Source organism: Mytilus trossulus, chromosome 11 (genome assembly GCF_036588685.1).
Source record: "Mytilus trossulus isolate FHL-02 chromosome 11, PNRI_Mtr1.1.1.hap1, whole genome shotgun sequence".
Taxonomy (NCBI): Eukaryota; Metazoa; Mollusca; class Bivalvia; order Mytilida; family Mytilidae; genus Mytilus; species Mytilus trossulus.
The window spans coordinates 60674245-60818423 of NC_086383.1; the positions used below are offsets into that span (position 1 = coordinate 60674245).

At 32.4% G+C, this 144179-nt stretch overlaps 5 protein-coding genes across 6 annotated transcripts; 2 read left to right on the plus strand and 3 right to left on the minus strand.

The window, feature by feature from the left end:
* Positions 1 to 735: 735 nt before the first annotated feature.
* On the plus strand, positions 736 to 22482 carry LOC134691368 (uncharacterized). Its single transcript, XM_063551874.1, has 19 exons — positions 736 to 862; positions 1969 to 2065; positions 2880 to 2992; positions 4198 to 5156; positions 5544 to 5664; positions 6234 to 6311; positions 6874 to 6957; positions 8056 to 8109; positions 10864 to 10917; positions 11321 to 11380; positions 11929 to 12020; positions 13062 to 13092; positions 13721 to 14029; positions 15232 to 15366; positions 15729 to 17896; positions 18218 to 18442; positions 19260 to 19456; positions 20776 to 20997; positions 21539 to 22482. The coding sequence occupies exons 4-19, from the start codon at positions 4218 to 4220 to the stop codon at positions 22146 to 22148; spliced, it is 5379 nt and encodes a 1792-aa protein (XP_063407944.1). The 5' UTR covers positions 736 to 862; positions 1969 to 2065; positions 2880 to 2992; positions 4198 to 4217; the 3' UTR covers positions 22149 to 22482.
* Positions 22483 to 23517: 1035 nt separating this feature from the next.
* Positions 23518 to 34417, minus strand: LOC134691369 (ankyrin repeat and protein kinase domain-containing protein 1-like). 2 transcript variants are annotated; one of them, XM_063551875.1, is made up of 4 exons: positions 34352 to 34417; positions 32149 to 32289; positions 25601 to 25699; positions 23518 to 24958 (listed from the first exon to the last, which is right to left on the minus strand). In XM_063551875.1, the coding sequence occupies exons 2-4, from the start codon at positions 32279 to 32281 to the stop codon at positions 23835 to 23837; spliced, it is 1356 nt and encodes a 451-aa protein (XP_063407945.1). In that variant the 5' UTR covers positions 32282 to 32289; positions 34352 to 34417; the 3' UTR covers positions 23518 to 23834. The 2 variants fall into 2 exon arrangements, with proteins under 2 accessions (XP_063407945.1, XP_063407946.1); XM_063551876.1 differs by lacking the exons at positions 23518 to 24958; positions 25601 to 25699 and adding an exon at positions 30280 to 31517.
* Positions 34418 to 34493: 76 nt separating this feature from the next.
* Positions 34494 to 63583, plus strand: LOC134691371 (tubulin epsilon chain-like). The gene is made up of 12 exons (XM_063551877.1): positions 34494 to 34608; positions 36993 to 37066; positions 37880 to 37999; positions 39049 to 39164; positions 40379 to 40500; positions 51803 to 51869; positions 52628 to 52748; positions 55096 to 55292; positions 58073 to 58213; positions 61423 to 61563; positions 62382 to 62556; positions 63401 to 63583. Exons 1-12 carry the CDS (start codon positions 34584 to 34586, stop codon positions 63557 to 63559), a joined length of 1458 nt encoding a protein of 485 aa, XP_063407947.1. The 5' UTR covers positions 34494 to 34583; the 3' UTR covers positions 63560 to 63583.
* Positions 46429 to 50373, minus strand: LOC134691372 (tripartite motif-containing protein 2-like). The gene has a single exon (XM_063551878.1). The coding sequence runs from the start codon at positions 50159 to 50161 to the stop codon at positions 48872 to 48874; it is 1290 nt and encodes a 429-aa protein (XP_063407948.1). The 5' UTR covers positions 50162 to 50373; the 3' UTR covers positions 46429 to 48871.
* Positions 63584 to 65857: 2274 nt separating the features above from the next.
* On the minus strand, positions 65858 to 67993 carry LOC134690215 (toll-like receptor 4). Its single transcript, XM_063550191.1, has 3 exons — positions 67747 to 67993; positions 66651 to 66828; positions 65858 to 66507 (listed from the first exon to the last, which is right to left on the minus strand). The coding sequence occupies exons 1-3, from the start codon at positions 67984 to 67986 to the stop codon at positions 65858 to 65860; spliced, it is 1068 nt and encodes a 355-aa protein (XP_063406261.1). The 5' UTR covers positions 67987 to 67993.
* Positions 67994 to 144179: the final 76186 nt, after the last annotated feature.

A 144179-nucleotide genomic window follows, 5' to 3' on the forward strand; every position in this document is an offset into this window, starting at 1 on the left:
GTAAATAGTCTAATTCGATAGGTCACATTCATGAAAGGGAAGGGGAGTGTAGTTACGACGTAAGGAACATATCCGATATAATTTGTGAAACGGTTATTCCATAACGGTCAACCAACACAACTTAAATTGTGTCACTATTGTATGCATGATATATATGTTTGTAAACAAAAAAACTTAACCTTCTTACACATGACACTTGTTTGTTTTGAAGAAGACGACCTTCAAGCTACGGGAAAGTCCCGTCAGCTGTCCTTCAACTTAGTCAACTTTCTATCGATACGATACTATGAGAGAGGTTTTCAAGAAATCTACTTTCACTTTAGCAGAGAGAAATATTATAGATGATTACGGCACATTGTATATAAATATAAATGTATTTTTTATAATGTTTGCTTATATATATAATTGTTACATAAAATGCATCTGAACTTTATACCTGACTTATTATTTCAACCATAGACCAACTCAAAGGATTCATGCAAATTATGTTCGATTGAGCCTCCTTATTAAATGGTACTTACCACACGGTGTAATGGGCGAAATCGTTACAATAAAAACAGTGCACATATTTTTTCTATTAACTTTTTTAAATTTTGAGGCCTCGTAAAATTACCTTTTTCAAAAACTTATTAGATATCAGGCCTTGTTTCCGCACTAATACACATGATCTATATATATATGTATTCAGACATTCTGTGGAGCTTTAATATAGATATAGTTACACGTATAAGGAAGTTATAAATAGCCAGATAACAAGTGCATATGACATACACTCTATTGAAAAACATCAGTTGTGCATAAATCGATTGACTATCATAATAACCTAATACACCTATTAAATGGATATTGTATTTAAATCAAGGTAAGTTGACTGGCTCTTGGATTTTAGTTATTTTGTGAATCGTTCAAGAAGTACCCGTTACTAAATTGCGTAGTAATATATTCATTATATATAAAAGGTCAAAATGATAAGCTATATATGATTATTGACCAATGATAAATTGAACAAGCTTCAACATATATGATCAACATATTTATCTTGATTTGTGTTTTATGACTGAATGAATGCAATGCGAATATAGTCTACGTTTTGTTCCATGTCAGACATAAACAAGGGGCTATTTCAAAACTTTATTGTTGTAAATAAAATGTATTGCCAGTTATCGATTGAAGTAAACAAGGTAACACAGATAAGTGTTTAACATAATTCAAATGTACACACAATTGTAATATTTATTTAATATATAAATAGTTCACATTTGAGATAACACATTCAGGACTACACAAAATAATTGAATACATAATGAAAATTCCTCGTCTCGGTACCTTCACACATGGTTCTGGAATAAAGATTATTAAGACAGTTTATATTCATCTGACATTAGCAATCTAAATTGCTATATTGAGATTATTCCAACATCTGCGTTCTACTGAGAGAGATAGATTCAGGTAGATTCGTTTACCTTTTAAGGAAGGAGTTGATACTCATTATTCATGCATACACGAAAAAGGGGGAGAATTGAAGGCTCGCGTAGTATTAGGTTTAAGTTTCAATAGCTCTTTGTGTTTTGTTTTTTACTTTATGTTTATTTCTAGAAAAGAAGAAAACTATGCGAACTTTGAATAAACGTAGCTGTGAAATGTCTGTTTTCAGTTTCAATATTGTAGTGCCATTTATATTTTGCAGTACCTTTATAGATACGTGAGATATATAGCGACTTAAATACTGCATACACATAATATGTTTATCCTTCAAAACTTTATTTTTCAATCGGGATCGTGATGTATTTTGATATTGTGTGTCATTGGTTTTGCTGTCTCCTTGGCAATTTCCTATCTGCACGGAATGAGAATGCCCGAATTAAATGCATTTTTACTTTTTTTTATTAAATGCATATGTATTTATTCATTCAATGCTATATATATAACTGTGTTATGTATTTTATACTTTTTCTTTCCTTTTTGTAGGCCAAGTTTATGAAGGCATCATGAACGATTAACATGGCATTGTTAAATGTGTTGCCTTCGTTAAATAAAAAAAATATTATGATTATTATACATGTTGGTACGTACCTTACCTCTTCTTTATTAATATTAAAATATAATAATGGTTTGAAAACCGATGTATACATAATATTGCGGGGTTTACATGTTAACTGTCATGGATAGTTGTGTATTAGTACAACAAAAGAAAAAATGAAACCTAATAACTTCTGTTCAAAAAAGTTGAACTCATCAAACCGAAAAAAGGCACACACAAATAAAACTAAAAACAACACACATGAAGAAATTTGCAGATATGAGAGTATTCTTGAAGATAATGTAAAAAAAATCGATTTGTGAATATAATTACGTATTGCGGGTTATTGTTGGTAATTTATTGAGGTGAATTTTCCAAACGTGCAGTGTTGATTTGTATGCTCTTTTTTCTAGACTTTTCAGTTTTTACTAAGATGTATTATTCTTTTTTATAAACTTTTCCTTTTTACAATATAAAACAACTGGCTTCGTAACCAAATAAAGAATAAATAGTAGAAACAAAGTTGTTGTCTTCAAGCTGCAGTATTAAACATTTCTCCCTTTTACCCTTTTACAAGACTATTCACAGCTCTTGATTTAATTAACAAATAAATCATTGTTGATTTCAATAAAAAAATATATAATTTATTCACATATAAAAATCATTGTGATTCTTTTTACCACAATTTTTTAAAGGGCACCGACTGTCACATTCGTCTTCGCTGATTTGACTCAAATGCTTATATGTTATAAATAACAATGTAAAACGTTTATACACATACAAACTATCAAAAGTCTAAAATAAATAATTTACAGGCATAGTCTCGACAAGATGTAGCTTCGTTTCGTTTTTATTGTAGTTTAGACGCCTTCACGTTAACTATCGAGTTGACCCCTGATTACCATCTAAGCGATGTTAACATAAACATAGATATAAATAGAATAAGCAACTCGTGCAATTGGATTTTCATAGGTATGTTTACTTTCATATAATCGATTAAAAATATATGTTTGTCTTTGTTTTTACCTCAAAAGAATGATTAATTTGTGGATCGAAGCAGTCAATCAAATGATTTACTTTTGTTTCACTTTCAATGTTGACATTCTCTGCCTTTAAATAACAGTGCACGGACAAAGCATGCGTTATTCTATCTCTAGATAAGTTATTAAAATGATTTTCTCATGAATATAGATTTAATGGGGTCGAATCATTCATTTGTAAGTGAATAGTTCATTATCAATATATTTTAGCTTAATTTGACAAAATTTGACCATTCAAGCTGCAAAGAACGACAATCAAAACCAAGGAGTAAACAAAGACTCATGAAAGTAAAACACATTAACAGCAACAGTTTGAAAAATAAATAAGAAACAACACGAACTCCACTAAAAACCTGGAGTGAAATCAGGTGCTCAGGAAGGGTTAACATTTCAAACTCTGTATACGGCACCCGTCATGTTATTTCTTTGTTCATTTCGGTAAAGATGGAAGGTTATTATGACTGAGGAAGAATATCAGATATGATTTCTGACACACTTTGTCAAAATGACTAATCAGCTCCTAATGGCGACCGTAACATTTCTTGAGTGATGACCTTTATTTGATTGATATATAGCCCTCTCTTGGCAACTTTTGATAAAGCAGTATCCCTCGGTCAACAAAATCAACGTACTTAGGGCTAGATCTAGAGTAACGTTTTAATTGATATACATATGCTGGTGCCGCTGGAATGTTGCCTCACAGAAATGGAAATTTGACTATAGGAAAATGAGAATCATCGCGTTTGTCATAAATTTGGTATTTAACCTACCACCAGTAGTCATTTCAAGACAGGGAAAGCGAATTATTATTTCGCTATTTCATGTTCATTAATGATTGTACAACAAAATAAAAACACACTTTTTTAGTACTAGTTTATCACGTAGCGAGTTCCCCTTTAATTTTACATTACAAAAGAGCGTGTTTAGTTTTGTTTTGATTGTCAATTAGACAACTCTCTACAAGAATTTAACTGATAGTGTTAACCTTTGGATTTCAACAATAAGCCACACCCATGCACAATGGTTAGTTTTGAAGCGATAAACGGATATGGTATCATACCCATTAAACACCAATGTTTACTGTATTTTTATTATCAACTTGTCTAAAATTTCATGTTGTTAGGTTTTTTTATTCAGAAATCAACTAATGATGCACAATGACAACTAATAATAAGAAAGAGGAGATAAATATTATCCGAATTCTAGTCGTAATTCATAAACACGTTACTGCCGTTCAGAGGAAATTAATAGAGCACCATATTACAAATATTGGCTTATCGTTTACACAACTGCTTAATAAGTATGGACATGAACTTTACCATTTATGTTATATCAAGTATAAATGCTGTCAATGTGGTCCTATTGACATTTTACCAAATCAACGAGTTCTAGCTCCGAGGGATTATGACATTCTTTTTGAGAAAGATAGTTCCAGTCGCATGGATCGTCACGTGCCAATACCATCTCGTAAATGCTGCAATTTTGCAAAATCTAACATCAGTCTTAACGATTTAGATTTCAGTTTGCTGACAAAAATTCTTTTACATTGTTGTAAGGATCTATTCTGGCAGTGCTGCCTTGAAGATAAACTGATAACTTTAGAACAGTTCCTAAATGACAACATACACAAGATATATCACATGTGGAAAACGAATATATCATGTTCATTATGCGAAAATGGGAAAGTTCCACCACCAAAGTCATTGTGTTTAAACGAAAATAACTGGAATTTTCTGTTTGTGTCGAAAGAAACCCCATTTTATCCGTCTTCATTTAAAGCAAAGAGTGGAATAGTACTCAGTGATCTTAATCCTGACCTTGCGTTTACGCTTATGTCAACTTTCTGTGATGTCATTGAAGCAATAGAGACATTAAGGCGCTTTCGGAACATATTTGCTCATCCTAACAATTTCAGATTAAAAACGAGTGAATTTGAAAAGGTATGGTCAGCCATAGAAAATGCTGTTTTACTCATATCAGATGTGTATGGACAGAAAAAAGAGGCTCAAGCTGAATTGTCGAGTGTTTGCAGTGCGTACTCAGAATTATCTGATGAAGAACTAACATCAAAAATACAAGGACTGATAAACAATAATGTGAGTTATTTTAGTTCAGAACATGGTTTTTTATCTAGATTTGCTCAAAAGACTTTGATTCACGCAAATGACTCTGTAGTAATTGATATGTTGACATCACATTAACTTACATAAGTTTCCTTATTCAGGTTGAACGTGACTCATTGGAAAAAATTTAATGATTAATTTTGAAATGTTGGTAGACAAACTTGGAACATTTTTATCTCAAATAATTTCATGCCCTATAGGACCTATGATTTCAATAAATCTCAATTGAAAACAAAATTCAAACCAATGCTTGCGTTGGATTAAAATTCAATTTTTATACTATTGCATGAAACAAACAAAAGAATTTTGGTAAAGGGGTCGTAAATTAGGCTTTAAATTTCTATATACATTATCTTTTAGTCCATACAAGCACAACGTATAGGTCAACTTGACCAAGATGTGAGCAGCATGAAAACTGAAATCAGAGAAATGAATAAAACAATAAGACACTTAGAACAAAGATCATGGCCAGAGCTTAAAGGTGATGTACTTACTGTTTTAAACATGTACTAGGAAGTTTAAGAAATAAATAATATGTAACAGATCGATAATGTCGTAATACCATTTCCGGTGTTGATTGTTAGTTTTGTCATGATCAAAAGCAATCACCTTTTGATTTTTGTCTGATATAATTTACAAAAAGAGAGGCATGTACTTCCAATCCTTCTGTTGCACCTAACATGCCTAAGAAGTACGCATCTAGTGTGTTGTTCTCTTTCACTTATTCGTTAGAATTCCTTGTATATGTTGTAGTGTTAAATGTGCAGTTGTAAATGTTTGATAAGTTTGTTTTTTCTATTTTTATTTTGACCATCGTGTTAGTTGTTTTTTTCTTTTGTATTATCTACTTGATTTGTTCTCTCTTTTTTTCAATCTCAAAAGTTTTTGCCTGTACTGATTTCGCTGTTTTTTTGTCTCTTATTTTTTAGAACGCTTTGAATGGTGTCTTCCTATATTTTGCATTCTGCTTAGGTTTAATAAGAAAAATAATTGTCTTATATACTAACACCTGTATCATATATAAACTGTTTTATTTGTGAATATTTGTAGGTAATGAGTTCCAGGTAAAGGTTACTTTAAATGATTCTACAACAACTATTCGATCGGCAATTGTTTATTTTTCAAAAGGTATTTATATTATCATACATATGAAATATATAATTTGTAATAAATAAATAAGTATAGGACACCATATAGATTTCAACAATGAGCAAAGCTCGTGTTATGTAAATGTAAATGACCTTAAATATTATGTAAATCAATAGCAAATTTGATGTTATGATATGAAATGTTTAACTTGTATAAAGAGTAACATAATTATAACTGCGAATAAGCATTACACTTTTGCATACCACAACAATATACATGATATAGAAAAGAAAGGCCAAAAAAAATACCAAAAGGACATTCAAACTCTAAAGTCGATTAAAAGCTGTCAACGCCAGGGCTACAAATACAGAGACAAACAGGTTATGCTATCCTCAAAGTTTTGTTCGTATTAAGTTTAATGGCATCCTGCAATGAGATGCAGAATATAAATCTATACTAAATATGTACATGATGTATTTATTGTCCTATTATTAGTACATTATGTATATATTTAGAATATAATACAAAGCAAAGAATACGTAGTGCCATAGTTACTAAAAGGCAAACATATTATTAACTTGTAACTGTTTTGTCAATGCAGATTTACCACGAAGAAACAACCTATCATTTGTAAACTTGAAGAAGAGTTTTTCTTGTGGTGTAAAGAGGCTTGTTATAGGCTCAGGTTTGTTCAGAAACCCTACCTTTGCACATTCATGAAGGAATATTTTTTTCATTAAGTCGTATTATAATGTTATATAATACAATGTGTGTCATACACCATCAGTCGTATGTTATCATACATAAAACATAGACACATTTAAATAATATAATTGTAATCTCATTACAAAATGGCTTTAATGTCTCAATTCAAAGGAAAGTATCGGTTCATGTAAAAATATTGTTTAAAATGTAGAGCATTGAAAAAGACCAATACTATTATGACTAATGCGATAGGATGGCTAAAAAAGCAATATTGGCAACGAACAGAAAATAGTGTATCCAACATAAACTATCGTCCACCAAATATTCGTATGTGGCTGCTTTTCATACCAATTTGGATTTTTGGATTTTTGCAAAATAATCATTTAAGGTCAAAATTTGCTGCAGTTAAAATTAAAGGGAAAGTAAATAAAACATAAGAAAACATATGAAATAGTTCAAGTGGTGTTGTAACTACTACAACGCTGTTCCAGTTTATAGTTTGTATATACGTATAAACAGATCTTAATCCTCTCTTATAGTCATGTGGAGTCTTTTTTAAAAATACAAAACTTTCGTTTGGCGTACACAATCATAAGTCTACTATCTTTCATGTGGGTTTTTTTTTGTTATTTTGGCTGGTAGAGGTTTCCTGACTTGGAGTATCAGTCACCCAGTAGTCACTGCTTCTGTATTAATTTAAATTATCAGTAATACGGTAATACTAATCAATTAATTGTTTACAAAATATTGATTTTTCCGAGATGCTAAGAACAAATATACCCCAGGAATATATTATACTTTAGTTGTATTTGTAAAAACACTTCCGTATTTTAAAGGGCTTTTCGTAGTTATTTTTTGTTTCTTAATTGATTTTACAATGATCAGTCTTTTGTTGACGAAAGGAGTGTCTAGAGTGCATTAATATATTCCACGTATATTTAATATGAGTATTATTTTTATTATAATGATGTATTTCTAGTTAGAATAATGTGAATATTATCTCGTATCGTATGTCATTTGTATTACGTCTGTACTTTAAGAACATCAGCATGTACACTGAGTTTATTTCATTTTTCAGATTACTCCGACTTACCGGACAACTTAACTGATGTGGAGACGGGTATAGTTGAAGGTATCTGTCATGTTTTTGTAGAAAACGGGTTGAAACAGTTTTTAAAAAAAATATATAATCAATTCTCAAACTATATACATGTAAATCTAATTGTATATATAAAAATCATACTGCACTGCTTCTTAGTTCAAAGTCAAGCACTTGCAAATGACATATATAATGATGATGCTATGTAGAATTTTACGTGTGTAACATGTGAAGCTGATTCACACTGCCGATCACATCAACTCGATGATCCCGACTGTACAAATTTACACGACCGAGCTCAACCAAATTGTTGATCGGGGCTGTTTACAACGTCTATCCGACCGCAATCCGACTGTACACAACCTTAACTCGACGATTCACGACTCCTAAATGACTCCATCACGACTCCATCTCGACAACAAACTGAATACTTATTCAAAAATTCCGATCAATTCATGATCTTTACTCGACTAACTAGATCAAATCAACTATTCACGATCTCAGTCTGATCACGACAGTACTAGATCGACCTGATAGTATATGGGTCGTAGGGTTAATCGGGATTGGTCGGGTATGTACAAATTTAATATAAAAACGTCCGAAATGTTTATTCTCCGTCACTTCGGAGTGGACATTTACTGTTACCCTTGACCGTCCGTACGTACGTCCAAACAATATAAGTTTCCGTTCTCTAATTTTATTTTGCCTCACCGTATACACATCGCTTATTACCACAAACAACATTTCAAAGGCGAATTTGGATGGTCGTTCTTGAGTAATGACCTTTATAAAGTTATAATATTTTATATGCTAGCTGGGCCATTATCAGTGTCCCATGGAAACATTCTCCGTTTATTTAGTTTTATTCAGTAGAAGGTCCGAGTAATATGATACACTTGAAATATCTATATTGAAATAAAGTAATTGGATGTGTGGGCAAGATGGTAAGAGCTCAGAGAGACAGGTTAACAGCTGTAATAGAGCTTGCAGATTGTAAAGAAGACGAACAAAAAGGAGTAGACAGCAAGGGGCTCCGAAAAATCTAGGTGAGACAGTGGCTGACACGACGACCACGGTTTTGGCAGGATGAAACAATTGCACTAACTCAACAAAAAGGAACCCAATGCGTATAAAGGTTCCTCATAGTAGACACTGCTATGCAATGGTAGTTTTGTTGTCCTTTTTTGAAATAACACCACAAAATGAGATTTGTCACTGGATTAGTACTTATGTTAGATATACATAAACTTTACTATTCCCTTTTCCGTGCTTTCTTACAAACAACGCGTACTGTTTGTGTCGTATATGTGTATATGTGCATAGTATGTAATCAGTATTCTTTTTTTATAAATTTGATATCCAGAACTTGAATGGTTAAAGATATTCATTTTCTTTTTACTGAATGTCAACAACCTGCATGTATTTACTAAAAAAGAGGGCAAAGATGTCACATATTTCCCCAAAATTTGACCCAAAGTAGAATTTCAATCCCAAGGAGTGATACTTTTTTTCTGAAACTGCTTGCATGTTTATATATACATTTATCAAGTGATCAAGAGTGCATTTCTTTCTAACCAAAACTTGTTAACAGAGGGACGAAATATACCAGAGGGACAGTCAAACTCATAAATCTAAAACAAACTGACAACGCCATTGCTAAAAATTAAAGACAAACAAAAAAACAATAGTACACATGACACAACATAGAAAACTAAAGAATAAACAACACGAACCCCACCAAAAACTAGGGGTGATCTCAGGTGCTCCGGAAGGGTAAGCAGATCCTGCTCCACATGTGACCCCGTCGTGTTGCTTATGTTATTAAAAATCCGGTAAATAGTCTAATTCGGTAGGTCACATTCATGAAAGGGAAGGGGATTGTAGTTACGACGTAAGGAACATATCCGATATCATTTGTGAAACGGTTATTCCATAACGGTCAACCAACTCGTGATGGCGTCCGTAAAATTTACGAAGGGATGATTTCAACTTCACAATTTGGAACTCTTGGTTTAATAGCTTCCTAGTGAGCAGTAACCCTCTTTCAAGAAAATCATGATAGGAAATGCAAGCACGGGAATATCGTATCAATTGGGAGATATATACCCCGTATGCAGGTGCTGCTGGAATGTTGCTACTTAGAAATGGAAAGTTCACAATTGGAAAGCTGAAATCATCTCTTCAACCGACCCTCATTGTCAATTTCTAGATGTAAGTCAAGATATGAAGCCGACTTAACTGTATCTGTAGTATCCTTTATCTCCAATTCGATGGGATAGATGCGTTCCACATAGTCACCAAATTTTGAATTGTTTAGTGAAAGAACGTCATCTATATAGCGGAAAGTAGAGGATATTGCTAACTTCTTATCTTTCTTACTAAGAAGTTCCTGCATGAAGTCAGCCTCATAATATTAAAGAAACAAGTCAGCAAGTAGAGGGGCACAGTTTGTTTGCCGTTTGTTATAGTTTGTTAAACGTTACAGAAGTAGAAACAAATGCATCGTTTAATCAGAGTTTGCTGATCCTGTTTGAACTGTCAAAAACGCAAACATCTTTTTATACCTAATTACACGGGGGAAATAGCCCTCGTACAAGCTGTTATAAACTAAGAGAAAATCTTTCCTCTATGCATCTTTAATTTTATTGGCAGTTCTTTTCAGTTGTGTTTTGTTTACTGACTACTTTCTGTCTTTTTCATGAAGTTGTCAGTTTATTTTCTACTTATGTTGAATGTCCCTTCGGAATCCTTCCTCTCTCTTTCACATGTTTTTATTTTATATTTCAGACCAGATAACTTCATATAGCCACCTTTCTGGTGAAAGCGAAGAAACAAAATCAGGTAAAGCAATATTATAATGCAAAACAACCAAATCAATAAATATTCGCAGATTGTCAAGGAAGTATAACTTTTCGGGAGGCACAGATTCCAGTTATTAATTTTTTTTAACATGAAGGTTGATATCATAAAGTATAATATAAGAAACAGGTGTAGACATATAGCTACTTGTTCTATACCTCTACCATGACAAACTCATGTGTAGCCAAAAAACAATGGTGTTCATATTACGTGTAGTATCTAAGTAATAAAGGTAAGCGTAATATATATGATGAAAAATATCATTTCATATTGTCCAAACATTTTGTCTTTACTTATTTTCATTTGTCTTTTAAGAGTTTGAAGTGTACATCGTGTTAAATTATCTGCAGCCTTACTTTGCAACATATAGTGAATTTTGTTGTAGATAATGATACTTCCGAATTTGGTTATAGCAGTTTGGAAGAAGACTCGCAGGATGATTCTGGTATATCTTATCATCAGTTTAATGATAAATCAAAATCAACATCATAAAAAAAATCCGAAAGCAACCAATCCTAAAATATTCATTATATATTATTTTTTTCTGTATACTGCACATTTTGCCCATTATTGTTTATTCTGTAAATCCGATCCAGACCCTCGCCATGATTTGGAGAAGATATCACTACTGCTATAAACATCATAATGGTACCGCCCACCAAGTGGTCAGACAACAGTAGAATACATGAATTTGCATTAAATAATTAGTTGATAAATTGTTAATCTTTATATATATTTAAAAAAGAATGACATTAAGATTTTACACTGTACAATTACTAACCTTATGCGATATGGCAGGTGTTCCTGTTGGAAATGCTAACCATTCTTACGGAGATGCAATTCATTTCAACAAATCAGTACAAGAAAAAAAAACTTATCCTAACATACCTTAATGTTTAGTTTAGCTTACAAACACAATACAAAAAACCATACCTACATCAAGCAGGTCAACAATAATTGTACACCTTTTATGGTTTTTTTGTGTTAATGCAGACGATGGAGATAATGATCTTTTACGCTGTGGTACTTGTGGTGAAGAGTTCAAATCTCTAAAACGATTTAAGCATCATAAAAAGTTTCACGTGGTGAGTAAATGTTTAACTGCGATTAGCATTATGTTTTGATTATTAAATAACAAGTGTGTGATTGGTCTGATCAAAATTAGTGTATCGATTTTGTTCAAACTATAGACTTAGGATATGGTAAATTATATTTCGATTCAGAGAAAATTTTAATGAGTCCGCAAATTAAGTACACGAAAGTGACTAAAATTTTAAACCAATGCAAAGAATATTGAAAACTAAATCAAGTTTAGAAACTTTTAGCTGGAAAAAATGTTATTTAACTCAACTATTCTAATAGTTAATCAGTCCAATGTCAATTTTTCTTACCACGATGATCATGAAACTACCAGTGCCAACCTTTTTTTTAAATTTAAATATCCTATTTGACTAATAACACTTATGATATTTTTCTACAGAACTGCATGTTCACACAATTTTGCAAGGTGAAAACATGTCTACAGCTTGGCAAATAATTAAAGAAATTCTCAACAGCCTGTATCGGTCTGCATAATTAATAGAATGAAGGTGTAAACGTTCGAAAATACATTTGTGTCTTAGAATTTCTTACAAAAAGGTACAATCTTTTTGTGGAATATTGAAGGCCCTGAACAGGACCGTTGATAAGAGATATTTTCTGCCCTAAAGGCATTTCCAAAGCCTTGTTTCCTCGTCACTTGTCAGGATCCTTGTGACCCGAGGTTAACCGTTTCTAGTTTAGTTTACTTACGTCGTTGACGTCATTTTCATGGGAGACAATGTATGTACAAATCAAGAATTTGATAACGTGTTACCCAATAGAATTGTGTATGATACGTATATCTAAGGTATAGTAATTATAATCATCACCTGATCTCCCTGTACAATAAAGGAAACAACGTAATCATGCTAAACAAACTCTATAAATGTAAAGTGAGTAATTAGTACAAATAAACTATTTTGATTATATTATTTGGAAGCCCGATAATAGAATGGTGTCTGTATACAATAACTCTATCCATACCAGTAACAGTACGTTTTAATACAAATAGTAATTTTTCAACTATAATGTCTTTTTTTTTAAAGATAAAAGACCTGGATTTGAGACGTCAAAAAGGTATGTATATGTAGCTATAATTTTTCTTTTGTTTATTATTAACTATTAACAAACGTTGTTGAGCTTTTGTGATCAGTCATTGGTTTTGGCGAAGTTTGTATGAACCTGTATTTAGTTTTCTATGTTTAGTTAGGTAGATTGTTTATTTCGATATTTCCCTTTTCAAAACATGACGGTGTCCATAGGATTATTGGTTTAAGCATACCTTCGTTATCTTCCGCTTATCTTATAAAATTGATAATCAAAAATATGGATTGTCAATAAGGCAATGTCAGATTTTTCTATTATTGATGATTAATGATTAAGTGGTGGTAGATTAGCGTCCAGTGACACATATTGCATGTATGTTACACATCAACAATAAATACAATTACTTTAGAAATTATGACTTTAATTTGAGCTTTATTATGTTTATAACACTTTCAATCTTGATAAATATTAAATCAATTTTTAAAACATAAAATTGGCTTCCTCGCGAAAGTCATAGTGAACTGTATAATAAAATATGACGTAAATTCTCAGCTTATGTTTACGCTAATCAATTGAATTATTTTGGTTAAGCTATAACTTTTTACTGTAAGGAATAATTTGGATTTTTACTTAACTTATTTGTTATCCTCAATTTAAGATATAAATACCAGATTAACTATAAACGGATTGCCAAGAAACATAGAGGAGGAAATTGTTAAATACAGCGATAAAATTCGTTCATTCAGAACCAGAGATAGATCGACTGCCAAAATACAGATAATTGATGAAACTCTCGGAAGTTTGATTATTTGGACGAAGATTTCTGTTGCTGTTTTCAAATCAAAGGACTTATTTCTGAGAGCTCTAAAAGAATTTTTAGACAAAACATTTTCCTACTTTCCGTTAGAAGATGACAATGATATTGATATGACAGTTTCAATACAAATAGATGAGGAAGAAATAGATGGTAAGTGTATATTTATAAAAAAAAAAAAAGATGTGATATAAGTTCCAATGAGACAATACTCTATCCAAGACACAATGTTAAAAAGGTTAACATTCATAGATCAAAATACAGCCTTGGCTCATACCGAACAGCAAGCAATAGTGTATAAAAAGTTGACAGTATAGATCATATTACGGCCCTACAATGACTAGTGTAAACCAATAAAAGCAGGAAAATCAACGGTCTAAAATATATTGAAAAAGGTGAAACGAGAATAACTAATGAACAACATCAACAAACTTTAAAAGCCCTTACAACAAGCTCCTGACTACGTTATTTAAAAAAATCGTCCGTCAAAGGTTGAGATGACTTATATATATACAGAAAAGAAGATGTGGTATGATTACCAATAAGACATTCTCCGCAAGAGACCAAATGACATAGAAATTAACAACGTTAAGTCACCGTTCGGCCTTCGAAAATGAATAAAGCCCATACCACATATTCAGCTATAAAAGGCCCCAAAATGACAAATATAAAACAATTCAAACGAAAAAAAATAATAGCCTAATATATGTATAAAAAAATGAACAAAAAACGAAGATGTAACACATCAACAAACGACAACCACTGAATAAATGATCCTTCCTGACGTGGGAGTTACTTGGAGTGAATGTATGCATTTTAATATCTGTTGGTACTAAACATGATGCCGATACGTTAACAAAGAAATCAGAATTAACTTAATTCAAGAACTAATAAATAAAAAAAAAGAAAGAAATATATTGTTATTATAGATGAAACATTCATTATTGTCATATAAAAAGCAAACTAGAGTAAAATCTATTTATCAGAGAAACCTATCGACTAATAAACCTATAGTAGACACAATAGACAATATTTATTCCTTGATAGATACTTTCTTTTGTTTTGTTTCGATGGTTACAATTATACTCTTATAAGCTTAGTCCTGGTTGCGTTTACGAATATGATCCCTGTCAAATCAATTTCGTTTCTAGTAGTGACTTAACTGGAACCTCAAATTATTTTAAGATGTAGTATTCATGGCAACGCGTTAATCATCTATTTATTAATTAGTCCTTTAGCCCTAATACTTATTTAGTACATCAAGTCTAATACACTTTGATTCGAGCGCCACTGATGTGCTTCTAGCATACTAAATATTAAGCCTAGTATCGTTATTGTTTTTTTTTCCTTAACAGTAGACGACATGGGTGACTTCTTTCGTTGTGGAATTTGTTCAAAAGAATTCTATGCATTAGCTGCATTTGAGTACCATAAAAAGAACGTATGTGGTCGAGGGGCTTCCAAGAAACAATCGGAATCATTTGCTGAAGGTAATTTATGTCATAAATAGCTGTTTCAGATACATACATATTCAATTATTAGTGTGTCATTATGACTAATTGATCATAGCAACTGCATCCTAAGTCGATAAACAAATATTTTCTATAATTATGAACATATCACTCTTTTTTAAATCAAAAGGATAATCTTATAAAAAGAAGATGCAACTGAGACAACTCTCCATAAGACACCAGACATTAACAATTATAGGTCACCATACGGACTTCATTATATAAAGCAAAGCCCATACCGCATAGTCAGATATAAAACGCCCAGAATGACAATGTAAAACAATTCAAACGAGAAAATTAACGGCTCTTATTCATGTTTCATTGTTGTTGTATCATTTTAGGAGATTTCAATACTATTGATGAAAATGATGGAAAACGGACTTCAGGCCGGAAATCTAAATCTCGAAAAACCAAGGAAAGTAATAATGCTCAACGTAATACAATCAATATAACGAATAATAGAGAGATTAAAGCTGTAAACACTCGTTATGATTTGCCGAAAGATACGTCTAGTATACAGCCATTAAGAAATCCCCTTAATGAGCAACGTTTGCAAATGTATCAACATGCAGACACTAAGGTTGATATGAGCGCTTCTATGTTTAATGACCAGCTGCTGTCTATGCAACAGGTAGCTGGATTTGAAGATAATGTAACCTGTGATGAATCGAACACAAGCATGGGGTATCATGATATTAAAGAGTTACAAAGGGGAAAATGTGTACAACAAATAACAGATGAAAAAGTCAGTAGTGCTCAACACAAACAAGTCGAGGAAGATGATAGCAGTGACGACAAATGCGATGTCAACATACCAGGTGTTACTGTAAAAGATGTATTAAAATTCCTGATCAGAACTTTTGGGGGTGGATGTTCATTCGACGAATTTATGAGAAGGTGTAACCTCTTCCCTATGGATGCCAATATTTGTGGTTGGTTTAAAAAACATAAAAACAGCTTCAATATTTTCTGGGATGAAGAGGATATTTTATTCATTCAACCATACTACCCAAATATACAAACGTGTGCACGTTGGAATAGCACAAAATCACCTGGGAAGTGTGACAATTTGGACTGTCAAGGTTTCCATATCTGTATGCGCTTCGTCAAGGATATATGTCGGGATACAAATTGTCATTTGTCGCATACTTTCAGCAGTCAACACAATCTTCAACTGAAAGATAAACTAAGTATTTCTGATTTCAGCGAAAATGATATTAAGGTAATCCTAAACTGTGCTTTCCCTTCATTGTGTGTTGATTATATGTACAACAACGGTTGTAAAGTAGTAGACTCAGAGAAGAAATGTCCACAACTTCATCTTTGCGCACACAAATTACGTGGGGATTGCCCAAACCCGTGTAAATTCAATAAATCCCACTCTATTGAAGATTTACATAATAAATGGTTTTTGAAATCATGCCACATGGATGAGTGTCCAGAAGAACTAATATTTGAAACCATACACATCCCTTCCAGAGATCCCAAAGATGATGACGAACAATCTAATAGCTCTGATTGTAGCCAAGACGAATCTGATATTTACGATTTGGATGCTAATATATATGAAAGTAGAACAAATATTGGTTTCAAATATGAACTTCAGCATGACTCATTGAAAATCGAACCAGATCTTAACCAAGACGAAGGTGATATTGATGATGCAGATGATTATACCTTTGACAGTAGTTTTCATCGTAAAGAATATTCTGAAGAAACTGCACCAAGGAAACCAAAGGATTCCGACCTTCTTCAAGGTGAAGCTGATACTGAAAATGCACGTGTATGTAGTGTAGATCGTCTCTTAGGTTTTAAAGAACGTCAATCTCCTGTTTCGTTACGGGATGATAGGAAAATATCTCTATTCAGCCAAGACGAACTTGCTATTGAAGAGAGCTTTACAAGTAGTAACAATGACGAACTTAATGAACAACTTGCAATTGCTCTATCAATAGACGATAATTCATATGAAAGTATGTTCGGCCTTGATGCTGAAACCAGGACTATCGATGATAAAAAGGAGACAAAGAAAATGCATCATCGATTTAACATGACTGAAATTTCCAAAAACATCCTTCAATCTACCATTAGGGAATCCCTCGATCTTTCAGAAACCGAAACTAAATCTCTCCCAAGCAACTCTGTTCATGACAAAGAAAGTCCGTCGACGCCATTAAAACAGGAACCACACAATCTTAGTTTACCATTAAACGTTTTAGATTCATCGGTTAAACCGACCCCGAAGCCACCCTATGTAGATCCATCTAGACCCTATTATCAAGAGAGGCGTTTGTATTTAGTAAAAGAGCAATCCGACAAAACAAAGATATGTGAATTCGTCACAAAAGACAAGTGCACGAGACGATATTGCAGATATCATCATATTCCAAGTGAAATGCCTTATCTCTGGCAAATCAATATGTATGGAAGATGGTTGTCGTTTGCTGTGGTAGAGAATGAGACGATAGAAAAAGCATTCTGTGATTTGCAGGGCATTTTTGCAACCACGGTAAGCATGTTATTTTATCTAAGTTATGTACAAATATGTAACGGCAATGCTACGGTAATTATCAACACAATGAATCTATTCATTTATTTTTTTATTGTCAGGTATCAAAATATGCTAGAAAAATAACAAATAAAACCTCGGAGCGAATGAGATAAATACATTTTTGTCTAGCCTAAACATTTAATATTTTTTTCAAATATTCAATTATGGACATAAACCTGTAACACAACAGCACGAGCTCGAGAACATCATTTATCTAAATATTATTTAAACGTGCATTCCTCGATAATCATATTAAATAAAAGCGAACATCTTTTTCAGGTGAAATACTACCGTAACATATACAGTTGTCACATCTGGTTTAACAAAATGTATGCAATCATCTATGAAGTTGAGGGTCAGGCAGCAGATAACGAAGAACAGTGTAAGATACGACGTTTAACTACAGCATCCTTTATTGAAAGGGACCCGACTGTTAGCTCTTTTCTAACAAATTGGAGGTGGTACTGGAAAAATTATGAAAATCAATGGATTAATTACGAAAGGGTAAGAGTTTTTCAAATGTTTCGAAAACAGAATTTTAACTTTGATTTACATAATTGATTTTGCGTGATCGGTTATATATCACTTTGAATGATGAGAATGAAGGCAGTTTGGGCGGGTTGTTGTCTCTATAACACTTTCTAATTTCCATTGTCAATTTTACCAATAAATCAGATCAAACATAGACAGGAATAAAAAAGAGGAATAAACAAACAATATTCAAAACATTACTTAATAAAAAACAAACGAACTAGCAACACAAAACTAACCAAATATCGTGGATGACATTACAGTTACTCCAAGAGTGATGTCAGGCTTGTTTACCTCGTTATTTCCATCAAGCTCTCTATCATAACTGATACGATCATGGAATCATTGACACATATATCATCGGCATTGCATATGACATAAAATAAAAAAAATTAAAAAAATCCTAGTTCGTAATTAAACTCATCAAAAATACCATGAAGGAAATTCTATATTTGCGGTAGACGCGCGTTTCGTCTACAAAAGACTCATAAGTGGCGCTGAAATAAAAAAAAATAAAAAAAGGTGTATACCATTGTCTCAATAAGTTGAAAAACAAAATCCATTTTTTACCACATCGTTTGTTTGTTGTAAACTTCTTGGATAGAGGTACTATGAGTAGATAAGCACTCACATGTTTTCTTGTATAACCTTATCCAGACACGCTCGTTAATAAATAGTTTGAAAGTTAAGTCTTCTTCCAAACAATGTCCATAGACATGTACCGTCACGTGGAAAAGACACTATTGAACAATCATTTTGTTAATAAAGTTTGTTCTTTTTTTATTATTAGGATGCATTTTTGTTTACACTGGAAAAAAAGTATCTCACTGAACAGAAGACATATATATTCTTCAGGGAGAACTTTACTTCAAAGTTTAAAATAGACTTCCTGAAAATGACTCAGGTTAACCTTGATACAGGCAAAGTCAGAGACATCATTCGACGCCCTCTGTTCGTATCAAGATATGATGTGCAGCAGGATAAGTTGTAAGTAGCGCAATGTGTACCAAGTCAGGAATATAACAGTAACTGTTGTTCTCCATCGTTTGATGTATTGTATCATATGATTTTGCCATTAAATTATGGACCTTCCGTTTTGAGTTTTCCTCGGAGTCCAGTATTTTTGTGATTTTACTTTTTGTCTCTATTCCTCAATATTTATATTTAGTCTCGATTGGTCCTTAAATAATTTTTATGTAACTTCATAAAATCCCGGAAGCTCTTTTGTCAGTGCTGTAGAAAGTTTGTTCTTTGTTTTTACTAAACGAGAGACGACGGCGCCTCATTTGTTTTAAAATAAAATGGAAAACAATACGTCCATAAGACATCAATACATTTAGAATTTCTACCTAATTTAGAACTGATTCAAAATGAATTTCGTATATATTATTGATAGTTTGAATGACGGATAAGCTTCCATTTTTTTTCTAGACAGTAATAAGAAAAAACAATTTATGATGATATATATGCTATTTTTTTCATCCTCGCTACTGTCAGTAAAAGAGGGACGAAAGACACCAAAGGGACAGTCAAACTCGTAAATCCAAAACAAACTGACAACGCCATGGCTAAAAATGAAAAAGACAAACAGAAAAACAATAGTACACATTACACAACATAGAAAACTAAAGAATAAACAGCACGAACCCCACCAAAAACTAGGGGTGATCTCAGGTGCTCTGGAAGGGTAAGCAGATCCTGCTCCACATGCGGCACCCGTAAAACATACCCATGATACAAAGATATGTACGTCATAATTATGAAATTAAAACTTTCTATTACATATCCGACCTATCTCGCTAGCATTAAATCTCCCTTTTACACAAACAGTTTGACTGCGATTCAGAAATAACGTCACCTGAAATTCTTCCGCAAAAAAACACTTGCTTTATAGATATAGGAAGATGTGGTGTGAGTGCCAATGAGACAACTCTCCATTTAGTCTATATTGTCGTTTGAAAATTATAAATACACAGCTGTGTACCGTTTGAAAAGGGGCGGCTCTCGTAGGTAGTCATGATCGTAAATATTTCCTCTCGTCGATCAAAAGGGGACAGCATAGTCAACCCCAACATTCGAAAACAGTTTTTGTGTATGAACTATTGATTTTTTTCCTCGTCCCGAACCTACATAAAAATATTTGCTACTGAACGTTTAACAAATAACAATTAGTCAATAACTCTCCCTTCCAACACGTGTCGACTGTGCTTTGCAATAACTATAAAAATTACAATTTTATAAATTACCTTACTGTACTAGTTTTTGAAATAATCTATCTTAAAACAACTAAATTTATATTTTTTCAGTCCAGAAAATATTCCACTCCCTACAGTAATGCATGCACCAAAACCACCACATTTCTACAGTTGGGATTATTCTAATGACTTTGAGTTCGTAGAACTTGACACGAAGGAGGAAGAATACAGAGAGGTGTTTACCTCATTGCAGGAGTCTATGAGTTCTTCTCGGTTTGAGTTCAGCATAATATATAGAATTCAGAATCGTAAATTATGGAGTGAATTTGAGACGTAAGTTTAATTAACGAGCAACACGACCGCTTATGAAACATATCAGCAAAAGTATATTGTATTTGCAACATTTTATGTACGTTTCCTATTTACTAGTTTGTTAGGAACGAACCATCCGAGAAGCATCTTTAACATAATCATGATAATACAGCTTTGCATTTTCAATTACTATACTTCATACTTGAATTTGAAATTAAAGTGTGTTACACATCATGCAAATGACCATGCAGTCGTGCGGATTTGGCGGTGTTCTTTGTGATCTGTTTATATTTTAAGATAATATTAGGTATAACAAAAAAAAGGAAAATGATGATAAAAGCTTCATTATTGTCACAAATTATATTTAGAACAACAAAAACAATAAATATTAATGTTAATTAAATTAAATTAGTATCTTAGAAAATTAGTGAAAAATAGATGCGGACCTGTCTGTATATAATTTTTCATCTTTTGGGTTAGTGAAATCATAATGATTGTGGAAGGCATTCATGGAATATCATTATGTGCCGCTCTTCTAATATGAATTGTGTATATATTTTAGAAAGAAGAAGCTAATGTTAGCTGACGTTGAACAAGATGGTAGAAGTCGTGATATTGGAGAAAGACATTTATTCCATGGTACTGATTCATTGGAAACCTGTTATGGTATCTGCACAAATAATTTCGACTTCAGAACCAGTGGTCGCAATGCAACCATGTATGGCCAAGGCTCATATTTTGCCGTCGATGCAGAATATAGTCATAGTTACACAAAAGCAAATACATCTTCGGATAATCGTATTATGTTTAGATCCAAAGTCCTTGTCGGTCAATTCACAAAAGGTGACCCTTCTCTTCGACGGCCTCCGGAAATTCCTGGTCAGTTTCACAAGTTATACGATTCATGCGTTGATGATGTACAAAATCCACAGATTTTCGTAGTGTTCGACAGGAACCAATGTTATCCGGAGTACCTGATCATGTACAAAGACAGAGAAACAATAAGTCAAACAAGCAGCCATTCCGTGACTCATCCACTTTCTGAAGAAAAAGTGTCTTCATCACAGGAAGGGGATTCACGAGAGGGTCAATCTATTCCAGGAAGTAAAAGCTCTTCGGAAAAATCAAAAACTGCTATAAGGAAACCAAAATCGGTTTCTAAGCACCTTTAAATTAACATTGAAAGAGAACGTGAGAGATAATATACAACTTGTGATAAAATAGATTTTATCGAGCATACAAAACTTGCACTGTGTGAAATGTTACATTATATTGAACATTGTAAATTGAATTTATTTTCCAATAATTTCTGTACATAGCGTAAACGTATTTATACTTTCTTACATTCTCAACAAATATAACTACTCGTATATACCACTATCTTTGAATAATTCATAGTCCAGCACATCTTAACTTAGTTCTACAAGTTACTCTATAATATTTGGATTCCTTTAAAAGAGAACAGATTCTGAAATGTTTTATCAATATAAAATTACTGTATCAGCATTGTGTTAATTGTAATTTGATTTGATACACATGTAGATTTATTCATTTATTTTACGCGGTCAACCCAGTTAATGTAGTCTCTTGTACAGTATAAGTTTAACTATATAGATAGTAATGGAAAGGATGCAAGCGCTTCCAAGACTACACTTATTGTCACATTTTTTTTCAATCTAGATTTCAGATGTTTATAAGCTATGACTTTGATAAGTTAAAAATGAGTGCTGATCATTTTTTTTAGGAGTATGAAATATAAAAATTATGAAAAATTGCATTGCAAACTCTCTCATTCCTATAGTTCATGGATATGTTGTAAGATTTTTATTGCATCTTTATGAAAATAAGTAGATGTGGTATGATTGCGAATGAGCCAACTACACGTAAAAAGTAAAATCACAAAAATACTGAATTCAGAAGAAAACTCAAAACGGAAAGTCCCCAATCAAATGGCAAAATCAAATGACAAAACACATCAAAGGAATGGACAACAACTTTCATAATATTTAACTCGTACAGGCATTTTCAAATGTAGAAAATGGTGGATTGAACCTGGATTTATAGCGCTAAACCTCGCATGTACACCACGCACAGTAAAACTTAAATCCGATTTTAGAATAAGCAAAATGAAAATGATACATGCATAAAATCTTGTTGGTGAGCTATTGTTTGGAAGACATTCATGATGGACATACCAATTTGGTTTCGGGTACAGTTACGCTGTTCTATCTTTATCGGCTCGGTGTAACAAAGACTTGTATGTACTTAGTCGATTGCGTGTTGGTTGTTTAACTTCCAGTAGAAAGTACTTCATGATGTTCATGACAAAAAAGGGTGAAGAATAAGACCAAGAGTAACCATATTGATATCCCTGTCGCATGTGATTGTTCCTGATAACTCTTATGTATAATTCATAATATGAGCTAGACACGGTTAGGCTAGACTAGTTTGAAACTTTACATTATTCATTAAATTTTATCGAGGATAACTATACAGAGAAGTAATACCGGTAATAGTAACTGTGGAATAATGTTTAATGTTTCTGTCATACACAGTCCGACAAACTAAGACAAGAACTTAAAATTAATGGTCACTCTCAAGACTTATACATACAGAGCTATTGTGTATTGCTTCGAAGGAGTCAATTGCTTATCAAATAATTAGAACTCACAAAAAAAATCTATATAGATAGTATTGTAATGAGACCGCACACCATTGCAGCGCAGTTACAATAAAAGGCATCACAAACACAGGTTAACAAATGAATGTCCATATAAAATTTGGTCATCTCAATTAAATATCTTATTGATAATATAGCAAGCATTAAATTGTTGAGGGTGTCAATCACTGGAGTGTCTTCATCGAAGAAAGGATTTAATTCCAGGGGGTAAAGGGAGACTTTCTATTCCGATATCAATGTTGTTACATCGTTTTGCCAGTATTTTTCTAATCGTCCTTTTGCAATGCCCAAGTAAAGTAATTTGTAACAAATATTGAGCTTTTATCCAGTCTACCAGTTGTGTCATTTTATTACCTAATTGTACATCAGGAGAGAACATAAACCAGTCCTGAGGAATCCAGGCACCGGCATTGATTAACAGGTATACAGTATCGGAATTGTCACCATAGGCAGCAGCAGAGATAGGTCGAAATTCATGACCGTCAACATTAGCACCGGAGTTTATAAGTTTCACGACGGTTTGCAATAATTCTCTTTGTTCTCTTGGTCGTTGCAAAAGACTAAGATATCTCCCTTGAAGAAAATCTATTGTTCGACCGTCATAACTAAATTGTGTTGCTCTAACAATGTCGATATTACTTTTGCTCAGATAATCGCAAGCGATAGACAATGGAGTTTTATCATTGGTATCATAAAAATCTAAGGAGCAGTTATTGTCTATCAGAAGGTTGATGATATTTTGATAATCCAAAGCCACTGCCAAATGTAATGGCGTCCATCCTTTAATATCGCTTGCATCTATATCAGCTTTGTGTTTTAATAACAACGAAATCACTTCTATCGACCCAACCTCTACAGCACGGTGTAAAGGGGTCCTATAACAACTGTCCCTAAAGTTTATATTACAACCAGACAGAATAAGCAATTCAGCTACTTCTACATGTCCATAGTGACTTGCAATTGTCAACGGTGACATCTGATCGGCATCCCACACATTCGGATCAACCTCGTTTTCGATAAGCTTCTTGATAACGTTTGGCAAATTTTCCCTTGCAGCTAGATGAATTGGTTGAAGGTACGGAAATTCATCGACCGGTAAATATAGATCGCAACCATTGTCTATTAATTGGATGGCAATGTTTTCGTGTTTAAGTTCTATCGTATGTGTTAATGGTGTTCTGGTAAATATTATTTCAGCATCAATATTAACTCCATCCTGTATCAGTTGCTGAAGTTTTTCACTGTCTTGCTTCTCTATGGCACCAACCATGGCAAACTGCATGGCTTTCTGCTTCATTTTCTCTGTAAGAAAACAAATAGTTTTTTTTATTCTACATTCAGATTTATCAAAGTGACACATTAAATAAAGGTTTTTATAATTATAACATATGGCTTCAACAAACTGCTTGAAACTTTCAGGTTTATATTAAGAGCAATGTACACTTACAGTCAAAATAAACAACACAATCTTTTGAGGTATACGCACACACATGTTTCGAAACACAGTAACATATTATGCCAGCGTATGGTTGGGCCGTTTACAATGGTGGAGAGCTTTCAATGAATTTTTTTAAAATCAGGGTCGGATCAAGGATTTTTTTAAATGAAGATCTGTAAAATTTGACATATAGTTTAAATCAATGGACGAGACGGCTAGAAACAAATTTTGGAAGATGTTATATGCCAATTTATGTTTTCATTTTTCCTGCCATATCAATGTCTTTAGATGTGACATTTCAATCCTATAGTGCAACATAAAATATAAATATTCTTAGAATTGCACGAACTCAGTTCTGACAACTTTTCAGAAAACATGCAGTGCTCAAGCTATTAAATGTTTCCTCAATGCCCATATATTTGCACGAAATATTCGCATGCTATTTTCATTTGCACGAACTATATATCCGCATGTTTCGCTTTCAGTTATATTTAGAAATTGTTAACCTTCTTGTTTCCGATCTCTTTGAGCTCTCAGCACAGCGATGATGTCATCTTGGTCTGAGTATCGTGGTACTTCCGGTACAGCTGGAGCAGGCGGCAAGTCTTGAATGGTCACATACAAAATTAAAAGAAAAACAGTTTGGGTGTTTGAACAAACGAATGAAAATCAATTCAAAAAATATTGAATATTCTGGATAAAACAATGAGAACAAAAAAATCAAAAGAAAAAAAAATTAAATTAAAACACAAAGGGATGTGAGAAAGACATAGTATGTAGACCTCGATGCATTGTTAAATGATTGTGTGTTGTTCGTATTTCGTCCAGTGAAATAGATAACATCAATTTATGTTTCAGTTGAACAAACAGAAAAGTAAAAACACAAAAATACTGAACTCCGAGGCAAATTCAAAAAGGAAAATCAAAAATCAAAAGGCGCAAAAGTCCAAACACATCAAACGAATGGATAACAACTGTCATATTCCTGACTTGGTACAGGCATTTCCTTATGTAGAAAATGGTGGATTGAACCTGGTTCTGAAATATGCATGCATAAAGTTGTTAACATTGGCTTTGCACTAGCTGGCAGTAACTGCTAGTAATCTCAGGTCTGTACTTGTTGCTGTGATGTATAAGTACTCTGCTTCCGGGCTGTGTTTTGTTATATGTATTAGTTTTGCTTTGTAAATATCCGATCAGTTAATCCGTGTTCAAATGATTTTTATTTGTTCTTATGTTGAACTGGATCACCACTTTACCAGGTAAGGAGAAAGTTACCGCCTTCAAACTATCTGTTATACATATGCATGTCCAGAGTCGTAGGCCTGTAATTCATTGCTTGTCGTTTGTTTCTGTATATAATTTCATTTTTTTTTTTTTTTTTTTTTTCGTAAATAGATCCTTGAATTTTCTCGTTTGAATTGATTTTAAATATACATTGTCAATTTGGGACTTTGTATAGCTGACTATGCGGTATGGGGTTTGCTGATGTTCCTTGTTTTTATAGCCGAAAGGTGACCTATATTTGTTAATTTTTGTATCACTTGCCTCTTGTGGCGAGTTGTCTCATTTGAAAGCATACCACGTACAATTCTTATTTGTATAGAACAGAACAGAACAAAACATATTTTATTTCCAATTAAGGGCCCACAAGGGACATACAGAGCAGACATGAATAAGGAAAAAGAATTAATATTGATTTGCATAGATACATAGATACAAACAATTTTTTACATACAGTTACAATAAAATAACAAACTCATATTCACTTTAATAAATTTACCAACAGCATTAAGGACCTGATTGTCTTCACAGTTTAATAAATAAATAAATTTATGCTGATTATCAAGTATAGAAAAATTTGGAATTTTTTGGCAAACAAAGTCAAAGAGAGCATCTCTATCTGATTTAAAATTTTCACAGTTAGTTAAAAATGGATTTCATCTTCAACACAACCAGAGGAACATGTTTTGCAAATTCTTTCATGTCGTGGAATATTTGAAAAACGACCAACTTCAATTTGAAGTTTATGAGCAGAAATACGTAATTTGCATATATAGATCTTCTAAAATCAAAGTTCTTAATTAAAGAAAGATAATTTTCATAACCAAAATACGAAGATACATTTTTCCACAAATATGAAAGCTATCTCCAAAAAAGAATATCAACTTTTAATTATACAATTGAACACTTATGACAAGAAGGTACGGAAGCGTATTAGCGCCACACATTTTTTTCCCTATGTTTGCGTTACAACGCAAAGGTTTGTGTTATAACGCAAACATAGGGAAAAAAAAAAAATGTGTGGCGCTAATACGCTTCCGTAAGAAGGACCTGAACTGTATCTGTCAAACCCCATCCATATACAATCTTTGATAACAAATAAAAGCAATAACTCCATTTCGATTGTATTATTTCTGAAGTATTATTTGATTGTTGAGGCTCGAGGTACACATTTTTTTATAGTAAAATTGAGAATGGAAATGGGGAATGTGTCAAAGAGACAACAACCCGACCTAATAAAAAACAACAGCAGAAGGTCACCAACAGGTCTTCAATGTAGCGAGAAATTCCCGCACCCGGAGGCGTCCTTCAGCTGGCCCTTCAACAAATATATACTATTTCAGTGATAATGAACGCCATACTAATTTCCAAATTGTACACAAGAAACTAATATAAAAATAATACAAGACTAACAAAGGCCAGAGGCTCCTGACTTGGGACAGGCGCAAAAATGCGGCGGGGTTAAACATGGTTGTGAGATCTCAACCCTCCTCCTATATCTATACTATTAAACGAGAAGACCGCATTTTTGGTGTCGCTTCTCTTCCTTCCACAATAAATCAATCATCATGCCTCTGTGTCCTATAGGTAACATGCATAGTCGCATTTGTCATCCATTCTTATGATTATTCAAATTGAGTTATTTTGGGAGAAAAACGACAAAAAAGAAGTCCGCAAATGATTCCGTCATCAGAATGACTTTTAGTCATCGATAAGACTTCCTGTTTGAAACATGCGCAAATACAACCAATCGTATGATAGATAACAAAAAAGAAAATAGATAAGCCAATCAGAGCGTTCTCCATTTCATGGTGCTTACATTGCAAGAACCCGACAACTATTATACCTCCTTAAAGAGGACAATTATTGTTCGCGTTTATCTACATGTAAACTACGATTATACTTTTTTTAAATATAGAGAATCTCTGTATTCTGTCTACTGTTTTTTTTAATGTTTACTATTCAGGGGGTCATACCAGTTGCACTTATATTAAAATAAGTAAAACATGTGACACAAGAACAACCAATCGTAGAGCGTTCTCCTTATCACGGTGTTTAGATCGCAAAAATCACAACTATTATATCCCTTAGAGAGGACAAATATTTTTCGCGTTTACGATTATACTACTTTGATGTCAGGGATTTATTGTTAAAAGGGAAAATAGTGATTTGGCAAAAATGAAAGTAAGGTAGAGATTAGAGGGAGGCAGGACCTTTTTCGGGGCGCCAGGATCGGGTGTTTTTAAGCTCGGGATTTGGGGATTGATACTTACGGGATCCGGGAATATATTTTTCGATTTCGGGATATGAATTTCTTTAAATTCTGCATCTCGGGATTTCATGGTTTTAAGCCCGGGATTTCGGGATCAGGACCCCTCCGATCGACAACTCCTAAAATTAGCCTTAGTCGGTATTAGTCATTTATACATGATTCAAATCCTACCATTGGCATATTAATAAGGCTCTAAAAAAAGCACTGAAGGATTGTCATAGAAGCATATTTTTTAGACTAATAATGGTCTATATATAAACAGTTACATTTATTTCATGTTTGAAACGGTGCAAAATTTTAATTTGATTTAGACTTTATCAAAAGAAGCATTGTAGCAAAGGAGAAGAATAATTGTGGTCGTGAACCAGAAACACGAATATAATGGAATTTAACAGAAAGGAAACAAATATCGGACTTTGGAAAAGGGGAGATACCTTTTATGTAATTCTCAATACATGATATCTTTAACAAAAAATCATTCAACAACAGTTCACAAGCTGTATATGCCCGCGATTTCGCGGGTGTTTTCTAGTATTTATTACGTCTTGTACTTGTGCTGTTTAAAAATCTATCTGTAATTATTGTAGTTGTAAAGATTTACGGCAAATACACAAAACGTAATGACAATGATCATATAAGGGCAATGACTAAAATAAGGAGTCACTTGATGATATCGCTTTGTTTGGCTCATTGGAAGATATGGTATTTTAGAAAAGTGTCTATTAAAGTTTTCAAGATCATACTTGTAGGTAAAAATCTGTAGTAAAACTTGTCATATATGGACAATGATCACTCTAATATAAAATTGTCAGACAGTTTTGGCGTAAATACATAAATAGTTAGTATACTAGTCCCTCAGCATTCTGAACATCTGCTCCTGTCAGATTTTCTCTATTCATAGCGATTTTCAAATAAAAGACAAAACGCTTAACCCGTGTGCTCTATTTTTAGCCATGTTGGTTATCTTCGTTGACGGGCGTGGTCATCGGACACATGTTTTAAAAATATATACATGTACGTCTATCATAAAAATATTATGGCAATGGTACGTTAAATTTGGTGAAGGGCTTTCAGAGGAGTTGATTTTTGTAAAAGTTTTCGAAACAACAGACCAAGGACGCGAAGTGACATTTTTAGCTATGTGCGCTAAACGTAAGAATAAGTTAACATTTTATTGTGATAGAATTGATTCAAGTCACCAATACAACTGGAGTTAACCACTTGAATTACAATATGGGCAAATTGATCTGAAAACAGGCAGAGATACTATGAAAATTTTAATTTAGCTAATACATTATGTAATACGATCACTCAAGAACTATATTGTTTATACTGCTTCAAATGTGTACATACATTTTTTACTACATAGTAATAAACCGCAAGGCAAACTGCTAAACCATTGCATGCGAGAATACTAAAAAAATATCGGCACATGTCTTTAGCTTTATTGCCTGTCATGCAATTAAACTTTCTCTTCCAAAAGGATAATAGACATGGAAGTTAAAATCAAGGTCAATTATCAAACAAACAACACTTTGAAAAATTCGATCTATCCGAAAATAATGGCGAATGTATATTTAAATAATTCCTCAACTTTATCACAATTGGTTGACAATGTACATGATGTATGCTTTTACAGATATCGACCAATCACAATGTACGCATTTGACAATGTTAACAGTGTATCAGATCCGGAAATCTAAATAATAAGGACTCTCTTCATCGTAAAAACATCTTCAATGCAGGAGGAAGAGACAGTTTATTAATGGCAGCATCTATATCTTCACATGTTGTTGCTAACAACTTTCTTATTGTCCGTTTACATTGCCAACTTAACGTCAGCTGAACAGCACCTTGAAATTCTATCCATTCTGACAACTGGTGCATTTTAAATCCAAGATGGACTGACGAAACTGGTTGCCAGTCTTGTGGAATCCATGCTCCTGAATTTATTAGCATCTGTACAGTGCCTGTATGATCTGCCATTGCAGCTACGGTGATAGGGAGGCTCTGGTGTCCATCGTTTTTTGGAAGGCTTTGACTTCCATCAATGTTAGCACCTTTATTAATTAGTGCCATAACCATGGAAAGAGTTTCTCTATCTTCCTTTGGAAGTTGCAACAGGCTTAAATATCTACCTTGCATAAAGTCCCTTTTCCTTGCTTCATAGCTGAATTGTGTTGCTCTAATAATGTCATAGTTTTTCCTGCTTAAAAAGTCACATGCTATACAGAGTGGTGTTCTACCATTCACGTCAGAAATTTCAAGATTACAGCTGTTTTCCAATAAAATATTTACAATTTCTTGATAGTTCAAAGCAAGTGCTAAATGTAACGGTGTCCATCCTTTCTGGTCGGTTATATTCATGTCAGCCTTATTCCATATTAACATTTCTATTACCTCGATCGAGTCACTCTCGACTGCTCGATGGAGCGGTGTTCTGTCACAACTATCTTGAAAGTTAATATCTGCGCCGTTTTTTATCAATTGATTAACTACATTGGTTCGACCGTAATAACTCGCCAAAATCAAAGGTGTCATCTTGTCCGTGTCACAAGCATCCACATCAACATGCAACTCGATCAATTTATCCACAACCTCGGACAAATCTTCTCTAGCTGCGATATGGATTGGTTGAAAGTAAGGAAAGTGATTGACAGTAAGTTTCGGATCACATCCATTTTCAAGTATAAGTATTGCTATGTCCCCGTGTTTTAATTCGATTGAGTGTGTCAATGGGGTTTTCGTGTACATTATCTGAGCATCAATATTAACGCCGTCTTCGATCAATTGTTTCACCTTTTGACTGTCTCGTTTCTCGACTGCACCCACCAGAGCAAACTGCATCGCCTTTTGTCTCATCCTCTCTATAGAAGTAAAATAAGTCGAGTGTATTACATAAGGGTCTGGAATACCGATGAAATTCGCATTGCAATATATTACACTGCATGGCACATACAAGTTTTGAAATATTAGAACACTCTCAGAAATAAAATTTACTGTGATCAGTTTCACAAAAATATCTAAAGACGAAAGTTGATAGTAAGTCATTAACTATATATTTGGTATACTAATGACCAACAGACCTGCTTATTAATAAGTAATAAGACTTTTTTTGTGAAACGGACCACAGTGATGTGTCTATACGGAAAGTGCGTCACCATCTTTTACTGTAAAGTATGAATTACTGCAAATCGTAGCTACATGTCCTTCAGTATAAACACATTGTTCTTCTTTTCAGTCTAGAACTTCTTCTAGAATTGTTTTTTTTTAAATCAATAAAATATAGAACTACAAGCACAAAATTCCAAAAAAACAAAAATAAACAAAAAAGCAAATTTCTTTTGCAATATATCACGCAATTGCATGACATGCATTTAACGGGCTGATAATGTGTCCAATATTGATAAAGGAGATGTTGTGTGTATGTTATTGAAAAAGGAATCCAACATTACAAACAATGTTCGTTAGTTCAATTCGTTATTTGTAGAAGTTTACCTTCTTGTACAGGATCTACTCTGGCTTCTAACATAGCCATGATGTCTTCATCGTTTTCTCTTTGTCGTAATGCCGGGACAGCTGGTGCTGGTGGAAGATCGAGTTTGTTGTTATTGGTCTGATTGTCCATCATAGAGATAACTGGAATCATAAGAAAATGTTTAAAACAAAAACATACATTTTCGTTTTATTATTTGTAATGGTTATGCTTACTGGTAAAATAAAGGTCAAGAGGTGAAGCTATCATCGTTTTCGAAAGGACTAACATTTAAAAAAAACTCTTTAAAAAAATGGATTTCAACAAATATGCCGTTTTTAAAATATATATGGAGTTTAAAATTTGCCGCCGTGTAAAGATTGATATATATAACTGATGACAATTGCATGATGACCAATTATCAACTCAATAGAAATTACAAACCTTCAGTCATTACGATAGATACGGTTGTTCACGCTTTATTGCCAAATATCAACTCAATAAAAATTGTAAACCATCTGGCATAACGATAGATACGATAATTTACGATAGATTAACAAATATCAACTCAATCGCCTAAATTTAAAGAAGTACAAACCCGGTCTCGATCATTATAAGATTGATTCGACTATGCATGATTGCCAATTATTAACTCGATTAACCTTAATACAAAACCCAATAGATCGCGTTGAGACGAATAAGACCTACCGAATTAAGACTAATCTGGGGTTTTAAAAACACGAGCAACACGACGGGTGCCACATGTGGAGTAGGGTCCATTCGGAGCACCTGAGCTCACCTCCAGTTTTTTGTGGGGTTCGTGTAGCTTTTAAAAGTAAGTCTTAAGTTTTCTGTGTTGTGTCTTGTGTACTACTTTTTAGATATAGTAAGATGCGGTATGAGTGCCAATGAGACAACTCTCCATCCAAATAACAATTTATAAAAGTAAACCAATATAGGCCAATGAACGGCCTTCAACATGGAGCCTTGGCTCACACCGATCAACAAGCTTTAAAGGACCCCAAAAGTACTAGACGTGTAAAACAATTCAAACAGAAAACCAACGGTCTAATCTATAAAGAATCTGATATAATAAAAAAAAAAACGAGAAACGAGAAACACGTGCATGTTAATTACATAAACAAACGACAACTACTGTACATCAGATTACTATTTGTCTGTTTGTCTTTTTCTTTTTTAGCCATGGTGTTGTCTTTGTATTTTCAATCTAAGAGTTTGAATGTCCCTCTGGTATCTTCCACCCCTCTTTGACACGATCACAATAAATCAACTTGATTGATAAGATTTAGTGATTTCAGGCACGGATTCAGCCCCCATAAAACAGGAAAATGTAATTAGTAGCATAACCACATTTCTACCACCGAATTGTTGTCAACATATAGTCCTCCAACTCTCTTACTCTAATAGAAATAAAATTTGAAATGCATTTTGCACTTAACAAAAGATAGTACTTAAGATCATAACAGTGAAAATGAAAAGTTCATCAATTTTAAAAAAGGTCACAATATTTTACCTTAGTTCAGAAATTTGAAGGGGAAAAAGATACGTAAAGAAACCCCATGGCAACGGATATATTTCTTCAAAGAAGGAGTGACATGGATAGGGTTGCTATACGTGCCTTGCTTTTTCATTTCACAGATGATCACAGATCCTATATTATTTTAGCCCTATATCCCACCACCCATTTTTTTTATCCATATGATTACCAGCAACCCGTCTTCAGCATAACAATTAAGCAATCAACACAGGCATAATGTTCTAGGAGAAATATTATAAGACAAGTGCCTGTGGTCTCAGTCGATCGTATCATGAGCCCCCCCCCCCCCCTTATCATTTCCTCCCCTCATCTCAAATGTCATATTTACAATAAAAATTTTAATCCCTCAACAAAAATACTGAACATGCTGAAATCTCACTAAAATTATTATTACCATACAAAATTAATCATGAATGCTACTAAACGTGACTAAAGGATTAACGCAAAGTAGGATGTATACATGTGTATCCTCGGGGAAAAACATTCGCATGAAAGCAGAAAATCGATTAGCATAGTACTGCATCTATTTGATTGTTTGACATTTCCTTGTTTGGTTTTCTTGATAGATGATCCGTGTATGCCCGAATCAATAGATTTTTGAAAGAGTTTAAACCAGTCACTAATTAAACACAAATGTGTTTAATTATTCCAATAATTAGCTTACAAACCTGATATAAAACCCCGAAGCGGCTGCACCCACAGTTTATGTTCCGGAGAGAAATATCATAGCATTCTCCGTTTTTGTTTTTTATTTATTTTCTACTATTTGATCTTATAAACGTTTAATTACACGATAGTAATCCATTGTGAATTAAGCTGTAAATTAACCAGCATAGCTTCTTTGACGATGAAAAATATTTGAACACAATTTTGTTTGCAGTTATATAGACATGAATCACAATGACACAATCTATTGTTGTTCAAGGTAAAATAATTTAACATTTTGAAACTAATAATAAAAAAAGAACAAGGAAACAAAAGGCATACAAGTTACAACACCAACTTATCTTTCAAATAACAAGCCAAAATAGTCAATAAGTCACAGGCACCTGTTTCTATCCATACGTAGGTCGACTATCCATTTATGAAGGTCGACTATCCATATAAATGGATAGTCGACCTTCGTATGGATAGAAACAAGTGGCTGTGCAATAAGTCCATCTAAGCAATACACACACCAATTGAAGGGGGTCTCATTGGGGGGTTCCGATCCCGCTTACGGTTTTGTCCGATTCCCGTATCCCGCTTACACTATGTAAGTAACCAATTCTTATTTTTTGGTCATTTTCAGGGTCCTGCAAGGCCTTATTTCCCATTTTCACAACACAATAATATGCTTAGACCCCAATGAGACCCACATTGAAGATTAAGCACCACAAACCCTACCCAGCTTTTTTTGTGCATGCTGAAGCCATCTGTACAAATATACATTAATAGATAAATGGTTTTCATAAACACAATCTATTGTCAGGAAACTAGAAAGATGCTTGTTTTTGGCCCCTTATACCTTAAAGTTTAGGACGATTACCCCCAGACTCAATTCCAGCCTTCCTGTTGTGATGTGGAACTTTGTGGTACAAATTTAAAAAGATCCATACACTTTCAAGTTATTGTCCCAAAACAACAAAAATACTTTTTATTTGCCAATTTTTGGACTTTTATTGCTCATGTTGCTATACTGTTGGTACCACAACCCCCAAAATCAATCCCAACTTTTCTAAATGTGGTATTGAAGGTTCCGGAAAAAATTTCATAGAGATCCATTCACTTTAATAAACTAAGTTATTGTCTGAAAACCAAATGTGCCTTTGGACGAAGCTGACAATGACATAATCCTCATGATCATATACCAATATACAAATAATTGCAAAAAAAAATGTTAGCGCTCGTATAAAACCTCTGTTTGATTGAAATAAAATCAAAAACATAAAGATATTAAAAGTTAAATTTTGTGCCTGAAAGAGGGGTGATGTTGGTATGTTTTACATGTTTTATACTCCTTTTTTTTGTTGTTTATTAAACATTGCAGGCTTTAGACATTTTAGAGCATGTAGAGAGAAATAATAAAAAGTAAATACTTGAGTTGATGAAATTGTTTGTATCTACCATGTCTACTGACAATCAGGCCGAGAAAAGAAATCCGAATTTCCGGTAACCCAACCGACCCTGTTTTTTAGCCCTGACCCTAATTTTTTAATTGGATCATCCAAAACTTTTTTTAAAAATTGTATCAACCGACCCTGTTTTTGACACAGGCTTCTGTTAAAAGACATAATATTTTTTTCTATCTTGCTTCTACTTGCATAGAAAGCCATTAAAACATTTTATTAATAGTAGAAAGATGCTTGTTTTGGCCCCTTATACCTTAAAGTTTAGGAAGATTACCCCCAGACTCAATTCCAGCCTTCCTGTTGTGATGTGGAACTTTGTGGTACAAATTTAAAAAGATCCATACACTTTCAAGTTATTGTCCCAAAACAACAAAAATACTTTTTATTTGCCAATTTTTGGACTTTTATTGCTCATGTTGCTATACTGTTGGTACCACAACCCCCTAAAACATTAGATCTAAATATAAAATAAATGATATTATTTTAAATAATTTGGATAAAAATTTTACCAAAATGTTAAATCCTATGTCTGAAAAGGAATTAAAATCTATTTGTATGTATATTGAAGAAGCTCTTGATTTGAGAGACCACCATACTGTTTCATCAGATAATAATCTTTTACAGTAGTTTGTGCATATACATATATATATATATACATATCTTGTATTGTGTGTTTTAAGTAAATATACGAAAATCTATAATAATACTGAAATATAAGTCTACAGTATCAATATCAGTCTATAATGTATTTGTATACATAGAATTGGCTCATGACTTGTTACATGAATCTTTATTTCATTTATATGTTGTTTTAATATTATAATTGTCTGTATTTGGATCACGCCTCTATTGTGCTCTTTCCAATAAAATATTGAATTGAATTGAATTGAATGTCAACAGGTATTCCAAATAGGCATGATAGGTTAAAATCCAAGAAATTTGCACAGCAGGTGCTTCAAAAACATTGCAAATGGTGCACTTCCTGTTTTTCAAACTAATTATGGACCCAGACTTGGAAAAAAAAAAAAGAATTCCGACCTATACCATGTATACCGACCCTATTTTTCAAAATGATGTTACCAGAAACACATATCTTTTTTTTTTAGGCCTCAGATAATTAATTTTAACTGTATTTTGAATTTGACATACATGCATGACATCAACATGAATACATGATCAATGTTTTCTATTTTTACAGTTGGACAATGTGGAAATCAGATTGGTTGTAGATTCTGGGATCTTGCATTAAGAGAGCATGCAGCTGTCAACAAGGTCTCATATATTTGTTTTTAATTTAATGCATAGTACCTTAATTGAATGGCAGATCAAAGTTAATTCAGATATTTTAGCACAAACTTTTTTATTTTACTATACTAAGTTGCAAACAGGATGTTAATTTCATGGATACATATAATAAATGTATCTTATTTTAATTCATTTGATAGTTCTGTATATATGAAATTTGTATTTTTTGAACACTTAAACATAAATTGGAGGTTTAATGTTCGTCTACCATGTTTGCATTATGAAAATAAGAATATTTTGTATTATTTGCAATGAGACCAACTGACATAGAAGTTGTCATCTATAGTGTACCATACAGCATTCGACAATAATGAAAACCCATACCACATATATAATTAGGCCTAAATTAATATATTGTGTGTTTCCCCAATCCCGACCCTGCCAAGCAAGATGTGGGTAGGTAGGTAGGGAATTATTTTATTTTTTTCCAAAAAGCTTGAACAATATTGGACGATGTCGCAAGCATGAAAATCATGAATGAATAAAATAATTTTCCACTTAGTTTTGATATAAAATTTCATGAGTAGCACCGTTTTTGCAGGGTCGGTTAGGATTGGGGAAACAAACAATATTTTATTTTAGGCCTTATGCATATAGCAAGATAAAAAAAATCATAGACATGATCAATGTAAAAATAATTAAAAAAAAAAGAAAACAGAAAGCCTGATTTATTAACAAAACAAGACTTTAAAAAATGTGATATACAGCAACGAACAACAAACAAATGAAGTCCATGGAAAACAAAATGTCTACATTGAATTTATTTTTGTTTTATTGTAGAGTGGTAATTATGATGAATCATTAAGCAGCTTTTTCAGAAATGTTGATTCACGATATGATGATCCAGCCAACATACCAATGGGTAGTGGTAAAGGAAAGATTAAAGCACTCAAAGCTAGAGTTTGTATAAATTATTCATTTTCGGTTAACTTGAGTTGTCTCCCATTGTGTTAGAACTGCTGTTCTTGGACAGCTACCTTCATTCACCTTTAGACCCAAATTGTATGTCTGATATAAATGTTAAAATTAATGTAAAAGAAAATTTTTAAAATGCACCTCATTTATCATGATTTTACCTTTAGATTAAAATATTAAGTAAATATACAAGGTATATATATTCAATATTTCTATCTATGCTATTTTGGTATTTTTTATTAGAAGGAGATTTTATGTACCAAAACTATGTAGAATATGAACCAAAAAGTATGGGTTACTCAGTAGAACAGCAATCTCATTACTTTTCTGACATTAAAACAATATTTGATTGCTAATGAAACAGCTCTTCACTAGAGACATAAGTGAACAATTATAATCAAAACCCATACTGCATAGTAATCCTCTGAAAATACTCTGAAATGGCAAATGTTAATCTATATACAAACGAGACTAATAGCCTGATATCTATACAGAACAATAATCAACATAACAAATATGATATACAGAAGCAAACAACAACAACTGCATTACAGATTCCGGACTTTGGACAGGCACATACAGAATGTGGTCAGGTTTTGTCTTAAAATTATTACTTACATAGGAAATCTGAAAAGACCAATCAATATATTTTCAATAATGTATTTTTAAAATCACATTCTTATCTGTATACAAAACCATAAAAAATTGAGAATGGAAATGGGGAATGTATCAAAGAGACAATGATGACCCGACCAAGGATCAGACAACAACCAAAGGCCATCAATAAATCTTCAATGCAGCAAGAAACTCCTTCAACCTAATTATAAAAATTACAGAAAGAATTCACATCAATACAGACTGTTTTTGCCTGCTACATGTGATATGTCAAAACTGCAAAAATTATGATCATACATTATGACATTGGAATACGTTATTTTGACTTTTACAAATTGTTTTTGTTTGATCTGATAGATGGTGTTTTCAGTCATGTGATAAAAGATGTATAATATAACCAATCATTTTGTCTGTTGCAGGCTGTTTTGGTTGATATGGAAGAGGGGGTTGTCAGTGAAATGATGAAGGGACCATTAAGAGAAGTGTTCGACTTTCAGCAGTTGATAACTGATGTGTCTGGTTGTGGAAATAATTGGTAAAATAATTTATAGGTCTTTTATTAAATAAGTTTTAAAACCCTTTTCTATGTTGTATAATGAACTGTGCATTCCTTTTTTTGCCAGGGTACCAATTTTCTTTGGATTGAGGAAAACTTGTGGATATTTGATTTCGTGGTTTTGCTGAAGTCTGCATATAGACATTTATAGAAAATTTGTTTTTCATTATACAGTTAATTTCATGGTCCATCAAAACCCTGAGAAATCCAAGAAAATTGTCATCCAACAAATCCATGAAATTGTACATGAATTCACTGTATCAGGATAAATTATGGTCTTTAGCTAACAGCTAACTCTTGGCTAATCAGTGCAGTGTTGTAAATATTTTCAATAGAATCTGGTCTGAGCTAAACATATTTTTTTTTAATGAAGTCTGCATTATCATGATTTTGGAAAATGTCAAATTCATTTATACAACAATCTGTAAGAAATTAAGTTAAAAAAAACGGACAAGACTTATAAATCTTTTATGCATGCTTTTTTTGTTTAATTAAAATAATTCCCTGCAACATACATTATATACATTATATTGCAAGTTAAAACAATTCAAGTATTCATCCAGTCACATTTATGCAGGAATCCTTTTATTTCATCAGTTCAAATTTCCACCTCTCAAAACAGTTGAATTTAAATTAGAAATAATGCCAATTAAATATATGGGAGATAACCCATTTAAAAACAATATGGACATTGAGCGTTCATTGTTTAGAAATAAATAAGACCGCTTTTTTTTCTGGTTTGAATTGCTTTACATTGTTATTTCGTGGCCTTTTATAGCTGACTATATGGTATGGGCTTTGTTCATTGTTGAAGGCAGTACAGTGACCTATAGTCGTTAATTTCTTTGTCATTTTGGTCTCGTGTAGAGAGATGTCTCATTGGCAATTGTGCCGCATCTTCTTTTTTATATTGTAATTAAAAAGTAATATATAATGTATTTTTTAAAGTTTCCAAATGGTATTGCTGTACCATAATATTCATCACAAAGTTAGGGAAGTTGATAATTACAAATCACTTAAATTCTATGATATATTTAATTGATTTGGTTTAATCTGCTTCAAAAATATTGGAGATAACTTTTAATTTAGAGGTTTAAATTTGTTTTCACTAATTATATTTAGGGCTGTTGGACATAAGATATATGGTACACAATATAGAGAACAGTTATCTGATGTTATTTTGTTATATTTAGGGCTGTAGGACATAAGATGTATGGCGCACAGTATAGAGAACAGTTATCTGATGTTATTAGGAGAGCTGCTGAGTTCTGTGACTGTCTACAGTGTTTCTTTATTCTACATTCCATGGGCGGAGGTAACATATTTAACTTAATACTATAATTTACAACACACAAGGTGATTTGATTCTAATAATTACAGTAAATTTTCCTCCTTAAGGATATAGTGAAATGTGACGTTGAACACAAATCAATTAATTTGACAGTGATTATTTCTGAACTGTATTTTCCTTATGAGATAGAATGCCTTTTTGGTCTCCTGTTTACCTCAAGTGCTGGAGGTTGCTGGTTCCAACCCTGGTCAGGTCAAACCAAAAACTTTAAAATTGGTATTTGCTTCCTCTCCACTAAGCATGCATTATTAAGCAGTAAGAGCAAAGACTGGTTGGTTTGGGTTTAGTCAGAACAATGCGTAGAAAAATTGTAACACATCTTCCTACAGACTATTACCTTGTGAACTAGCAAGCGAAACAAGGGCTAGTGTGATGGTATCATACAAAGCAAGGTTAATATTCATATTGGATTCGGGTATCATGTTCTTGTCATGTTGATTTGATTTGGCAGTGGATGTTGAGGTGGTACCCAACACTTTCACTAAAATTAATTTGGCTGGTTTAAATTTCAACAAAGTTATAGAAATTTCAAAAGTTTTGAACCAACCATTTTATCAGAAAAAATACACTGGTTATATAGCAGTTTGCCAAACACCAATTTTAATCATTGAAAGGCTTAATATTCCCTTTACAGCACAACATAATTAAAATGATTATCTGATTTTACAGAGTTATCTCCCTGTAGTGTTAGGTACCACCTTAAACAGCTATCCATTATCTTCAACCACTCTATGTGTAAATGAACAGAGTCTTAAATCAGAGTTTTATCATGTTTAGTCTCCAGCAATCACCCTCTTTCACAGTGAATCACATAACACCAGCAAAAGTAATGCTTGGCTGAATTTACTGCAAATCTGTTTAGAAATTCCTTTTTCGATTGTCTCCCTTTTTTCACAAAAAAATTGACTTATACTTTCAGTGTCTTTTTTACCTTGCTGTACAGTTTATTTTATATTTGGTCATATTTTAAGACATTTATTTTTTCATAGCAGTAAACATAAGAATTATGTAATGTTTAATACCATATCATTGGTGCTGGACGCTGAAGGGGACTGACCACATGTTTACACATTGTGTATCTGTATCCATTCAATGAAACTTCTCATTTAAAAAAACAAAAAAATAATGGAGATTTAGTCTAGGAAATTGTTTACTGGGTAATTTTAAAAAGGGCTAGACAATATTTCCAAATATGTTATAATCTATGACATTTTATTCAAATGTTTTTGGCAGAAATCTCAATTAATACATTTTAAAGATTTCTTGATTGCAATGAGAATGTTCGATATAGTTTGCTTAATAAAACTGACATTTTCTGATAACAGTGTTCCAGCTAGGCTGTTTTCAGAGGGCGCGGCGCCCACCCTTTCCCGAGTGGCGCCCTGTGCCCTTTTTACAGTTCCCAGGGCGCCCTGCCTTTTTTAAGATCGATTGTATATTAATTTGTTCTTATTGATATGATACGCTAATTACTAAATTTTACCTGGGGAAAAGTTTATGATTTGTTTACGACCCAAAGCTAATCAACGGTTACAACTGGTGTCATAATCTGTTGTTATAGGTAATCCGTTTATCGGATGGGTCATTAATGATCATCAACATTAGTTCATTAAAATAGAATCGGTCGGTCGGCAATCATCTTTGAAGAAATGTGTGTACAACAACTTGGGCACAATTTGCGATGTTTACCGTAGTTCCATGGAGGAAACGTAATGACAGAAAGTTCAAAACCATAATAAACTCGTTGAAGACATTGTTTTACTTGTTTTCCGTGAAATAAATAGAAAATTTAGACGTATTTGTCATTTACTGCCTTGATTTTTTATACGAAAATAACGAAATCAGCCGCCATATTGTGATCCTATTTACATCATATTTACGTACTGTTTATAATCCTCCAAAGAAGGAGCACACCCGAATAAAGAAAGATTACTCAATCTGATTTTTTTCCTAGCATTGAGTAACCCATTTACATATTCTAAAATATGTCTACATACATCTTGCTTAAGAATATATATGTTTAGGTATTTATTTTGAGTTATGGGAAAAGTTAAAGAGGGTCTTAGTAGCAATGTTGGTAGGGTGCCTTGATCATCTTTTTCTGTATTCTTTATTTTTGATACAATTTTTCACTGTTGATATATATTCTAAAATTGTGCATTTACTGAGCACAGCTGTTTTGTACTGTATGGCCATTAAGCCAGCAGGGGTAGAAAGGTGAAACTTGTAAAATGTGGCAGACCATAGAAACAGAATGAAACTGGTCACCTTTCAAAACATACTGCATATAAAGTTCAACTGTGCCAAGCAATGATAAAAAAAACTTGTGTGACAAGCTGCTTGACAAGTTTTTCAGCCTAAAAAGTAGAAAGATAGAGTTCTATATGGGCTAATGATGTTGTTCTTGTATAACATGTGATTCAAAAAATAAACACACCGTTTGATTAATATTTTTATTAAAATATGCCCTTTTCATATTATCATATCGCGCGTTAAATGCCCTTTTTCAGGATTGGCACCCTGCCCTTTTGAAATCCTAGCTGGAACACTGTGATATGCAGTCTAAAGACCTGTCTTAATTAATACTTCAAACAGGGAAAACAAAAGCTGTGTCCAGACTTTTTATTTGCTTTTAATTCTCTTTTCGGTAGATAAAAAAAAAAAATTTTGGCATGTACTATTATTATTGTGCGATTTTTTGGTGATTCAAGAAAATGGTACCAACAAACAACAGTGAATCGATCAACTGTTTGTTTAACAGTTTTCTTCATAGTAATATTTTATCAATCGTACAAAAATTGCAGTAGTTGCAGGGAAGCCTTTGTTAATATTTATTTAATGTAAAATTGGTGTATCCTCAAAACCTTTGTAGTTGTTATTATGTAATAAAAATAAATGGATGGTCATAATTTCATCATAACTCACTCGTGTCGCTTTTCAAAATGAAGAACAGCAATAGAAGTACAGTTCCTTTGACATCCAATTACACAATGTACACAGAATGTAAACCAGCCTAGTATTGTCTTTTCTCTCTCTCCTATATTTAATAATAATGTAGTCTGCTGTTGTCTGTTCTATAGTTGGGTTGCTGTCTCTTTGACACATTCCCCATTTCCATTCTCAATTTTATTTGATAATAATAATGTAGGTTTGTAATCATTTTCTAGGATATAAATGTGGTCTCACTGTGAAAAACAAAAGTTGATCATCTAAACATGCTAAAAATGTCCACTAATCAAAATCATGTGGGTCATTGAGATAATACTTTGTTTTAAGGACAATGAAATGAATCCACTTACATAATATTGTTAGATTATCATGTATAGTTTCTGTGATATCAATACTTGTGCATGGAATATATCTATAAATAAATGGTGAATGTGTCCCATGACACAGATGATGCCCAAAATTGCTAACATATAAAGTAAAAAAGGGACATTACTGAAAGTGAATCTACCCAAACATGATCTGAGTTTTGAAGTAATAAGTATTGTGTATAAGTTTTATAACATTTGGTTAAGGCCAACTTAAGTTAGAGAACAACAACTTAATTATTTTTTTTCATTTATAAACATGATAAAAGGGCATAACTCATGTAACTCTAGAATGGTTAAATTGACAACACCAACATTCAAACTTGATCTGTGTTTATTGGTAACAAGTATTGTATATAAGTTTTATATTATTTGGTTGAGAAAAACTTAAATTAGAGAATGGAAACTAAAAATTCAGCAATTTTCCATTTATAAAGGGGCATAGTTCTTGTATGGTTAAAATGACCTGACCAAAATTCTAACTTGATTTGTGTTTTGTGGTAATTCACATTGTGTATCTGTTTCATATCATTTGGTTGAGGTATACTACAGTAAGAGAATTGAAACCAATTTTGGGATAAACATACAAAACATTACAAAGGAAAAAAGACTTCATGCCCCCTCCACTACAGGGCATAACAACTTTGTGTTTTTCTTGTACTCATCTCACGATTCAAACATTTTCCAACTGATTTACAGTGTGTTCTCATGGATATATTGTGATGTTACACTTCCTGGTTTACCATTATGTATACAGGTAGGGTTGTGCACCCACAACATTTTGTCATTGCTTACCCAAAGTCATGAGCCAGTAACTCAGTTGTTTTCCATATATTATTCTTTTTTAGCCTAAATTAATGCAGCATTTGGTTATGTCATTTTTAATTATTTCATTTTTTGTCATGCTTGGGTCATTTAACCCTTAATACTTATTACAGTGAATACATTCATTGTCAAAGGCCGTACAGTGAGCCCAATCTTTTGACTCCGGTTGGTAGCTGCATCATATTGGCAATCATACCACTGACATTGACCTATAATGGTTTACTTTTATAAATTGTTATTTGGATGGAGAGTTATGTCATTGTCACTCACACCACATCTTCCTATATCTATTCACATCTCTTTATTAAAATATTGAACCTGTCTTTTGCATCATGAAAATCAGTTCAGACCATAAATAAGAATGATATAAACAGTTCACACCCAATACACTAACAAGGGGCGGATCCAGCCATTTAAAAAAGGGGGGTTCCCAACCCAGGATAAAAAGGGGGGTCCAGCTATATGTCCCCATTCAAATGCATTGATCAGCCAAAAAAGGGGGGGTCCAGCCCCCAGGACCCCTTCCCCCTTTGATCCCCCAATGCTAACACATATCAAATTATGAGGTAGAAGAGTGACCTATTGTTGTTAACATCCTTGACCTGAGCAAGTCCAAGGTTGATAGTTTCCCCATTGTTTTTCCTTGCTGTCTGCCATATTTGGTTTGTATTGTTGACTATATGGTTTGGGTTTTGCTTATATTGTTGAAACCTTATGATGGTATAATATACTTGATTACATGCACTTCATTTGAACTCAGATTGAATGTTGTCTCATTGCCGTGGACTATCATACCTCCTTTTGCTGGAGTATACTGGGTATATGTCAATGAAACAGCTTTCCAATGATACAAAACTCTAAGATTGTTTAGAGCATAACATAGTGCCATCTGCATCCAGGTGTCTAAACAGTTCTTGGCATTTTTAAAAATTGGGTTTTCCCAAGAAAAGGGAGGGGGTATATGTCCCAAATCCAATCAATAAATTGTTGAAAAAGAAGGTGGGTACCAACACCTAGAAACCTCACCTTTTTGATCAACCCATTCCTCAATACAGTGAACCTGCACCTTTGTTTAATATTGTGACCGTCTTGGGTTTCTGGTGTGCATGCATGATGCTGCAGATTTGACTCATGGCTGTGTCTGGTCAAGGACTTATAAATTATTCACACTATACAGCTATATACATATCACAGGCACTTGTCATGTAATGTTTACCACGTTCTTGTTCTGATATGCATGTAGTATTTACCATTGGAATTACACACTATCTATTTATCTGTCTTCATATTTTTCATGTCAGGGCCTTTTATTGCCAATAATACCGTATGGGTTTTCTCATTGTTGAAGGCCTTTTAGTTTCCTTTAATTGCTTACATCCACTTCATTTGAACTTTGGTAAATAGTTGTCTCATTGGCACTCGTACCACATCTACTTATTTTTATATGTAGAGATTTCTAGTTAACTAACTTGATATAAAGAGATTACCTGTAAGAAGTCTTTCAGCAAGATCGATTGACTGATGATGGGGTTTCCACAACTCAATGACAAAAAATTCAAACTCAATCTATGTTTTGTTGTAATAAGCATTGTGTATAAGTTTCATGACATTTCAATTTGGTTAGAGGATGGAAACTTATTTCCGGCGTACAGGCAGCCAGACAAACTTAATGTCCCCTCCGTTATGGTGGGATAAAAAAAAAAGCCATCTAGATTGTATTTAATTTTAATCAAGAGAAAAACTTAAACCAGTACTGAAAAAAAACATATACACTGTATACAATGGTATATATGAAGGCACTTGTTACAAATACAACAAACAGTTTGTAAGAAAAAAAGGTAAGAAAATATATCACATTGTATTTCCAACATTTCCAAGGCACCAAAAGTTAAGGAAAATTGTACATAATATCACAGATATATTACTGTAACATTGTATTTCCATTCATGCACAAATGTACAATAGAAACGAAATGAATGCCACAAAAATGAATGCCTACTTTGAATTTATTTGCAAAGGATATGCACTGCAATAAAACTTTTCGCAATGTTTAAGTTCCACAAACATGAAAAGAGTAAAATTATAGAATAAGCCATTTATCTATTTTATACAACTGAACATATGTAATCACTAATGTAAAAAAAAAATGCCTGTATTTTTATAACTTCAAAGAGTACAGTGTCCTGTTATTAAATTTCATTCATTAATTATGTTTTAATATATTAAATGTTCATGGCTAATTATAAAGCTATATGGTAAACATGGTAAAGAAATGTTTTTGAAATTGGTGATGTGAAAAAACTCAACATTCAACATTTCTTAATCAACTGTCTTTCAACTTTATTTTAATTTCTGCTTTAACATGTTTAAAAATCAAACTCAGATATTTCAGAAAAACACCCTTTAATAATTAATATATTATGTTATAAAAAAGGTTGTATGCTAGGCAGGTGTCATATGCAATGACAGGCTTACAGAAAAATGACAGAAAAACATATCTACTAGAATTGAAATATTACACAAACATGTGTATCAAGTGGACGTGAAATCACATACATGTACTTTGGCTTCTTACTCAAAGTTATAATACAAAAAATATCCAACCAGGGATTTAGTTGTTAGTTAAAAGTATAACATTATCATACACATGAAACATGTAATGTAAACTGTCAAAAAAAATGTTGCAATAGATGCATACATGCATACATGTATCATGTAGCTTTTCATCAACTTCCACACAAATGTTCCCTAGCTTTATAAGGGAAATGTAAATCATGTTCATATAAAATTAATGATACTCTTTTTTAGAAGACAATGAAAAAATAAATAAACATACAGGACAAATACCATATGAATACATGTACATGTATGCATGATATGTGATACATGTACAATATTATTATCAATGGCACAGTAACAATTATCATGTCAAATGAAATACTTTTAATAACATATCATTGTATTTAGTTGCAGTACATACAAATGTTTTTATGACAATCATAAGATATTTAAAATTCAACCAATAGAAGCTCTTTGGAAATGATATTTGGAACAAATTAACCTCCACTCAAGTGACTGTGTATAAAACATGAAATATATACATGATATACAAACAATACTCATCTTTGTCATGTTTACATGTATGTATATGTAATAAAGAGTTAGCTCTCTGTTTGTCTTTAGTTAGTCAGTGGCGGATCCAGAAACTTTTATAAATGTAATAGGGGGCCCACTGACTGCCTCAAAGGGGGCCCACTCCAGTCATGCTTCAGTGATTCCCTACATATACAACCAAATTTTTCCACAAAAGTGTGGGGGTGGGGGTCTGAAAACCCCTCTAAATCCACCTCTGTTAGTGTAAATTATAATGCTTAGTAATCTAATATCATGTAAACACATTGCAGTGATATTGTTGGCTTTTTTCAAAACTACCTCTTACCCTTTTTTATTGGGAAAATATGCGTCATTTTCATCAAATTGGGAAATTTAAAATTAACCATGAATTTGACTGAAGCTTCAATTTACAGAGCCATTTTCAAGAGTCAAACCCTGCTTTAAAATAAGACCTCATTTTGTCAGTGATGATACATAAATAGACCCTCAAATCTGCAAATATCATGAATATAGTTATTTTAGGCTTGAAAAATGTTTAAGTACATGTAAGTGTTTTTCAGTTTATATTCATGCACATTTTCTACTGAGACAGCACTGTTTGGGAAAAAAATTGTCTTTTTGTGAATAATTTTAAGCCATTTTTTTTCAAATTGGGATTCTTCTCCAGGGGAAAAAGCCTTTCTTCTCCACTAATTTAAGGCAAACAATATCACTGCATTGTAAAATACATTTCAATCATGGCATGGAGAATCAACAATATAATTAAGCAATGCAAATAATTAAATAATCATGATAATGGAATGGGGGAGATTTTAAATAGTACACAGGTACATACATGTTCATACATTTCTTATACATTTTTTGTACATGTATAATAAAAAACAATGCTATGTTGAACAAAATACATTTATATTCAAGTATACTTTCATTTGTAATATAATGCATGTAATTGTTTATTATTAATACTTTTTAATCTAATACATATTTTATTCAATATCAAGGATATCTTTTTTAATTTAATACATTTATTTCTGATTCGTTTAAATTAAAGATTGTCAGTTGTCAGAATACATCTACATGTATCAGCCATTCCACCTAAAAACTCTCACTTCAGCAAACTGTTCACCGACAAGTAAAACAGCAATGTCCCCGTTATGGGTCACTGCTACGTTTAAAGGCTTTGCTTCATTTCCTATTGCGTCTGTATCTTCAATAAGGCACTTGATATGTCTGCCCTTTTTGTCGAAAATTTCTACTCGGAAATTGCCAGCATCTGCCACTATAATGTTATTGTGACTATCTGTTGCAACTCCCATTGGACAGGAGAGATGACCATGACCTTCACCTGTGATGCCGAACTTATGTTTAAATTCACCCGTATTGTCAAACACTTGAATGCAGTTATTTCCACAATCAGAAACAATAATGTGATTCTTCTGATTGATGGTAATAAAGTTTGCCGAAAGAAACCTTTTCTCTCCAGAACCTTTACTTCCAAATTTGGTTGAAAATTTTCTTTTGTCTGTGAAAATCATTATTGTGTGGCTTTCTAAGTCAGAAATAACTATTTGATGACTACTATTTATAGCTATTCCACTAGGTTTAGAGAATCTATAAAATTCTCCAATATCCTCTAACAGTTTCCCATCCATATTATAAACTCTCATAATAGATGAACCAGCATTTGCAACGGCTACAAGAATATTCCCATCTCGCATAAATGTGAGTCCACTTATCTTACAATTCATACAAGTAATTCTGCTAAGTAATATACCGGTATTTGAAAAGACTAGTATTCTTGAGCCACTTCTATCAGATATTGCGTATTGGCCAGTTTGACTAATGGCTAAATCGTATGGCTTATGAAAATCTATCAAGGTACCTCCGAACTGTCCAAACTTTAGTATCATTTCATCTCCTTCAACAAACACATAGTCTTTTTTCTCGCTGTCAGAACGTTGAAGTGCTGGGTATAGATACGGATCACCACTTGCCCCACTTTGGTCTGTATACTGACTGTTATTATGTTCAGAATTTGGGTTTGTTGTTGATCTAGGAGGGGCCGGACGCGCCGGAGTCGAAAGAGCATCCAACAAACTTTTGATATGGAAGTTATCAGGGAAAGATTCAACACCTCCCGCGGGAATCTGTATGATTTGCTTACATTCGGGGCATGGAAAATTGCCAACTTTGTCAAAATTTCTGCCGAATACATAGCCCCTGATGCAATTTTCACAGAAAGTATGCAAGCATGATAACGCTTTCGGGTGATCAAAATTTCCTAAGCAGATGGCACACGTTAAATGGTCGTCTTTTATCTTTGAACGTAAAGTTTTCTGTGGAACAGTTTGTCCCTGACTGAAAGATGCCATGTTGTTTGTTTTTAGAAATGAGCTTCAACTTCCGCCGTTATTTTAACCTCCCTATAAGAGGAAGTCTTGTTGTAAAGGAATATTAAGCGATGTTTTTTGCAAATTTGACACTTCTTTTAATAATTTGAACGGTGACAATCCTCATATATAATTTCATGTTGACAAATAAGCCATAGCAATATACTATAAATATAAGTAAAATTAAGGGAGGTAAATAGATGTTTTACCGTTACAATATGACTAAAACCCAACATGTTATGACTATGAAGATATAGCTGAAGACCAAAGCTGAAAAACAAACGACACGTACCTAGTGATGAATTTATATGTCAAGTATTTGAGTTGTCTAAATAATTATTATGTCTAGGAAGATAATTATTTTTTGTTTCTGTTAAAATAATTTTGTAGTGATACCTGTAAGAAGTCATGTATGATATTTCATTTATCATATATTTAGTCCATATGGGAAAAAGGGGATGGGGAGGGAGGGTCCAGTGTAGGGTTGTATACAATGAGTTAAATATTAATTGTTTGCTTTTTTGCCCTAAATAAGAATCTGGAGGTTTTTATTTTTATTTTGGGGAAATAGCGAATTTTGAATGAAAAATAAAGAATAGGAATTAGTGAATGCATAGACACTTCCGGAATGATTCTGGGGGAAATGAAGGTCATATAAACGTCTGATTGGCTATAAATGAGTGGCATGCATTATGTGTTCAATGCGTCCGTAAGTGGAGTCGGATTGAAATCATGATACTATGTTATAGGTACATATTATGATAAAGTGTTCATTTACTATTGTGATTAGTTATGATGATAACCCACGAAACACTGTCAATTTGGTGCATATTATATAATCATGTGATAATGTGATGATTTAATCTTGAAATAGTGTTGCTATTTTGGTAAGAAGTTGTACATTTGTGTATTATTGATATTCTCTAAAAATAGAACAGTAATGTGTATAAATTTGGTCATTTTCAAGTTTTATATATATATATACTCTTCTATCCTCTGTATCCTTTATATTGTTTAACGTTTATTGAACCATCAAACATAATAGGATCAAATTTGAAGATATCTGGATGACCTTGATGTGGTGTTGTAGGTCCAAAGTCTGCCTTACTCCATTGGAATGGTGGTTGTTGGTCATGGGTTGGACCACCAATAGCTATAAACTGTAGGTCCTTAATCATTGTCATATTTGTTGATAGATATATTAAAGCTTAAAAACAGAGAAAGAAGTGCAAAGTTTTTATAGAATATAGGTGTAAAACTTCACAGTTTTCTTAATAAGGTATAAAATATTTTAGAAGTTATGATATATTGGTGAATTCAGGAACATATATAGATATAATGTTTCCAGGTGGATTGAAAACTTTTTTACAATACCATTGCATGTATGTGCACTTTTAAATTGGTAAAATATATTTTGGCAAATTTTGTTCTATCGGCCCAAATAACTTTCTAAACAGTATATATTGAAAAATTTAGATTTATAAATATGAATTTTCTGTAATAAAAAATGATACTTTTTAGTTTTAATTTATGTTGCATTTATTAAGGAAGCAGATGTTTTCATTTAACTTATGTTGCATTTATTAAGGTATCACCTGTTTTATTTTATTTATATTGTTTCAGGTACTGGATCTGGTGTTGGTACATTTATATTGAATTTGTTGGAAGAAGACTATCCTGATGTATATAGGTAAATTATTGTCTTGGATGTAGAGGTGTCTCATAGGCACTTATAAAACATCTTCCTACATTAAAGTATATCTAAGGACTATAAGATGAACTAACAATTTTATATATTTGTTTTTGTTTGTTTGTTTTGATTGCTGTTTTATTTATTTATTTATCTCGGTTGGCTGAAGTTGTTTCTGTTTAGTGACTTATTCAACCAATGTTTTTTTCCAAATACTCATTAAAGACTCATTAAATGTATTTTGGGATTTTTTTATGCATCATTTATGGTAGCTTTTGATGAAGTTAAAGTCCAATCAACTTGAAACTTAGTACACATTATTCATATTCTCTATAATAGGATCTTTCTAATTTTAATGCCAAATTAGAGTTTTAACTCCAATTTCAAGGTTCACTTACTGAACATAGAAAATGACATTGTGAGGGGGTCCTCCATTTATTATGGACACATTCTTGTTTTAATAGTTATCAAAGGTACCAGGATTATAAACAATATGTCATTTTTCCAAAATCCACAAATTACAGTTGCATGTATTTATATAGAAATATTGGAATTTTAAAACAAGAAAAACTTGTAAGAGAACTTTCTTTAGATAGAGCTTACAGACTAAGAGCATAGTATTAAAATGCAAATTACCCCTCTAATTAATATTTGGATTCAACATTTTGTTTAGTTTCATTGTATTAATTTTAAATTTATTATTTAAATACTTTTGATCTTTATATATTTAAAATGAAGTAAAAACTATCTGTTGGCAGATTTGTAACAGCAGTTTATCCATCAGCAGAAGATGATGTTGTTACCTCCCCTTACAACAGTGTTTTAGCCATGCATCAGTTAACAGAGAAAGCTGATTGTGTCTTGCCTGTTGAAAATCAGGTTTGCAAATTAATTCCTTGATATCGGGTGACACTTTAGTCATATTTTGTTATTTCAGCTTTTAATATATAAGATATTTCTGGTTTACTTTTTAGCTCACCTGGCATAGCCATGTGAGCTTATGCCATCACTTGGCGTCCGTCGTCTGTCGTCGTCGTCTGTCGTTGTCGTAATCTATTTCAAGAATCTTCTCCTCTGAAACTACTAGGCCAAATACTTCCAAATTTCAACTGAATGTTCCTTAGGGTATCTAGATTATAAATTGTATCCAAAGTTTTGATCTATCAACAAACATGGTCGCCATTGCTAAAAATAGAACATAGGGTCAAATGCAGTTTTTGGCTTATATCTAAAAAATGAAAGCATTTAGAGCAAATCTGACATGGGGTAAAAATGTTCATTAGGTCAAGATCTATCAGCCCTGAAATTTTCAGATGAATCAAACAACCCATTGTTGGGTTGCTGCCACTTAATTGGTAATTTTAAGGAAATTTTGCAGTTTTTGGTCATTATCTTGAATATTATTATAGATAAAGATAAAATGTAAACAGCAAAAATGATCAGCAAAGTAAGATCTACAAATAAGTGTATATGACCGAAATTGACAATTGACCCCTTAAGGGGTTATTGTTCTTTAATGACAATTTTTCACAATTTGTTCATCATATTTGCTAACTTTAAAAAATCTTCTCCTCTAAAACTACTCAATTAAATTCAACCAAACTTCAACTGAATGATCAGTAGGGTGTATAAAATAAAGTTTGTGTTTTATTTTCTATTTTGTCAAAAAACATGGCCGTCATGGCTAAAAATAGAACAAAGGTTAAAATGCAGTTTTTGGCTTATATCTCAAAAACTCCAGCATTTAGAGCAAATAAGACAAGAAGTTAAAGTATTTATTAGGTCAAGGTCTACCTGTCCTGAAATTTTCAGCCAAATCGGGTAACTGGTTTTGCAGGTATAATGCCCCTGAATTGATGATTTTAAAGACATTTTGCAGTTTTTGGTTATTATCTTGAATATTATTATAGATACAGATAAACTGTTAATAGCAAAAATGTTAAGCAAAGTAAGATCTACAAATAAGTCAATTTGACCAAAATTGTCAATTGACCCCTTAAGGAGTTATTGCCCTTTAAAGACTTTTTTTTCACAATTTGTTCATTATAAAATTGAGAATGGAAATGGGGAATGTGTCAAAGAGACAACAACCCGACCAAATAAAAAAACCAACAGCAGAAGGTCACCAACAGGTCTTTAATGTAGCGAGAAATTCCAGCACCCGGAGGCGTCCTTCAGCTGGCCCCTAAACAAATATATACTAGTTCAGTGATAATGAACGCCATACTAATTTCCAAATTGTACACAAGAAACTAAAATTAAAATAATACAAGACTAACAAAGGCCAGAGGCTCCTGACTTGGGACAGGCGCAAAAATGCCTTTATGTTGACTTACTTTAAAAAATCTTCTCCTTTGAAACTGCTGTATCAATTTCAGCCAAACTTAGGCTAAATGAGTTTCAGAGTATCTAGTATAAATTTTATATTTTATTTCCTTGTATGTCAAGAAACATAGCTACTATGGCTAAAATAGAACATAGGAGAAAATGAATTTTTTTTTGCTTTTGAAGAAAATTGGACGATTCAAAGAACATTTGAATAAATTGAAAAGCCAAAATAATCATTGATGAGAGATTTAACCCAAAAAATTCAGTTGATCGATTCAGGCTCTTGTTAAAAAAGAGGCACTCACTCACTCAGACCAATTATCTTTTGTGGGGTTATGTTTATCTTAGAACAGGTTATAAGTCTGAATAAACCATACATGTAGTTCTATAAGAGGGGGCTTGGTCACCATGCCCAACTCTACACCCATCTATGTAGTAAGATATGAAAGTATTTGAAATTTTGTATTAATCATACATTTACTGAGGTGATAGGAATGGTTAACATGTATTACTTTGGTAATAATTTACAACTATCAGATATTCTTAGCTTTTTGCCAATTAAATTACTAATTGCACACATACCTTATACTGTAAAAGTTGTATTGTTAAAACAATTTTTGTTGATTTCTTGGTTTCTTCTAACTACTTAAATTAATTTTGTACCCAATAAATACTTGTTTTCTATTTAGTATTTAAAAAAAAATTATGGCGGCCATGAATCCGTTGTGTAAAGTTTCACAAACCAGCAACATTTAAGTAGAATATTTTCACAGAATTCTATTGTTTAAATTAGTTTCTGATTTTCTAATTACTTTTATGTTTGAAACCACATACGAAGCTAAACAAATAATTCATGAATCTAGACTATGTTTTAGTTACATTTTGTCTCTTTTTTCAGGCATTAATGGATATTGTTAACAAAATAGGTCAGGCCATACCCTCATCTAGAACCGGTAAAAAGACATTCTTCCCTACAGATGTGAAGGCAGGAAGTGCTATACATATGGGAGATGGTGGACTGACAAAGACCTCAGAGGAAAAACCATTTGATAGCATGAATAATATTGTTGCAAATCTTCTCTTGAATATGACAAGGTATTTGTTAGATTGAAATGTAAGAGTTTAAATAGATATAAGAAGATGTAGTATGAGTGCCAATGAGACAACTCACAACTTGATATGAGCATCACTGATGAGTCACAATTTGTAAAAGCAAACCATTATAGGTCAAGGTACGGTCTTCAACACGAAGCATTGGTTCGCACTGAAAGCCTATTTCAATCATAGTTTTTAAATGGTGGCTAGATTTTATTTATTTATGGAGGAAGACATAGTTCTGGTTAAGAACAACCTAACCTTGGCAGGAAAATTAGTTAGTCAATAAAGATTGAAGTTAAACGCATCTTTACCATTAGAGTTTCAAGGTATTTTAAAGTATAAATATGGTCTCTAGATGACAACATGACAAAACATACAGTAGGATTTTTGTTTGCCTCAGATTTTTTCCACAAAATTAAGGAAAAACATATAACTTGTTTATTCCAGTAGAATGTGTACTTATCATTCTCAATAAAAAGATATGCTAGTTTTCCATAAGCCTTTTCTAGCCACTGGTGGTGATTTATTTTTAAAAGTTGATTACTTGTTGATGTATTGATATAGGAGAAAAAACATGTTTGTAAAACAGGTGTCAAGTCACTACTTGTGAAAGTAACTGATAACAAACATTGAATGTTTCTTTTTGTCAATTATTGGAGTTTAAATACTTGAGCGAGGTACATTTTGAAGATGAAACTTTGTATTATAAACAATGTGCACGGTCAACACTTTTACAACCCTATGAAATTACAAAAGAAGCATTCAATACTTATAATTACATTTTTTAGCTAGGATCATGAAAACACAATTTCTGTCAAGTTTTTCTTTAATTTACCTGTGCACTTATTTGTTGGACATAGAGTGATCATGAATATTACATTTCATTATGTAATGAATGTCGATTTCAGAAGGATGCATGATTGCTGTTAGCCAATCAAAATAACGTATCATAATGAAACATATACATGCAATGTTATTATTATATAATCAACTTCATAAAATTTATTGTTGTACATTTATACTGTGGTATGGAGCAAAATCCTTGCAGTTCACATGTTTCTCTTTAATCATGATGATTGGAAATTTCCTTAAATGGTTGTTTTATGATGATGCATGAAAATTTAGCAATATTTAACAAATATTTTAATATAAAATATTTCTTTGTAATGGTACAAGGGAAATAACTCTTGATTTATAGAAAAGTCTCTGTTCTGTTATAAGAAATAATCTGTTCTCCTTGTCAATAGAGATTTTTAAATTTGTTTTATTTTTAAATGAAATGGATATGCATAAGTATATGTTGGCGTATTACATCATATTCAGAACATAGATAAAGGAAGATATGGTGTGAGTGCCAATGAGACAACTCTCCATCCAAATAACAATTTATAAAAGTAAACCATTATAGGTCAATGTACGGCCTTCAACACAGAGCCTTGGCTCACACTGAACAATGAGCTATAAAGGGCCCAAAAATAACTAGTGTAAAACCGTTCAAATGGGAAAACCAACGGGTCTAATCTATATAAAAAACGAGAAACAAGAAACACATATAAACTATAAAAACAAACGACAAATACTGTACATCATATTCCTGACTTAAGACAGGTGCAAACATTTGCAGCGGGATTAAACGTTTTAATGGTACCAAACTTTCTCCCTTTTTCTGAAACAATAGCTTATCATCACAACATAGAAAACCACACGATAAAATATCAATTAGAAGGCTTAACTCAATCAAAAAACATAAATTAATACACTATGAACGAATATATTTGATCTGATAACCCACATACATGTATCATAATCTTTTAGTCAGTTTAATTGAAGTCTGGAGCTATGCCAGCTAACTGCTAGTAGTCTGTTGTTATTTATGTATTATTGTCATTTTGTTTATTTTCTTTGGTTACATCTTCTGACATCAGACTCCGACTTCTCTTGAACTGAATTTTAATATGCATATTGTTATGCGTTTACTTTTCTACATTGACTAGAGGTATAGGGGGAGGGTTGAGATCTCACAAACATGTTTAACCCCGCCGTATTTTTGCGCCTGTCCCAAGTCAGGAGCCTCTGGCCTTTGTTAGTCTTGAATTATATTAATTTTAGTTTCTTGTGTACTATTTGGAAATTAGTATGGCGTTCATTATCACTGAACTAGTATATATTTGTTTAGGGGCCAGCTGAAGGACGCCTCCGGGTGTGGGAATTTCTCGCTACATTTAAGACCTGTTGGTGACCTTCTGCTGTTGTTTTTTTCTACGGTCGGGTTGTTGTCTCTTTGACACATTTCCATTCTCAATTTTAGTATACTTTTGTTGTGTAGGGGAATCTATAGTTTTAAAGATTATTAAAAAACAATAAATAGTTTGAACCATTAAACTACATGTGTAAAATATCTTTATTATGCAAACTATTTTTGCTTTATTTGCACATGTACAAATAAAGTATTCTTTTAATCCACTGCCATGTTAAGCAAGCGGTTATATGAATATTGATGTTTCCTAACCAGTTCATTTGGTGTCCTCTTGGCGGTCCGCATTTCAACCATGTCAATTTCTTTGAGAAATTAGGAGTAGTTTCAGGATAAACACAATATATGTACATTGTCGGAAAATATGTGAAATTTATTTGTACTCGCTACGAAACAGGAGAAAAGCTTGTGGAGCCTAGCTTTTTGTTATTTTTCTAAAGATCATAAAAATTAATTTTATATATTTTATATATATATAAATATATTCGTTATATTTGTTGATACAGTTCTTTTTTTTTTTTAGTTCTGCAAGATTTGAAGGATCATTGAATGTAGATTTGAATGAAATCACCATGAATTTAGTGCCATTTCCAAAGTTACATTATTTAGTGGCAAGTCAGAGTCCCCTTTACACATCTGCAGATGTCCACTTGCCACCCAGAAAGTAAGTAATGTATATTGTGGAGATAAGTCAGATAGAAACCAACCTTACATACATGAAGTTTAAGGGCATACGATACAGTTTTGATCCTGTATTTACAGTTTAATGAAAATTTCCATATAGGCTATTTTTTGCCTTATCAAATCAAATATGTAATAGAAAAATACCTTCATGTGCTACTTTTTGAGTTAAATAAGGTCAAATTTCGTATATTTGCTCAAAATTCAGATTGTGGCCATATTTTACTCTCGAAAGAGAGACATAACTTTTTTGTTTTAAAAGATAAGCACAAATTTTTGTTTGTTAAATAATTTTTATATACGACCGCAAAATTTGAAATTTTTTTCGTCGTATATTGCTATCACGTTGGCGTCGGCGTCGGCGTCCGAATACTTTTAGTTTTCACACTCTAACTTTAGTAAAAGTGAATAGAAATCTATGAAATTTTAACACAAGGTTTATGACCACAAAAGGAAGGTTGGGATTGATTTTGGGAGTTTTGGTCCTAACATTTTAGGAATTAGGGGCCAAAAAGGGCCCAAATAAAAATTTTCTTGGTTTTCGCACTATAACTTTAGTTGAAGTTAATAGAAATCTATGAAATGAAGACACAAGGTTTATGACCACAAAAGAAAGGTTGGGATTGATTTTGGGAGTTTTGGTTCCAATAGTTTAGGAATTAAGGGGCAAAAAAGGGCCCAAATAAGCATTATTCTAGGTTTTCGCACAATAACTTTAGTTTAAGGAAATAGAAATCAATGAAATTTAAACACAATGTTTATGACCACAAAAGGAAGGTTGGTATTGATTTTGGGAGTTAAGGTCCCAACAGTTTAGGAATTAGGGGCCAAAAAGGGACCCACATAAGCATTTTTCTTGGTTTTCGCACCATAACTTTAGTATTTATAAATAGAAATCTATGAAATTTAAACATAAGGTTTATGACCATAAAACGAAGGTTGGTATATGTATTGATTTTGGGAGTTTTGGTCCCAACAGTTTAGGAATAAAGGGCCCAAAGGGTCCAAAATTAAACTTTGCTTGATTTCATCAAAAATTGAATAATTGGGTTTCTTTGATATACCGAATCTAACTGTGTATGTAGATTCTTAATTTTTGGTCCCGTTTTCAAATTGGTCTACATTAAGGTCCAAAGGGTCCAAAATTAAACTTAGTTTGATTTTAACAAAAATTGAATCCTTGGGGTTCTTTGATATGCTGAATCTAAAAATGTACTTAGATTTTTTATTATTGGCCCAGTTTTCAAGTTGGCCCAAATCGGGGTCCAAAATTAAACTTTGTTTGATTTCATCAAAAATTGAAAAATTGGGGTTCTTTGATATGCCAAATCTAACTGTATATGTAGATTCTTAATTTTTGGTCCCGTTTTAAAATTGGTCTACATTAAAGTCCAAAGGGTTCAAAATTAAACTAAGTTTGATTTTAACAAAAATTGAATTATTGGGCCTCTTTGATATGCTGAATCTAAACATGTACTTAGATTTTTTATTATGGGCCCAGTTTTCAAGTTGGTCCAAATCAGGATCCAAAATTATTACATTAAGTATTGTGCAATAGCAAGAAATTTTCAATTGCACAGTTATAAATTCAGCAATAGCAAGAAATCTTCAATTGCACAGTATTGTGCAATAGCAAGAAATCTTCAATTGCACAGTATTGTGCAATAGCAAATATTTTCAATTGCACAGTATTGCACAATAGCAAGAAATATCTAATTGCATAATATTGTGCAATAGCAAGAAATTCCAATTGGATTTCAATTGGAGTTATCTTTCTTTGTCCAGAATAGTTGAATCAACTTAAATCATTGTTTTATACAATATACAATGTATATTCACTTTTACTACCAACTGATAGATTAAAACAATCTTTACCATTCAGTCATTGTCAGTGATAACAAGCACTTTTTTTACATTTTAATATTTTATGATGTATTTAAATGAGTAGTTATTGTTGCAAACTTCATTATAAATTTGAATTGAATTCAGTTTTGAAATAAGGGAAAGGGGGATGTGAAAAAAAAATTGAAGGGGTCAATTTTTTTTTTCATTTCAGATTTCATAAATAAAAAGAAAATTTCTTCAAACATTTTTTTTAAGAGGATTAATATTCAACAGCATAGTGAATTGCTCAAAGGCAATTTTTTTTTAAGTTCATTAGACCACATTCATTCTGTGTTAGAAACCTATGCTGTGGCAACTATTTAATCACAATCCAAATTTAGAGCTGAATCCAGCTTGAATGTTGTGTCCATACTTGCCCCAACCGTTCCGGGTTCAACCTCTGCGGTCATATAAAGCTGCGCCTGCGGAGCATCTGGTTAATTTCTGTATTTTATAAGTATCATAAAAAATTATGCGTTTTTTTATCCAGAAATAACTCAAATTTATCAAATGATCATGAATTGAGAAAAAAACATCATTTTTTGCTGTATATATATATCAAAATTAAAAAAATTGCACTATTTACAGTTTTATAAAATTTGGTCCACGTAATCTCCCTGCAAAATGAACCAAAATATTGTTTTAAAGAAAACGGGTCCATAGACTTGTTTTCAAATTAAATCAGTTTGAATGATAAAAATCAGTCGAAAAATGCATCTTTTCCCGATATGTCATAGTTTGACGTCGCAAAAATAACATTTTACGTTAGCAACGTCATTACCTCCCCTGTAACTGTATCGTATGCCCTTAATATATCTAATCCTTTTTCTGGTTGATAAAGATCTCTATGCAAAGTATTTAACTGTTAGAAATTTGAGTTCTTTCCAGACCTGCAGTAGACAGACCAAAACTCATCTGTCAGTTTGTAGTTGAATATTCCAAAAACAATCAAAGTCTTATACATGTACATGTAGAAGTGCACTTGCTTAAGGTAGTTTCTATTCACCGCAGTAAATTTATTTTTATTTTTATATATATCTAGCACATTCCTTATACAGTCTGTTCAACCAGGGCTAAGCTTTCTCATTCAATTGATTAGGAATATATATCAAATGAAAGAATAAAGCATTAATTGACATAGAAATATCTACATTTAGCTGCAATAAACTCTATATGAATAACACATTTTTAAAATAATTCCAAAAAAATTAGATAAACTAGGGATATACCAAAAAAAAGTGGTTTGAAATTTATGTCAAATATCAATTTTAATTTTTCAGATACAAAAATGTATTTTTTATTTTGTAGATTAGATCAAATGTTTTCCGATGCATTTTCCAGAGATCATCAACTACTGCGAGCAGATCCTAAACATAGCCTTTATTTAGCATGTGCCTTGATGGTACGGGGAAATGTAGAAATCTCAGATGTTAGGAGAAATATTGAAAGGTACCGTAATAGGATAGCAATTAATTATGATACTTTACAAATCAGGCTCAGCGTATCAGTCTAGTACATGTCAGGGCTAATATTCTTAATTCATTTACATGTTCTCATCCTGAATATGCATATAATGTGCCACTTGAGGTTAGGCCTCCATCCATTACATCAATTATGATAACATTTTACCAAAAAACTTCATATGTTGATTTGTTGATGTCTTAATGTACCATTGTTGAGAATTTCATTTTATTTGTTATTACAAAACATTCTGCACTGACAAAAAAAAAGGTTGGAAAAATCATTACCAAAAAAAAGTCTTGATGAATAAATCTTGATTCATGTATCATGGCTTCTATATAATATAGATAGATACTTTTATATTAAAGTACAACTTGGTACATGGACGTGAAATTAAGAAATAATTCATGGGAGCTTGAATATATCATGATCAAATACGGCAATTCTTTTGAATCGATATGATGGTGGGTAGCTCATTCATAAAAATGCATATGATGTGGGAGTATGATTTGAACAGCCCAAACAATATATTCATATTTTACCATGGGTGTGTACTCAAAACGTTTGAAGGACGTCATGTTAGAATACAATATTTTACAATTTTTAAGATGTATATGTATGCCATACGTCCAGAGGCTTATGATGTATTGTCACTTATTTATAATATAATCACAATTTACAATAAAAAGTAGAAATACGAAATTAAAACAGTGTGCACGTTATACATTTGATTTCTAAGAAGCAATTAGGTACATCATGTCACACAGATTTGAGGTATATGATTGAAACAATTTATGTATTTTCAGACTTAAACCAAACTTAAAGTTTATCCACTGGAACCAAGAAGGTTGGAAGACAGGACTGTGTGCAGTGCCACCTGTTGGTCAATCTTATTCTTTACTGACATTAGCTAATAATACATGTATACAACATTCCTTTACAGACCTCAGGGATCGATTCGTTAAATTATATAAACGCAAGGTAAGTATGTTGTTAAAATTGTGTGCAAGCTAGATATACTGTAGATTTAGAAATTATTGCTACGTTTTAATTTTTAGGAACTTTTTTGTGTTAACTAAATTTTTGAATCATAAAATTTCTAACTTATGCTTAATCGTCAATTATTATTCTTTTGTATTACATTTTAGTACACAAACGAGAAAAAAACAAACCAAATTAAATCAACATATGTTACAGGAATTAGCACAACTTAAACCCTCAGTTTTCAAAATTTTGTTTGATTAGTAAACATCTATCTTAAATGTTTGGATAAAGGTAAAGTCAAGCAATGTCTTCATTTTTGTGTGATAAAATAAAAGGATTTGAAAGATTTGAAGAATGTTTCGTTATAGGGACTTTTATAGCTGTCTATAAGTTATGGCTTTTGCTCATAGTTGTAGACCATACTCTCACATATATTTATCCTGCAATTAGCCAACTTTTGTACAAATTATAGGTTCCTCGTTGAAGGCCGTACTTTGACCTATGATGGTTTACTTTTAGAAATTGTGACTTGGAATTTTTCTGTACCAGTTCAGTTTGGTGTCCTCTTAGCTATTCGCGTTTAAGCTATGTCAATTTCTTTGAGAAATTAAAGACTGTGATATAAATTTAATAACTAAAGTTTTTCATCCTGTTTTTAATTAAGCTCATATATACCGACAATTTACTTATTGTATATTTACTTTCATCTGCATCATTTGACCTCTGTTGAATAATTTAGTAGTCATAGTCATTTTCAATCATAATACATCTTGATATCTTATATAAAAGCTTTTATTCTGTCATGGATACTTCTTTATACATTTGTTCTACTTTTTTCCAGGCACATGTCCATCATTATACACATATAGAAGGAATGGAGGTATCAGACTTTAACCAGAGCTATGAATCTCTTAATACTCTGATAGATGAATATCAGGCACTGGAAAAACAAATGCATAATCCACCGCCACCAGAACCAAGACTGCAGATAATGACGTGACAGCGAAATAAATTGTTGATTTTATATTGTGTTATGTGAATCATTGTTAAAGATAAAGTTGGAATTGTCTTTGACCATAGATGTAATAAGAGTTTTGATTTCTTAAAAAAAAAAAAAAAAAAAAAAAAAACATTAGCAGATCACGTCTATAATCCCGAAACAATGAATTAAAAAATAAATCATGAAATATTTTTGCTGTTTCAGAATCTTAAGAAATTTCACAGACCAAAATAGAAATTGCAGTATTGCATTGATTGATAAAAGAGGGACAAAAGATACCAGAGGGACAGTCAAACTCATAAATCGAAAAAAACAACTGACAAAGCCATGGCTAAAAATGAAAAGGACAAACAGACAAACAATGGTACACATGACATGACATAGAAAACTAAAGAATAAACAACACAAACCTTACCAAAAACTAGGGGTGATCTCAGCTGGTGCTCTGGAAGGGTAGCAGATCCCGCTTCACATGTGGCACCTGTTGTGTTGCTTGTAAGATAACAAATGCGGTAAATAGTCTAATTCAGTAGGTCACATTCATGAAAGGGAAGGGGATTGTAGTTACAACGTAAGAAACATATCCGATATTATTTGTGAAATGTTTTTCCATAACGGTCAACTAACTCGTGATGGCGTCCATAAAATTTTCAAAGTGATGATTTCAAGATAACTGTAGACATGAAAATGTTTCGCGACAGCTTTTTAAGTCAAGAATTGTAATCATCATATCAAATCCGTTTTTTATGATTGGGACTTCTTTCCCATCTCAATTTTTGCAATAAAAACTCATTTCGTGAAGGTTGTGGTTAACTCATCACAACAATCCCCGGTATGCATGTGACATCTATTTTGCTGAACTTGTATATATATTTGTTAAGAAGACAGCTAAAGCCCTCCTCCAGTTGCAGTATTTTCTCCCTGTCTTTTAGACCCATTTGTGGCCTTGGGCTAATTTTAGTTCTTTGTTATTATAAAACAGAAGATGACGTATGACTGCCAATAAGACAACTCTTTACAAGAGACCAAATTTCACAGAAAACAACAGCTATAGGTTTTTGTACGTTCAACAAAGAGCAAAGTAGAAACTGCATATAGTTAGCTATAAAAGGCATTGAAAAGACAAATGTGAAACAATTCAAACGATAAAACTAAAAGCCGATTTACAAAAAAATAAATGAATGAAAAACAATTACATGCTTGTAACACAGCAATAAATAACAACCACTGAATTTTCTCTCTTTGACATGCAACTGTTTTCATTCTCAATTCTTTAAGATGCTGAAAGGGTTAATTTTTAAATAAATAAGATGTTGTTAATTTTAAATACAAAAAATGAAAACCAGCAGGGCCCTTTGATATTTATATTTGAGGAATCTAGGTTGTTTCCGCAAATAAAGAACTTCCTTAGCAACAGTGACATACACATATAATGGAAAAGGAAGGAGAGATATGATGTACCAACTCATTACACAAATTATGCCAAAACCAAAGCAAAGAATTGGTTCCTTGGTTGCTGTTCTTCAACTCATAGTCATATTGCGTTCTATACACATCCATATACGTAATAATAGTTAAGGACAATGCAAAATTATAACAATTAAGAGGCTGTCCGAGTAAATACCAGGCAAATCCTATTATATGTGAGGCACAACAGAATTTTTTTCCCACAATTTTGGTTCCAATGCAATGTTTATATCATACAAAGGATATATACGTCAAAGATATTTTTTAATCATCAGTGGATGGCTCAGAAAATTAAAGTTCATTAGCAATGCAACAAAATTCTGTACAAATTAAAGTTATCTCCCCTTTTCAATGAATTTTTAATGCTTTCTATGAATTTGTTTCCTCTTTTTTTGTTGCAGTTAATAAAAAAAATAATTTAACTTTGAGAAAGAATGAATTTGTAATATGAAATAGATGAACAAGTCATGAAAAAAAATATGTCATGTGTCATCCACTTCCTGGTTTTTCCATGGACACCATCTTCAACACTTACTTGTGTTTAGTTATAAAAAAGGGGATGTGATAGACATCATTTGGATTTAAGTCACATTCTATATAATAGTCTACTCAGATGTGTATACTACATACAACATATACATATGCTGCTTGAATGCTAAAAGAAGGACATATAAGAGGTGCACAATTGACCTTCATTGTAAATGAAGGTGAAGATATCTAAGCGATAATTATGTTACTGTTTCGCAGCACTCTTTGAGCTCTTGAAATCATGTATACGTAAAAAAGTCGAAAAAATTTAAGGATCGGAAAAAAGTTACTTTTTCATTACTGTTACAGTAGTGATGTTGGAGGATCGCCTAATGGTTTCCTCAGTGATTTAGTAACAGCCTTCCAAAAGAGGACTTCGCCGAAACCTTTCTGATACATTATAGGGCTCGCGCTATCTAAAAGTGTTCGTAGTCGCCTTGTCATATGTTTAGAATCTATACTTTCTAACATAATAAGCAAGACAACATCTCGTCCATGTTTTCGACGTCTTTCCTGAACCAAGTCAACTTCCCACTGGCACCATTCACTTTTCGCAAATTCATTTGATATAATGATTAAAACTTTCCAAGATCTTTCTAGATATTTGTCAATATTTTCGGTAATGGATTCGCCAACATCGAAATCCCTATGATGAATGCATAACTTGACGCCCTCCTCTCGTTCCATTTTTACAAGAAAAGTTTCGTGAACCCAAGAACGATCTGCGTCACAATACACTATAAATGCGTGATACTCAAAATTGTCGGCCTCCGGTAAAGGGATGTAACCTTTTTTTCTACTAGATTGTACTCGCCACAAATAGATATAGTTTTTAATGTTTGTTTGACATTTTACTCCCACAAAAATAAAAGTCACCATTATTATCCCAAAGGAAGTTATACAAATTGCCATGGTGTATAAGGGATTCCAGGGCGGACATGTCTTTTTTGATTCTACAAATTGCATTACAAACCGTCCAACAAATTTTGAAGGTTGATGACATCTATATGCAAATGGGTATTGAAAAAATTTAGTGTGCTTTTTAACATATCGCTGAACCATAAAAGGTTACAATCACACGTATACGGATTATTACTCAAATCTATCCCATCTACTGAACGTAATATATTAGGCGGAAAAGAAGATTCATTCACAGTGTCAATCTGATTATTTGATAGAATAAGTCTTTTAAGGGATGTCATGTTTTGAAAAATGTCAGCACCGTTATTCCAGGCTGTGATTTTGTTTGCATCTAAACTAAGTACCCTTAACGACTTAAATTTGGAAAATACATATCTTGGAAGAATTGTAATTCTAGTTGATGCCAGTATCAACTTCTTTAATCTAACTAAAGGTGAAAACATGCTGTATACAATCATCTCATCTTTTGGAAAGTAATTATGAGATAAACTGAGAAATTCGAGATTCGGCGTTGATGCAAATATTGTTTGTGGGTTGAAACCGGATCCATCAAAATGAAAGTAAGTTTGTTCCATTATAAGCGATATTAAAGATGTAGAATTAAAGGCAAAGCTTTCAATTCTTTTTAGATTTCCAATATTAGATAGCTTCACGATATTCAACATTTTCATCGAGGCGAAAATGTTGTCTCTTATTTTTCCAATATGGATGCCATCTAAGTTCAGAACTTCAATTCTTGGAAGGCATAACAGTGAATGTTTACCTATATCGCCGATATTGTTGGAATTGAGTTCTAAATTTCGTAAATCTGGTAGAAAACTTGTTCCTCTGTGGCGATCTTTACACCAATTGGGAATAAGATGGAGCGAATTATTGTTTAGATATAAATCCATGACTGTTTTTGGTATGCCAGTTGTAGCAAAGTATGATATTGAATTTCCGGGTAAGTAAAGTTTTTTAAGTTTTTTCAAAGGAGAAAAGATTGAGCAGTTCATATTATAAAATCTATTTCCTTCCAACCATAGTGTTCGCAGAGAGTTATTTGTGAAACTGATGAACATATCTCGAGGGAGCGATGTCCACTGATTAAAGCGAAAATGAAGAAATTTGAGATGTGTTTTTGGCATGTTGTCAATGGCAATTTTAAGAATATTGACATCGAGTCTTCTTTCGTACCAAATGAACAAACTGCTTAGGTACACCAATCCGTCAAATGCCTTAGGATGTATATACGAAATAATATTATCTTCAAACTCTTATTTTTTTATAACATGGTCTGTAAGATTGACCAATCCATTTTCCCCGATGTGAGTTAGATTGGTCCCGTTCATTACAACCACAGTCGTACCGCTCGGCATTGTGGGAATATAATTTAAATCTCGACCGGAACAAATAACGATAGGTTTTCTTAAACACTGACAATGATTGGCGCAATATGTAGTCTCTGTCCTGTATTCAAGTACCAAATAGAATTTAAGCCACAACCAGATAGTAATGCCTTTTGGTCTCATTCTTGAGCTGAATCTGAAAGATATAGCAATCTTTTAGATACACATTTACACTGAGAGACAAAATATACATAAACACTTACTAGTATAAGTAAACTGACAACGTCATGCTTTGCAATTTGATAGACGCCCATGCAGATATTACAGTTCAATGAGAGAATTAAAAGAGTGACTCATTTTATCATTTTTATTTCTTCACCTTATCTACATATTTATAACGATTCCCTTCATAAAACTGTAGACCGTAAATTGAAAGAGATCTTGAAAGAAATATATTAACAAAAAAACCTTTAGTATCCTTAAGTTGCAATCTTGAAATTATGTGACTTATAACTACTGATAAATGAATCGGAAATAATGGATTTTTTTAATTGTAAATTTCAGCTATTAAATGTATTAGATCACCAGTTTACCAATATTAAAATCTCATAACTAAAATGATTAAGTAGAAACTAGTATATAAGTGTATAATTTTTCACAAAGTTTTATGTTAAATTCGATATAAAAAAAAACAAGGACTTGTCCAAAAGAAATATCACAACTAACATATTTTTACAATTCAACATATGTCATATCTAATATCTGAAATGGAGGGGGTACATGAGGCCATGTCTAACATGCTTAATGTCAAACATGTTATACTGAGCACCATTCTATATGTTTCTGTCCCAAGTGTGAAGCCTTTAATAGAGGGATTGTCATTTATTGCTATTTCTCATATTTATTTTTCGTTGAAAGTTTTTGTAGTTAGTTTTGTCTTGTATCGTTACATCACTGGCCAGAGTATGTGCGAGCGTTGGCGGCTTCAAATATGTTTTACCAGTCACATTGTGCATCTCCCAAGTCAGGAGGCCGTAGTGCATACCTGTCATATTTGTTTTTCATATTTATTTTTGTTATAAATTATGTAGTTAGTTTTCTCAATTAAAAACAATTAATATTACAACAATATTGAACTCCGAGGAAAAATCAAAACGGAAAGTGTCTAATCAAATAGTACAATTAAAAGCTCAAACACATCAATAGAATGAATCACAACTCTTATATTCCTGAATTAATACAGACATTTCTTGTGTATAAAGTGGTAGATTGAACCTGGTATTATAACTAGTTGAACCTCTCAATAGTTTTTTAGTTTTTATATTGAGTCCTTTTAAGACCGAAGTCAGTGTGGGGTTTATTTAATGCATTCATCCACTTCATTGAACTTTGGTGAATAGTTGTTTTTCGTAATAATGCCACATTTCCTTATCTATATTTATTAAAAAAGTTATACACGCATACGTAATTCATAATATTTGGATGTACGTAATGTTTTAATACGTACTATTGACTGCATGCCTCATGATGCTTTTGCTGTACTAACTAAAACACAATAAGTATGTTACTGAACTGTCATCAACACTTTATTTCTTTCTAACAAAAATAAAAATTATACTCCCGCTTCAAATATTATTGTTTTCAGTTCATCCAGTATGAATCGCACATGATATTATACATTGAAAACAATTTCAAGTATCACATTGGTGATAACATCGGTAATTGCTTCCTTACGGTTTTAAGATATTTATTTTGTAGACCAAAGTCGAATTGTTGGTAAATGTAGAATGAAAGATAACAGTATCCTTTTTGTCAAAGTTTAGAATAACGTACATGTTTTTAATATCTATATCGTACTCCAAATCATCCGAGGACTAAAACATTTTTATTGTTAATTGCTTATGGACTTTCCGTTTATAATTTTCATCGCAGTTTTGTATTTTTGTCATTGTACTTTTTATTCGACTGTCATACACTTGAGAGGTTCAGCTAACAAAAATGTATGTACCAAGTTCTGAATATGACAGTTGTTATCTATTTTTACGTTTGATGTGTTTGAGCTTTTGATTTACCCATTTGATAACAAACATTCGTTTTGAATTTTCCTCGGGGTTAGATGTTTTTGTTATTTTACCTTGTCTTTAACAAATTATGTAGAGATGTTTTTAAAATTATATTTATTTAAATCATACCAAGACATAAGAAACAAGACATACATTGTATACTGTGTACGGACAGGGAAGGTGCTAACACCATTGTGAAGTAGTGATTGGTGTTGCATCATCCAATAAAAACACATACATATTAATAGTTATAGAACACTTCAATAAACAAGGGCCGACGTACAATTATATTTTAAAATCACCAAGCGTTTTAATCCACATCAAATGTCCATAAACCGCTAAAGTAATTTTGTTCAATGTCCAATCTGAACGTTTATATATGGAAGAAACTGTTAAACATGTCTAGCAAATGCAGGTTCTTGTCTCATTGAAATTCTCCTATATCTGTATTCTGTTTTGATTTTTTTCCTTTTCAAAACTGTTGTTCTAATTCCCTTGTGTAATGAACAGTCTAAGTAAGTCAGGCGTTCCATTTATCAAATGCTGAATAATATATGTCATGCATGAATAATATTATTGATTCAAAAAGGTATTTTGTAGCAGCTAAAACAAAGATGAAATGCCAAGTTTGTGGCTACTCTATTTAACTGTCTATCACTCAAAGCAAACATTTTCGAATAGATAAATGGCTTGCATGATCATGAATTGTTTCGTCGTCAAAAATGTGTTTAATCTTTATCAGTTTCAACCCAATTATTGTTTTCGTTAGCTCCTATTAACCGTCAATTCCACAGTTGACATGTCGTACCTAAGGAATAAGCTGTCATGTTGTCTTGCTGAAATCAGTGACTATGCGAATAACAACAATTGGAAGTTTTTAACGACCTTTTCTGGCTATACAGCCTTGCACGGTCGGTTATATGCGATTAATGCTATATATCAGAGTAAAAAACAGCACATGATTTAAACCTAATTTTAATGCGATACTATTTAAATCTGAATTGCGTTCGTTTATAATTTATCAGACTATTAGAATTCTTCAAAGGACACTCACACATTTTATTAAATTGAAATCTAATGTATGTTGTGTTCTATTTGTATACACGTCTTGATCCATGCTATGGTTCTTAAAATACAAAAAAAAATGCAATACAAATAATTGCCCTTTTATGTATAAATGACAAATGAGTTACGTGATCCTGGGTATTAAAGTATTCAAAGATCGATAACTACTATTAAAATACCCTGGTTAAAGTTAATCGGTGCACATGGGTTATTCTTCATTGTTGTGTAATAAATTTCAAGACGCATGCTAGTTTTATAAACAGGTAAAACAATCTTTGAAACCAAGGATTGTCGATATTATTATAGCTGCTTCCATTTTTAAATTCAAATGTAAACCACCCTTCATCTAAAAATGAAAATCCGAAAAACTGCGTTGATGTAGTATATTATGTTACAGAAACTTGTTTTAAAGTTAATAAAAAGTAAAAACACAAAAATACCGCACTCCGAGGAAAATTCAAAAAGGAAAATCCAAAATCAAAAGGCAAAATCAAAAGTCCAAACACATCAAACGAATGGATAACAACTGTCATATTCCTGACTTGGTACAGGCATTTTCTAATGTAGAAAATGGTGGATAAAATAAAAAAATTTGTGAGTGTGATGTGAGTGTATATCCATTCATTTGATGTGTTTGGACTTTTGATTTTGTCTTTTGATTTTACTATAATACCATAATATACTACATCAACGCAGTTATTCGGATTTTCATTTTTAGATGAAGGGTGGTTTACATTTGAATTTAAAATAATAAAATATTCAAATGCAAATGATTTAGATACAGACGTGAAATAAAGCAATCATAAACTTCATTTGGGTTATTTTAGTTATTTTTTCATCTACATTTCAATTTTATGACTTTTGTTCTTATTGTGTGTAAAATGTGTCAGAATTAGAAGAATTGTTTTGACGACTTAGTTGTTTTCCAAATCGATATGTCAATTTACAGAAAATTAAGATATTAATATCATATTATATGTCATGTCCTATATTCAAGTATCAAATAAAATTTGAGCCATAACCCGAGAACAGTGTCTTTAGGTCTCATTCTTCAGCTGATTTTGAATCTAAGATATAACAACATATTAGATACACCTATATACGCCTTTGCAGTTCGATTGATGCCAAGATGACAATATTCAATCATATAGAAAAGGGGACACATTTTAAAGAGAAATGAATTGTTAGTTCAAAGTGAGTGATGCAAACATAAAAAAAAGATATGTTTATACAAGAGTTTTCGCCATTGGTTATTTTTTTTTATTAAATAGTTAAGGTTTGTTTATAAAAACAAGAACAACAAGAGCATTTAAGCCCTACACATTGAATTTAAAAACAAATGAAAGCGGAATAGATTCAGAAACTAAAGTATTTGGAGTACTTTAATTGTTCATACACCCTAAAGAAACACCCAAATGGATATTTGCCATCTATTTATTGTAACGGATGATGTAAGATAACCAATCAAAACATTTTAGAACAGTTTTTTTAGATCTTTGTAGCCAACCAAGATTAATTTCTGATATTGCAAATTAAGTAATTAAATAGGTTGGTTTTAATTGATAACCACAACTTGAAAAAAAACAAGCACAGCAAAGTTTTTACTACTCACAAATAATAATAGGACAAACAAATTTTATATATATGGGTTCATACAAAGGTCGACTTGTCTGTCATATAGGGGTCGTAAAATCGTTGATCAACGTAAAGTGTGAGTATCTCACATACTGTGAGCAATATGTCAATTTTATTCCATGTATGAAATCATTGTGTACATTTCCGACTGACAGTTTTCCTTTGACTTTGACCTAATGTAAATGATTTACTAGTAAATGTCAAATTTGCTGTAATTTTAGCCTATTTATCAAAGACTGCATATACAAGGAATACGTAGACTATATGTGGTGTATGGAGTGATAGTTACATGTGCATGTCTGTTTGGCAGAGATTATATTATCGTGACCTCATTGTCATGGTTAATTGGTTAATGCTTTTTCAAGGTTTTATCCTTTTGTAGGATATTTTGAACTATATATAAGTAATATGTCAGCTTTTTCGTTGTTGTATGAAATGATTAAATGTTGTTAATGTCTGTCTGCCAGTGTTCTTCTTACCTTGACTATTTTTATTGTTCATTTATCTGTTAACTCTCCATGGTAATGTTTGTTTCTCAGATACTATTGACAGATAAAATGGATTTTGGGTGTAGAGGTCTGGTTAACTTTTGCAATCATTTAGCATCCAACGTTCGTCAGTTCGTCTTTTAAAAAAGAAAATTACTACCCTTAAACACGGCGTCAAATGTTACCTGCTGCACCTTCCTATATTTAGTTTAAAACTTGTACTCATGGATTTCACGCATTATCAAAAATTGTTGCAGAAGATAAAACTGGTATTTTGGTAAGTTACAGTTTTGAGGGTTAAATCACAAAAAAGCACACACCAAAAACCAAAGGCAATAAGGCCAGATGCAACACGGATAAACATTACATAATGGTTACAGTCTATCTCCATTAGAATTTTCAGAAAACAAATATTTGGAGTTTTGTCTTTGACAAATAAGTGTAACTATCTTTATATATCATTATATTGAGCACGTTTTTCATTGGAATTATGTGTTGATATAGCGGAATTCTGTCGTACATTCATCAGCCCGATGTCCTTGATAAGTTGTCAAAAAAAAGAGAAAATATTATAGGTTGTTTGTGGGCAGCTGACATTGAAAGATAGCCAACCGTACCAGTTTAAGTTAACTTGTAAAATACGCGATAAGAGAACATAGTTATGTGAAACTAACCTTTACGCTACAAGTTGTTATCAAACGGTATAATGCAAATAATAGTGCGTGATAAAAGAAACATTCGGTCAAAATTTAGATAGTAAATGTAGTATACAAAATGTACATTACTGATGTAAGATTGCCAATCAGTTCAAAATGACAGCATAAATTTCAACTGCAAGGTTTAATCAAGGTAAACACACAAAGTAAAAGACTAATTTATGACACAAAAATGTGTTTGAGTTTAAGTAGTATACAATGCATTAAGAAGATAATAAAAATAATATAAATCAACTCGAGAAATATAAATAGAAGTTTCCTTGTTTTTTATTCACCTCTGTTTTACACGAATTTGGTTTAGTTAATACACAGTCATATAAAAAATATACTAATAATGTTATTGTTCCCCAGCTTCACTGCATACCAATTCAATTGTTAACCATTGACAGTGATATTGTTTGCCTTAAATTATTGGAGAATACAGGCTTTTTCCCCTGGAGAAAAATCCCAATTTGAAAAAAAGATGGCTTAAAATTATTCCCAAACAGACAACTCTTTTCCCAAACAATGCAGTTTCAGTTGTTATTGTGAATGAATACAAACTGAAAAGCACTCATTTATACAATTGTCATGCCTAAAATGACTATAAGTGCAGATTTGATGGTCTATTTATGTATCTTCACTGACAATAAGGGGTCTTCTTACAAATGAGGGTTTATTTCTTGAAAGGGGGTCTGCAAATTGAAGTTCCAATCATATTCATGGTTTATTATAAGTTTCCCAATTCGATAAAAATGACGCATATTTTCCCAATAAAAAAGGGTAAATGTAGTTTTGAAAAAAGCCAACAATATCACTGATTGATATGCAAGACTTTGATAATATTCTCTGTACCTTTTTAGCATGTGTTTGTCTAGGATACAACTAAAAGTAATTATATAAACATGATATATACTTGAGAAAATGTTAATATGAATATGCATTAATATTATCTCCATTTCATTACAAAAGTTCAAAGTATACTATCACACATATATGTATATCTTTTAATTGTTGCGCATAAGTATTCAGCAAACAGATTAGTCATATATTGTTACATTCAACTCTTCTCTGCAAGTTTCAAACAGGAAAATTATCTAAATTCGGTAAGTTTGTTATTATGTTAAAAAAAAATGGTCACGTAAGCTTAAGACTCTCAGAGTATCTTGCATTATAAAGAAAATATTTCTCTTCAGTTTTATTTCTTGATCATGACAAGCAAATATATATCATGATTACGTCAATTACGTGAAACTAGGGCAAAAAAAGTAAATTATACGTTCACCTAATTAATCTCTCTGATGATAAATCGTTTGCCCATGTTTTGTAAAACTCCACAAAAGTTCGACTTGGAAGAAGCTACAGACTAAACGAAAAAGTGAAAGCAAAAGATGCTAATAAACAAAAGAATCTTAAGGCTCACTAGTCAAAAAACTCTTCGAACAAAATTTACTCAAAGAACGCTCAAGGTATAGAAATAATGATGGTAGAGTGCACGTGATTAGCATGTACATCGTAGTTCATTTTAACTGTATTGTGCACACATAAATATATATTACACTCTTGGTTGTCAGTTTAGTTTCAATTTATAAATTTAAATGTCCCTTTGGTATATTTTGTGAATCCTTGTCTTCATTGATATACAATATAGCAAAACAGGATAATCCAACAAATACGTCCACACGTTTCATATTGTAAGTTGTTGCATTTTTATAAGTTATGTCCCTAAACAGAAGACGCCTTCAATAGACTAAAAGCTGATGGCAAGACACTGTAAACAACACAAATGGTCAGCAAAGACAAATCTACTTATGTAATGGACGATTCATATTTGTGTAACATTGACAGCTTAGCAATTAACACTTTATGCGATTTTTTTTTAAATGGGAGACTTGAGGTTGTACGTTCGACAGCTTTTTATTTCCGTCGTTTCATGTTCAACAGAATTATCGACAAATTATAAATCCCCATCATTTGATGTATAATGTTCTGTTATAAACATGTTGGTTTATAAAGAACAGCGGGGAGAATTTAAAAAGGGGCCATAAACACAGACAAAATCAAAAGTTTATCAATTTGATTTGTATATGATTCTTATAGGAAAATAGTAGATTTGGTTGCTTATTTGACGTTTTTTTTTATATTATGATAACGGTTCAGTATCTTAACGTAAGTTGGGTATAAATAAACTCATCATAGATACCAGGACTAAATCTACATATGTAATCTAAAGATGAGTAGCTTTGTGTCTGTAAACAATCCGAGGTCCACAGTCCCGGCATTGTGGCAAATAGTCTTAAAACCTTCATGATTTAATAGACATATGGACTAAGTTGAAACATAGTTGATAAATAATGAAACATATAGTTACATATATTGTTAGTATCATTATCATTATTTGCACAATAGCAGGATATAATTTTTTATCTATATTAACCTTTATTTAGCTATTTTATGTAGCCGGATTAAATAGGCTTTACACATTGACATTAAAAGAAATAAAACTCCATATTAAAGTTCAGGATAATACTTCCTTCCTCCAATAACATTTTTTGAGCAAATAATTGGTTTGTCAATTGTGTACTTGATAAACAAGTCAGTCGAGGCAGAGACGACTTGAAATTAACTGAAGAGAAGTTCTGTAAAATTCCAAGTATACATTACTCTTAAACAAAATCTATGATGACAAGAACATTAATGAGTAGACAGTTGTTTACAATCAGATAATAACATGCATGTTATGCATTCTCTTATTTTTTTCCAGGCCGTTGTACGATATGAAGTATGTACTGCAATTGTTGTTTCTGGTTCACTGTCCTTTATTACAAGGTAAACACATGATATCTGTAGGCATATGCATATTAAATAATGTCAGTAAAACGAAAAACTGCTAATGGTTAGGAATGTGAAAATTAATTCTTAGATTTACAATTCCTGATCCTTAATAAACATATAAATTTATTATGTTATGGTTTACTACATTTTAATAGCCATTTACGAAAGAGGAGGTAAACTGATGAACAGCGGGCCGTTCATCCGTCCCAAGAATCAGCATCAAGATACATTACATATGTAGGATTAAGCTTTATTTCTCAATGCAGTCCCGCGTGATGTGTCTTCCTTTTCTTTCTCAATCAACATTCAGTTGAAGATTTCTTATTTCTTCCTACACAGTTATATGTTCGATGTTTATATACATTTATGTTCGGGTTTTCTAAGAAAACTTCCTAAAACAGTTTCACGTGAGATTGCCTTACATAATGACACTTTGTCATATCTTTCCCCATTTCTTTGGAAATACATATTGTTTGTGTTCTGATTATTATTATTTTCTTCTTCTACGAAACTCTTTTCTTCGGGTCTACATATGTCGCTTAGATTTTTGGCATATGAACAGTTATTGCGCCTTTGAAAATCACCCTGTTTAACCAAAAACTTTTAATTGTTAGATTTATCTCCCCAACACTGTTTTTCTTGTGTGGGCATCTCCTTCGCAGCCGTAAAAGAAATCGACACATTTATTTTTTCCAAATTGCTCGTTTAATCCTAAGATGTTTCTGTCCATCTTATTTGAAGCGATACAAGGATTCCATATGATAGTTATATCCACTTTTTATATTTGACATATTAAGTGATGTTAGAATGTAACTCAATAACCATTAGACATAGAGAACTCGGATATCTTGAGTTGACGTCCTTGAATCACCAAAAATGAAAAGGTCAAAGTCAAGGTCTATTTCCTTAACTTTGACTTTGATTATGTGTGTAATTTTTCTTTTACTATAACACCTAGATACAAATAAAGACAACAGTAGTACACCGCTGTTCAAAAATCATTAATCGTTTCAGAGAAAAATAATTTCGAGTTATAAACCAAAATCGAGGGAATACATCAACTGTAAGATAATAAGTACGGAACCACAACCTACATGTTTGTTTTATATATTTTATACACAATTTAAAGTAAATAGAATATACAAAAGTCATATAACCTTTTTTTTAACCATACTGAAGTTGCTTAAGTTTTTCGTTCATTTGTCTTGTGATGTAACCGTAAATTTTGATATCTTAAATTTATTTTTCAATGTGATATAATTTGCACCTTATAACTCATCAACTATCTGTTTCCCGATCGAATAGTTTACACGAACCAAACAAAATACTGTAGAGGATCTCAGGTGATTTGGGTAAGCAGATGCTGTTCAACTTTTGATATCCGTTTGAATATTCTATGTGTTCGTTCCTCTAAGGTAAGGCATTTTCTTGAATAATAAAACAGAAAGGATGGAATGAATCCTGAATCAAAGTATCTCTATATATACAAAACATTTAACCATTTAACCAATAGACATTTTTCGAAGAACACAGCACGTGATGCATGCTTTCCCCCTTTGTCCATTGGTTGCGAGCAGTAAGTCTGTCATAATGCCTTAAATAGTGCCAGTGTTTATATCTTCATTGTATTACGCAAAATATTTTATATTTTGAAAATAGAAATACACTTATCAAGTTTTAGGTGTTTTGGAATGGACAGTTATTGAAAAGGTTACTGATTATGGACAAAACGTAACATTATTTTGCAATGTGTCAAACTGCTGTCCACAATATGCAGGGTGGGATAGGTGGACTCCAGAACAACGCACATTGTTTATAGATGTCAAAACAGGAAGGCCCAATAAAAAATATGACGGAAAGGTTGTCAAAGGTGGATATACATTAATCATACAAAATCTTACTAAAAATGATTTAAATGTTTCGTATTCCTGTTTGTATGGGGCAACATTTGGAGAAAGAAAATTCCTACTGGAAGAGGATGCTTTTACATGTATGTATAATCAGTTGATATAGACAAGTCTGACAGATAAGATTTCCTAAATATGAACAAAGTCAAAAAGATAGCCACAAGGACAAATCTGTTTTATTACATACTAGTATACAAAACATTGTATAAAAGAAAAGCGAAAGATATTTCATAGTTATAAATTTAAAAGTAACGTTCTATATCATTATTTTATAAAACAATATCAACTTATGAATCAACCTATACCGTATAGTCAGCTATAAAAGGCCGCGCAATGACAAAATATCAATTTTTTCAAACGAAAAAATCAACGGCGTGATTCATGAAAAAGCATTAAGTTATAAAGTCTAAGAAAATAAATGAAATATAACTGTTAATGAAAAAACTATATTTTGCTTTTTTCATTAAAACACATAAGTATCGATGAGTAATAGGCTCCTGGAGGGAATGTGCATGTTTGTGAGCGCTTAATCTTTGATTGCAGGGGTTCAAGAGGTCTGACAACATTTAATTTGAGCATGTTGTTTGTGTGAGTGTCTCGTATTATCATTCAATTATATTATTACTTGATTATTTTATTGCAGACATAAGTTCAACACAACCCAATGTTCTTCCTGATAAAAGAAATTTTTCTGAAGGTGAAATGTAAGTGAGAAGTAATTTTGTATTATTTATTGTTTTTACTTATTTCTTAAAAATATTATATACATAAATGTAAAAGAAATCCTATAGGTGGAGCTATGTTACTAACAGTATCAGACCAATATGGATAGATTAATCTTTGTATTTTAAACTTTTGTTATTCACAACACTGTTTGTGTTTTGGAGGTTTTTTTTACATGTCCTTGTTATATAGTCTTTGACCCACAAGTTTGAAGAATTCTGTGATATCTCTAACTCTCCATTTCTAACCGCGCTAAAGTACGTCCATTATTCATAGTTCATTATTCAAAATTCAATTGTGAATAATGAAATAGTTCACTTTTCACTATTCAATATTAAAAAAATGAAAAATTAATAATAAAACAGTTTATTCAACTTGAAGCAGTCAATAGTGAAATAAAAATTAAAAAAATTGACTGTGGCACTACATGTATATATCCCGTATTTCTAAATTCGTTATTTTTGTGTAATCTAACAAATAGTCAAATTAATATAGAACAATAGTATAAAAAACTCTTTAGATTTATAATTTTATTTATTTATTTAGTTTCAGAGGATAAACTAGTTGGTATTCCCAATTTTTGAAATTAATTAAGAAATAGCCCATTTTGAATAATGAAATGGATATTTTGAATAATGAAATGGACTGTTGCAACCCTATAGCCCCTTATTTTAGATATACCTTATATATCATTCGAAAGCTTATTAAGAGAGGAACAAACGATATCTAGTCGATATGTTCCGCAACGCATATTAAAGGAGTAACGAAGGACCTAAATATCGAAATAAGCTTTAACATTAAGAAATAGCTGCTTTTTTATAATGGAATGGACTGCTGCAAGCCATCAGCCCTCAAACAAGGCAATATATGTGACCCGCCATGACATTTCCAAGCTTATGGAGGTAAACGTCATTATGCGAAAACGTCGATGTAAAGTTACGTAACGTAATCGGAGCACCTGTTATTGAATGTTCAATTTGTTTAACTCATAAACTTATCTAAAATTGCCTTTTTTCTCTTTAAGAAATTGAATATAATTTCGAATATGTAAACAGAAGATTTTTTACGAACAATATTTAATCATGTGGGATAAAATAGAATTTATAATTCCAGTGTATAGATTTGCGACATGACTAATTTACGAAACTTGTAGCTTTGATGTTTACAACTTTGTTCTTTCATTGAAAGGGCTTTCAGAGGCGGATTTTGAGGAAGGGGCCATGGCTCTCCGTTTTGGGAAAAAATTTGGTTGCTTATATAGGGAATCACTGAAGCATGACTGGAACGGCCCCCTCTTAGGTCAGTCAGTGGAACCACACTTATGAAAATTTCTAGATCCGCCACTGGCTTTGGTTGTTATCTATAAATTATAGTATTATTGCAGATAAATTGTAAAAATAAAATAGTAGCGAAGGACTATAAAATGCGTTAATTAATTGTCTGTCGCGTACTAGTTTTGAGCTCCAGGTTTACATCAAGGGGGACTACTCACGTTAAAATATTTTTAGACAACAAACGAAAATGTAAACACAGAAGACAAAATATATTTTGTACACATGTAAATACTTTGAAGATGAAAATGAATTTACAAGTGCACTGTGTCTAAAACACACCGGCAAAATTTTTTCGGACTCGATGGTATCTAACATCCGGCACAATGACGGAACATCAATAGACAGATAAGGATAGGTTTCTCCTTATTTTCTTGGTTTTTTTTATATCAAAGAATACATATAAACATATACAAATATTTTCTATTGTGATATGCAATATTTTTACAACCGTTTTATATTATTTAACGGACATATAAGTAAAAATGCACGTCAAAATGACGAATTGAGTGAACCTTGCCTCGAAATTGTTTAATTTCTCGTTAAATTGTTCACATTGTACGGAAAGAAAGGTACGGGAAGATAGATACTGACACGGAGATTAACAAAACTTGTCATTTTGAGCATCTCGATACTTGTATTTCTAAGTATGGAACGAAAGAAATGGGTCAGCGAGTTTGAGTATTATAAAAATTCTCATTGATATTTTTAAACTAGCGAGACTAAGTGATTTGAATTCAAAGCAGCATAGACAAGTTTGGAACACAGATCTAACGATTTTTCCCTATTGACCTCGTTTTATGGAAGAAAAAAAAAACGCCAGTGAAGTTGTTTGCTATGTCCAAGTTATCTCGTTTGGGAAATTTGAACTCTTCAGTTGTTGCACATTTTTAAAAAAAATCAAGAACGGTGTAATTTTGTTTGGAATTCTTGGTTGTTTTTAGCTCACTTGACATAACAGGAAAAGTATTTTTTTTATCACTTGGCACCGGTTGATTGTCGTTCATTACAGATGGGTGCACTCTTAACCTGTACAGCAAGTTAACTTGATAACCAGTCATTTGGACTGGTCAATGTTAACCTGTGACCGAATATAGGACTGCTCTGACCAGTCCTAGGACCAAAATCTAGTTAACTTGAAAAGCGGACTTGGTCCTAGGACTGTTTTTATGTCTGCCAAAAAGTTAACTTGGAAACAGGTCCGCTATTGATATAAGTTAACTTCGAACCAGTCCTGTCATAAGTTAACATAAGTTAACTTCGGAACCAGTCCTGTCATAAAGTTAACATAAGTTAACTTGGAAACCGGTCCTGCCACAAAGTTAACTTCTGCTTGGACAAATCCAATCAAAACCAGACCTGTTCCCAAGTTAACTTTTGACTGGTCTGCTCAACACTAAGTTAACTTGTAACCAGGACCGCTCTTCATTGATTTAAAAAAAAAAATAATATCTTTGTTTCGTAGTATAAACATCGAAAATAAAGTAATTTTAAAATTAATACTTCCGTTTTATGAACAGGATTAAATACAAATATTTGAAAATAAGTACGCACAGAACGTAACACAAATTTATCTGTGATCTGACAATCTATTATAAAAACGATCTCGGTTACAATGATAACAGGAGATCAAATTCAATCATATTATGTATATTTTTGAAAAGAAGTATATTTGATGTTAGGTGTATACGTCCTTGTTAGTTATACATCCTTGAACTATGCAGCCACAATCAGCAATAGTTTAATTCATTTAAATAATGACTACACATTTTTGTTCGCCTAAATTAAGGGTGCCAGCATTTCCTCTTTTTACTCTGATTAAATATATACATGCATGTACATAAGAACGTGTGTTGAAGCTTTTCGATAGTATAGGTCACAGGAGAATCGGAAAGTTTTGGTTGACCAACAGAGATTCATTTTATATTTACTTATAGGCTAGCTAATAAAATCAACGCATTTCAGTTATATATATTTTTTGTTTTTTATTATAAATAGTAATGCTGAAATGAGCTAACTTCTCCCGTTTCAGGCATCCGAACCCCCCTAAAAAAGGCTCAAAACTTTTTTGCCTCACTTTAAAGAAACATGCGCTACGGCCTTGACTCAAAATACTGATACGTAACAAAATTTCAGTAGTTTTGATGCCTCCAGATGACTTGTACAACAAAATTATTTGACCGTGTTGACAGCATCCACCAAAACTGACCCTATATGCACTTTAATTTGTAAATCTATATACCCGCATAGTAAATCAGCCATATTATTTATGTCAGGATTCAATGTAACAGTATAATACAATTATGACAATGGACAGCAAAATTGCAATATAATAACAAAAAATTTGGGTTCGCATAAATTTAGGATACCAGCATGTCCTCATTTTATTCAAAATATTGATACGTAACAAAATTTCAGTAATTTTGATACCTCCAGCTGACTTGTACAACAAAATTATTTGACCGCTTTACCAAAACTGACCATATGTGAACTTTAATTGTTAATCTATATACCAGCATAGTTAATCAGCCTTATTTTTAATGTCAGGATTCAATGTATAATACAATCATGACAATGGACAGCAATATTGCAATATAATAACAACAAATTTTTGTTCGCCTAAATTAAGGGTGCCAGCATGTCCTCTTTTTGCTTAAAATACTGATACGTAACAAAATTTCAGTAGTTTTGATGCCTCCAGTTGACTTGTACAACAAAATTATTTGACCGCATCCACCAAAACTGACCATATATGCACTTTAATTTGTAAATCTATATACCCGCATAGTAAATCAGCCATATTTTTTATGTCAGGAGTCAATGTATAATACAATCATGACAATGGACAGCAATATTGCAATATAATAACAACAAATTTTTGTTTGCATAAATTTAGGATATACCAGCATGTCCTCATTTTATTCAAAATATTCATACGTAACAAAATTTCAGTAGTTTTGATACCTCCAGTTGACTTGTACAACAAAATTATTTGACCGCGTCCACCAAAACTGACCATATGTGCACTTTAATTATATAACTCTATATACCAGCATAGTGAATCAGCCTTATTTTTAATGTCAGGATTCAATGTATAATACAATCATGACAATGGACAGCAATATTGCAATATAATAACAACAAATTTTTGTTCGCCTAAATTAAGGGTGCCAGCATGTTCTCTTTTTACTTAAAATACTGATACGTAACAAAATTTCAGTAGTTTTGATGCCTCCAGTTGACTTGTACAACAAAATTATTTGACCGCATCCACCAAAACTGACCATATATGCACTTTAATTTGTAAATCTATATACCGCATAGTAAATCAGCCATATTTTTTATGTCAGGATTCAATGTATAATACAATCATGACAATGGACAGCAATATTGCAATATAATAACAACAAATTTTTGTTTGCATAAATTTAGGATACCAGCATGTCCTCATTTTATTCAAAATATTGATATGTAACAAAATTTCAGTAGTTTTGATACCTCCAGCTGACTTGTACAACAAAATAAGTTGACCACATCCACCAAAACTGACCATATGTGCACTTTAATTTGAAAATCTATATACCCGCATAGTAAATCAGCCATATTTTTTTATGTCAGGATTCAATGTATAATACAATCATGACAATGGACAGCAAAATTGCAATATAATAACAAAAAATGTTGGTTTGCATAAATTAAGGATACCAGCATGTCCTCATTTTATTCAAAATATTGATACGTAACAAAATTTTAGTAGTTTTGATACCTCCAGCTGACTTGTACAACAAAATTATTTGTCCACATTACCAAAACTGACCATATGTGAACTTTAAATTGTAAATCTATATACCAGCAAAGTAAATCAGCCTTATTTTTAATGTCAGGATTCAATGTATAATACATTTATGACAATGGACAGCAATATTGCAATATAATAACAACAAATTTTTGTTCGCATAAATTTAGGATACCAGCATGTCCTCATTTTATTCAAAATATTGATAGCTAACAAAATTTCAGTAGTTTTGATACCTCCAGTTGACTTGTACAACAAAATTATTTGATCGCATCCACCAAAACTGACCATATGTGAACTTTATATTGAAAATCTATATACCCGTACAGTAAATCAGTCATTTTTTTTATGCCTGGATTTAATGTATAATACAATCTTGACAATTGACAGCAATATTAAAAAATTTTGGTTCGCATAAATTTAGGATACCAGCATGTCCTCATTTTTTTCAAAATATTGATACGTAACAAAATTTCAGTAGTTTTGATACCTCCAGCTGACTTGTACAACAAATTTTTTTGACCGCATTACCAAAACTGACCATATGTGCACTTTAACATGTTTAATATGTAAATCTTTAACCCGGACAGTAAATCAGTCATTTTTTTTATGTCAGGATTTAATGTATAATACAATCATGACAATGGACAGCTATATTGCAATATAATAACAACAAATTTTTGTTCGCATAAATTTAGGATACCAGCATGTCCTCATTTTATTCAAAATATTGATACGTAACAAATTTCAGTAGTTTTGATACCTCCAGCTGACTTGTACAACAAAATTATTTGACCGCATTACCAAAACTGACTATATGTGCACTTTAATTTGTAAATCTATATACACCATGACGTACCCGCACAGTATTAATCCGCCATATTTTTTATGTCAGGAATCAATGTATAATATATAATATAATCATGACAATGGACAGCAATATTGCAATTTAATAACAACAAATTTTTGTTCGCATGAATTTAGGATACCAGCGTGTCCTCCTTTTATTCAAAATATTGATACGTAACAAAATTTCAGTAGTTTTAATACCTCATGCTGACTTGGAAAACAAAACTTTTTGACCAAAACTGATCATATGTGCACTTTTATTTGCAACCTATATACCCGCATACCATTGTACCGAGCGCCTTTATGTCTTCTCCTATGCGCTCCTGTTCACATTTTAGTAGGACCGTAAATGTACACGTAATCAATAATATTGGAAAACTATTAATGCAAAAAATATTTTGAATGAATTGAGAATGTCAGAATTTCATCTCTTTATTCATAATAACAGTCACATCATATGGTGTACGTGTAAAACAAAACTATTATGCCACATCATCAAAGTACCAACGAATCAGTACCAACACTGACATGTCTGAATTCATTTTTACTATTTACAATGATTTAATAAAAAAAAGTATACGAGGTTCTCTTCTTGGAATCTATTATGTCGGTTGATTTATTTTGTTTATAGTTAAACGTCAAGTGGCAACTATTTCATAAAAGTGCGCATTGAGTATAATTTTAGGGTACACGACAACTCGTACTTTCGGCAAGTCGTACTCAACCAACTCGTACCCTATTTTTCCCAACTCGTAACCATGTTTTATTTGATATTATTTATCTAGTTTATATGCATAGTTATTGTAACTTTCAATGTTTAACTAAATAAAATGCAATTATAATTGTTTTAAATAAGTTTATGTAATGCTAATCGTTATAATCATTAGTATTCCTTAGAATCGATTGTTTGAAATTGTTTGGACGGCAATTTATTTGATATGCACATTAAAATAATTATGACTACACAATATGCTAATCAGTGGTCATTAGTGGATAACATACCTACAAAAATAGAATGGATTTGTTAAAAGTCGAATAAACAGAGAGAAGTAAATGAAAACAAAAAATCGGTATAAGTGCGGCACTATGGACATCAAAGACCGTTGAGTTATACTTAAACAATCACCATCCTCACCGAAAAGAAAATGCATGGCTTAAACGTTGAAAAAAAAACAAGTTTTGAGAAACCCATATTACTATTATTAAAAGCAACAAAGCCTTGTAAAAATGTTTTATGATAAAACTCTTACAATGTGTGTGTAAATATTAGTGATACTAGTAGTTTTTTTTTAATACATCTCTCATAATTCTGCTAAATATTGGCTTAATTTTTGTTTTAACTTTTATACTTTTACAAGCCAAATGTGCTACTGTATAATTGATGTCAATACGTATATAAAAACCCAAGTCTCACAACAACGCATTACTTAGGTTAATATAAAAAATTAAACCAATACATTTTAATTCTTATAGGCATTTATAAAGAGTTGTATAATCAGCTAGTACAACAGGAAGAAGAGATAAATATTTACTACTTACACGAAAAAACAAAGACATGTTCAACGCAATGTTCACTAAAAAATATCCTTTTCATATTCTATATGGATCTACCTCAGGGTGCATTGGGATACTTCAGGGAGTTAAAATATCCATATCTACGGATATAAACGTAGAAAGCTTGTATTATAATGCTAAAAAAATATAGGGTACGACTTAGTAGAAGTACGAGTTGGTAGAAGTACGAGTTTGCCGAAAGTACGAGTTGGCTGAGTACGAGTTGCCGAAAGTACGAGTTGACATGTATCCTAATTTTAGGACGTCCCATCTGACGAATTTGACGAGATTGTTGATAGTTTTAGAATATTCTGCGGTAAATAGAATAGTAAATCCAATGCAAACAAGTTGAATAACAATGAAATATCCTGTCCATGCAAGTATAAATTTATGCATAAAGTAAAATTTAGGAAGGGACAGGTAAACAACGGGGAACGAAGTAACGTAGACAATGTTGCCGATATCCCGTGATATAAGAATATTGTTCCGATGCGTTGGATAACCTTTCTATCCGCCTTCTAATAAAAAAAAAACTCTGTGTGATAGTATAGCCATTTTTTATTTATATAAGAATACATGTATATCAAATAAAAGAGAGCATTTGTCATTGTTTGTATGATATCTCACTAGTAGAGTCTAGCGAGTAAATAATAAATGATATCTGTGGAAAAAACAATGCGAATGTTGTTTACATATTTTAATGAAAGCTCAAGTCTGATATGAAAACTCTTAAAACGATAATCTGTCATAAGCAGACCTGTCCTCAGGTCTGGTCAATAGCAGACTTGTCCACAGGTCTGGTCAAAAGCAGACCTGTCCTCAGGTCTGGTCAGGAGCAGACCTGTTCACAGGTCTGGTCTGAGGCAGACCTGTCCTCAGGACTGGTCAAAAGCAGACTTGTCCACAGGTCTGGTCTGGGGCAGACCTGTCCTCAGGACTGGTCAAAAGCAGACTTGTCCACAGGTCTGGTCTGGAGCAGACTTGTCGATAGGTCTGCAGCAGTCCTAAAAAAGCAGACCGTAGGTCTGGTCCACCAAAGACGAAGTTAACTTGCTTGACTGCTTAAAAATTCTCAAGTTAACTTAGAAAGCAGTCAACAAGTTAACTCTAAGTTAACCTTTGTCAAGGTTAGGACCGCACCCATCTGTATCTTTCAATACAATGTTTTACATACATTTTCACATCTAAAATTACTAGGCTGCATTTAACAAACCTTATCTAAAATCATGTCTTTTTTTAATTATAATTAGGTTATCTAGTTTTAAAAAGTTTACTCTGACCCCGCTTGTCAACCAAAATGGCCGTCATGGCTAAGAAATAAATAAGGGGGGGGGGGGGCATGCAAGTGAATGATGTCAATTATTTAAAAACAGCCGGTGACATAGAAAATTCGAAAAGGGCCAGATGATTATCTTCAAAATGTAGAGCTCTACCATTTGTCCATTTACTATCAAATTCTCACATAAGTTCTTAAAGAGTTATTGCATGGCCCTTAAATTACGAATTTGAAGTTCTTTTTATCAATTTCGATCTATTATTTTCAAACATATAAAAGTCATATAGCAAACACAAACATGACTTAGGAAGTCACGATATACAAATAAATCGACTTAGCCAATATCCTTATAAAACTGATTGACCTTTAATTAAGAGTTTTTTTTCCAATTCACTGCGTTTTACACGCCCGTCACAATTTTAACAGGACGTATGATTGTATACACCCGTCCGTCCATCTGTCCTTCCTTCCACCCGTCTGTTCCTCAATCTATCAGTCATTCTGTCCGTCCGTCCGTCTATTTATCATTATCCAGTTTTTATGAAACTTAACAAATTTATTGCTTGTAATGGTCAAACAATCTGTAAACCTTTTAGTGAAAATCAAATTAAATCTTTTTGAGTTACAGGACTTAGTAAGTAAAACAGGAGTGTGGTTTTTTTTAACATGTCGCGCCATATCTCATAAACGATTTATCATTATTGCATCAAACTTTACACACTTCTTAGTAATATAAATCTTAACTTCTGCATACTTTTTGGTGATGTTTTAAATTTTGTTTATTTAGCGTAATTTAGGGGTTTTTTTTGTAAAAAAAGGGGGGGGGGGTCACATATTGCAATGTATCTCACAACCTATATAAAAAAATATCATAATGATAAATAAATTAGATATTAGTGTTTGATATTGAGTATTTATATTCTATTTAAAATTAGTTTGAAGATCAGTGAAATACCGATACGCCTTTCATTAGGAAAATGTGTATTACTATAATTACCTACGCCCAAAAGGACCCGTTTAAAATAAATTTAAACACGCCAAGTTTACTTTACAATACAAATATATTTTAATCCTTTCAAAAGACAATGTTCACATTCGTGTTAACGTTGCTTTTCATAAATTGTTGGTTTTAAAAAAAAAATATAAAAAACCGGGTGATAAATACATTGGAAAGACGAAACCGGGTGATTGTGTAGTAAACAACAATGACAAAACAGGTGTATTTTAAACATATATATCATGTCAAGGAGGGGTATTTGCGAAAGCTACCAGTCGAGAGAATGTTAAATTTCGCGAGCCGTAAGGCGAGGGAAATTCATGCTCAAGACTGGTATTTTTCGCAAATTCCCCTCAAGAACATGATATATCTGTTTAATTACACCGAATGTTAATGTTAAAAAAGCATTGATGATCGTGACGTTACAAGCGTCCAGTCGGATAGAGTATTTTTTGGCAAATACATGTACCATGGTAGAGAGGATAAAAAAAGGAATATTTTTGGCAAATACACCGGCGGCGTTAAAAAATGAACGATATTCATTTAATAACAGTAAATTGGTGAACAATACACTGGTTATCGACCAATCAAAATCCAGGATTCTTTCATAAGGTGTAATTATAATTTTTGACATGACCCATTTCTTTCGTTCCATACACAGAAATACAAGTATTGAGATGCTCAAAATGACTAGTTTTGCAATCTCTGTGTCAGTATCTATCTTCACATATTTTGAGTGACGTACGCATTTTAATTTTACTTAAAAAGCACAAAAATGTGAGTGATTTTCTTTAAAAAGTAGATCCATGGTTGCTATGGGAACCGAATGGTTGCTTAATTTAACTCAAATATACTTATCAATACATTAAGTTCACTTTAGTTACATTTTGATAATTTTAAAGACTAAAAAGAAACCAAACACACAACGATATGTCAACTTGCAAGGAGAACTAAATTAGATAAACCTTAGAAATATTTCAAAGTGGTTATTTAAAAAAAAAAAAGTGCATCTCACAAAAATGACCATAATTCTTTTAATTTTGATAATTCGACGAAAAACTCTTTCTGGGTGTTTTGTATCTATGTGTACTTCATAAAAATGCAAAAAACTCATTTTGGTTCTAATACCTCCATAAGCCTGAAAATCTCATGGCTGGTCACATATATGTTCCAGACCGTATGAGTATTTGGACCGTACGCGTTGACCATACATGTTACTAGATCATATGGGTTAAATTGAAACAATCTTTATTTTTAGTTTTACAAATTGTTATTGATAATTTATTACAATTAGATAGATAAAATGAACAAACGAACAATTGAAATTAAATATTTGTTGAATTGTATATCTGAATCCTATTTTGGTATGTTCGGCCAAGGTGACACAGTTCAAGTAACGTAATATTTTTAGCATTTTTATGTATGCAGTTCATGCATGTTCTTTTGCATTTTCATTTTATGGTAAAGTTGCTAAATATTCTAAAACAAGTGAACTTCCACTTTATGTTTACTTCCGTTATCTTCAATTTCAGCGTTCTTAATGCAATTAATGTATTACTGATCGACATGCTTAATACAAAAGATGAACAAATCTGATTAGCGTGAATTAAAAAAAAGTTAAAATATAAAGTTTTTTGTTTCAATTACAATAGAACTTTTTTATATCAATTTGATAGTTAAGTTATGTTGATCTGCTATATGCCTTTGTATCTAATAAACTTGACAAACTGTTTAATATAAGTTAGACCGTACGCGTACTGAGGTATAAGGTATATCTATATTTATGGGATAACGAGTCGCAGCAGTCCATTATTCCATTATTCCAAATTAGCTATTTCTTAATGTTCAAGCGTATTTCGATATTTTGGTCCTTCGTTACTCCTCTTATATGCGATGCTGAACATATTGACTAAATATCTTTTGTTCCTCTATTGATAAGCTTGCGAATGAGGTATACAGTATATCTGTAGTTAAGAGGTGAAGGGTTGAAGCAGTCCATTCCATTATTCTAAATTAGCTATTTCTTAAATTTCACGCGTATTTCGATATTTAGTTCCTTCGTTAATCCTCTAATGTGCGTTGCAGAATATGTTGACTATATACTTTTTGTTCCTCTTAGTACTATGAGCGTTCGAAGGAGGTAGAAGGTATATCTAAATATAGGGGATAAAAAGTCGCAGCAGTCCATCTTAATCATTGAAAATATCCATTCCATTATTCAAAATAAACTATTTCTTAAATTTCACGCGTATTTCGATATTTAGGTCCTTCGTTAATCCTCTAATGTGCGTTGCGGAACATATTGATTATATACCTTTTGTTCATCTCGGTATACGCTTTATGATAAGATGCATAAGATATGAGGCATATCTATAAATAGGGGCTAAAGAGTCGCAGCAGTCCATTCTTTTATTTAAATACCCATTTCAGTATTCAAAATTGGCTATTTCTTAATTTTCACGCGTATTTTGGCATTTAGGTCCTTCTAACCCATCTAATGGTCATTGCGGCACATATGGTTTATACTCAGTTTGTTCCTCTAACAATCAGCTTTAATATGGTGTATACATTTTGCCTGGATTGCGGATTGAAGGGTTGATGCATTTCTTTCCATTATTCAAAATTAGTTATTTCTTAATGTTAAAGCGTATTTCGATATTTAGGTTCTTCGTTACTCCTCTAATATGCATTACAGAATATGTTGACTATATACTTTTTGTTCCTCTTAGTACTATAGACGTTCAAAGGTGGAAGAAGCTATATCTATATATAGGGGATAAAGAGTCGCAGCAGTTCATCTTATTATTGAAAATATCCATTTCATTATTCGAAATTGGCTATTTCTTAATTTCCACGCGTATTTTGGCATTGATGTCCTCCTTAACACCTCTAGTGGTCATTGCGACACATATCGTTAATACTCAGTTTGTTCCTCTTTCAATAAGCTTTAATTTGTTGTATAATTCTTGACTTAATAAGGAGCTGACGGGTTGAAACAATCCATTCCATTATTCAAAATGAGCTATTTCTTAATGTTAAAGCGTATTTCGATATTTAGGTCCTTCGTTACTCTTTTTATATGCGTTGCGGAACATCATACATGTAGACTATATACCTTTCGTTCCTCTCATTATAAGCTTTCGAATTCGGTATACGATTTATCTATAGACAGGGGCTAAAGAGTTGCAGCAGTCCATTCAATTATTCAAAATATCCATTTCATTATTCAAAATTTATTATTTCTTAAATTTCACCGTATTTTGATATTTATGTCCTTCGTTAGTCCTCTAATGTGCGTTGCGGAACATGTTGATTATATACCTTTTGTTCATTCGGTATAAGCTATCGCATAAGATATGCGGCATATATATAAATAGGGGCTAAAGAGTCGCAGCAGTCCATTCTTTTATTTAAATACCCATTTCAGTATTCAAAATTGGCTATTTCTTAATTTTCACGCGTATTTTGGCATTTAGGTCCTTTTAACCCTTCTAATGGTCATTGCGGCACATATGGTTTATACTCAGTTTGTTCCTTTAAAAATCAGCTTTAATATGGTGTATACATTTTGCCTTGATTGCGGACTGAAGGGTTGATGCCGTCCATTTCATTATTCAAAATGAGTTATTTCTTAATGTTAAAACGTATTTCGATATTTAGATTCTTCGTTACTCCTTTAATATGCGTTGCAGAATATGTTGACTATATACTTTTTGTTCCTCTTAGTACTATAAGCGTTCGAAGGAGGTAGAAGGTATATCTATATATAGGGGATAAAGAGTCGTAGCAGTCCATCTTATTATTGAAAATATCCATTTCATTATTCGAAATTGTCTATTTCTGAATTTTCACGCGAATTTTGGTATTGATGTCCTCCTTAAGACCTCTAGTGGTCATTGCGGCACATATTGTTTATACTTAGTTTGTTCCTCTATCAATAAACTTTAATTTGGTGTATAAATCTAGACTTGATAAGGAGCTGACGGGTTGAAGAAATCCATTCCATTATTCAAAATGAGCTATTTCTTAATGTTAAGGGTGCAATCAACAGTTTTTTTACATGCCGTAAAATATTTTTCAGAATTATTTGACTCCATTCGCATGCACATTTCTATGCTAAAACATCACTATAATATATATTTGTCCCTTTAAGGGTGCAATCAACAGTTTTTTCTATGACGTCACATTTTGAGGGACCATGCATGGGTGACCCTTAGTGGTGGACTGATTAATAAAGATACTTGTATAAAACTAGATATCACTGGAATCAGAATCTTCTCTAGTTTATAATGAAATAAAAATAATGTGTACTTTTAATATATTAAAAACATTCCATCCAATGAACATAGGGGGAAAAAGATCTAATTTTGACAGAAAAAAACTTGAAACCAGGTCATGTGCACAGCCATGAAGAAATGATCCATGCACATTTTTCATTATCAAAACTGTATGAAATTTGTAGGGTTTTACCTGGCCTTTAAAACAAATCTTGTTTCAGGGTACGGTTTCCTGCTCCGAAAAGAGCTACAGTGGCTGCGAATAAGTTTTCAATTTTCACTGCCAAAAAAAACCAGGATGTTTACAAAGTTGTCTCCCCTCAAAACATGTAAAGTTAATATAATTTTTTAAATTATTTCAATCATTCAACCTGTTTTAATTGAAAGCTTATTAACTATTTTTTACAATCAAACACAAAAAACATGATACTTTTGCACCAATTGAGTTCATAAACAGGGGTTTCCCTCCATGGTTATTTTTAGTCGGGGAATAACCCCTAGTTTTTTTTATACGAAACTGTTTATAACACCCTTAAGGCAAAACTTTATATTCAATATATTAATTTTTTTTAGCTTTTCTGAATCTGTACACTATACCGATTAAAATGATGTCTTACTTTAAGGATTGTGAACACGAATAGTGAAAATACAGCTCTTTTCTCATGTCGCGTAGTACTGGCATATTGGCCAGTGGCAAACAGTTTAAGCAGCAAATTCCAAACATTTCCTGTATCTCCTTTTCATCAGTTTTACAAAGAAAATAATTCATAAAATAGGGTTTCTTTTGAATAAATAGAATAAAAACTATGAAATAAGCATGAATAAAGTTACTTGAAATATATTTTGTCCCTAGTATTATGTAAACTAAGTTATAGCTGAGTTGAGAAAAATATGGAAATAGTGTTTTTCTTAGGAATGGCACATGTACCTTTATGACTATAAAAAGTACCAAATATATAATATAATGAATTAAAATTTATGTCACACTGATCAGTAGTAAAGGTCAAAGTAGAAAAAATCTACACTTTGCATGTGCAACCTTTGGTTCCAAATATATGAGAGATTAAATAAAATATCATGACGTCGCAAAAAGATGCAAAAAACTTCAATTTTCGCGCAGAGTCTGGTTTTCTTATTTCTGGTTGCTATGTACAAATCTGTAATATTTGCATTAAATATACCAAACTGATGCTTTTAAATTAAAGTATACATGCCGTAAAATATTTTTCAGAATTATTTTACTCCATTCGCATGCACATTTCTATGCTAAAACATCACTATAATATATATTTGTCCCTTTAAGGGTGCAATCAACAGTTTTTTCTATGACGTCACATTTTGAGGGACCATGCATGAGCGACCCTTAGTGGTGGACTGATTAATAAAGATACTTGTATAAAACTAGATATCACTGGAATCAGAATCTTCTCTAGTTTATAATGAAATAAAAATAATGTGTACTTTTAATATATTAAAAATATTCCATCCAATGAACATGGGGGAAAAAAGATCTAATTTTGACAGAAAAAAACTTGAAACCAGGTCATGTGCACAGCCATGAAGACATGATCCATGCACATTTTTCATTATCAAAACTGTATGAAATTTGTAGGGTTTTACCTGGCCTTTAAAACAAATCTTGTTTCAGGGTACGGTTTCCTGCTCCGAAAAGAGCTACAGTGGCTGCGAATAAGTTTTCAATTTTCACTGCCAAAAAAACAGGATGTTTACAAAGTTGTCTCCCCTCAAAGCATGTAAAGTTAATATAATTTTTTAAATTATTTCAATCATTCAACCTGTTTTAATTGAAAGCTTATTAACTATTTTTTACAATCAAACACAAAAAACATGACACTTTTGCACCAATTGAGTTAATAAACAGGGGTTTCCCTCCATGGTTATTTTTAGTCGGGGAATAACCCCTAGTTTTTTTATACGAAACTGTTTATAGCACCCTAAAGCGTATTTCGATATTTAGGTCCTTCATAACTCTTTTTATATGCGTTGCGGAACATGTAGACTATATACCTTTTGTTCCTCTCATTATAAGCTTTCGAATTCGGTATACGATTTATCTATAGATAGAGGCTAAAGAGTCGCAGCAGTCCATTACATTATTCAAAATATCCATTTCATTATTCAAAATTTACTATTTCTTAATTTTCACGCGTATTTTGGCATTTAGGTTCTCTATAACCCCTCTAATTGTCATTGCGGTTTATATCGTTTATACTCAGTTTTTTCCTCTATCAATAAGCTTTGATTTGGTGTATAAATTTTGCCATGATCAGGGACTGAAGGGTAAAAGTAGTCCATTCCATTATTCAAAATTGGCTATTTCTTAATGTTAAAGCGTATTTCGATATTTAGGTTCTTCGTTACTCCTCTAATATGCGTTGGGGAACATGTTGACTAAATACCTTGTGTACCTCCCGTTACAAGCTTACAAATGAGGTTGAAGGTAAATATATATATAGGGGCTAAAGAGTCGAAGCAGTGTGTTCCATTATTCCAAATATCCATTTCATTATTCAAAATTAGCTATTTCTTAAATTTCACGCGTATTTTGGCATTTAGGTCCTTCGTAACTCCTCTAATGGTCATTGCGGCAAAATCGACTTGTTATATCTCTAATTAAAGGATGAAGAATAGCAAATGCCACGTGAAAATTAAAATAAAAGACCTTGTAGAGTATTTTAATTTTGATATTTATGTTTTGGTATTTAGGTCGTCCATAAATTTAACTAAGGAATTTCTGTTAAAAATAGTTAGGGAAAGCCACTAGTTTATCCTCTGAAACTAGGAACTAGATAAATAAATCAAATTAAACGTTAAGAGTGTTTTTATTTACTTTTTATGATATTTATTTGAATATTTGTTAGATAACATTAAAAAGACGAATTTAGAAATACGGGATATAACTATAGTGTCACGATCAATCTTTTAAATTTTTATTTCACTATTCACCGCTTCAACTTGAAAAATGAAACATAAATTTCTTTATTCAATATTCATCACAAAACATTGAATAATGAATTGCGAACTATTTCTTTATTCATTATTGAATTTTGAATAATAAAAAATGAATAATGGACGTACTTCAGCGAGGTCCTTTTACAGAAATGAGACAACTATACCATATATGCAACACAGCCTCCTGAACAAATGTCTATTTACATCCTCCATTACAATTTATTTCAGAACTGCTTTAATAGCTGGTATTGTGGCGTTAGTATTTGTTCCAATTTTTATTTATGTTTGGAGAAAAAAGAGAAAGAAAGAAAAAAGAAAAGGAAAACAAGGTATTTTATTTGACACAAACATTACATGTAAAATGGAAAGTGCAGTTCAGTTCATGAAATTAGAAAAAAGGAATTCGGATACATTATTTAAAGATAATTATCAAGCAAAGAAAAGATGCATATTATCTAACTTGTACAAAACAATTACGTGTGACAATTTCTATAAATTGCTTTCTATAAAATCAGAGCAAAACATATATTAACCAGAAACTTGGGCTTGTAATTTGAAAAATTGGACAAACCTCAAGAGGTTGGCACATTGTATGACTTCCAGAGAAAGAAAACAGGGTGTCACGGGTTATGGCTATACAGGTATTTTTAAAGGGTATAAAGGCGTAGTTTGCATAATGTTTTGAGAGCCGATGTGTTCCATAATCTATAACTAGGGCTGTAAATTTGTCAAATTGGACTAACACAGTCTGTTGCCTATTCGGGGACTTCCAGAAAAATAATAATATGAAGTATTGGGATTTAGGGGGGGGGGTAGTCATTGGATATGGCTATATAGGTATTTTTAAGGATATGCATGTATTGGAGCCCTGTTTGTGCGCGGTATCGAGAGGCGCTATATTATAAAAACTTTAAAAAAAGCAAAAAAAATGAAAAAAAAATGAAAAAGAAGGGGTGTGGCCCTATTCCAGAAGTAATGTAAAGGAGGGAAGGAATCGTCATGGCTTAATAAGACAAAAATACGAAGGGGGTTGCCAATTCAATGACTTCTAGAGAAGTTTCAGTGGAGATATAGGCGCAGCGTTTGCGCTAGGTATCGAGAGGCGCGTTTTAAAAAAAATCTGAAACTAGGTCTTGAAATTTGAAAATGGTTATGGGTCTAGTCAAAGATTTCTGGAGTTTACATAAGGGAGGGGGCCACGGGTATGGCATTATACATGTAGGTATTGTATAGGAGATATAGCGGCACTGTTTGCGTAAGGTATTGAGAGTCGCTTTGTTTTTAAATTTGAAATCAGGGCTCGAAATTTGAAAAATGGACACAAAGGAAGATGTCTATTATAGGACTTTTGTAGAAACATAATGGGAGGTGAAACAAGGAACGGCTACATATGTATAGTTGCAGTAATATAGGTGCACCGTTTGCGCAAGTAATCAACAGGCGATATGTTTCAAAATCTGAAGCTAGGGCTCAAAATTTGAAGAATTGATTAAAAACCAGATGGATTGTCTTTTCCAAACCTTCTTAAGAAAAACATATTAGGGAATGTCACAGTATATCTGGCCTTCAGTTTTTAGTATGATTAAATTATTGCCGTTCATGTTTTGGTCTTCGAACAAACTACCCATTGTTATTTTTCTATCTCGATTGAATTCAACTGAGTTTACCATGTTTTATTTATTCATAGTAGCAACGAAAACACCACGTCAAATATGTCAACATATATAGCAAAGTGCCAACATACCAACTTTCCTTTTTGTATTTCAACTGTGTTAAGATGTGGTATGACTGCCAATGTGACAACTCCCCATCTAAGTCCATAACATTCAAAATACACCTTCGTTGGCTCGTCTTCAAATTGACACGTCCAATATATCTTTAGATCCGTTCTTGGTTCGTTTGGATCGAATACCTCAGATAATTTTAACCTCGCCCGAGTTCCATGTTTGACATGGGGTGTGTTGGACAGAAAATATTTTGCACCTGTTTATTATTAATATAATATTTGAATCTAAGAATGCCCGTGAGCCAGAGTACTGCCACCGTAGGTTAGGACAAGGCGCTAGGATTATCATCATCGGCAGAAATTGCTTCCCGGAGAAACTCAAATCAATAATCACTCTATATGCCTTATCTTGTTATGGTCTAAAATTATCTTCCTTATACACTCTTTTATGATGTATCATATTATGATGAATATGCTGAAGAAAATAAACTGTTGAAAATAATACAAAATTGACCCTCAATCAACCTGAAAGTTCAAACACAACTTTAGGTTGTAACTAGTCAGATCCTTTAGAAATACGTTATTGTTTTCCTTTTTAAAAATGTCCTGTACCAAGTCAGGAATATGGCCATTGTTATATTACTGTGGATTCATTAATTTTCGTGGGTACCAATTTTCGTGGATTACGGAAAACCTATTTGTTCGTGGATATTTATTTCGTAGTTTTGCAGAAGTCTGCATACAAGTCTATAGAAAAATTGTTTGTTGTTGAACATTTAATTTCGTTGTTCACCTGTTCCCGTGAAATCCACGAAAATTGGTATCCAACGAATAATAATGAATCCACAGTATTGTTTGTTTCTGTGTGTGTTGCATTTTAACGTTGCGTCGTTTATTTTCCCTTTTTTAAAGTGTAAATTCACATTGCGATAAGACGTGTCACGGTACTTGTCTATCCCAAATTCATGTTTTTGGTTTTGATGTTATATTTGTTATTATCGTAGGAATTTGTCTGATGCTTGGTCCGTTTCTGTGTGTGTGTTACATTTAAGTGTTATTTGTTGATCTCCTCTTATATTTAATGCGTTTCCCTCGGTTTTAGTTTGTTACCCCGATTTTGTTTTTTTTTGTCCATGGATTTATGAGTTTGAAAAGCGGTATACTACTGTTGCCTTTATTTTTCCAATACAATGTAGCGGGTTATTAAATAGAATGTTTATGTTTACTTATATAAGTGAATAAATGAAAATTGCAAAATTAAATCCCAAAAAATTCTATGCAAACGCTCTGTACTTCCGAAACGATCTATTTTATTCCGGTTGGCATAAATGTTTTATTGTTGTATTAGGATATGCTGGCGCTTCCCAGATTAAGATAATACTAGAATCTGCATTACAAATGTAAATTGAATATAAATAGGAATCCATTTTCGTGCATTCTGAAACTGTTTCCGTCATAGTGGATCTGTTTATTTCAGTTATGGTTTGTGCCCCGGATTTGATTTCGATTATCGATTTATGGCAATTGACCAACGGTTTACTACTTTTAAATTATTTAGCTATCAATACCTTTGTTTTATATCATTAAATGTACGACAACATTTTAGACAAAGTTTTTTATACAAAAATTACAGTATTCAGTGTACTAAGTATAAGAATTGTTATTTTGAGATTTTTTACCAAAATATTGATTTTGTTGCAAAGTAAATATATGGCGGTTTTTGCTTTTTGTTTTTGTTCTAAATTTTGAATTACACTGAAATATTCAAATACTTTCGAACAGCCTACAGTAGGATACAACGTGTGGATTTTTTTTGGGTCTTTTTTTGTTTTAATCCGTCACACTTTCGTGGATTTTTTACAGACCTTGTTAAAAATCTGAAAAAAAGCAATTTAACTATATTTTGATTTTTTATTCACTGTTTTATGTTTTTTTGTAAGCGATCTATTTTATTCTCGGTTGGCATGGATGTTTCATTGTTGTATAAGGATATGCATCCGTTGCCCCAATTAAGTTACATAATGAAATTTTCGTTACAAAATATAAATTGAATATAAATAGGCATCAGTTTTTGTGCATTCTGAAATTGTGCATTTGAGTGAAATATTTGCCACTGGACGTTGAACAACAAACAATTGATCATACATTAAGAAATTTGTGAGTAGTGTTATAGCTGTAAAGATATTTAATGCCTTCTGATCGAACTATCACATGCGCGTTACATTAATTGAACTGATATTGTTTTCAGGTTCAAAAGAAGAAAACGATAAATTCATCCGTGAGTAGTTCTTAGATGCACATTTATTATTGTACTATTCGAACCAATATGGTTTTAATGGTCTTACATTTAAGTATTCAAGTAATTTTACAGCAAACATTTAGATCCAATATCATGAATATGTGGAACTCTTTTTGTTTAATTTATCTCTGGCAGAACTTCTTCATAATCTGAAAATATTCATCTAAATAAGTCTTTCCACTTTTCTGTGGAAAGACTTATTGTATTTGTTCTGATTATTAAGTCTTTCCACTTTTCTGTGGAAAGATTTATTGTTTTTGTTCTGATTATTAGGTCTTTCCACTTTTCTGTGGAAAGACCTATTGTATTTGTTTTGATTATTATCAAATCTTTCCACTTTTCTGTGGAAAGACTTGTGTTTTTTTTCTGATTATTATTATTATTATTCGATCTTTCCATTTTTCTGTGGAAAGACCTATTATATTTGTTCTGATTATTAGGTCTTTCCACTTTTCTGTGGAAAGACCTATTGTATTTCTTCTGATTATTATTTTTTTTTCTTTCGCCAAATTTTGTTCTTTCGATAAATGTTTGTTTCGCAATATGTCGCTTAAACATTTCTCATATTGTATTGTATAGTTTATGCGCTTTTAAATTTCACCCTGCTAAGCCGAACCATTTTCTTTGTAAGAGTTATCTCCCTATTCACTGTTTATCATCAGAGTGCATCTCATTCGTAACAAAAAAAGATATCGACAAAATTCTTTCTACCAATTGTTCGTTACATCCTCAGGAAGTTTGTTCATTTGGATCGAAGCGATTCAATGAAATTTTATAGGAGTTATCTACCTTTACGGAATAAATTTGTCGGTATGTTTTTTAAACTCATAAACCGTTAACTTTATAACCCTGGAATGTTTTTATTTGAGTCCCCGGGACCTAACTTAGAAAATGCGGTCAAGGTCAAAGGTCAAGGTCATATTCTAAATTTTGATTTTGTCTTATTTTCACTTATTTTTAAATACCGTATGACATATGGACAAATAATTTTTCGTAAATTGTTAGTTGCAACATGTCCTTACTTGTATATATTTTTTGAAATGGTGCGCAGACAATAAATATGAGTTTTTGCCTATCTTATACGTCAACTTCCCACTGGCACCATTTACCTTTTGCAAATTCATTTGATATGATGATTACAACTTTCCAAGATTTTTCTAGATATTTGTCAATATTTTCGGTAATGGATTCGCCAACATCGAAATCCCTATGATGAATGCATAACTTGACGCCCTCTTCTCGTTCGATTTTTACAAGAAAAGTTTCGTGAACCCATGAACGATCTGCGTCACAATACACTACAAATGCGTGATACTCAAAATTGTCGGCCTCCGGTAAAGGAATGTGACCTTTTTTTTCTACTTGATTGTACTCGCCATAAATAGATATAGTTTTTTTAATGTTTGTTTGATGTTTTACTCCCACAAACATAAAAGTCACCATTATTATCCCAAAGGAAGTTACACATTTGTACATATAGTCATGGTGTATAAGGGATTCCAGGGCGAACATGTCTTCTTTGATTCTACAAATTGCGTTACAAACCGTCCAACAAATTTAGAAGGATGATGACATCTATATGCAAACGGGTATTGAAGAAATTTAGTTGCTGTGCTTTTTAACATATCGCTGAACCATAAAAGGTTACAATCACACGTAAACGGATTATTACTCAAATCTATGAAATCTACTAAACGTAACATATTAAGCGGAAAAGAAGATTCATTCACAACGTTAATCTGTTTATTTGATAGAATTAGTCTTTTAAGGGATGTCATGTTTTGAAAAATGTCAGCACCGTTATTCCAGGCTGTGATTTTGTTTGCATCTAAACTAAGCACTTTTAACGACTTAAATTTGGAAAATACATATCTTGGAAGAATTGTAATTCTACTTGATGCCAGTATCAACTTCTTTAATCTAATTAAAGGTGAAAACATGATATATACAATCATCTCATCTTTTGGTAAGTAATTATGAGATTAATTGAGAAATTCGAGATTTGGCGTTGATGCAAATATTGTTTGTGGGTTGAAACCGGATCTATCAAAAATGAAAGTAAGTTTGTTCCATTATAAGCGATATTTAAGATGAGGAATTTAAGGCGAAGCTTTCAATTCTTTTTAGATTTCCAATATTAGATAGCTCCACGGTATTCAATATTTTTTCATTGAGGCGAAAATGTTGTCTCTTATTTTTCCAATATGGATGCCATTTAAGTTCAGGACTTCAACTCTTGGAAGGCATAACAGTGAATGTTTACCAATATCGCCGATATTGTTGGAATTGAGTTCTAGATTTCGTAAATCTGGTAGGAAACTTGTTCCTCTGTGGCGATCTTTACACCAATTGGAAATAAGATGGAGCAAATTATTGTTTAGATATAAATCCATGACTGTTTTTGGTATGCCAGTTGTAGCAAAGTATGATATCGAATTTCCGGCTAGGTAAAGTTTTTTAAGTTTTTTTTAAGGAGAAATGATTGAGCAGTTCATATGGCTAAATTTATTTCCTTCCAACCAGAGTGTTCGCAGAGAGTTATTTGTGAAACTCATGAACATATCTCGAGGGAGCGATGTCCACTGATTAAAGCGAAAATGAAGAAATTTGAGATGTGTTTTTGGCATGTTGTCAATGACAGTTTTAAGAATATTGACATTGAGTCTTCTTTCGTACCAAATGAACAAACTGCTTAGGTACACCAATCCGTCAAATGTCTTAGGATGTGTATACGAAATAATATTATCTTCAAACTTTAATTTTTTTATAACATGGTCTGTAAGATTGACCAATCCATTTTCCCCGATGTGAGTTAGATTGGTCCCATTCATTACAACCACAGTCGTACCGCTTGGCATTGTGGGAATATAATTTATGGCTAAAAATAAAAAAAGACAAACAGACAAATAGTGGTACACAAGCAACACAAACTCAATCAAAAACTGGGGTTGATCTCATGTGTTCAGGAAGGCAAGCATATCCTGTTCAATAAGTGTTACCCGTCGTGTTGCTCATGTTACTAAGAACCTGGTAAATAGTCTAACTCGGTAGGTCACATTCATGAAAAGGGTCCGTAACGGTCAACCAACTCGTAATGGCGTCCGTAAAATTTACGAAGGGATGATTTCAACTTCATCATCTGAAACATTTGGTTTAATAGCTCCTTTGTGAGCAGCAACTCCTTATCAATAAAATTATGTTAGGAAATAAAAGCAGGGAGATATATACCCCGTATGCAGCCGCTGCAGGAATGATGCTACATATAGAAATGGAAAGTTTACAATTGGGAAGCTGAAATCATCTCTTGTGTCGTGAAGTTTTGTTTTTAACCGATCTTCATTGTCAATTTCTAGATGTAAGGTAGACTTCATTTTATCTGTTGTATCCTTTCTATCTAGTTCAATGGAATAAATGCTTTCAACATAGTCACCAAATTTTGAGTTTTTTAGTGAGTGCACATCGTATAGAAAGTGGAAGGTATATTTGTTATATCCAGATCAAATCAAGAATCGAATAGACATTGAGATAAATAAGATTCAACTTGGAAAATCAGCATATGATAATACTTTATAACCTTGAAACTGAGGAAAGTTGTTTTATTTGCAATCCTCCCACATCCACTTATTTTATAAAGTAGAAGACTTGTGTGTAATTGTACTTTGAAAAATAAATGTCCACATGCATGACATGTGATATAATCTTAAGGTCAAACATGTAGTTGTCGAACATTCGATGGATGGTATTATATTAAGGACAAAACTACTATGATATTGAATATTTATAATTTAACATACGAATGCATAAACTTATCTGCACTTCAAAGTTCAAAGTATACATTGAGACCTATATAATGTCAGACTGTCCTGTGTTGCGCACAGTAATTAAGCAAACTGATTACTTATATTTTGTTTGATTCAATATGACTTTTCACAAATGTTTAAAACGTCAAACAGGAGAAGTATGCTAATTCGGTAAGTTTCTTAGGCAACATTAAAATGTTATATATATGCATGCATTATTAGTGAAATATATAGTAGATTTATTGTTATGTCTAAATACCTTTCTTCATAATGTCACCAAGGGGCCGGTAACAAGAAGCTCTATTAGCACTTAAGATCATATTAAGACTGTCTTATCGATTAAGAATGTAACAAGAAACAATCTTATATCAATATTAGAATGATTGACAGCCCTTAAGACATTTCAGTTTCTTTCGGATTTAAGTGAATTTTTTGCATCCCCTTATCATAAACTTATCAATTGGGGTAACTTGAACATATCTTATTTTTTTGTCATTTAGTGAGAACTCTTTAGTTTTCTTGTTTGAATAGTTTTACATGATGATGTGTGGATTTTTAAGTCCGGCTATCCTGTCTGGATATTGCGGACTGTAGTGACCTATTTTATAGACTGGAGTCTGTTGGTCTTTTTGTCTTCGTTTTACTCCGACTGCGTTGGTCTTGCTGGTACGGAGTATCTGGTCGTGCCGCTAGTATGACTGATTGCATTCGCCTCTTTGGATTCTTCATTGATGACTGGCGATGTGTGTGGTGGTGTGCGTAGTAAGTCTGGGTGGTCGATGTTGAACCCGTCTTCAAAGTCGATCCTACTGCGCTTGCCTCTGTCAATTGTGGAAGTTTAAAATACTAGGCGATGGCAGGCCTTGTTGGGGTTGTAGGGACTTGTGACAAAATCCCTATTGACTACAATCCCAACTGGTTCCCCTTTGTACTTATATTAGTTGGTGCGAGTACATGGCCAACTAAGCTTTCTCTTGCCTCGGTTTGTGTGATGGTGGTTTGTTGGACTTGATCAGCAGGTACCACGGCTGTTTTGTTTTCACAACCACTGGTCAAAACGCTTTGCATCTCTTCTCCTCGTGGATGGTGGCTTACTCTTCAGGGCCGACATTGGTTTACTAGAGGATGCCTCTTGTTCCTTAGCCTTTGTCTTAGTCCACGTCAACTAAAATGACACCTGGTCAGATCTTGCCGAGAACTTCCAGACAGGTTCTTTTCCAGTCAACTTCATGGCAGCTAACAAAGCGCTCAATTCATCGGGTATTTCCATAATGATTTGTCTATACAGTGAGTAGTGTTCATAAAGCAGTGATCAGTACGAGTACTTCAAACGAATGAAATTGTTTTACAGTGTCTTATCTGGGCCTTTTATAGCTTAATATGCGGTATGGGCTTTGCTCATTGTTGAAGGCCGTACGGTGACCTATAGTTGTTAAGGTTTGTGTCATTTTGGTCAGATGTGGATAGGTGTCTCATTGAAAATCATACCACATCTTCTTTTTTATATCTTTGCATCAACTTAAGCATTAACGAGCGTAACACGACTTGCACTTGTTTTAGTGTAAGTGTGGTTCTTCCCACAACTTAACTACTACTTGAATGACAATGGCATTTTTTTAACATATGGTTAATAACTAACAGGCGAATAAATCAAGATCACTTTACAAGACATTTATTTCGTGACGCTGAAATCCTCTTGATTTTGTGACGGATTAACAAATTACCAAGAACTTTCGATAATACATAGCGACCATAGCGACCATATATGATTTATGGCTATATCATTTAACACCCTACTTAGCCCTATTTTTCCCAAATATTGTACAAAAGAGACCTTTTTGGACACTGAAATATTAACGACATTATTGTTTTGATACATAATTATAACAACTGTCTTATATATATACTGATTCGCAAATTCCTCACAAAAACTATGAAAAAGTATTTCATATATATACTGATCCTCCTGAAATTTCCTCCAAAACTTATACAATCACTAACTATATATCGATCTATCAGTACAGTTTATTCCGTTAATTAAAAAGACGAACTGCATTTGATCGGAAAAAACCACAAAACACTCCCTAATATATACCTATCCTCAAATTTTCAATTCGGGGCCTATTAAATATTGCTGACTAAATGGTATGGGTTTTGCTAATTGTTGAACGTCGTATAGTGACATATATTTATTACATTCTACATCACGTTGTCTCTGGTAGAAAGTTGTCTAATTGGTCATCATACCAAATCTGTTTCTTTTTCAAATTTCCACCAAAACTATAAGACATCGCTGTTCCGGGTTAAAAATTCATAGATAGATAACTAATTAAATGGACCGATATCATAATAAACTGGTAGTGTCAAATTTTCCCGTTTTGGGGACGGGGGATATTTCCTCTTATTTAAAATCCAGTTTTCGTAGTCTTGTACTGAGCCAGTGTATTCTTTTTCCTTTTGAATATTCGCACATTTTTAACTTAATCAGGATCAATATTTGGGAACAATATGTAAGAAAAAGTCCTGTCACTTCAAAGCGCACGAAAGATTTTTTTTGGCAATGAATTAACTAAAGAAAGAAAACCTTAACGGACAGGACGGAAAGTTAGTAAGTGTACTTAGAATAAGACTTTCTTAAGGGTATTCTTAAACGATTTTAAGAGAAAGAAAAGGGCGAAGAAAGAACGCTTCTAGTTACACTCTTAAAAGATTCTTAGTGTACTCTTTGTGCTATCTAAAACTATGACTTACGAAAACTTTAGATATGTTGCTTGTAACTGGTTCCTGGACCTTATTGTCTTATTTATAAACCTGGGGTGGTGTTCTAGAAGCTATCTTAGGATAAGGACGTGTCCTTAGACCATCTTATGACTTCTTTTTTGTCATAAGTCGTGTTCTCGAAGCTCTCCTAACTTAGGATGTATCATATTTTTCGTCCTAACTTAAGGACACCTTCTAAGTTGTCTTAAGATCATCATATCTTCATCCTATCTTTGTAAGTGTTTTTTTCTCATCTTTGTACGTGGCGTTGAACGTGACAAGAAACGCACCATCGGTTATTAACTCGTATACAAAAAATTGTGCATGAATTTAAACTTTGAACTGCGTGTTTTTACGATACGATGTTACTACGAAGATCAATATTCTTATTTCAAAACAAATAGTTTTACACTTTATATCAAAATCATATTTGATATTATTTTATAATTACATTTGAAATCATGCATTTAATTAAATACATGTTATTACTAAATTTTATAAACTATTTTATTAATTGGTTTCGTCTCTAATAAATGTTTATCAAACAATAACTTTAACTATTTAGACTTTCACACATAGGATATGTTTAGGACGTCCTAACATAAGATGCGTTTGAGATAGCTTCGAGACGCAACTTAAGAGTGTCCTGAGTCGATCCTAAAATCGCTCTTATCTATGACTTAGGACGAATCTTAGAATACTTTTGTTCGAGAACACCACCCTTGGTTTAATCGAATTTTATTGTATTTTAGGTATCACAAGTACTCAATCACCAATTGTACAGAAGAAGTTTAAGTGAGTATTTGTCTTACTGATGGGTTTAATACATTCTAATGTAATCTGTAAATTTCATCGAGATGCATAATATTGCCATGTTAAAAATTACTAGAACACACCCCGAAATTGAGAGCATTTACGGCTTGTAAACTGCTGTGATATGAATTTTTGTAAAAGAGTTGATGTCTCATATTGGATAATTTCAGAAAAGGTATAAAAAACCCTCTCCCTTTTAGCCAATCTCCGTTATTCGTTTCCTTTCATTAGTTCCATTAGTTTGACGTTTCTGGCCTCAGACCACAATTATTTTACAATTTACAATTGCTACAATGCATTATTTAGTAAAAGTCCAATTAAATTAAAAAAAACATTGCACCGCTTCAAACGTGAAATAATGAAACTGACTAAGACTAATTTCTACCCTTATTTCATTTTGCAAAAATCAATACTTTCACTTTCAACTATACATTTTTTTTCACGTGTTTTACTTCTTTCAATATATATGCAACTGCTATGACCCCTTAAATAGTAAACATTTCAAAGAAAACAATAGACAGAAAAACTTCGGAAGCATGACCTCATATAATAATTGGAAACTATATTCCAATACCACGAACAAAAGGTGGTTTGAAAGCCTTCTGTATATTATGCACATTTCATTATGAATAAAGTTTATTTGCTATTAAGGAGGCTCGCGGGTACCAAAATTTTTAAAGTCGGATAGAGTATTTTTTGGCAAATACCACGGCAGAGAGGGTAAAAAAGGCATATCCTTTTGGCAAATACCCCGCCGGCGTTAAAAAAATTAACGATATTCATTTAATAACAGTTAATTGTTGAAAAATACATTGACTATCAACCAGTCAAAATCCAAGATTCTTACATAAGGTATAATTACAGCGAAAATTTCACAATTGCTTTTTCATTGCAATTTGTTTTTATAACACTATTAGTTATTACTTGATAATATGGTACACACATCTACCAAACAAAATAGATTCGGTTTGGCCCCAGATGACTTTTAAAATATCTATATCATTTAAAAAGCTCAAAAGTATCTCCCTTTGGTAAACAAATCTTTCTTTAACTCATCGGTGACCTATATTTTTTTTTATTTCGTTTTTAAATAAGCTGTGCATAAACAAAATAACTGTAAAATTTAATGTTTTTCTGTAATTTAGTTCTTTTTTTATTTCGACATAAACTCTATTTCTCCTCATACATGTCTTACTTCAACAGAAAAAAACTACCTTGAAGTTAACAAAAATGTATGCTTCTTACGAAGACAGATTGTGAGCGTAAATGATCGGTGACCCTATTTTTTATTTTATTTTTCTATTTAGTATAAGATAAAATTCATTTATAGAAATAAATAGAAAAATCCTATGTTAAATAAAAAAAAAAAGGATTTAGACCCGCGAGACCCCTTAACTACAGATTTCAAGTTTCTTCTCCACGGCGATCACTGATATAATTACTAGTATATAGAAAGTCTTTATAAATAACAGTAGTGAAATCTTAGGATACATGTAGATAAAATCGAAAAGAATTGTCCTCTCTCCGAGTACTTATGAAAATCATGTACAAGTTTTAAACTGTCTACGATATATGATACATTTGTAGTTACTGATATATTTTATTTTTGATAATCTCGCCTAAAGCTGATACCATACTGACATATTTTTTTTATCAATCTTTTTGTTTTGTTTCATCAACTTATTTGTACCTTTAATCTTTGATTATTTTTTCTTTCATATTTTAATCCTTTTAAACATATGACAGAAACAGCCCATTTGTCTCATTAAAAGGAACCAAAACGGCTTTTAAACTCAAATATTTTAACCTAGGTAGAATTATAAATGATGTAAATAGCACTTAATGTTAAACACTGTTTTTCAATTCACAGTCTTACCTGTATATAAAGTTTTTTTTAAACTGTAGCACCCTGCCACATTGCGAAAAATTCTTTGTAAATATTTTAAACCCCAAGTGGGAGTGCTCCGAAATACAATGGAGGAAAATACCTGTACAGAACAGAACAATCTTATTACTTACAGTCGGTCTGATGACGGAAACAATATCCGGACGCCTTTTTTTCGTTTTTCTCCCAAAATAACTCTATCTGAATAATATTAAGAATGGATGACAAATAAGACACTGCATGGTGCTTATAGGACACAGATGCATGATGCTTAACTTATTGTATAAGGAAGCTAAACGCAACACATACTAAGGTCTTCTCGTTTAATAATATAGATATTCTAATGTTTTGATATAAGTGTGCAAGAAGGGGGAATATAAGCTAATTGTATTTAAAGTTTGGAAATAAAGCAAAATTGGATTCATGCTTCCCATTTCTTCCTTAAAGACTGATTTAGATTGAGTCCCATTAATTATTGGGGTGTTATTAAAGGTCACGTACGTAATGATAGTATAAGAATCATGGTATCTTTGCTAATTTTATGATTAATAAAATAAAAAAAAGAGGATTACAGTATTAGGGTGCGAAATTTCCTCTCCACAAACTGACCTTGAAACCCAGATAAAACAATTTAGAATGTAACGAATTGGTGAGACCGACATTTACTAGATCGATCTGTGTACTAGGAGACTGATTATAAGCGAATAATGTAAACACAAATATATGATAAAACATATTGAACGAGGACGAAAAGATAAAGGACTGATGGGTGTTCGTCATCCAGTGCAAAGTTTATAGATAGTTAGAAATCAAAATCCAATGTTCAATGAAGACGATACAGTTGAGTTCTATCGTCTTTAATACATATTGTTTTTGGACGTCTCATTAAATATACTTGTAATTGTTTTATAATTGTAGAAAGAATAAAAGTGCTTAAAGTGCTTATGAAAAAAATCTAGAAACAATCGTTTACGATTGAACTTGCAAATGAAAAAGGACACGGACTTATCATTTCTTTTTACTTTTTACAATCCGTTATTTAGACTATTTAAAAAAAAAGATGTGGTATGATTGCCAATGAGACAACTGCCCACAAGATACCAAAATGACATAGACATTTACAACTATAGGTCACCGTACAGCCTTCAACTTTTTTTTTACAAGTGCATGCATTTTTAAGGGCATACGATACAGTTTTGATACCGAATTTACATTTTGATAAAAATTTCTATATATACTATTTTTTACCCGATTAAATCAAATATGTAGTAAAAAATAAACCTTCATGTGTAAAATGAGGTCGAAATTTGTATATTTGCTGAAAATTCGGATTTGCGGCCGTATTTTCTCTTTCAAAAGAAAAAAAAAAAAAAACTTTTGTTTCAAGGATAAACACAAACTGTTTTTTGTTAAATAATTTGTAACTTCTGTATTTTATAAGTATCATAAAAATTTATTCCGAAAAAAGCTCATGTCTATCAAATGTTCATGAATGCAGAAAAAAAAACCATCACTTTTTGCTGTATATTTATCAAGTTTAAAAAAATTGCACTATTTACGTTTTCATAAAAATTGGCAAACATACTCTTCTCGCGTTATCAAACCAAATGGCATTTTTAAACAGGGGAGTCCATGAACTCATTTTCAAGTTAAATAAGTTTGAATGATAAAAATCAGTCGAAAACTGAATCTTTTACCGATAAGTCATAGTTTGGCGTCGTGAAAATAGCAAAATCTCGTTACCTCCCCCTGTACCTATATAGCATGTCGAGAAGCGATCATCTTTAACATTGCCAAATACTTCACATGTAGCGCGCTCTAGATTTTCTATATACATTTTCTTGATTAAAAAAAAAAGATTTTCTAATAGTTATATGGAATATGTTGGGATTTTCACATGACGAAGAACTGGTAAAAGAAAACATTTGACTAATGCTACGACATCGTAAAACTGCTTTACTCTGTGCTTTATTGATGAGTATTGTGTAGATGAAGCCATACGCCTTTCGTGGAAAATAATGAGCCTGCAATCCTCGTACATGTCGTAGTGGTATTCTTATGTTAAAATCATAATGGGCACTGCAATATTTTAAAACGGAGACGATGACCATGAAACTAAACAGAAAATGTAGTATCCACATGAAACCAACACGATGAATGTATCTATAATAGACTTTCGGATGTTAAATGACACAACTTAATAATGAGAGATTGACCTACACACAACTTGTCAGTCATTCATTGAATAATGCAAATAAAGGCATGTGATAGCTAAGATCATGAACAGATATAATTGAAGACAACATTTAAATTGTGTTTCAGATAAATAAATCGGTTGATGATTACGAATCAGTTCGAAGGTATTATATAGTGATAGGTCTTCATTTGAACAAAGATATAAAACAGTGTATATCATATCATAATGACACAATAAAATCAAAACATTCTAAGATACCTCGTTTTAAAATTTTAAACATTTTTAGAAAAACCCCAAAAAATAATTTAATCGGGTAATGTCAAATATACATTTACGATCAAACCTGTATTTTTCGTCGGACATACAAATGTATGTCCTCAATTAAAAAATGACATCTTGACGAAAATTTTAATTTGTTCTTTTTGTAAGTCAACACAAACTTCTACTGAGATCATGACTTTTCTTAGGGATCCTCTTTGTTATATTTTTTTTTTTTATCTGATTGCATATTTTGCCAAAATATGAATAAACATGTAGAAAATTTTAACTTCGCTGACCATTTAGATTTTTTGTTTACATTTTGTTTTGCAAATAATTTTAATTGGTATCTTATAGATTATGAATCCACAGTAGATACAACAAGAATACCTACATTTAATTTTTGGTTTTGTCAGGTGTGTTTTCTATAACCCTGAAATATATTTGCATCGCCATTTCAAACCGTTCAGTCATTATTTATGCCATTACCTGTTATTTTGCATTATTTATTGGATTTGTTTATATTATTATTTTTGATTGTAAGCATAACATACTATTGCAGATTCTTTATGAATATGGAATCAAAATCGTCGGGGGAAGACATTGACAGCACCAGCTCGAATGAAAACATCATAAAAGATTTTGGTATTTATAATTTTGATGACTTACTTTTAATTCAATGTTTTTGTTTGGTGGAGCGTTTTTATTGTTGCGTCTAAATTAGTTTTTACTGATGGATATTCATTAGTAAACCTGTAATGTTGATAGCAACAAAATTTATTTAATCTATTGTTGTTTTGATTGGTTCTCCCACGAAGAAGGGCTGTTATTACTCTCTTATAAATTGTTTAGTATTTCATTATAATGGAATTATTCGTTATTCTATACTTGTCGAATGAGTTGTTTTTGTTTTTTGAATGAGCTTCTCAAGAAAAATTAGTTAAAACTACACTTTTCGCTTACTCCACGTTGGTGATTTGAAATACATTCTTTATTGACTATAGGATCAATGCAACTTTCTTCTTTTATTTGAGATAGAGAAAAGCACACATACATTCTATTCTGCCTCATCTACTATTTTTTTCTTTTTTTTTTTTACTAAATTCCTACTGAAAAAAAAATGTGGCAAGATTGTCAATGAGAAAATTGTCCACAATACTAAAAAAAAAGTAGAAATCCCTTCTTCACCACATGACATTCAATAATGATTCAAAGCAAAACCATCCACATAGTTATCTTTATTGGTACACGAGAACAATTCAATCGCTAATACAAATAATAATAACCAAACAAGAGAAGTCGTTTTATCAATGTTTATTTTTCGCCGCAAGATCATGATGATGTGAGATCCTATATATCGTGATAGTCATATACATATATATATGTGTGTAGCTTTATCTTAAGGACATTTAATTTTATGTTACAAGAATACATGAGCCCGGACACATTTTTTTGCTTTGTAATACAAATTAAGATTTAGGAATAGGAGTTTGTATTTTATGCATGCTTATTTGTTTTCAGAGGTTACAATTCCTCCTCGACTTACCGATGATCTGAGTGGTGTTTGTTTTGAAATTCCAAATTCAAATGAAACTCGTAGCACTCGATCAGGTATTTTAGCATGTTAATTGTTACAACCTACATTGTATACACTGCTATATGTTCAAAAGTTTTGTATGCCCCACTTACGATAGTAGAGGGGTATTATATTTTCTGGTCTGTAGGATCGTCCTTCCATCCGTCCGTCCGTTATTCCGCCCGTCCGTCTTCTAGTCCGTCTGTCTGTCCCGCTTCAGGTTTTTGGTCAAAGTAGTTTTTGATTAAGTTGAAGTCCAATCAATTTGAAAGTTAGTACACATGTTCCCTATCTTATGATCCGTCTAAGTACGATGCAAAATTACAATGTTGACCCCAGTTTTCCAGTCAACTGAACATAGCAAATGATAGTGCGATTTCCAGGTGAAAGGTTTTTGTCAAGGTATTTGGAGTCCAATCAACTTCAAACTTAGAACACATGTGCTAAACCTTTATGACTTGAAAGCCAAATTAGATTTTTGACCCAAATTTCATTGTTCACTGAACATAGAAAATTATAGTGCGATCGGAGCATTCGTGTTCTTTGGACACATTCTGGTTTTCAATTATATTTTACTATTTTATTTTTCGAGGTCAAACTCATAAAAAAACACGTCTTTTCCAATTGTTTGAACGCAAAACAGATCATTGTTATATTGGTTATTACATAAACCAACTGTTATAAGGTTTTCATGCCGTGAATTATATCAATTTACTTTGTTAGTTTCATAGATTGATTTGTCATGAAGGTGAAAAAAGGAACCGGGAGAGAATTTGACTAATTCTTATGCTCGAGCAAGGATTTTGCTTCATTATGTCGTCTGCATTTCTTATTTCAGAAAATCATTAAGCTATTTTTGTTTTACTCATGTGACATTAAGGCCTGGTTTTGGCACAAGAAAATAAAATAAAAGATAACTTTTTTTCAAATTGGCATATAATGTTTAGAAATGCAGAGGGTCAAGAAGTATCAATGAAAAACTTTAAAACTATTATGTGATGACGTCACAATTAGGTCAATAATATGTTATGTTTTCACAAAAACGATGAAAAATACAAAATTTATGCAGTTTTCTATCTTTATTTCTCTTGTGGAAATATAGTGCGCAGCAAAGAAACAACAAAATAATTTAACAGCAGCTTTATCATAACTATTCACAAAATCTCACCAAATGTTGATGGAAAACGAGGAAAATTACGAAATTTTACAAAATATGCAAATTGAGTCATGATTTGTTGCCATGGCAATGTCCAAAATTGATTTGTTTTTTCTGAATACCTTTCACACTTTTCAGTAATTTAAAAATGTGTATGATAACTTTCAAATTTGCGATAATTTTTGGGTCAAATACGGGCCTTATTGCCCCTACTCCTTTGCTCGTTGAAACTTGATAAGCTTATGAAGTCTCACAAACAAAGTTTTGAGATTCATTGTTTTTGATCAGTTCTTCTTATTTAACTTATTTTTGGTATTCTGTATCTGTTTTCTTTTCTTTTTGGACCGCCGTTTTAAAAATGAATTTGTCCGCAGCGATTCTCCAAAAGCGCTTGTCAGATTTACTGAGGGTTTTATAAAATGTAGACTAGCATGTCAAGGGTAGTCTTCAATCTTTTGTTTGTGCTTTGTGATTCCCTGCCTGTTTGATTACTCTTTAGCGGTCAAGTTCAACACCCCTAAACTATATATATATTCTTGTATTGGACAAAAAAATTAAATGAAATGAAATGCGAGTTCCCTGGGGTCACTGAAATCCCGCCTTTTGAGAATTTGTAGTCGTTCGAGATCCCCACCTTAAACCAAATATGTTCCTGCTCGTCATTTCATGAAGCGTTGAATGTGTTCAGGGTCAATCTCTATGCGTCGCTTATGCATATCACTTCAATAGACCAAACCAATTTTGTGCAATATCAAGCGACCATGGGAATGACGAATTATGGGACCTTGGTTTGCGAGACTTTTTTTTTTTATTAAACTCCTCTGTTACATTTGTTCTTGCATACACTGATGAGCATAAATTATCTATCTATTTAGGCCGTTAATCTGAATAACATTACATTTGTTGTCTTGACAATTCATATCTTGACCTCCAATTAGGTCAATTGTAAATTATTTTCTCTTCCCTTGACAAAATACCAAGAGACTTATGCAATGCCTAGATATCTGATTGTTTAAATATTTCTTACAGATCAGGCAGAACTGTCGCATGATGGTCCATTAACAGAAACTCATTATAATGTAGCACGCAAAGACTACATGCTTAACATGTTAAAAGAACTTCAATTGGAAGAATTTTATCCTTCACAAATTTCACTACCAATGATAAATGAAATCGTTGGAAAACCTCCTGATGAAGAAGTGACTATAGAATCTATTCCTTGGTTGTTACTCAGAAAATTCATGAATCTTAACTACGAGGGAAGGGAAGCAGATTTGAACGCTCTCTATGGATGTCATGACGATGAACACGACGATTTTTCTTTTGACAGACCTGACAAAACTGTCATATCTTTGCATCCGTTAGATGTCTTTTTTCTTACTTTTCTATGTTGTGACCCAATTCTACAACAAGAACTTGTATCTAAAATGTTTTTCTGTCGACTTGCTGTACCATTTATTTATCGCACTCTGGAAGACAAACTCATAATGTCGAAGTGGGCAATTCGAAAGATTGTCATTAATAGAAAAAAGGATGGAGAATGGGTAGAGGAAGATGCACTGTCTCAGGATATTAAAATAGTTACTTTCCTTAGAATCGGACCTTCGACACATGACACTGTTTCCAAATCAAACATGATTAACGAAATTCTATCAAATCAAAAGCATCCTACATTTTTTAATAAAAAAACTTGCATGTCATTCGAAACCGAGAAACTAATAACTAAAGGAATGGTTGAGGCCTCATGGTTTATACCCTCTAATAGCGATTCAGCAAATGTTTCCCAGGACGTGGTTATGTTTTTGAACTTGAGAGGCAACTGTTTGCACTACGAGGAGGAGGTCAGAACTGTATCGTCCATTTCAGATGTAGTCATTGTTCTAATAAATGTCAACAGTCTTGATGAACCAAAAATTGTCCTAAACCTTAAAAAGATACATTCGCTTGATAAGTGTATAATTTATGGTATCGAGATCAAAAACGAAGAGACTGGGGACAAAAAGAAAGTTAAATGTTTCAAGGACCAATTTATGTTAAATAACGAGAACACAATCAAAGTAGGAGGAAAATTAGACTTAGCCATCGCTCAGCGCTTTCAACGAAGAATACGAAAGTTTTTATTGAATTCAAAGGCAAAAAAGTTTGCAAAAGTGATATCAGGTATCAACTTTGGCGATGACCATTTTTCCATTGAAGGCTATACAATGTCTAAAGACATAATTAATTTTATAAACAAACAACCTGACAAATGCACACTTTTCCCACTACAAGACAATATATGGAAAGAATTATGCATTTGTACGAAATCATTATTTCGATCAAAGTCAGAAAAAGATCAAAATGAATGGAAAAATGTTGAAAAAGAACTTGAGAAGAAACAATTTGATTTGATTGAAAAAAGTGAAACCTTGCAGCAATTTACACGCAACATGCTCAGTACAGCCAAACTAAAAGAAAGTTATAACGAAAACCGGTTTTTCATAGCATGGATGAAAACTTTTATGGATGAAAGGTTAAGATCTAATCAAAAATATAATCAGAAACCCTTAAGTTTTAAATTCACACAGTGCTATGATCATTTGATACGAGAAATGGGTCAGGTATTTTCAATTCAGATTCAGGACACATTTGAACGCAAAAATACAAACAGAATGGAGGTTGGCATATTTCCAAAGTTTGTAAGCAACATGCTACAGTTTGGTTTTCCATTTGAGTTGATGGACGGAGACACAGGTATGGTGCCATTGCAGTGGGTAGAAGCCGTTCTGAAGCAATTGAAAGAAGATATCGGTGATCCAAACGTATATGTTATATCTGTACTTGGTATTCAAAGTTCTGGAAAGTCTACTCTTCTAAATACTATGTTTGGACTCCACTTTGCCGTCAGCGCTGGAAGATGTACTCGTGGTGTATTTATGCAGTTGATCAGAGTTACAGACGAAACCTTACCATTCAATTATTTACTTATTCTTGACACAGAAGGTATCCGCGGTTCTTTGAATGATCAGCCTAGGCTTGTTTTTGAAAATGAACTTGCTACGTTTGCAATTGGTCTCGGCAATATCACTATATTGAACATCAAAGGTGAAAATACCTCTGAAATAGAAAATTTCCTTCAAATTGCCGTCCATGCTTGCTTAAGACTAAAGATGGTAAACAAAAGTTTAAAAATGCAACAAAGATGCGTATTTGTACACCAAAATGTGGATGCCAATGATGCAGACCACAGATTGAAAGACGATAGAGACAAACTTATGCATAGATTAGACGAAATGGTCAAAGATGCTGCTCTCGCTGAAGATCTTTCTGACATTTCCTCATTTAATCAAGTTATTGGAATAGAACCCGAGTCGGACGTGCGGTATTTCCCCAACTTATGGCAAGGAGAACCTCCGATGGCGACTATTACATTAGGTTATAGTAAAAAGGTAGCACTTTTAAAACACCACATATTACATCAAATCGCAAAATCACATGGAACAAGTTATTCTATTACAGACACAATCATCAGAATTGGAGATTTTTGTCGCGGAATAATTGCAGAGGATTTTGTGTTTAGTTTCCGAAACAGTCTTGAAATTAAAGTGTATAGAGAAATGGAATTTAATTTTCAAAGTCTTACATGGAAGCTCGAATGTGAAGCTGAAGAATTCATCTATACCGAAGTAAGAAAAAGTATAGCTTGTTCAGAAAGGGAAAAGATGGATTCTGTTTGCGAAAAGAACACCGAAGAACTAAAGATCTATTTAACAGAAAAGTTTTCTATGGCAGAGTGGGAATTTAAAGATTTTGTTAACAAACACAGACTGAAAAATATAATGGAGCAGTATACAGAAAGAAGAATTTTAGAAATTCAAGATCTGAAAAGACTACTCATACAGAAAGGAACAAATGATATACAGCTTCTTAAATCGTGTCATCAGTTTTCTTTGGATCAAATTTCAAAAGTGACAAGATATAAAAAAGAACTAAAAGAAAAAGCTCAAATGTATGTTGCCAAATGTAAAGCAAATGCGTTATCAGATAAAGACACGGATTCACTTTTTGATGAAATATGGAATAATTGGTTAATAGGCATCGATTCAAATAATGACGAAAACCCGTTGCGAGTTAAAGAGATCATTGACCAAATCCTATCTGATGCGTTAAAAGCGGAGAAACCACTGTTATGTGAAGAAACACAAAAAATTCAGCATTTTCGGGATAAATATCGGGATATGAATGCACTGGCGGATAGTGTAGGATTGGACCAGCTTCAAGATGATCATATCACATGGGCATTGTCACCGGGCGATGATCAGATAAAATATGTAGTTTTGATGAAATATAAGATGAGAGCTCGCTTCACAATCAACATCATTATGAGAAACATTGATAATTATATTTCTTCATTACGTGAGGAATATCGCCAATTCAAAGATACTTATGCCAAAAAAGTGTTTTGGATTTTGATGGAAAGCCTGGATAAAAACAATTCCAACACAAATAGCTCTTTTATGCTGTCAAAGGCACTTCGTGCAAAACTAGCGGTGCATATCAAAATGTATATAGTGAAAGTTTTTACTAAAATGAATGACGAATGGCAGGACAAAAATGATATAAAAAAACAAATGCAATCTGAAAAAGAAACATTTTCAGAATATTTTAAAAGCTTAGTAAAAGACCAAGCAACAGAGGTGAGGATGGTACAACTTTTTTTAAGAAATATAGAACGATTTATTATCGAAACCGTTTCACATGAATTACCTAACGATGTTGTACAAAGTATCATACCTGACACCTTCAATACAAAGTATAGCCTTATGATAGCTATAATGACAAATCTTGTTAATAAAGCCGATTTTAATGAATTTATGCAATATATTGACGACAGTAGTTCATATGCCCTCAATTGGCTGACAACGTATATTAACGGAGAAATATTTACTAAAAATGGGCAAGACAATCAATATACAACATTAGCCGAGTCTTCCATTAGTAGAATCTGTATGAAGATAAAAAAAATCATGTCAACTGAGGTCATCAAAACCAGTGATAATAAAAAAACCGGTATGTCTGTATGGTGCACTATATTTGAGGAGAATCTTAAAGATTCCTACACGGTCACAAAGGGTACTTTTCTTACAGATATAGGTGACGAATGCGTAGACGTGTGTAATTTCAAAGAACTTATATTCAACGAGTTGGATAAAGTTGAAAAGAAAGTTAAAAATCGTTTCAAATCAGAGGTTGCTGAACACGTCAAATGGACAAAATCACCATATCAAAAAGTGTTCGATCATTTATGGGGATGCACTGCGAAGTGCCCTTTTTGCAAAGAAATCTGTCAGAGAAAATATAACCACACAGGAGAGGCGCATTCCTGTATTCAACACAGACCTCCAGGTGTGATTGGTATACGGCAGACACAAACTCACATGATGGCATGGATGTGTTGCAATCGTTTAGTATCCTCAGATAAAACCTTTCGTTGTAATGCAATTGATACGATATTGAGATGTCAAAAATCTGGGAAGGACGGATTAAACTGTTTACATCAGTACAGGAAATATAAAGAAGTAATATCTGATTGGATGATTGAGCCATTTTCTCTCGCTGAACCTCCAAAATACTGGAGTTGGTTCCTTTCAAAATTTCAAAAAGATCTTTGTGACAGATATGGTTATGAAGCATTCAAACATCAAGACACATGGAAGGAGATAACTGCAGATGAAGCAATTAAGTCCCTTAACGAAAAGTAAAAACGCAGTAAGATATAAAAAGAAAAGATGTTAGCCTAGGAATAATTATCACTGCAAAATTATGCGTTAAAAGGTCAAGATAAGAACGTCTTAAATCTAAACTATTGGTTTTGTTATTATGATTAATATGTCAGTGGCGATAAAACTTGAACGATAAATTATTCTGTTGACAAACATTTTATACATTATAAACCATACACTTCAGTCAACAATAACATATACACTTTGAACATATTGTGTTAAATTTCAGGTAACAATTTTAAAAGTTAATTGTAAAATAACTGTTTTCCTACAAATAAAAGCAAATAAAATAGCAATAATTGTTTGTATTCTAGGAACTGTTTTATAATCTGAAAATATATAAATGTATCTATGAAATGTTCTTTTTTTGCATTTACGATTTTTCAGTATATCTGTCAATTGATTACTTGAAGTTAAGCTTGTAAAATCACAAAAATACTTAAATCCGAGGAAACTTTCAAAACGGAAAGTTCTTTATCAAATGGCAAAATTAAAGTCTAACACATCAAACGAACGAACAAGAACTGTCACTTAGTACAGGCAACTTCGAATGTAGAATATGGTGGATCAAACCGGGTTGTATAGCTAGCTAAACCTTTCACTTATATGATATACAAGTAAGATCTACAAATAAATTAAGCTTTGCCAAAATTGTCATTTGGTTCAATATGTCCTTTACTAGTCAATTTTTAACAATTATTTTGTAACTTTTGGTATTTAAAAAAAAACCTTCTTTGCATTTACTTGGTTAAACATGTTAAATATAAACAAACTTGGCCACAATTTATTAAGAGTGTTAAGTTTAATAATGTTACCCATGAACCCGCCTGTCAACAAAGATTGCCGACATAGCTAAAATTAGAACATGCAAGTGTTGTCTATAACTCTGAAAACCGTCGAAATAGTAAGAAATCTGGAAGGGTAAAATTGTTCAGAATGATGCGCTATACCAATTATCCATATTCTGTAAATGCAATTATTTCGCAACCGATTTATTTTTGCAATTTGCTCGAGTGAAAAAATATTACAAATATAAATCGTCGCGAATATGTCTACATCTAGTTAATTACAAAATCGCGAAATAAAACACCTGCGGAGTGTACTAGAAATAGTAAAACGCGAAATAAAGTACCCTTGAAACATTAAGTTATTTTACAATACGTCAACAATTGTCAGACAATTTCTCGTAGGAGTTATTGCCCTTTATTTTACCACTTCTTAGTGTTTTGCCTTTTATCTTGAAAACTATGATAGATAGATATAAAACAGCAAGTATAATCAGGAGACTCTGTAGAGGAACCCTCTTTTGTGTTTGGTGCAAAGGTAAATAAGATTATGAAGACAGATAGCAACCAAAACAGACGTCAATGATTAGCAGTACGAGATTAGAAAACAAACACTCCAGAGTTTTTGTCCATAATGCTATTCTTGTCTACAATGTTTGAGAGTGTTGTTTAATAAGCATTTAGATCAAGGTGAGCAACAAAGTCTCTTGTTAACCTCTAGTTTAATATAGTTTTTTTTATACAGTTTTTATTGATTTGTACATATGCGCATCCCTTCCTGAATACTAGATGTAATTGTACAGGAAAACGGGTTGTTGACCATTTTTCTGACGAATAAATTGCACTTTGTCTTATAACTTCTTTTCATCTTAAGTTTTCGTTTCAACGGAACATACAGCATGCATACTTTTCTTAAATGGAATATGCAATATTCATCCAAATTGGGAAATACTGACCATTAAAATTAATGCCAAATGTCACGAGACGGTAACCAAATAACAACATAAAGTGTTGCGTCAAAACACAGGACATTAACAGCTGAAAGAGAGGTGAACGAGTCCAAATGTATATTCAAACTCACAAGTCAGAAACAAACTAAAAATGCCATGCAAAAAACGAAAAACGACAAAAAGATAAACAGTATTAAAGAAAACAAAAAATGGAAATATGAAGACTGAACAACACGAACTCTTCTAAGCACTTGGAGACCTCAGATGTTCCAGAAGGGTAAGCAGATCCTGCTCCACATGTGACGCCCGTCGTATTCTTAAGAAATTACAAAACAATGGTAAGTCTAGTTCGGTAGGTTACAATCTTGAAAAGAGGTCAGGATTGTGGTCACCGTTTTTGGAAGATATCACTTGACATCTGTTAATCTGATTTTCCATAACAGTCAACTAACTCGTAATGTTGGCCGTTAATTTTTCGAATTGATGATTTAAACGTCAACACCTACAGCTAGGTATAATCCTTGTCCATGTTGTCCAAAATATTCTTTTTATCATCGTTTTGAACACGCATAAACTGTTTGCCACTGAACATTTAGCAACCAATTAATCCTTTTCTTTTGACTTTGTAACATTTCACTAACATCGATATCATTTTGGTTTTCCGTTATGTCAAACATGTGTCGCAGATGACAATATATATGTACAATTTGTCGTCAATATAAAAACGAAGATGTGGTATGATTGCCAATTAGACAACTCTCCTATTAAAGACTAAAATGACATAGAAATTAACAGCTATAGGTGACCGTTGCCTTCAACAATGAGCAAAGCCTATACGGAATAGTCAGCTATAAAAGGCCCCGAAATTACAATGTAAAACAATCTAAACAAAAAAAGGAGCGGCCTCATTTATATGAAAAAACGAATAATTAACAGAAAAAAAAAAACGACAACCACTGAATTGCAGATTCCTGAACAACAATCTGCTGATTTTACATCGTCGGCAACAGATGCAACTAATTTCCGTCTTCTAACTTGCAATTTTTCACATAATGTGAATTTTTAACTTTTGTCAGGAACTGACTACTCTACGATTCACTTGAGCAAGACGTTGTTTGGTTTGTGTTGCTCAATTTTTAGTTTACTTGAGTGAACTATTCTTGTTCTTGTTGTGTTGGAGGATTTTCATTACAAATAAGACGATGTGGTATTAGTTCCAATGAGAAAACTCTCCATCCAAGTTTCAACATATAAAAAAAACCAATTACAGGTCCCCCTGCGCGGTCTTTTACACGAATCCTTGATTGAGACAAAACAGCAAGCTACAAAGGGTCCCAACAATGACCGAATATGTAAAAAATACCAACGGGGAAACCAATGGCCTAACTTAATAAAAAACAAGAAATGATAAACACGTACATGGCGTATGAACCTCGTTAACAAACAACAACTATTGAACAACAAGCTCTGGACTTAAAACATGTGGATAAAACGCAGGGGGCTTACAGTTATCAAAAGTACAAAGATTACAATTTAGTACGCCAGACGCGCGTTTGGTCTACATAAGATTCATCAGTGACGCTCATATCAAACTATTAATAAAGCCAAACAAGTACAAAGTTGAAGAGCATTGAGGATTCGAAAATTCCAAAAAGTTGTGCCAAATACGTCTAAGGTAATGTATGCCTAGGATATGAACATTCTTTTTTTTTCGAAAAAATAAAAGTTTTGTAAATTGAAAATATATAAAAATGAGCACATTATTGATATTAATGTCAACACAAAAGTGTTGAATACTGGGCTGGTGATAACCTCGGAGACGAAACGTCCACCAGCAGTGGTATCGACCCAGTTGTGTACATAGTTATCAAATGTACCAGGATTATTATTGAGTACTCCTTAAATAGTTATCAAAGGTACCAGGATTATAATTTAGTACGCCAGACGCGCGTTTCGTCTACATAAGACTCATCAGTGACGCTTATATCAAAACATTTATAAAGCCAAACAAAAAAAAAGTTGAAGAGCATTGAGGATCCAAAAGTCCAAAAAGTTGTGCCAAATACTGCTAAGGTAATCTATGCCTGGGATAAGAAAATCCTTAGTTTTTCGGTAAATTCAAAGTTTTGAAAACAGGAAATTTATAAAATTGACCACATTAATGATATTCATGTCAACACCGAAGTGTTGACTACTGGGCTGGTGATACCCTCGGGGACGAAACGTCCACCAGCAGTGGCATCGACCCAGTGGTGTAAATAGTTATCAAAGGTACCACGATTATAATTTAGTACGCCAGACGCGCGTTTCGTCTACATAAGACTCATCAGTGACGCTCATATCAAAATATTTATAAAGCCAAACAAGAAAAAAGTTGAAGAGCATTGAGGATCCAAAAGTCCTAAAAGTTGTGCCAAATACTGCTAAGGTAATCTATGCCTCGGATAAGAACATCCTTAGTTTTTTCGGTAAATTCAAAGTTTTGAAAACAGGAAATTTATAAAATTTACCACATTAATGATATTCATGTCAACACCGAAGTGTTGACTACTGTGCTGGTGATACCCTCGGGGACGAAACGTCCACCAGCAGTAGCATCGACCCAGTGGTGTATATAGTTATCAAAGGTACCAGGATTATAATTTAGTACGCCAGACGCGCGCTTCGTCTACATAAGACTCATCAGTGACGCTCATATCAAAATATTTATAAAGCCAAACAAGAAAAAAGTTGAAGAGCATTGAGGATCCAAAAGTCCAAAAAGTTGTGCCAAATACTGCTAAGGTAATCTATGCCTGGGATAAGAAAAATCCTTAGTTTTTCGGTAAATTCAAAGTTTTGAAAACAGGAAATTTATAAAATTGACCACATTATTGATATTCATGTCAACACCGAAGTGTTGACTACTGGGCTGGTGATACCCTCTGGGACGAAACGTCCACCAGCAGTGGCATCGACCCAGTGGTGTACATAGTTATCAAAGGTACCAGGATTAAAATTTAGTACGCCATACGCGCGTTTCGTCTACATAAGATTCATCAGTGACGCTCATATCAAAATATTTATAAAGCCAAACAAGAAAAAAGTTGAAGAGCATTGAGGATCCAAAAGTCCAAAAAGTTGTGCCAAATACTGCTAAGGTAATCTATGCCTGGGATAAGAAAATCCTTAGTTTTTCGGTAAATTCAAAGTTTTGAAACCAGGAAATTTATAGAATTGACCACATTAATGATATTCATGTCAACACCGAAGTGTTGACTACTGGGCTGGTGATACCCTCGGGGACGAAACGTCCACCAGCAGTGGCATCGACCCAGTGGTGTAAATAGTTATCAAAGGTACCAGGATTATAATTTAGTACGCCAGACGCGCGATTCGTCTACATAATACTCATCAGTGACGCTCATATCAAAATATTTATAAAGCCAAACAAGAAAAAAGTTGAAGAGCATTGAGGATCCAAAAGTCCAAAAAGTTGTGCCAAATACTGCTAAGGTAATCTATGCCTGGATAAGAAAATCCTTAGTTTTTCGGTAAATTCAAAGTTTTGAAACCAGGAAATTTATAGAATTGACCACATTAATGATATTCATGTCAACACCGAAGTGTTGACTACTGGGCTGGTGATACCCTCGGGGACGAAACGTCCACCAGCAGTGGCATCGACCCAGTGGTGTAAATAGTTATCAAAGGTACCAGGATTATAATTTAGTACGCCAGACGCGCGATTCGTCTACATAATACTCATCAGTGACGCTCATATCAAAATATTTATAAAGCCAAACAAGAAAAAAGTTGAAGAGCATTGAGGATCCAAAAGTCCAAAAAGTTGTGCCAAATACTGCTAAGGTAATCTATGCCTGGATAAGAAAATCCTTAGTTTTTCGGTAAATTAAGGAGATACCATTTGAATTTAAGAGGGGGCTTTGTGAAATTTGAATGGAAACCAGAAGAAGAGTTTTGATCGAGTTGAAATAAGGCAAGATTAGCAACTTTGCCCCTAAAAAATTCAAGACGACAATTTATGTAAAAAAAAAACATCTTGTTGGAATATGTGGATGCTGGGTCTACTTTTATTTTCTGTTGATGTATAAGTATCAATGTATACGAATTGACCGATTAATGAATTATTATCGGCAATTAAAATTTGTAATGATCAGTTTGATAAATAATATCAGATTACAAAATCAAATGCCAACCTACGGATGATTTAATCTATCTCCTCAGGTCAATTTTAGAGAACAATATTTTAAATTTTAACGGACAGCTCTATAGGCAAAAATTAGGCAGCGATATTTTACCCACATTATGGGTTATTTTTTAATCAAATCAGACAATTATAAACTATTAAAAATAACTATAATTAGTCCACTGAATAATTTGTTTAGGGGCAAAGTTGCTCATCTTGCCTTATTTCAACTCGATCAAAACTCTTGTTCTGGTTTCCATTCAAATTTCACAAAGCCCCCTCTTAAATTCAAATGGTATCTCCTTTATTTTGAATAAATAAAGCATACGTGAAAAACACAATCATAGAAATCGGTATACAAGCAAGGAGGTTATATGAGATATTACCTTCTTTGTACAGGCATTGATATACTAAATATTGTATTTCCAGGTACAAATAATATACCAGTATTATACAATTCTAGTTTGCAAGTATGTATAAAACTGTGAGAACCATTTGTTGAAAAAATCTTATTAATTCATAATTAGGAAACTGAACTATGCGACAAAATATGCTGAACTATTAGTTTTAATTCATTATTGATACCTGTCATTAGTTTTCAGTTTCAGACCGGAAAAATTATCGTATTTGTTAATGATTTGGAATTCATAATGGATGATTATCTATTTGAATCGAATTTCTCTGAATATTAATACCATTCCCTTCACAAGAAGTGGATCGTTCGTCAATTGTCAATATAGTTTTTAGATTGTTTTTGTGTTTTTTTGTTTATTTTTTTTTTTTAATAACCGTTGTTAGGGTGATTAATAAAACATACACATGTAAACCTTATGTGTGTCGATATACCACTTCTACGACTTGTCAAAGACCATAAAATTCGCAAAATACGAGATCAATAGATTATGACTTATTGGGAAAAGATTCAGTTTTCGACTTATTTTAATTATTCAAACATATTTAACTATTAAACGAGTTCAAAGACCCTTCTTTTTTAAAATGCAATTTGGTTTGATTACGCGAAAAGATTATGTGTGCCAATTTTCATGAAAACGTAAATAGTGCAATTTTTTGAAATTTCGTAAATAGATGTTGTTTCCTACATTTATAAACATTTGATGAATATGAGTTATTTCTTAATAAAAAATTTAGGATACTTATAAAATACAGAAATTACAAATTATCTAACAAAGACAAATTGTGTATATCTTTAAAAACCACAAAGTTATGTCTTTGTTTCGAAAGGGTCACAAATCCGAATTTTGGGCAAATAAACAAAATTTCGACCTCACTTTACTCAAATAGTAGCAGATGAAGGTATATATTTTATTGCATATTTGATTTAATCAGGTAAAAAATAGTCTATATCGAAATATTCATCAAAATGTAAATACGGGATCAAAACTGTATCGTATATCCTTAACTGTGGTCAAGCTTAACGAAATGTAGTGCGATGTGATCAATCGAAAAAACTTTATTCGATTAACTCGTAAAGGAACGATCGTTTTCATTGGTCAATTCAAACCTTCGACCTCACACCTGTGAAAATATAACACGCGTATTATAAAGTCGAATGTACTGATCAGTATTCACGTAGTCGGTCAAGATTTTTTGAATCTTCCATCGTCGTATTCCCGTACATGATTGTGTTCTTCATTATCCCATAGCAATTCTAGCTTTTATACATGTGCATGTAAAATTCATTGATTTTATATTTTTGTGCAATAGTAAAACTTGAACTTTAAAGTCTTACAAATTTTCACGTCGAAATATTTAAATCAATTGTCTCTTCTCAGTTGGTTCTGGATTAAGAGATCTAACATTTTATTTTGAGGGGGGGTGGGGTGCTTGGATGGAATATTTCGTTCTTTTTTTTAGTTGTAATCTCTGTCCTATCTTTTTATTTTCAGTTTTTTTTTGCCAAGTTGCTCATCCCGCTTTTTCATATATTTCGCAAGTTTTAGGTATTTGACTAAGGATAGTGATATACTTCATGAATTTTATATTTAACTGTTTTGCAATTATCGGTTGAAAAACGGATTGATGTTGGATGCGTAGAAGTAAGGTGTCACTTTTATACAAATGAATTGAAATTTGTATAGTTTATACACCGATAAATTCCTACACATGTATATCCGTTAAAAATGCGTTTAATCCTATAACATTTACAGGATAAATGTCATATACGAATTTTATATTCAGTTAGCGAATTATTTTCTATTAAGATGTGTGTAAAAGCTGCACTAGTTTAATTTGATAGTTTGATATACATTCAAAAAAAGTTTAATGTTTTTCAGTATATATATGAGTGAAAACATGGATAACCTATGTCATAATCCTTTACTGCACTATCCGGGTAATAATTCACCAAAATAACGGACACCTCCCAGCTGAATTCAGATGCAATTTCAAATTGTAAGTAATTACTAAAAATGTTCTTTTCCGCAAAATTGTGGTTGCATCTGCTGATTTAATGTGTACACTTGATATTTATTAAAATTTCAGTGTCGATCAAGGGATAAAATATTTGATTAGTAAAACAAGTCGAATACGTGCATGTAAACTTTGTAATAAGTATCTGGAAATGAAAAGGTGCAGTTGAATCCCTTTTAAGGAAGTCGGTAATTATTATTCAGTGAGAAACCGTAATAATTCATGAGAAATGAATGAAATAAACGTAGTGCAAGCTTTTTTTCTTGCATTGCTGTCTGAAATTGCCAGCTTCAAAAATGTCAATTCCGTGAAATGTTTGCCTACATGTTTATTAGCCGTACAAACAAATTTCGATATATATCCCGCACTCGAAATTAAAATGTTACATTTGTTAAGATTGAAAGGACAATGGAGAGATGTAACACAGCAATACAACGGACAGCGGACAACAACATGGCAATATCAGATAACGGAAATAGATATAACTTTCCATATATACTATATTTTCACTGAACTTGCTGGTAATTTTATTTAGGGACCAGCCGAGGAACACCCCCGATTGCGGGATGTTCACGCTGCGTTGAAGATTCGTTGGTGGCCTTCAGCTGTTGACTACTCTGTGGTCGAATTGTTGTCTCTTATTTTTTGTTAAGCAGGTGTCTTAATACAGTCATGATAGTTAGGAGTTCAAATGTCAACATGCCATATAAATCTGATGACTTTAAATATGCTAGTTTTTTTCTTTTCCTTCCGTTTGTGGATAATGGGACTAACGAATTCTTAAATTAGTTTCATGCACTTCTCCTTTTTGAATTTAACTTCAGGTTTGGAATTTTTATTTTTTCTTTCCAATATATATATATCCCGTATATAGGTTTGTAATATATTGAATTAAATTATAAACTTGGTACCTTTATATAGCTATTATGCGTGTGTTTCGCTGTGCTATATGTTCTCCCATTTATTTGTATTGTAATGTAATTTTTTTTGTCCTGTCATGTAATTTTTTCGTTTTAATGTTATATTCTACATTGCCATAAAATCAGGAAGTTTTGCTAGTCACAAAACCAGGTTCAACCCACCATTGTTTTCTTAAAATGTATTGTACCATGTCAGGAAACTTGTCATTGTTATATTATAGTTCGTTTTTGGTTGTGTTACATTTTAGTGTTGTGTTTCTGTTGTGTCGTATTTCTCCTCTTATATTTGATGTGTTTCATTCAATTTTAGTTTGTAACCTGGGTTTTTCCCCCAATCGATTTATGAAATTCGAACAGCGGAATACTACTGTTGCATTTATTTACTCACGTAATATTTAGCAAGACCCTTAAGATTGGTTTTTGGTCCTCCGATATCTTAGTAAAAATACACAGTTGGACAAAAGAGATCTTTACTTATTACGCTTATAAAGTCGTTTCCCTAAATACTGCCTCGCTTTTTTAAAGGTTTGAACACGAAGCATGCTTATTTTGTTTTGTATTTCATTCAAATTCAATCATTTTACATTGTACTTTTTTGTCATTTACTACAGTTATATTGTAATGGCGTTTAAAAAACTTGACCAGGTTTCTGCCAGAATAATAATTAAAAAAAATAATGCTTTCGGGACATTCAAAAGTGACGTTATTTATTAAATTACTGTAGTTAGGTGAATGGCAGTAACATTTCTTTCTTTTTAGACCTCTGCCAACCCATCAAAGTTTTTATTATGATCATTAATTTTTACCCTGTTTTGATATAATGCCAATATTCCGTGACTACATTTTAACAATAGCCTTCCAGTATTAAAAAAACCCAACTAAATGAAACTCACATTTTTTTTGTAGACTTGCTTTATATTTAGCTTTTTATAATGTATCGGTCCTTTTTCTTGTATATATTGTTTTTTTGTACACTGAAACGCACAAAAAGAAAATTTACTGAAGAGACATTCAAATTCATAAGTCGCGAACAAACTGCAAACGCCATGCCAAAAAGAGAAACAGCGAAAAGACGACTCACAGAACACAACACATATAATAGAAAACTTAATAGGGAGCAACACAATCCCCAAGTGAAAGCAGAGCCTGTTCTATATGGGGATTATGTAGTTTTACTCCTGTAAGTACAAACCAGTAGATAAGACTTTCTTATTCTGGTCATTACAATTAGAAAATAGACGTCATCATCTGTTGAACAAACATTCAATAAAATTCATTCATCTAGTGATGGCGTCAGTAACAGTTTCGAAGGTGGATCATTTCAACTTCAATACTTGGAAGTCTTGGTTTGATGACTTTCTTAAAAATATGAAACCTCTCTCAAGGACATTATGATAAGACATGCAGGCTCTAGAATACCGTAACAACTGAGACATATATACTCCCCATGCAGGCGCTGCTTGAATGTTGGTGCATACCAATGAACAGTTAACAATTTGGAAGCTGCAATCATTTATTTTGTCGTTAACTTTTGTTTTCATCCGACTCTTATTGTCAATTTCAAGATAAAAGGTACACTCGACTGTATCTGTTATCTGTTACTTTTGTTATTTTTTGTTCAATGGGAAAGGTGTGTTCAATATAAGTTTAATTCTCAAAACCTTTTTAAAAAAAACTTATACTCCAAGAATTGTGTATGTGCTTTAAAAGCACCCAAATTGCAATACAATCAAAACCAGGTTTGTTCATAAGCATTTAATTACAAACGATCAGTCAGATTATAATGACAACTCAAATAAAAAAAAACGACAAATGTCGATTTGACAAACAATTTTCACAAAGCATGCAAGAAATTAAAGGCTCACAAAAGGAAACATTCAATAACCGGGAGTTCACATCACTGTTCCACTTGATTTAAATGTTTCTGTCTTACTAATAGTTTAAAAAATTATTTAATGCTAATAAAATGAAAAGGATTTTTCTACACACTGAATATAGATTACTAATTACATATAGAACAGTGAATCAAGAAAACTAATTATCATTAACCTATAAATATATGTATGTATATAGGCGTAACAAATAGTTTTCACATGTGCAGATGTATATATTCATAAAATAAAATAGTAAAATAAGTAAAAGTTAACAGTTCCGTTCTATCGATTTCATCCTTCAATTGGGACTCTTCAGGATAACTGATGTAGTGTCGCTATAGGCGACGTCGTTAGGGAGGTTTGTGACGTTCCGGTATTGTTCGTTATTAGAAATTCTCTGGATTAAATCTCGATCGAAATGTTGTTATGAAATAATGTTCCATTTCTTTTTCTATATGCTTCTTCTCGTCTACATTTAAAAATAGTCATCATTTGAAAATGTCAAGATGGGCACTTATTGGGGAATTTCTGTACTGTGGGTGTTTTATTTGTTCTTTGTGAACTCGCACCCGTTCACAGAGGCTATTCCCTGTCTGTCCAATATAATTTTCGTGACAACCAGGACATGTGACGCAGTAAATAAGATTTTTTTGTCTTACAAGTCATATTGGCGTTCACATGAATTGTTTTGCCATCATTAAATGATTTCATTTTACCCGTTTCTAAATATTTTATATCTTGACCGCAAACAACGCATCTTGAATCTCCACAAGACTTTATTTTAAAGTCACTAACCTTCGGTTCGAACCGAGCTCTGGTTAAGCGTTTTTTTTTTTGGTAAAGGTTTTGGCTTGTCTTCGGCTGTAGAATAAGTTTCCTTCCGGTATCACTTTTTTCATAGTTTCACTTTCATGAAGAATCGGAAGGTTTGATTCAATTGTATTAAAAACGTTTGGTAAATAGGGGTCATGTGTACCAACAAATGGTATTTTCTTTTTCATCCGTGTCTTTCACTTTCGGGGTTCGTTATTCTTGAAGTGACAGTAGTTTAGATTTTCGAATTCTACTTTCAATTAGACCCTCTGCGTATAACTGTTGTGTCAAATAGCCTTTTAATTCCTTCAAACGTACTTCTCGAATGTTATTGTCCGATACTATAGCAAAAATCCGCCTGGCCATACAGTAAGGTATATTTCGTTTTGTATGGGACGAATGACACGAATTAAAATGTAAGTATTGATGGGTGTCTGTGGATTTATGATAAACATCAAAATTTTCACATTTTCGGACAATTTTAACAGGACGAGTACAGAATTCGGGTTAAAATGTCAATACCTTAAATGACCACCTCTTGCATTTATGACCGCCTGTCATGGAATCAATAAGACGTCGACTAAAATCTTGAGGGACGTTTCCCATGTTTCCGGTGGATTTTGACTATTTCTGATATGTCATCCAAGTTCGTTCCAAAGATGTTCATTTGGTGATAAATCTGGAGACATTGCTGGCCAAGGCAACACACGAATATGGTTATTCTCCAAAAAAGTCATCGAAATGTGTGCCACGTGACAACGGGCGTTGTCCTGCTGAAAAACGTGGTTAAAACAATGTCTTCGGAGAAACGGGAGGACAACTGGAGCCAGAATTTCGTCCCTATACCTTGTTGCATTTGGGGTACCAACGCTGATTTTGAGCTCGTTGCGTTCCTGGTAAGTAATTCCGCCTCATACCATGATTGCGCCACAACCAAACCGATCTGTTTCCTGCACGCATGCATCAGAAAATTGTTCATTGCGTCTTCGGTAGACCCTGGCTCTGTCGTCGCTAAATTTCAAGTTGAATTTAGATTCATCGGTAAAAAGGACCTGTATTCCATCGGATCCGTACCCGTGTCCATTGAGATTGCGCCATCCCGTGACGCTGCGTAAGGATAGGTCCCTCCAATGGACGACGAGCTCTTAGACAAACTTGACACAATCGGTAACGAACTGTTTGAGCAGATATTCTGTTGGTATGTCCTCCGTGGGTTTGTCGTGCAGTTTGTGACGCGTTTACAAATCGAATCCGGAGATGAATGATGCGGATGTGTCTGTCTGGACGTAACATTGTTTCACGTGGCCTGCCACTACGGGGGCGATCATGTGTTGTGCCAGTATCTCTAAGACGAGTCTAAAGCCTTGCAATAGTCATTCTAGAGACATTCAAATGATTTGCAACCTGCACTTGAGTCATTCCTGCTGCCAACATCCCAATAGCTCGTTCTCTCTCATTTTAGCGTAGGCGGGGCATTGTTTTATGTGGAACATTTTCAATTTTTCAATGCGACCGTTTGTTAACAATCGTGTTCGACACAATAAATAACAAAAAGGATACTTCAATTCCAACTCTATACAGGTAAATTTTTGAAAAAAATAGTTATTTGTTTGAAATTAGAAAATGACGTCACGTCATTTTCGATATTTTTATAAATGAGTAAATTTGTTAGATAAATCATTCAGGTTACTCGTTTTAATCATGAAAATATTTCAAATTAATATACGTGATATTTTTCAAATTAAAAACCAATGTAAAGTTTCTTTTTTTGCATAGTATATATTAAAAGGGGGATCACGATTAATTTGATGGTGCAATCTCTTAGACAAAGGCGTTAAAACAAATTTCAAATAAGCTTATGATTATAAAAAACCATTGTTACTCATTTTGAAGTCAGATGTACGCTTCAGACAAAAAATATACCTTACAATAATTTTAAACACACACACATAATTAACCTATTTGAATGTAGTATCACATTTTGACACGAAACCTCAACACTAACCAATGAACCATCGATATGAGGTCTGCAATGGAGATGATATGATACCATTGACTTATGAACATGGGTAATGGTTAGATGATACCTGTCAGATGGACATGTACATTTTACATTCATTTCATATACCAACTATAGTGTACCTTATGAAAATAGTGTCTCCAAAACGAATCAAAACCAACAAATAACAACATTGTCAAATTAAAAATGCAAATTAGGTCAATATCAGACAAAGCTTGCCAGTGTGACATTACACCTTATGATCATTCTATACACCATATATAGTGTATCTACTGCTTGTATTAATAGTATCTGCGAAATAAACCCTAATTATGTAATTTTAACCTTTATTAGTGATACATGTAATGAGGTTAAGGTAAGGTGAACTCTGCTTGATACATATGTAGACCTTGCAAGAAATCTTTAGAAAAATTACTACTCACGATAAATATGCAAATCACCTTAAACAAAACAGTCAATGAACTATTAAAATAAGGTCAGCCTCTTTCCTGTTATATATATTTTCAGTTCCGTATGGAAATCAATAAAGGTTATATTGACTCATGCTATGACGAATGAGCGACCATAACAGAAACTAACAGAAAGCGTTATACCCCCTTTTCTTAAGGGAAACACATATATAAAGAAACACTTATTTCAATTGTGCTATTTTTTTTATCTTTATATAACCTGATCATTAAAATTAAACGGTAACTGTTATTATCACACGTTCATTATAAAGTACTAGCTACTAAATATCACCATGATCATTATAATGAACAAGCAACTATGAATATCCTCAAATCAATGTCATCGGGTTTTTTTCTGTTTTCTATTCACTCTCAAGGATCTAAAAAAGAAAAACAAATAGTTTTACACAATGTCCCCAACCTTTAATGAAAATTTCTGATATTGAAAAACATTATGAATGTAAATGTCTTATTTACGACTGTATTATCTAATGTCATATCGGGAGAGAGAATATTTATCTAATGTGTAGATTATGAAAGACACGTGTAGGTTTGTCACTTTTTAACTGCTTCACTTTCTAATAAAATTTACAGAGCATGTTTTCATATTCTGCATACACTAATATGGTTATACCCAGTTCTACTTTTCGTTTAGTATTTTTAACAAATTGTTGAAAGTGTTTATCATTGCCATAAAACCCGACAATCCAACTTACAAGCTTTAAAAAATATTGCAAGCCTAATTTAAGTTGTGTAAGTCTATGATGAGGCGGAATTATGCTTGTCGATTGATTTACTCAATGTGTAATCTTTAACTACTCAAGGATGTTTCATTCAAACGTACATGAGACCACGAGAAGGCACTATGAAAATAAGGTAAAAATCTTTTCACTGTACAACTAGTTTAACACCAACTTATTGTTTGACTTCTGAATTGCTTCTCTTGGTATTTTGCATGTTTTATGGATTTGCCTTTATTGATATCTGTAGAATATTAATGTAAACCTATTTTAACTCTTAAATCATAAGGTTCAAAAACATATGCATTTCATGACTTTTAATACAGTAATGTATATGAATTTGGTATGGTTGAGTAAATTTTGATAAATCAATATTTCAGATAACTCGAATGTCGCACACCTGTCGATTTTTGCAGCAGAAGTAAAATTTAAGTCCATTTTTGTTTTGTTTTAGATAGAGTAATAAACATGTTACTTACTCTTACAATCAATTAATTTGTTTGTTAACACTTTAAATGTTATAATTCATAAGAAAAACACGGCAACTTTAATTTATTGTATTTATTGAACAATTGGTGTTATATTTGATGTTTTCTTACATCAAATTCTTTATGGAATATTTCAAAAACTTAATTAAAAACTTTTTTTACATTCAAAAATAAAACGTAAACTATTGTTCACTTGTTATCCACATTGCCCAATAAATGTTTGGAAAACGTTATAGGATTAAAAACATGTTCTTTTCTAGAGGTTATTGATGTGTAAAGCAGGGCTCTTACTCACAAACTTAACATACAAGTCCGAAGGACTTTTATTCAGTTTGTGAGTTGATCGCCCTCATTATTCTTTAGCCAAATAATCGCGATTTTTAATTAACATTTTTTGTGTAAACGCTACTATAATAACCATCAAATGCACAATTGACATGCCGTAACGAAGGAGTTGGTCGCCATATTGACTTTCTAAAATCCACAAATATTCGTAAAATGCAACGGAATCTAAAATAAAATAACACCTACCTCCAAAACTTCATTTTAATGAGGTATTATCTGAATTTGAAGCGTGCTAGTAACGAAATAATATATCTAATGGAAGTTTTCATTCGTATGACGTCGTGTTTTGCCATGACGTAAATTTGCCAAATCATTCATAAAATTTCGCGGGCTTTTATTTGCTGAAAATCCAAGGATCACTGCAAGCTTGTGTACCGCGCATTAATAGATTACGAAAGTAGTTTCGGAAACATAGTTTATCGGAGTGTAAACTTAGAGAAAATTTCTAATTGACCATTTATAGATATATATATAGATATACAAATCATATAAGAATTATAGCTATGTATTTTATCAAAGTTATCTGTTAATTTGGTAATCTGTCAGATTTTACTTTGACTTAAAACTATCGCAGAGACCATCTTGATAAGTTAATACGTATCAGTAAGTAATAAGTTCATATCATGAAATATGTATTATTTTTATAATGCAAATACCATATAAATTAAACGCGATGTAAGGTATACATCTATGACACTACAAATTAAAGAAACCAAACTGAAAGACATAAACATATCAACATAGTGTGACGGACCACATGCAGGGATTAACGACTTATATATTTTAAACATGTGATATCAAGCATTTATCTACGATTCATTTTCAAACTGAATTTTAAGTTTAAGTCACTAAATATTTACCGACGAATATAAGCATCTGATGCAGTACAATTGGTGCCATCAATAGTATCAAAGAACAAATAAATTTTCTCAACGATTGTAAATAAATATTTCTTTACAAGTTATCTTGTTTAGATATAATTTTGTACCAGCTTATTTCTCCCATGACAATTTTGAAGAATTAAACATTTAAAATCGATTGTTCGCTCGATTGTTGTTGATAAATCTCTAGAGACATATATCAAAGTTTCCAATGCAAAATGAATTTAGTAAGAAATGGTCGATTAATGTCAAATGCAAAACATGAAGACATTTTTTAATTCAGTATAATACTTCTTTGGATGTTTGTCGGTTTTTCCCCATTCTGTATTTAGATCGTTTTTTTTTTTTTTTTTTTTTTTTTTTTTTATATTTGAAAAAAAAACACGCAACATCATGTAACCATAGTTCCTTCTCTTTATTAAATGGAAATGGAAACATTGATCCATTGTTTTAAGCTTAACATTAAAAGGAAAATATCTCATGAGTATTCATGATAACGACAAAAATAAATTAATACTTACTAGTACATTTACCAGATTTGAGAATGATATCATCAATAGCAATGTCACCCTGGCCATCTGGCTCCACCGTCGCTGTAATGCTGATCTATAACATAAAACATTTGTGAATGGTATTGCAATACACTGACACAAACTAAATTAAATATGTTGGTACTTATTTTTCACTTTTACGTTTTATATAAAAACTTTTTTAGATATATTGTTAATTGTAATTTTTTTTTTTTACATTGAGAAAAATTTACCTTAATATTTAATTTATTTTCTGTATGGCTTTAATTCATACGTGATCTTGATCTTCTTTGTTTTGTTTAAAAGAATTAACAATATATACCAATATATTTTACTGAATTTGAGATATCAAGTTACAATATTAATCAAATACAGTGAATAATTTTAGTGATATCACGACGAAAGACATCATGGAACAATAAAAAAAGTAATGCAGTGAACATATCTGTGAAACATTTTTTTTAAATATCGATCAGCAGGCTCTTCATGGATACACATTACTTACCAATTGATAATTTAATTGGGGTATATCAAGTAACACAATACTTACCAATTGATAATTTAATTGGGGTATATCAAGTTACACAATACTTACCAATTGATAATTTAATTGGGGTATATCAAGTTACACAATACTTACCAATTGATAATTTATTGGGGTATATCAAGTTACATAATACTTACAGGATGATAACTAAAGTGTGATATGTAAAGTTACACAATACTACCAGGATGGTACATAAAGTGTTGTTTATCAAGTTACACAAAACTTACAGGATGATAACTAAAGTGTAATATGTCAAGTTACACAATACTTACAAGATGATAACTAAAGTGTTGTTTGTCAAGTTACACAATACTTACAAGATGATAACTAAAGTGTGGTATGTCAAGTTACATAATACTTACAGGATGATAACTAAAGTGTGGTATGTCAAGTTACACAATACTTACAAGATGATAACTAAAGTGTTGTTTGTCAAGTTACACAATACTTACAAGATGATAACTAAAGTGTGGTATATCAAGTTACACAATACTTACAGGAAGATAACTTAAGTGTGATATGTCAAGTTACACAATACTACCAGGATGGTACATAAAGTGTTGTTTATCAAGTTACACAAAACTTACAGGATGATAACTAAAGTGTAATATGTCAAGTTACACAATACTTACAAGACGATAACTAAAGTGTGGTATGTCAAGTTACACAATACTTACAAGATGATAACTAAAGTGTTGTTTGTCAAGTTACACAATACTTACAAGATGATAACTAAAGTGTGGTATGTCAAGTTACATAATACTTACAGGATGACAACTAAAGAGTGGTCTAGCAAGTTACACAATACTGACAAGATGATAACTAAAGTGTGGTATATCAAGTTACACAATAGTAACAGGATGATAACTTAAGTCTGGTATGTCAAGTTACATAATACTTACAGGATGATAACTAAAGAGTGGTTTGTCAAGTTACATAATACTTACAGGATGATAACCAAAGAGTGGTATAACAAGCTACACAATACTTACAAGATGATAACAAAAGTTTGGTATGTCAAGTTACACAATAGTAACAGGATGATAACTTAAGTCTTGTATGTCAAGTTACATAATACTTACAGGATGATTACTAAAGAGTGGTTTATCAAGTTACATAATACTTACAGGATGATAACCAAAGAGTGGTATAACAAGCTACACAATACTTACAAGATGATAACTAAAGTTTGGTATGTCAAGTTACACAATAGTAACAGGATGATAACTTAAGTCTTGTATGTCAAGTTACATAATACTTACAGGATGATTACTAAAGAGTGCTTTGTTAAGTTACATAAAACTTATAGAAGAGGGACGAAAGATACCAAAGGGACAGTCAAACACGTAAATCTAAAACAAACTGACAACGCCATGGCTAAAAATGAAAAAGACAAACAGAAAAACAAAAGTACACATGACACAACATAGAAAACTAAAGAATATAGGATGCTTTAAAGAGTGATATGTTAAGTTACACAATACTTGCAACATGGTTAGGGAATTGTTGAAAGTCTACCAAAGCAGTTAGTAACATAATACTTACATTTAAACGGCAACATGACATACTTTGATAGTAATATCTGCTTAAGGATGTATTTAGGTGAGGATTTGTGGAACTTAAAAATCAAGAATTTCAAATTGATACCTTAAGTCAGAATAGCGATAGTTAAGGAACAAACTAAGCTAAAATATCTATAGGTCATGGAGCTCCTTTTCGAGATAACTATTTTTTTTAAATGGCGGGAAAAAGCTAGCTTGGACTTTTACCTTATTTTACATTGGTATTATTTTGGTCTCGAATCAATAGAAAAAAAAATATAAATTTACTTAAATTTAGAGCAAATTACCTTTATGGCCTATTAAGTCTATATAAAAAGACAAATTGGTGTGAAAGGTTATTTTACATTGTATTGTATGAAAGAAAACGAAGGAGTCTGAACATTTGATATAATTTCCAAAACCTCACATAAGTACATGCTTAACTCTTATTGTTCATACATTAGTTATTAATGAGTCGTAGTATACATACACGAAGATTACTTTGTTGTGGGATAGTTATGGTAGCAGTTTTCCAAGATTCAGGGTTAGGTTGCTGTCCTCATTTATACCATATTCTACCTGGAGGTGTTTTATCTCCTACAAATACACTCAAAGTTCCTAAAGCTGGTCCGTTCATATGGTACTGGAAGGACAGACACCAAGGACAGGCTGGAAAAAATCAGTTAATGATCAATAGACTGAAATGACATCAATGAGACATGAAATTAAGATTTGAAGAATGCAATATTATTCATGTGCCTATTTTGATTACTTTTTCTTTCATCTTAAAGGTAATTTCCCATCGGTAGATGGTTTTAAAGTGGCATTAGCTACTAGTTCGATTTGAAATTAAATATACGTTGTGTTCTTCTTTCAGAAATTTACCATGTTTACTGAAGTGGTATAATTATGCTGTATTGTAAAATTGACGTCTGGCGTAACTGACGTATAATTGAAAATCAAATTGCAGAAGCTTTTTTATAAGAATACGAAGTCTATAAAAAGGACCAATGCAACCAGTTAATTCAATACTAGTAACCTAGATTATGTTTGTTAAATCATGTCAGTACCGAAGTAATTATATGGCCTTCAAAATACCGTTTTGATTCATTACATCTCTAAAGATATTTTAATTGTCGAAATTCGGATATGATGTACCAGTTTTTTTGCACCTCATGTTTGCAGTATATTTTTTGCTGAAGTTTATCATGTGCTATTTGTTTTCTGTTTGGTGTAAAATTGATAATTAGGAACGTTTCGTTATTCTGGTGATCCGTTTATTGGCAATCGAAATGGCAATCAGCAGGATTTAAGAACATCCGTGCGTATAAAAATTGTGGTTTTTATTCGACAAAATTATAAGTTTGAACGTTTTGATGCTTATAAATTCATTCACAGAAAACAGCGATTTAATATTACTCAACAAAATAACAACCTACAAAATGTTAAACAATTTGTGTTAAACCATTCAAATAAATGATTTACAAACACAGAAATTATTACGTTGCGTAATCACTGATATTAAACTGATAGACGTCACTGGAATTAGGACTATCCCAACATTGCGACGGCAGATATAGGTAATATCTTTATAGTCATTTTTCTCAAATGTAACATTCTTTTGTCAATTGTTACTCAGCTGCAAGGTTTTTTCTATCAATTACACCATATTTGAATCGAAAAGGTGCAATAGAATTGTCTAAAGGCTTTATTAAGGGGCCAGCTGAAGGACGTTGCCGGATGGAGGAATTACTCGTTGCATTGAAGACCTGTTGGTGACCTTCTGCTGTTGTCTGCTCTATGGTCGGGTTGTTGTCTCTTTGGAACATTCCCCATTTCCATTCACAATTTTATAGGTTACAATACACCATTAGATTGTATGGGCGCAGCCATTTTATGAGCACAACATGGTATTCAGAATTAAGAGTATGGGTTATCCTAATTGGTTGATATGTGCGCCCTTAAATTTGTATTATTAGAGACTTCGTGCATTTTATCATAGGCAAACATATTTTTTTTCCTTAGCCCTAACAGAAATGACATTCTTTTCAATGGTAGGACGAGACACGTTTTTGAAGTGCAAAGTTGATATGCATGGGAGATAAGTACAAAATACGTTAAGAAAAGCAACGCGAACCTATATTTTTTGGATCAAAAATTACTCTCCGAATAACTTTTCTCCAATTCTAGCAAAGTTTTGTTAAAAAAAATCGACTTTTTAAAGTCTGTACCACAAAAAAGACTATCATTGTCGCCTATGATAACTTAATTGTTTATTTCAATCGGTATGTTAGGACGTTTTGTTAAACAGTGTGGATGGCAAAGGATCTAGAATAGTTTATTGTTACTATTAAAATTCATAAATTTAAAATTGCCTCTTCGCTCATTCCCTTTTTTTGGTGACATTCCTAGTTCTTGGAAATTTCTGTATTCTAACATAGTTCGTGTTTTCCCCAATTCCAAGTGTCCCGAAGCTTGCGGTTCATTCTTTCAATTTTATGATATACTAGTACGTAGCTGTTTTCATTCAAACTATTATTCATACATGAACAAAAAAGAATGTCATAAGATGTTGGAACGATTTCGTGATTAATTCATCACCATAATTTTATCGTATGCTCTCAGATATACGTTTCAGTGTCAATAACAATAAAACACTATCCAGTTACGATTAGCCTCTCATTTTTAAATACCATAATTATGATTATCTTTTTCCCGAGTTACGATTACTATCCCGAACTTTTCAACAGCAATTTTCAAAGAGCTTAGACAATTTCAGAGCACCGTTACGATTCAAATATGATGTAAGGGTATAGAAAAACCTTGCAGCTGAGTAACTTTTGACAACAGAAATGCTTCATTTGAGAAAAATGACTGTACAAATTTTACCCATATCTGCCGTCGCCATATTGGGATAGTCGTAATTCCAGTTACGGTTTAATACCAGTGGTAATTAAGGCTTGGACTTTATACCGACGCGAAAAATCTCTAGGACAAATATCCTTAAAGATTTATAATAAAATTCGCAAATAAACTGATTAAATCATTTTTTCTATGAATAGCAAACTGTACTGCCACCAAATCATTAATTTACAGAAAAGTCAGAAAATTGAGTGTTCCTAGTTCAGGCGACAATCCTATAGAACACATTAATCCACACAAAAATGGAACTCCCATATTAAAAACCAAATAAAACCCCCACCAAAAAAAACAATGACAAAAGAAAACTGCAATGTATACGTACTTTACGACCCATTTAAACAATTAGCAATAAAGCAGAAAAACAACAACATTACAGTAGTTGAAGATAACAACGACTACGCCAATGAGGGTGAAGGTTAGTCAAACGACGAAATAGACTATATTGAAAAACTAGAAATCAGCATGAAAATAGCATGATTTAAATTAATAGAATTGTATACAACATGAACAACGACAGCTACTTAGACTAAATAATATAATTTAATTAAATGAAAATTAAATTTATTTATTGAATTAATATATACATGTATAGGACTCGACAAATCGAGTCATCCTTTACTCTTATTATGATAATTTGAGCATGTGATAGCTAAGTAGTAAAAGTCCGTGCAATTTAACGGTCACTTTTACATTAAAAACCGAACGGAGAGGACGCTAAAAAATTAAGACCAGTCCGCTCCCAGCCTAATAAATTGAACTTTGTTTGCTACTGGTTTTAATTATTTTTCAAAGGATCCAGTCTTCATACAAATATCCGTCATGGTAACATGCTGAAGCACAGTCACAAAACCGGAGCGAAATTTTATTCATGTTATGCAGACTATGAATAGCCCAGGTGCTTCTTCTGAAATATTGCTATATGGATCGCCCTTCATTACACCAGCATTGGATCGCCCAGCTGTGATACAATGATTAGTTCAATCGTATTGTTGTTGTTTGAATGAATTTTGATTAAATGTTGCTATGACAATTCAATATTCAAACAAAATCAGTTATTTGGTGTAGTAAAATACAAATCAAGGCATCAATGGCGTCTGTTCGTCAATTCTGATATTTGGTTAATTTACAAAAAGTGATAACTTGGATCAAATGATATATTCAATAATATCGAAATACATCAAATACGAAAACCAATATATAAAAACACCCTTTGCCTACTTTCTGCCTACAATCCATAAACTGGATAATGAAATATG

What these genes read in the sequence shown, in the direction of transcription:
- LOC134691368 (XM_063551874.1), top strand. Translation starts at nt 4,218, where the DNA reads ATGACAACTAATAATAAGAAAGAGGAGATAAATATTATCCGAATTCTA. An exon ending in GAGGCTTGTTATAGGCTCAG is followed by an intron (nt 6,958 to 8,055) that starts GTTTGTTCAGAA and finishes TTCATTTTTCAG; the next exon opens with ATTACTCCGACTTACCGGAC. An exon ending in AAGCGAAGAAACAAAATCAG is followed by an intron (nt 10,918 to 11,320) that starts GTAAAGCAATAT and finishes ATTTTGTTGTAG; the next exon opens with ATAATGATACTTCCGAATTT.
- LOC134691369 (XM_063551875.1), bottom strand. Translation starts at nt 32,281, where the DNA reads ATGATGGACAATCAGACCAATAACAACAAACTCGATCTTCCACCAGCA. An exon ending in AGTAGATCCTGTACAAGAAG is followed by an intron (nt 25,700 to 32,148) that starts GTAAACTTCTAC and finishes TGACCATTCAAG; the next exon opens with ACTTGCCGCCTGCTCCAGCT. An exon ending in AAGAGATCGGAAACAAGAAG is followed by an intron (nt 24,959 to 25,600) that starts GTTAACAATTTC and finishes GTTTTCTTACAG; the next exon opens with AGAAAATGAAGCAGAAAGCC.
- LOC134691371 (XM_063551877.1), top strand. Translation starts at nt 34,584, where the DNA reads ATGACACAATCTATTGTTGTTCAAG. An exon ending in TCTTGCCTGTTGAAAATCAG is followed by an intron (nt 52,749 to 55,095) that starts GTTTGCAAATTA and finishes CTCTTTTTTCAG; the next exon opens with GCATTAATGGATATTGTTAA. An exon ending in CTTCTCTTGAATATGACAAG is followed by an intron (nt 55,293 to 58,072) that starts GTATTTGTTAGA and finishes TTTTTTTTTTAG; the next exon opens with TTCTGCAAGATTTGAAGGAT.
- LOC134691372 (XM_063551878.1), bottom strand. Translation starts at nt 50,161, where the DNA reads ATGGCATCTTTCAGTCAGGGACAAACTGTTCCACAGAAAACTTTACGT.
- LOC134690215 (XM_063550191.1), bottom strand. Translation starts at nt 67,986, where the DNA reads ATGAGACCAAAAGGCATTACTATCTGGTTGTGGCTTAAATTCTATTTG. An exon ending in TGGTCAATCTTACAGACCAT is followed by an intron (nt 66,829 to 67,746) that starts GTTATAAAAAAA and finishes TCCAAATTTAAG; the next exon opens with TCGTTAAGGGTACTTAGTTT. An exon ending in AGTAGATGGGATAGATTTGA is followed by an intron (nt 66,508 to 66,650) that starts GTAATAATCCGT and finishes TGCAATTTGTAG; the next exon opens with AATCAAAAAAGACATGTCCG.